The following is a 144179-nucleotide window of genomic DNA, read 5'->3' as shown; positions in this document are numbered from 1 at the left end:
AAGGTCAAATTGTGGTGTATCACCACAATTTGTCTGAGGTATGATGATACGTTAACGTCTTTTACTTCGCAAGAACCACTTTTCCAGGTGTTTCACCTTGGATGGGCGTGGTTTTAGCAGAGCTTTTGTGAGGTTAAGGTTAGGGTTAAGGCTAGGGTGGATAGGCATATAACCACATCCACCTGGGCGAAACACCAAGGAAAGAGGTTCCTCCCTTCCCCTTCATCCACCCCTTGCCTTTGTCTACTCACCCTGGACTGAACGGTCTTCAGCAGCAGGACTGCCTCCTTGTACCTGCTGGCAGCCTCTTCAAATTCACCCTGCTTGACCAGAGCGTTGCCCTGCATGTGCAGTTTGGGCACCTCCTCAAGCTTCTCGTCCTTTTCCATCATCCACGACTCGCGCTTATAGGACATGGGGTCTCCCACCTGAGAGCAACAGGGGTGGTTAATTGGAGCAAGAATGAAAATCCAAAGGAGATCTAAACTCCACTGAAGTAAGGATGGGCCATGGGTCAACAGGTACGAAGGACTTTGTTATTTCACGCACATAAGAAAACAGAACTAGAGAATTAGCGAAAACCTTGCTTAGCTCATTCAACTGATGAATGTGTATGTGCTGCTGTTTGCTGGACCCCCTGGTGGATTACCACCTGCTGTAAATATGCATCAGTTCAGAATTTAAAGTGGGGATTTGGTTGTTGCTTTGTTGTTGTTGTCAGTTGCATTTAGGAAAAGGATTGCCTAGTTTTCCGGTGGGTATTTGGTTGTGCGTGCAGACTTTATGTATAGATTTTTGTGTGTGTGCATCTGTCTCTTTCACTCAGATATGCATTTGCCTCATCAGACCTGATGAGGACCCGCATGGGTTGAAATGTTGTCCTTTGTCCTCAAAGTATTCTCCTAGGACAGTGTGCAGACTTTTCTTCTATTGCATTGTACGCGTTTTTGTCCAGCACCTGTCCAATCGAATATGCTGGATGTGTGTGCTCCACCTTGGACTTTATTTCCATATGTCTCTTTCACTTAGATATTGATTTGCTATTCAGTTGGAGCAAACATAGTGGTTAAAGGTAGGGTATGTGATATTTTTTGGTTTAAACAAAAACACTTTTTTGTTAGGTCAAAGCTCTATTTTCTGATAGCAATCATTGCTAAAGCCCCAGTAGTTCTCAAAGTTTTTTGTGCCAAGGACCCCCAAATTGATATACATTTGGCCACAGACCCCCCCATCTGAAAAGGTTTTGTGCCAGGGACCCTCAGAAGAGACAAAATTGTTCAAAAATCTTCAAAACACTTGTCAAGTGGGTTGCCAATTTCAGCCAATCAGGAGAGAGGAGCCATTTATCAACTTAAAATTTAGAGTTCCAGTTCCAATTTTGTCTGCTCATTTCTTTGTCATCACTTTCACTTCTTGTTTATCCTGTATCCTGTGTGAGTTCTCTCTCCTGATTGGATAAAATTGGTATCCCGACCTGAGAATGCATTTTACGTCGGAAAATTTAAAGAAATGCCACAGAATCCAGGGAAACAAATATGTTCATTGTATGACCTACAGTTCAAGAGTTATAGGCCAAAACGTGAATCTTCCTGTTATAGCGCCACCATGAGGCTGATTTAAAAATGTAGGGTGGCATTTCTTCCTTGGCCTAGTGGGGATGTGCGTACAAAGTTTCGCGGAAATCGGACGCTGCGTTCATGATCTGAGGCATTTTGTACAAAACGGGTGACTCCTGCAAACTTTGGAAGACAATCTTAGCCAATAAGGATGGAATATGAACAATCCGACAAATCTGTCTTGATCACATGACTATAGATATACTGTGTACCGATTTGTGTGATGTCAGGACAAGGAGTAATATAAAAAGAATTGTATTTGCAAAAATCAGCCTCCTGGTGGCGCTATAACAGACCAATGTGAAAGATTTGGGGCAGAGGTTCTGCCTTGACCTGACCTCAGTGCCTTCGGCCTTGCGGATATAAAAATAGCTTGCTTATTGTGTAATTTTTTTTTTTACCAATTACCTGAATGCCCCCGCCCCCCAGTTAGAAATCGCTATAACGATAGAAAGCAATAAATGAAAATGTTTTAACACTTAATTATTATTATTACAAACTAATAAAAGAACCCTTGAAATGAAAAATAACACCCAGATCATTGGCAGAAGGTGGAGGCTCTGCTCTCTCACCTTCATTTAGTAAGCAGCATCTGCTGCCAGCACTTACCTGCACCAATTCCATGATGAAGATGAGCGGCTGGGGAGTTCTCATGATCTCGTCCAGCTCAGGGTAGCCAGTGGAGTGATAGTTGAACATGTTGCCCATGCCACACATGTGCCTCTGGCCCTCTAGGGGGTCCTTCCCTTGGGCAATAAGTCGCATTCCCTTCGACACAATAGGGTACAACCCTGTGTGCTGGAAAACAAAACACAGATGACTCATCTAGGCACTTAAGCAGCTGGTTTGCTGCTGCCAACACTAGACTACACGGTTACTGTGATTTTACTTGCAGATATTATTCATCTTTTTCCAGAAGGACAAATGGCAGCACTTCTTCACAACAACATTATCCCATTTGTGTTTATTAATAGCAGAAGTGTGGAAGGCCACCAGAGGCTGTTTGATATATCGTCGCTGTTGGGTGGAAACCTTGTATGTCCAAAACCGTTTCAGGAAATGGAAAAAAAGAACCTGTGTAGTTATGTGTAGATCCAATGGATCCAGTGTAGTTATTTAGTCACAAGCTCTTGTTAATAATTTCAATTGGTTAAATATTTATAAAACCCACAGACAGACTCAACCACTTTCCCACAAGAACGTTAAAATAGCAGATCTACAAGCTCACAACGTGTAACGATGCAATGCGTTATGAGCTTACAGATCGACTACTTTTTGCTACTTTTGTATGACACAGAAGTATGACGAAGTAGAGCATTGATTTATTTAATCAAATCCGGGAAAGCATCTGTGTCATTTTAGATTTTAGCGTAGGCTATTCAAAAATAGCAGATGTACAAGCTCGCAGCGCGGCACAAATTTAGAAATATCTTGAAAGTGTGAGAACTACTGATTTAGAAGGTATTTGTAGAACCGGCTCCAGGTCTTAACGGGATGAGGGGGGGGGGGGGGGGGGACATTAAAAAGATATGAAGAGCAACCCCCAGCCCACCCAAGCACTCACAGCGATTCATTTAAGGCCCCGAAGAGTGTGAATGACAATAATATCTAAATGTATGTGTGAACTGCAGCTGAACTCACAATGGCTTCACACCAGAATTCAGCTACTTCGCCGACTCTCATGGAGGTGAGCAGGGTCTCCCAAACCTCCATCTTAAACATCTTTCCCATAAAGATCTCAGCCGGCCTCTTGGCCAAACGACTGTCGTCAATTACTGTCCGCTCAAAGTTGTCCAACAGAGTCTGGAAATGGAACGCAATCTTGGATGGAACAGAGGAAGGGGGGAGGAGAGAAAGCAAAGATTAATTAAATGAGGAGAAAACAATCAGTGGTGGAAGAAGTACTACTGAGATATTTTACTTCAATAAAAGTAGAAACTAGAAAATGTGCTCCTCGGAGCACAAGTCTCCGCCAGCAGACTATAGCAATTATATTATCATAGCAATAACTAATGAGATACAGTAGAGTAAAAGATATATACTGTAGTTAAATAAAAAGGTGTATGTTAAAGAAATATTTATTAAAAACAAAATGATTTAAAAATCATATTTTGGGTATTGGGTCGAGTAATAAGTTGTTAGCCCAAGCCTGTGTAGGGAGTTTCCCAAGTTTAATGGCCCGATGACACGTGTGGCACATCCAAGTGTTGTTTTGCTTGATTGCAGTTGGGTTTTTGCCTAGGAGACTTACAATATCTATCGTTCCTGTATAATTTCCAGGTTTAAACTCTGCCACTGATTCTCTGTAGAGCATTCGTTCACAGGAACCACAGACATAATTGGGTCCACTTTCGGACATCTTCTTTAAGAATGCGAGAGCAGCTTCATTAACTTCTAATTCTTGTGATCTGTATCGTTTCTTCTTACTCGTGTTATGTGCTTGTTGATGTTGTCTTTCATTATTTAAATACTCTGACCAGTTCCTTTTTTTCCTTTCGATGTTCTCTTCAGACTCTTCTACTTTTTCTTCCAGAGATTGTAGCAATCTTTGCTGTGTCATATTGTAAGCATTCATGGCTAGTCTTCGTCTTTTGTCATTTAGCGATTTTTTGTCTCTGATTAATTTCATTCTTTCTTTATGATTCTTAGCTCTGTTTAATTGAAGCAATGCTTTGTTTACATTGAAGCAATCTATCATATGGGAGTCGTCATAATTGACTGGTTTGTTCAAATACTTGTCTGTCTTCTTCATCTTCATTGTCTTGAACAGTTTCAGCAGTTGATTGGTGTGTTTGATCAGCTTTGGCCTTCTGCGCCTTTGTTTGACCAATGTTAGGTGTTCTCAGAGGGACACACACACGCACGGACGGGTGATTTGGACTAGAAGATACTGTTCCAATCAAGACTGATTGATCCTGTCTTACCTCGCTTCAAAAACGTAAACGGTTTTTTGAAGTGACACACCTATTTATAGAATTGTATTTCGTCATGCATTCCTCTAGCCAATCAAAGGCATTGGTGTCAACATATTAATACGTATTAAGATTTCGGTCTTGTTGTGGGATCAATTCAACTCTAGTCCTCTTCTGTGTTACTGTTGTAGATGAGTATGCTTTCTTAGCTTTGGCCTTCTGCGCCTTTGCTTGACCAATGTCAGGTGTTCTCAAAGGGACACACACACGCACGGACGGGTGATTTGGACTAGAAGATACTGTTCCAATCAAGACTGATTGATCCTGTCTTACCTCGCTTCAAAAACGTAAACGGCTTTTTGAAGTGACACACCTTTTTATTATAGGATTGTATTTCGTCATGCGTCCCTCTAGCCAATCAGAGACATTGATGTCAACATATTGACACGTATTAAGAGTTCGGCTTTGTTGTGGGATCATTTCAACTCTAGTCCTCTTCTACGTTACAATTGTAGATGAGTATGCTTTCTTAGCTTTGGCCTTCTGCGCCTTTGCTTGACCAATGTTAGGTGTTCTCAGAGGGAAACACACACGCACAGACGGGTGACTTGGACTTACTGAAGGTACTGTTCCAATCAAGTCTGATTGATCCTGTTTTACCTCACTTCAAAAAGTAGGGGCTTTTTGAAGTGACACACCTATTTATAGAATTTTATTTCGTCACGCGTCCCTCTAGCCAATCAGAGGCATTGGTGTCAACAACTTGACACGTGTCATGTGGAGCTTGCCCAATGTTAGCTTGGCTAACAATGTTTGCTCACACAAAGCGAAAACATATTCTCCACCTTCGGCGGAGACAATTACACAGTGTAGCATTACTGCGTTCAAAATTGTACTCAAGCAAAACAAGTATTAGGTTTAAAAAGCACCAAAAGCACTTATTATGCAGAATGGCCCATTTCAGAATAATAAATATGACTTTATTTCATTATATTTATTGATGCAGCCATTAATCACTTGAACCATAGCTATATATTTTGTTCCCTGTGGTCTCCCAGGGGACTATACTTTGTCACCCAAGTTTTTTCCCCCTACATTAAATCTCTTCTAAAATAACGGATCACAATGTGTTGCGGTTCGATGTGTTGTGAGCTTGTAGATCTGCTATCTGCCATTTCTCTACATCTGCCAAATGTTCGCCTATGACAAGCCCAAAGCCTAACATCACACTAGAAAAAAATCGGACTAATGGTATGTGGAACAATGGGCCTAATGACCAACCCCTGTTCATAAGGGTATTTAATGTTGCAACTGGTACAGGCTGGAGGTGCTTATTTTAACTACCCCCTCCCTTCCAATATTGTTATCTGTTATAGCCTATCTGCAAGTAACTTTTATTTATTTATTTTACCTTTAGTTATACAGGTAAGTTACGATGGAGCCCTACCCGTTCAGGGTAGCAGCAATATACTATAATACAATTAACAAAACATTAACATAAAACGGAACATTTAAAATAATGTAAGAGTGCAACAGTAGTACAGGCAGAAATAGCACCAATAGAAGCATACTGTAAGTCCCTCAGGGAAGCTGCACTGTCGGGAGGTATCAAATAAATGTAATGGAGATAAAGTGTATTTGCCCTTAAAATGTATGTGGAATAGAAGAATAGAATAGGCTGCTATGCATCACATGTCTATAATGCATTATAAGCATACTTATAATGCATTATGAGTACTTATACCTGTAATTATACAGTTTTATAAGCAGATTACATTGCCTTTATACTTGACCTTATAAGTCATGATGCTTTAATGTGTCATGGTTATTGTTATAAAGCATTGAGTATTTTTGAGTTCTTATAACTAATTCTAAAGCGATATAAGCAGATTATAATGCATTATTATAGGCATGGGATGCAAGTGTTTCTGAAATGTTAAATACTCAAGTAGTAAGTACTTGAATTGTTGCCTACTGTATAAGCGCAGTAGGCCTACTTGAGGAAATGCAGTTTCTTTATTACCACTGAAAAAATACAGTGGCCCACACATGTATGCATATGGGCCAATGTTTTCAATTAAATTCAGTTATATTCAAAGGAGATTTATTGGCATAAGAAAACAAAGCCTGTTTAGCTACATTGGCAAAGCAAGTGTCAAATAAAAACTATCAAAACTAGAAATGTATGTAGGGTAGGCTATAATTAAGTGGAATAAAGAAATGTCACATTGCAACTTGGAAACACTAGCTTACAAAATCAAACAAATTAGAACTGTATACCTACAGTATATACTCGTGTAGGCAAGGATAAACCCACCCCTTTCTCTTTAGGCAAGCGTATACATACATGATATGACTACACAAATGTATGACTACACAAATGTACGTTTACATGTACATAGAGATTCGTGCTGGCATTGTCGTGGAAAGTATTTGTCAGTGTGTGCAGAATTAGAGCCATATGGCAGGATATAACGAGTACATTTAAACAGGTCACGCACCACCACAGATCAGCACATTAAGAGAAACACACACACTGCCAAATGTTGCAGTTTGGTTGACCAAACTTTCATTGTTTGTAAACAACCGCATATAGAACAAGTTGAGGTCGTCAGTACCATTCCCCCCTCCCATAAATGTAGTTCTCTCATACCTTGGCCCCAGGTGGGAAATGTGGCATTGGCCCTGTGCCTCCAGAAAGAATCTTCTTTTTGACTCCGGGGTAACTGAGGAGATAGGTCTCCTCCATATTTTCCCTCTTCCCTGGCGTCGAGGTAGATGAATTTACCTGGATCCCTTGGGGTTACTCTGTCTGCAGGCTCTGGAAGAGCGCTGCAAGACAATAAGGTGTTTTGGATATTTTGTGGTGTGCCTCTGGTTTACTAATTAACCTAGTGTAGTCCTGGCTGGCTGGCTGGCTGCTCTCTGACAGATGGCAGGATTAGCTAGGGTTTGGAGATGGCCACTTTAATCTGTGGCGCTAATCCCTCGCGCCTCCCTTTTCGGATTGGAAGGCTAATCCCCACAGAAAGGCCGGGATGACCAGTGCGACTGAGGGATACGAGAAAGGCCCAGATCTCTCCAGAACAAGATCCTTCTGGAAGGAACGAGAGTAATCTGTTGGCATGACATCATGACAATATTGTCCTGCTGTGCTGAGGTCCATATGTTAAGTGATTATAATCCTTTATCCTACAGTCAAAATAAACATCAAAATACACTAGAATACAACCATAGGCTGTATAAGGGCTGTAGTGGCGCTACACGTATACACTGTAGGATGCTGTGCCAAAGCACTTACCTTTATTAATGGGAAAGCATCTACCATCCCATTCTCTTGTAGGATGACAATACACCAGTGTGATTGCCCAACCACTTACTGTATTGTACATAGTCAGGGCAGCATCTAAACTCTAAACAAACAATGAGACACAGGGTTCCACACAATTCTAGAATATGCCATGACACACTTCACACTGAAGCTATTCTGGCACGATATGTTGTTTAATTCTGGAGTTATCTATGACTTTAATTCATTTTTCACACAAGGCAAATTAATACAGGGAGGTAGAGCGGTCATATAAGCTCTTGTGACAGGTTGAATCATTTTTTTCTACTAAAGCATGGTAAGCAAAACAAGCACATGAGTAACAGTTTAATCATACAGTAATTGACAGCATAAAACCCATTCTGTCAACTCTCAGCAACAGAAACATTAACAACACAAAGCAGCGTGCTACACGTCTGTGGTGTCAGAAAAACATTAACTAAAAGGAATGACACAGCATCAGAGCATATCAATGGATGGGGACTCCTTCCTCCCCTGTTGAGGTGTTGTCCTTGTGCTGCTTCTCAGGGTGGCCATGACATGTGACTGCCCCCTAGTGGTCACTTCTCAATGAGTGAGTCCAGCTGCTCCTGAAGGGAGGCCAGCTGTTGGGAGAAGAAGATAACAGGTTTGATTCATGCCTGACAGCCCTGGGGTGTAACTGGAGGCTAGTAGTAGTAGTTGTCGTCTTATCTATATCTCTACACACGCACGCACGCGCGCGCACACGCACACACAGTATTTTGCCTTTGTCAATAGAAACAGCAAAACAAGCTGGACTCCTGGCATCCGCTGAGAACTCCAATTTAATCTGGGTCGATTTGAGAAATAAGTCTCATCGAAAACTGCTTAGACAAGGTTAATACCTGGCACTAAGAGAGGACATCACATTCTAACAAGACACAGCCTCACATTTATGCAAAGCACACAGAGCAGAATTCCATTAAAAAAATAAATGAAATAAAAAAGCTCCCTCTACCTGTTCCATCTCTCGCTCCTCCTGTTGTATAATCTCGTTCAATAAAGCCTGGAAGCGATTCTGCAAAACGGGAATCAAGAGAGGTTTGTTCAGGTCAGCATACCGACACTCATTAAACTGAGGTGGATTTAAATGTGTCCGTCCATGTTCCAATCTGCCACCTGACAGAAAGGCCACTTGGAATGCCAGTCAGGGCATGACTGACCTTTTCCCTTGTCTGTGATAATAATGAGTGGAGATAGGGCGGTGACAGCTCTAAATGACAATATCAAAAAAGGCTGCAGTGTCTGCTCATGTTTCACACATTGTAAAATCTCCCCCCAAAGAGTACTTGGCAGAATGATGAATTTTCACAAGGTTTTCTTTTTTCATTTCTTTTTTCATTGCGCAAGGAAAAGCTCACAATGGGGGCTGACAAGTGAAATGTAATAATTATGGCTTAAAAAGAAAAGGGCCTGATTCACTAAGCTAGTTTCCGCCAATATTTTGTACTTATGGGCTTTTACGCAACTTCTGACGTTAGGAGTCTGATTCATCAACCTTTTTTTGTCTGTGAATTTTGACGTTGGTCCGCTCGTTTTCACATTTGCTCCGACGTAGACTTACATGGGACCAAAGCTTGCGTATGTCATTAGAATTCCTCATTCTTCATGCAAAAGTAATTACTATTAGTAAAAATAATAGTGCCAAACCACAAATGAAATATGTATTGTACCCAACATTTGTCAACACATATATTTAAAAAAAAAAGAAAAAATATGTCAAACGATCTATTGCTTGTATGCATATTATAGACATTATGCAAATTCAACCAATTTGTATTTCTTTTCAGTTAATGCATTTAGCGCCGAAAAGTTTCGCTATTGGGCTTTCATGCCAAGTCTTACCATCTGATGAGGAAGGATACAGTAGGCTATGGATGAAATCTAGCTGTGTCCAGAAGAGACCCATTCCCAATTCCGACAGTGATATATTAATCCAAAAGACGTATTTCCCCTCGCAATCAATTAAGCTCTGGTCCATAATAGCAGCGTTCTACTTCCATTATGCCCTGGATTCCAGCATCATCTTTTCACTTCTGTAAAGCTGAGCAATGTTCAGTAGAAAAGGCTTATATAATATCCTTTCCACGTTTATTAGCCTATTATTTGGTGGTGGGGTTACATTTTGTAAACGTTTTATTCTCATTACACATGAGAGCATTACACTCAGCTGATCCATTGTGCAATCGAGGGACGAGATCTATTTTTTACGAGAGACAAAGTTGAACTTCTTCAGCACGGTGAAGTTAGTCGTTGGATATTTCCTGTTGCCTATTATGGTGTGAAATGGGGCGTGGAACAATGCAAATGAACTTGCAAGGGAACACGCTTGTGATTTTACGATCAGCTGGCAGCCGTCCGGATCCATGACATACACCTGTGATCCGCATATTTCAGGGATTTACACACCCTTTCGTCAGTTTTTGCTTAGAGAACTTGCTTTGCTTACACACGTCTTTAGTCATGAGCAGCTTAGTGAATCAGGCCCATTGTCTCCAAAATGCTGGCTTTATACATATTTTGTAAAAAAAAGAAAATATTCAAAAATGACAAAACATGTATGTTGCTATATACTCTACATAGCAACAACAACCCCAAAATTGGTTCACGTCTTGAAAGGTATAGTTACAAATAGGGGTTCCCGCCCTAAATGGGTTAAGTAGGATTTACATGAAGAATGTTTACAGTTCTATTTATCTGAATGTACAGTACTCAATGTTTATTCTGTTTCACCATTGTGTGTGTGTGTGGGGTTCACCTTCAGGGCTTGGTTCTCTACTTTCATGATGAGTTCCTCCTGCTGTTTCTTACGGGCGCGAGTTTCTTGGAGCTTAGCCTTGACGTTGTTCATCTGCACCTGAAAGTCCATCACTGTGGGCCACAGGAGTACAATAGGTTCATATATTACAACTTCCATACACAGTGGCATCAGCCGAGTCTCTGATGCATATTATTCCAAAAGGAGGCATTAAACTCACTATCAACACGTCCAGGGGACACAATATGTTTTACGCCAAAACAAACTAGAGTATCACCGGTAGATTTGTCCCTGCATCTACAAGGACAAGGAGTATGAACTGATTAACAAGTCGTAATTCACTATGCGTGTACACAACCACTAACCTCCACTTCAAAATAATGTCTGTGGATCAGTGCTGCCCCGACATGCTAATGTCTATGTGTGTGTGCGCAGACTGCGCACTGAGAGGTTGAATCGAGTTGATTTATGCCGTCGTACGAGTATAAATTAAGCATAAGAACTGCACTGATTGCAAGGACATAGGACATTGTCATTAAACTGGCTACTTCGCAAAACACCTGTGGTAGCTTGACAATCTGCGCAATCGTGTAGTAAGCAATAAGAACTCAAGAGAAGTGATAGAGAGAGAGTGTGTTCAGACTTATTTTGTTTCACAAAGTAGCAGAAAGAGGTGATGATGTGAGAGGTGGCTTAAATTGAGTACTACTGAGTATTGCTGAGCCACCAGGAAGCTCCATCTCTACTCCAATTTTACAAACTGCCTGTAATGGCAGAAGCAAGCCAATTTAAGGCTGCCTGGGCAATCTGACTGAAGGACAGTGGGAGGAAAGTATATCAGTCTCCTGTGGTGTTCATGGGGGGCTACATCCCCATTCCCCACACAACCACCTGTGGTTACGTCAGCTACAACTCTATTCAAAGTCTATCTAATCTGCAGCATATCTACAAGAACGCGACGTGTTGGGAGCTTGTAGAAGAGCCATTTTCAGCTTAGAGACTTGGTGTAGAGGGAAAAATAGTGCAGACCAAGTACAGAGCCTGACCCCGGTCAACTAAGTATTAGTTTAGATAGTATAGAGGGTTTAAGTGTTTGATATGCAGAGCCAAGCTTGGAGGAGTATATTGATGGAATTACAACTCCTACCAGATGGAACTCATATGGCTTCTGCTTATTAGAGGCTGGCAGGAATGCCAGAAACAGACACACGGTGAGACTCTGGCCCATTAAGAAAGACTCCACTGGGCTGAGCTGAGCTCGGCTACCGTGGAGGATGAAGCCAGGCAGTCGAGCCCGTCTCTCACTGAATGACAGCCCCATGAATGCAGGTGAGGAGACATGGAGCTGTCAAGCTAGGACAGCTGAGAGCCCTGCACAGTCAAAACACCTGACAGTATGGAAAAAGGGGGAGGTGAGTGGAAAAAAAAGAGGATGTGTCTGTGTGTATGCGCTCACACGTGGGTGTGTGTGGGCCATATGAACCCAAGTAAGTCTAAGTGTTTGTGTTAGGATAGCGTGCATCTAGTGGACTTGTGTGTGATGCCTAAACTACACATCCAGTTCTGGCTCAAGTCATTTTCTATCTATGCTTTGAAATGAATCCCAGGAATTGAGGTCATTCTTTGTTAGACTCTCTCTTAGTGTCAGATCTGTAAACTAGTAAATTATTACTCTGTAATGACCACTCTGAAAAAATGACGAGATGTCAAATACAGAGGAGCAGGCCCAAGGATTGAAACCCTGGTTATGGAATACATTTTAGCAGAGCACGGACAGATCCATCTAGATGCATATCCGTATCCTAGATTAGTATTAGAGACGCACAAATGCGTGCGTGTGCACTTGATCCAGTGCTCAAATATCATCTCCCCTCACCTATCTGGTTGTTTCTGTCAGTTTCGTGTTGCGCTGAGTCAGACTCATTCAGCTTCTCCTGCAGCTGTCTGACCAGGTCATCCTCCGTGTCCATGATGTTCAGGTCCTCATCCTCCTGCCGTTCGTCCTCCTCCTCCTCACTGCTGCTGCTGATGTCGTTAAAGATCTCCCTCAGCTCGTCACGTTGGGCTGAAAACGAGACGTCCGGATCCAGGAATGTTACAATTGGGTTGCGACAGAGTGAACTTCAGACACAGTATTTTGGGGGACTTACATCTACGTGAAGAGCGCTCACCTGAGGTCCCGTGGCCCATCTTGTGCCCTGAGGTGCCTGGTGAGGAGTCCAGGTTGGCTAGAGAGCCTTGCTGCTCCACCTCCTTGGACTCATCTTCATTTATTATCTCCCAGCCTGAACACCATAGGGTTAAGGCGTACAAAACCAAGGAAAAGAGCCTGGACCTTACCACTAGTCATAGACTACTAACACTTTTGGAAAATAGTAAAAATAGCTGATCTACAAGCTTAGGGTAGATAAGCCATTTCCGCCGCTCGACACATTGTACGTAGTATATAATAGGTTGATAATAATGGAAGAAGGTGCGCTACCTTTGCTATGACCGACTGATTATGAGCAATTAAATTGTACAGTCCAACACACAGCGAGCAATATCCCCAAATCTTTGCTAAGCATGTACTGTATCATAAGACTTAAAAAGCATTAGACAGAGAGAAATGACATGAGCCTTAAAGGAGACAAAGTCCCCTTCTGGGGCTTTCATCAACATATTTTCTCTGAGATACATTTGCAATATGTGTTTGAAAGCATATTAGACCTGCTGCTGGGTAAGACAGAGTTTAGGGGTGTGTGTGTGTTTGTGTGTGCATAGCTAAAAGGATACGGACATTGACAGCATCAGCGTCTGTGCTCAGCAGTCTCTTCACCTCTTTTTCCACATCAGGAGACTCAATGTACTGTGAGATAGAGAGAAGGGGTTAGATACACTGCTATGAGTATACCACACACACACAAATACACACGCACACATACACTCAAGCATCTGGCTACATGCCAGCAAGCACATTAGCGATTAAAAACAGAGGGGGCCAAATCAATATGGCTTGGCTCTGCACCCTCCAGAAGATTTATTCAAAAGACAAAGTAGAAGCCCGGTGTTCACTCGCTCTCTTTCACTTTGATCATAGCGGTGGCGAAATTGCTTTCTTGCATACCTTTGGGGCAAACTAAGATGGAGAGCCTTTATTTATATGTAAATCTTAGTTTTCACTTTCAACGCAGTTCCTGTTTTTTATTAAATGTAAATGCCGTAGAAAAGAGATGGATGATCAGAGGAGATGCTAAAAGAGATGGATCACAAAGGGGTGAGGAGGGGGGAAATGAAAACGTCAGAACCTTCTTCTTTGCGGTCTTCCGGAATCTTCTCTTGCGCGTGTTCTTCAGGGGGCAAGTGACTGGAGACAAAAGGTAAATAAGTACATAAAATGAGACCACTCAAGTGGATACAGCTCCATCAACTGTAGAGGGCAAGCTAAACTTCATGAATTACTGATGCACAATACCTGATTCAAGTGCCATACTCAGCACATTGCACAAGAGTGTGTGTGTGTGTGTGTGTGTGTCTGTGTCTGTGTCTGTGCGTGTGCGTGTACTTACTGCCGTGATTCCAGACAAACTTCTTGTCCTTGTCTTTGTCCTTCTTTTTGCTCTTGGGGTCTGTGCTTCCAGTAGGCTCCTCTAAAGGTGGGTAAAGGTCTCCATCTAGTGTACACACCAGCATCTAAGCCAAAGATGGTAAACAAGGATTAAAGCAAAAGATAACAAAAAAACATAAGTTTTGATAGGCAAAGCCCCAATGAATCTTCAATTTGTGAAACAGTGTGAAAGGAGCCCCCCATACTAGCACTAGTAGATTGGTTATTTTCCCTGCGCAACACTGGTGCAAAACCAAGTATAAAACATCCTTTAGACTAGAGAAAGCCAAGAGTTAGCCAAGAAAAAGACATGTTAGACTCTATGGCACTGTTCCGGTTCCCAAACAGTGGGTTTTTATGGGTCACAAGTAAATATCCCATCTTTTTTATTTAGCATTTCCTAAAAATGTATGTCATTATTTCAAAAGATTTTTTAAAAATCTTTAAAACAGATCTAAATGTTTCAGAAATTATTCAAAAACAAACAAAATACTAATATAACTATAAAGATAATATCAGGGGGGGGGGAACGTACAAAAGCAGATCTACAAGCTCACAACGCATCACGTGTTGTGAGCTTGTAGATCTTATATTTTCACAATTAAGTAGTATTAATTCATGGTAAGACTGGCTCCCAGGGAGTCAACAAAGTTATCTTTTAGGTCTCAGCTGAAACAGTTTGGGAACCAAAGCTCTGTGGAATTGAAATGACTGAAACCAGTGGTGGGAACTGAGAACCTTAATCCATGTGGTGAAGCACTAGTTAGGACACACCTGATCTAATGTGAATTATTTTGCATGTGATCTGTATGATTAATTTATGCCACCGACCGTTTTCCAAAGCATACATTTATTCTGTACATTTTGGAAATAAATGTCAATTAAATGCTGAGGTGCCCACCGGGCCTATATCCCACGGAAAGTAAAAGATAGGCCAGTTTTTGACACTGAAAGAGTATTATCACTCTGCAGGTTAGATGGTGCATCTGTTCAGAAATAAATTTTATCCAGGATACAGGATACTGTGGCAACACTACCTTTATTTTCCAAAGATTAACCAAAACTGAATCAAACCCATAAAGCAATAATCGCTCTATTCAATTGTAATACGCAACAGGAAATAAAGAGTTCAAATTAAATGATGTAATGGGTTTAGTAATTGTTGACAGTTATAAATGAAAGACCATTCAAGAAGTGCATCAGTGACCTAGCCTGGAATCCAGACTGATTTGCTACATTCATCTTTTGGATTATTTCCACAAAATATCCAAAAGATGGAAGTAGTAAATCAGTCTGGATTCCAGACCTGTCCTGTCCTGTCCTGCAGTTGGGAAAATAGTATGTCGTGACTTGCACCATCGAATAAACTGTCCTATGCACAAATTCCACGAGGTATGATTTTATGGATATTATTATTATTGTTATTACCTGACAAACATCAGCAGTCTTATAAAATGTCTTCTTATCTACTGTTTTCAGTGACTCCAGGATGCAGGGCAGATCTACCAGTTTGCAGGCCAAGGGGACGCGGTCCACTCTCACTATGCCATGACGACCATCCGCTAGATCACACATACAGGGTTATGTTAGACTGGGCAATATGACTAAATCAAATATCACTGCTTTTTTAACCAAATAACACTGCTTTTTTGACCAAATACTGTGACAATTATATCGTATTGTGCTATATATATATATATAAAAATAAAGGTTGTAGATCGGCTATTGTCGCCATTTAAGTACAAAATGGGGCTTAAGTGATTAAAACTTTTAGCAAACCAAACATTTAGTTATGCTATATCATGATATTAAGATATAAGATATCTAGTCTCCCATCATGATATCGATATTTCATTGATATATTGCACAGCCCTAATGTTTTGCAGCAGAGTGACCTAATAAATACAACCCTGATAGTCCCTGGACCCCACTTTGAAAACCAATGTCCTAGAGTTGTTTAAAATTACACACTGGCATCGAATTGGTACTACTCGGTATCGACCGATGCACAAGTTATGTCGGAATGGAAAATATCGGTACATCTCTACCCAGTAATTTAAAAGTTCAGTGTGAGTGTCACACTGATGGGGGCTGGATAGCCGAAACGTTTGTCACCTTGTCAATTTGAGATATAGGGAACAATTGAAAAAATGTGTACTGTATGATTGACTGACTTGATTTATTGCAATCTGAAAGTCTAACAGTGACTGGTAAATTGACTTACGGTGCAACTCAACGGTGAGTCTGTCTTTAATGTTCACACTGCCAGACTGAGCAATCCTTCTTACTGTTGATGCATATTCCTTAAAAAAAAAAAGACAAATGGTATAATTTAAACACCATCAGCGTATCTAATTATTTTTCAAAGTCATTAATATTTTCAGCGTATGTACTTCTCTTACCTGGGGCAGTCGGAGGACAAACTGACTCTCCAGCTCATAGGGAGCATCGTCCTTATTCTTTCCGGCCTTTCCAACTGAAATGAGAACATTTTGAGTAAGGATCACTATGGAATATCTATTTAATGTGGCAGCCTCCAGACACACCATGGAGACGAATGGCACAGATAGGTTCATGTTGTTGTACATGGATTAAAGCAAAAATGTAATCTCACCACTGGAAACGTTTTATAGCCCAAGTCCTAATGTGTGATTTGTGAAACAATGTGAAAGGAGCCCCCCACACAAGTGCCATTTCATGAACAATTAGCACAATATGTAAAATGATGATGTTTTGGTAATAGTGTGCCTGCTGTTATACAGGTGAAGAAATCACAGACCGAGACTTTAACCTTTGCTTTTATGGGAACATTTATGAAATAGCCGAGACCATGCTCCAAGAAGATGGAAGATTTCTAGTTTGACCAAATGCTCTCATCGCAGAGCGAGCGACAAATTGAGAGCTTGTAGATAGCCTATTTTCGGTTGTTGTTTTCTATGGAATCCAAATGACTGAAATCAGTTGTGGCGACTGAGAACTTTAATCCATGTGTTGTAGCCGTCTGGCTGCAACTTGATATATCAGAGGACAATCTCTGCATCAATTCCTACCAATATTCAACATATAGCACACATTCCTATAAAAAAATTGCCTCCCTGACCTGTAAAGTCCTCATTAAACTGCTCATGGAAGAATTATTGGTGGTCATATACTGAACTTTTCAACTCCCTATAGTGTAGTGGAAGCAAAAGTGGCTTGGCACTTATCCAAAGGTTATTCAAAATGTACTTGAGTAAAAGTACAAAAGTATTGGCTTAAAAATGTATTTAAAGTACCAAAGGTGAAAGTACTCATTATGCAGAATGTCCTGGCTATTTAAAGTGTTCAAAATGTATACAAATCTTTTGAAAATAGCAGATATACAAGCTCACAGCGCGTCGTTATAGATCTGCTATTTTCAAATAGCCGAAGTACATCCCGCTTGCCCTGCGGAAGCTGGTGTGCGCCCGAGATACAGACGCCTCAGAACCTTTATAGGTCTATAATCAGGGATCAAATCGACAGGAAGTGATGCCCACCATGCCCTAGGAAACTTGTGGATAGGGATAATGCATGTTTTGTCATATTAATATGTAAGGCAGTAGCCTATTTATGTCAGTAGGTGTCACTGTTGCCAATTTCTTTCACCTGTTTTAAGCAAGCATCACCTTTTTGCCCCTCACTGGACACCGTAGTTAGCTAATTAGGCAGCTAAGGGCTGCCTAGTTGTTTGTTAGTGTTTTCTTTCTATTGTCAAAGGTGAGCAGTGTTTTATGGCTGTCTGATGAATCTTTATGAAACTTACTTTAAAACCGGCCATTGATATAATTTGTTGCCTTGCAGAGTGAGCTAAGATGTTGAACTGTATTTTGGAGAAAACGTTTTTGTAATTAAATACTGGATTTAAAGTGACCAGTTACATGCACATAGAGCACCCAGAGTGGGAATTGTGCAAGGGAAATATTTGTACATGTGTTTCGTTTTGCCAATGTTATGGCATTATTTAGCACTAGGACATGTTTCAATAAATGTTTTTTCTTCCTATTGTGAAAGTGGGATGACCAGAGCCATTGCCAGCAGCAGAGACAACTACTGTGAGCAAAATAAATCAAGTCTCAACCACAATCCAGAACCAGTGTGTCCAGTGTCCCTTCTCTCCGCACAACCCCATCTCCTAAAACACAATGCAGAGTCCAAGGTGTAGAGGCCAGTAACACTGTGGGTTACAAATACAAAGTAACTAGTAACTAAAGTTTTCAAATAATTGTGGTGGAGTAAAAAGTACAATATTTGCCTCTGAGATATGGAGATTGATTGATTGATGTACTTTATTTAGTAAGACATGAGAACAACAGTACGATGGAAGTACAAATTCACAATACAAGGTCTACTAAACTGGAACTCATAAAGCACTGAGCTGGTTTAAAATGAGATCCCCATGCACACAAATCATGATGAAAAGTAGAAGTAAACTTACTGAAAATTGAGTAAAGGTACAAAAGTATTGTCATCAAAATGTATGTATGTACAATGTATACCAACGGTAAAAGTATTCATTGTGCAGAATGTCCTGGCTATTTCGCAAGTGTTCAAGTGTTCAAAAGCTAACATTACTGTTGGTTGCAAGTGCAACGTTAGCTGAATGTGATGAATGCTATTGCTAACAGCAGTCCATAAACAATGGGACTCCCATTATGGGAGTCTTGCTCAAATACAGCCATTACAAAATGACGTCCATAAGTAACATAATGGCAATATACCGTTCAGAAATTAAACTCGTCACATAATATTTTAGCCATCTAGTAGTTTGTTTTCCTCAGTGTATCAGGCTAACAGTTAGCATAGCTAAGGTTAGCTAATGTAAATGAAAGGACAAAAAAACGTTTACCTTTCAACTTGGAAGTAATCTTTGTTTTCTTGCCTTCCATGATGCGACAGCTAACGGTTACACAAATCTGTTTACAAAAGTAGAATATCAGATATATCGGTAACGCGATGAACAGTAGATTCTTCTACTGAATTTCCCTCATTAAAGGTCTATCTGCTGCTGTGTTAGTATTCGTGCTGCGTTCAGGAGTCAGCACCCACCCTCGGAAATTGGACTACTGATTACAAGGTTGACGTCATCGTCGGCTTCATTTGGTTATCACAGAAAGTACAGTTTAATAGAAATACAATGCTAAAAGGATTGCACCCAAGAAATAACTGTCTTGTTTCCATTGGGGTCCTGTGTATTAAATTCATTGAAAATGAAATTGGTGCTTTACCTCACCTAAGAAAAATGCCAAATTCTATATTCACAAACAAAACATTTTAAAAACTTTACCTAACTTCACCCATTTCAATTTGGAATTTAAAATGCTCCTCAGATCTCTAATCCTGGTAAATAACAAACAAAAATCCTCTGAGGATTAGAACAATATAGAGTCTAGTTTATGTTATTGTTATATTGTACTGTTTTGTTTTCTGTTTTGTTTTCTCTTTTTTTTGTACTGAATTTTCCGTATCTTTCATGTCAAGTATGTGCTGGTTGATTACCTGAATTATTTGTACAATAAGATTGTCAATACAAATAAATAAATAAAATAACATAAGAGGATTGTCATGTTAGACATGTTGTAGTGTGCCGTTGAAACTTGTGAAATGTAACCATTCATTGGTGTCCAGTACTTGGGTCATGTAGGTATTGTCTAAATACTGTACCGAAATAATAAATCTATATCAGTACCGAAATCATATGGTGTCCCAAAACCTAGCCCCAGCATTTTTTTTCCGGATTTACCAACTTGTGCATCCAAAACATTGAGGAAGATGCTGGCCTGGCTGTTCTACTGACTTTTCCAGACTTTGTCCGAAACCTCGAACGCCACACCTGTCTCGCGATACTTGAGACGTGTGTGCACAAAGCGTTCTTATATCAAAATAATCTTTGTACATTTCCTATTTAAGAAAGAAAGAATAAATCCCACCAATTAACAAGTTTTCCACCTTTAGATTTTGCCATGAACAATTTGTTTTGCATATTTTTATTGGTGTGAAAGTACCATCGTTTATTAACTATGTCAACATTTATGCAATAATTGTCTCCGCCAGGCCGAAAGGCATGGCGAGAGAGTATGTTTTACCCCCTGTCCGTCCGTACGTACGTCCGTCCGTCCGTCCGTGTGTCCGTCCTGTCCGTCCGTTAGCAGCTAATCTCCGGCACCGTTGGCCCAGTCGCTGCGAAACTGTGCACACCCACTCCCTGGATGCCAATTCAGAACCTCTGCCCCACGTTTTTCACATGGGCCTGTCATAGCGCCACCAGGAGGCCGATTTGTGCAAAACCCATTTTTTCCCATTACTCCTACAGCTTTTAACCAAACGTCATGCAAATCGTTACACAGTATCTCTATAGTCATGTGATCAACCCGGATCTGTCCGATTTCCCATATTCCATCCTCATTGGCTAAGGTTGGCTTCCAAAGTTTGCAGGATTGGTCCGTTTTGAACAAACTGCCTCAAATTGTGAACGCAGCTTGCCATTTCCATAAAATTGCACACGCACATTCCCACTAGGCCGAGGAAGAAATGCCACTTGAACATTTTGAAATCAGCCTCATGGTGGCGCTATAACAGGCCGATTTGCACTTTTAACTATAACTGCACGGATCTGCGTGAAACTTTGCAAGCATTCTCCCTAGAGGTAAAGGAAAATCCTTTGCCATGCATTTTTCACATCTGCCTTTTAGAGCGCCACCAGGAGGCTGACTTTTGGAAAACTATTTTTTTGCTATTACTCCTTCACATTCTGTCCAAAAATCACGCAAATCGGTACACAGTATCTCTATAGTCATGTGATCAAGATGGAAGTGTCCGATATTTCATATTCCATCCTAATTGGCCAACATTGGCTTCCAAAGTTTGCTGGATAGGTCCGTTTGAACAAAATGCCTCAAATCATGAACGCAACATATGATTTCTGTGAAATTTTGCACACACATTCCCACTAGGCCGAGGAAGAAATGCCACCCTTTTCACATTGGCCTGTTATAGCGCCACCAGCAGGTCTGATTTAGCTAAACACATTTTTGGAACAAAATGCCTCAAATCATGAATGCAGTGTCCGATTGCCATGCAAGGCCTAAGAAGAAATGGCACCATTTTCACATTGCCTTATTATAGCGCCACCAGGAGGCCACAATACCCTACCTGACCTGGCGGAGACCTGTGCTCCGAGGAGCACTTTTTCTAGTTATCCATCCTTTTACACATTTTTTTTTATTATTTATTTTTTTATGTCTAAAAGCTGTGGAATTAGTCATGTAAAGCAGTTCGTTCTCAATCGTTTTCATGCCAAGCTTAAAGGAGGAGTTCACCCAAAAAATGACTTATTGTCTCCGCCAGGCCGAAAGGCATGGCGAGAGAGTATGTTTTACCCCCTGTCCGTCCGTTTGTGTGTCCGTGTGTCCGTCCGTCCATCTGTCTGTGAACAGCTAATCTCCGGCACTGTTGGCCCGGTTGCTGCGAAACTGTGCACACCCACTCCCTGGATGCCAATTCAGAACCTCTGCCCCAAATTTTTCACATGGGCCTGTTATAGCGCCACTAGGAGACCGATTTGTGCAAAACCCATTTTTTGATATTACTCCTACAGATTTTATCCAAACATCACACAAATCGGTACACAGTATCTCTATAGTCATGTGATCAACACGGATCTGTCTGATTTTCCACATTCCATCCTGATTGGCTAAGGTTGGCTTCCAAAGTTTGCAGGATTGGTCCATTTTGAACAAAATGCCTCAAATCATGAACGCAGCTTGCGATTTCCGTGAAATTTCACACGCACATTCCCACTAGGCCGAGGAACAAATGCCACTTGAACGTTTTCAAATCAGCCTCATGGTGGCGCTATAAAAGGCCAATTTGCATTTTTAACTGTAACTGCACCGATCTGCGTGAAACTTTGCGAGTGTACTCCCTAGAGGCCAAGGAAAAACATCTGCCCTGCATTTTTCACATTAGCCTTTTATAGCGCCACCAGGAGGCCGACTTATGTCAAACACATATTTTGAGATTAAGCTTTCATATTTCATTTAAATTTCACGCAAATCGGTACACATGATCTCTATAGTCATGTGATCAAGATGGGTCTATTTGATTTTTCATATTACATCCTGATTGGCTAACATTGACACCTAAAGTTTGCAGGAGTGGCCCGTTTTGAACAAAATGCCGCAAATCATGAACGCAGCGTCCGATTGTGGTGGAACTTTGCACGCACATTCGCACTACGTTGAAGAACAAACGCCACCCTTTTCACATTGCCCTATTATAGCGCCACCAGGAGGCCGATTCTTATTTTTTATATTACTCCTACACATTTTGTCCAAACATCATGCAAATCAGTACACATTATCTCTATAGTCAAGTGATCAAGATGGTTCCGTCCGATTTTTTTCATGATTGGCAAATTCTGAACATTGCTAGCCCACAATAACCTACCTGACCTGGCGGAGACCTGTGCTCCGAGGAGCACTTTTTCTAGTTTCCTATCAATTGCACACCCTATGAAGCCCTGAATCCATGGATTCTTTTTTGTTTTTGTCACATTCCTAAGCTAATAATTAGATTCCCATCTCCTAGTCCTACCGGCTAATGTATCCGTTAGGAGACACAAAGTAGATTATTTGTGTCTCCTACCGGATATACACACGGTCATCAAATTATTGTCTTAGGAATGCCACAAAAACAAAAATAAATCCATGAAATCAAGGCTTCATGGGGTGTGTAATTGATAGAAAATAAGTAATTTTTGGGGTGAACTCCTCCTTTAAGGACCCCCAAAGTGCTATGTATTTGGCTGCGGACACCCCATCTGAATTATTTTTTTGCCAGGGTAAAAAAAAATAGCAGATCTACAAGCTCATACCGCGGCATGAATTTGAAGCGCTGTGACTCACATTCAAAAATAGCAGATCTACAAGCCCGTGAGCTTGTAGATCTGCTATTTTTGAATAGCCAAAGTATAAAATATGGTTAAAGTGGTTAAAATTATTGTGACGCTGTATTAACAAATTTAGCTGGGGACCCCCTGGTACCCCCCCAAGGACCCCTGGGGGTCCCCGGACCACACTTTGAGAACCAATGATGTAAAGAAATTATTTCATATACAGTACACATCCATCTCACTTCCGGTTCAACATGATAAGAACTTAACGATAAGAAAACAAGGCTTCACAATAAGAGTCTTTTACAATAACGAGTATCAATAGCTGCTACAATGACATATAATCATCATGTTTATAATTTGCTCATCCAAAATCTCAGCAAAACATCCTGTAGCATTTGGCGGTACAGATTGTCCCACGGAATCACTTTCACCCGGCAAATTTCACAAAAGACTTTTATATCGAAAGGAGAAAAAAGAAAAACATTGAACATCTTCTCGAAAAACGAGTTTCACACAGCGTTGCCATGTCGGCTTATTATAAGCGACTTTGGGCTTATTTTTCTGTTAAGTTGCTTATAAATATTAATAGTTAAGCGGGTTGTGTCTTTTTTTGGGCTTGTTTCTTTAGTGTAGTTGCTTATTTGGGCTTCTTTACTAATGCTGTTTAAACCAGTGGTTCTGAAACATTTGCATGTCAAGGACCCACAAATTCCTATTTATTTATGTCAGGGACCCCCCATACAAGATTTGTGTTGTTAAAATGTTTCAGAAATATTCCACATTATTTTCAAGATTTTGTTTTTTTAATAGCAGATCTACAAGCTCACAACTTGTGCAGAAGGGGAAAATCACCATAAATCACCCTTCAAGGCTCTCTGCCAGAAATATCCGCCCACACACTATTTTCTAGTGTAGCCTAGTTGCTTCTTTTGGGCTTGTTTTCATAGACCACCATGGTTGCTTATTTCTCTCTGAAAATCTGGCAACACTGCGAGTTTCAATCACATCCGGGCCGGGGGAGGATTTATGTGGCTGTCGTCTCTCTCTCTCACTGCTGTGGTAGTTACCTCTCAGCAGCTGATCTTACATAAAAACAAGACACCTCAGTAGACTTTGATCGCATCGACGACAACAACATCCCTACATACATTTTGAAGGCCGAACAAACAAACAAACAAACAAACCAACCATGGGGTTTAAAGTGACTGTGTACGCTGCCAGGAGGGCAACAACAACGACGCTGTGGCTGCAGCTGATGCTGGTGAGCCTGTCCGTGTGCGTGTGTGTTTGCAGTGCATCATCCTCCTCCTCTCTGGAGCAGGACATGAGCGATGCCATGGAGAACATCTCCACCGACAAGAAGGCGGAGGAGAGCCACAGGCAGGACAGCGTGGACCTGCTCATCTTCATCATGCTGCTCACCCTCACCATCCTGACCATTTGGCTGTTCAAGCACCGGCGATTCAGGTTTCTGCACGAAACTGGCCTGGCGATGATTTATGGTGAGATCATCAACCCCCTCCACATGACTTGAGTGTGATCTCATCATCTGTGCAATCGATCAACGATGACTCCCCCCTTTGCAAAACATCGATCGATTGCCTTATGTCGTGGGTCCTCAACAGGGGGTCTGTGACCCCTATAGGGGGTCCTCAGAGTTACTACAGGGGGGCCGCCAAATCTTTGTGTGATGTGATCATCTTTTTACATAAACCCCTTGAACCCTTGCATCTAGCCCCTTTCGGGACCCTGTTTACCTTTTTTGTATTTGGGAAGGCTTCCCAAATATAAAAAAGGTAAACAGGGTTCCGAAAGGGGCTACTTGCATCCCTATTCTGAGGGGAGCATTAGTCGAAAAATAGCCGATCTACAAGCTCATACGCGTTGTGAGCTTGTAGATCTGCTGTTTTCGGCAAAGAGGTTTGGTGTAGAGGGAATAAAGAGCAGACCAAGTACAGAGCCAAAGGTATTGACGCTTTAAGTTGTTAAATGTCTGAAAATATACATTAACATAAATCCAACATACACTGACGATAGTGCTATGAATCTATGAAATCTATACAAAGTTTAATCTGCAACGCAATTTTATAGTGTGTGTGTGTGGGTGTGGGGGGGGGCGGTGGCTGCTTCATCTCTCTCAGCTAAGGGGTCCCTGGCCTGAAAAACGTTGAAGACCCCTGATTTATGTTATACTGGTAGATTTGCCTTAAACTGTGGATATGGATAATTCAACATGGACTGTGTAACAAGGCACCATATGATATGGTGCCTTGTTACAAAGTCCATGTTGAATTAAATGCTATATTGATGAGTGGACCTGTGTAGCCTTTGTGCCTGTCTTCCCCCCCCCCCCCATTTTCGTATCCCCAGTACTAGTAATGTGACTTAAGTTAGATAGCTTGAGCATCAGCCTGTTCAATATACATACTGGCCAGTATATACTGTACATAATATCAACTTAATGTAAGAACCACCTCAGCATTTTGGCTATCGAATATGGTCCCAAGGATGCCATCAAAGCATGTAATATTGATCTTGCAGTCTTTGTAAATTACCTCTGGTAAAGCTTGATTTATACTTAGTTGCACACTGGTGTTGCATGCAGTAAATAGCAGATATAGAAGCTCACAACGCGTCACATTTGTGACGCGTCATGCGCTTGACGATCTGCTATTTACTGAGCGTGACACCGGCGTGCAACTAAGTATAAATCAGGCTTAAGAGAAACATGTGTCGAAAATCACAGCTCTTCTTTCTTCCCCACCACACTTTTCTCTCCGTCCAGGGGTACTAGTTGGTGTTGTCCTGCGCTACGGCATTCATGTTCCACGAGACATCAGCAACGTCACCCTGAGCTGCCCTGTCAACTCTAGCCCTGCCACCCTGCTGGTGAACGTCAGTGGCAAGTTCTATGAATATACCCTGAAAGGAGAGATCAATTCCAATGAGGTGGATGAGGTGCAGGACAACGAGATGCTGCGCAAGGTAGAGACAAAGTATAAAGCCACTTTCTCACATGGAATCCATAACATTGCTGAATAACAATAGCCAGCAAAGACTGTGGATAGTCAGTGACACATTGACACCGCTTTTATTGAGAAGAACAACTGACTCTTATATGGCATCTGCTCTCACATTAGATTAATGTAATGACTACAGTACGGCTACAGTAATGCTCACATAAGAGGTGTCTACAGCACATGAGACTGGGCATTTGGGGTAGATAATAATGTGTATTCGGGGCAAACAGAAATCCTCCCTGGGATGAAGAGAATTTTGAAATTGTATTTTTTTCCACTTTTTTCCATAACTGAGCCAGATGTCATTTTGTCACTGTCAATGACAAAGGTCTGTCTGTGTAAAACTAGGAGATGTCTATTTTGTCTATTTTTGAAATTAATTGCATTGTAGTTGATAGTCTATGCATATAAAAAAAATAGGCTATTTTCCAGTGAATCCCTTGGTGGTTCTTCTTGTGAAGTAGTTTTGTTCTTATTGACGTTTATAAAGATTTCTGTCCATTTAGACTGGACAGAAATCTTTATAAACGTCAATTAATTTGCGTGGAGCATATCAGACAAGTAGGCTTGCCCTTCAATTCATGGAAGAAATAGCTATCTCTCCAAGTAGAGTTGAACACCTGATTGTCCTCAAAAAGCTTTCTTTTCTTGCACAGCATTTTGAATCACAGCAGCAGCAGCGTCTGTCCTTCTCAGTCCTTAGTTTTTAGGTGAATGGTGAAACTTGGGTACCTGAGCCCTGTATTCATGCTGTGAATGACGTAAATGAGGCTACCCTCGTGAAACTAATGCTAATTACGACCAGGGCTGGCTATTGTTCTCTCGCCGCTATGGTGAAACTAAGTACCGGTATGCTAATTCCGAGCGTCAAGGCCATGGCCATGGCCATGACTGGCTATTGTTCTCTCGCCGCCATAGACTTACACAGGTAGGCTACAGTCAGTGGCGGCGTTAGAGGTAGTATAATTATTTTTTCCGGAGAATCATGTTGGGGGCTGCAGTGGACCCCTTTCAGGTCTGCATGATTTAGAGACAAATCCAATACTACTTTACCCTGGTTCAAAGTTGGATGTTTTTTGAATAAGGGCACCCACTCGAGATATTGGTGGATGAACTAGATTAGATTAGACTTTATTGTCCCAGAGGAGATTGTTTTCACAGCCCGTTCAACACAGAAACACGGTAGCATAAAAACACAGCAAGGTAAAGACAATACATAGAATTTCCATAAAAACATCCATACTGCCTAGCACACAACATTGTCAGTGGCAGCCGCACTTTGTTTAATGCTGTAATAGCAGAGTGGACAACACAAAACTCCTGCAAATGCACGTTTTTTCCATTTTTAAAGTCTGAATTATGCTTTGCACCGTAAAATCAAGAGGTGGGGGTAACAGACTGTGCTCTGAGCTTATGGAACAACATGGGAGTCTTTGCTGGGATCATAATGGCTAGAAGTGATGTGTAGATCAAAACTAGACGTCTAAATAGTTACAAGCTGGTTTTACTTTTAATTATAATTAGACCTATTTGATACTGTGGTGGAAATTCAGTACAGCTTCACCCAGCTGATTGCTGCCCAAGTGGTCAGACTTGAGCGCAGTCCCTGAGCAGTTGCTCTGGGACACCTCGACACATTGCCGGGCCGGGAATCGAACCTGGGACCTTTTTGTTTCCCATGCGGCCTGTCTACCCTTTCAGCTATGGCCGCCAAATCTGGGCTGGCCTCAAATATTTGGATGACAGGCTGCTATTGAAATATAATTACAATTTTCAGATGTGTAATTTTAATCTTTGCACAACTATGCAGAGCTGACAAATGGCATCCGCTTTGAATATGATCCTATGGCTGTTTTAGCTGGTGTAGTGTGGAAGTGACTGTCTGGGGTTGTTGTCCCCTTTTGCTAAACGACCTTTATAAGGTCTTTATAAATGTTTCACCTCTGAACAAAACTGCTTCATAAGAACTATGTTGGTGTGACGCTGTATTTAGTCTAAGTAAGTTTCACATGCCTTCCCTTGTAGAGACAGTATTTCAGTGCAGTGTATAGTTTATGAGATAATATATGCACTTTAAAAAAAAAAATCTTCCCGGTGAATAACACACTAACTTTGTTCTTTTGAAGCAGTTTTTGGTGAATTGTTTAGGCAACACAAGCGAGGCCTAGTTTACAGTAACGTAACTTACGTAAGGCTTGTCTCAAAATTAACATAGTGATATTTATAGTCTTCACCAATAAGAACCAGAACCAGAACCAATACAAAACAATACAAAACAACTTCATAAGAACAATGTAGGTGTAACAGCGATTTGCAGACAAATATGTTTTTACAGATTAACAACTACAATGCAACTTTCACCATTGCCATTTCCTTGTTTTACAGAAAAGATGCATACAGCTTTGTGTTTTGTTAATATGAGACACAGCTTACAGTTATTGTCCTTCTGCCGAAATAACAATCTCACTGCAAAGAGCCTTGATTTGATTTATTGGTGAATTAATTTACAACAATTATTTGAATGCTATTATTCGCTTGCAAAATGTGCAGAATATCCAAAGCTTGAAAAAAAGGTATTAATCGGGGCAACCCTAGTTTTAATGTTGATTTTCCACACTGATCATTGGTCTTTTAGTTGACATTGCAAAGCCAGGATGAATGGTGGTGATGTGATTCAAAAGTGGTTGAATGTGATTATTTTTATACCTTTTAAATTTGAATCGGTTGACATCCATTTGCCTGTGCGGTGAAACTGTCCCCATCTTCTGATTTAGTTCTGTCAGAAACTATGTTCCCTTGCGCTTGGTTTATGTGGCAGCTGCCTCATTCTATCCTAGAAGTGCCAGACTTTGATGATGCAAAGATCAAAGCCATGCAAAAAAAAAGGGGAGAAAAAAATCCAAATATTTTGTCTGCTCCAGAATTAGCATTCATTAGCCCCGTGCCAATGTTTTTCCTTCATTTTATTACTTATTCTAATGATTTTGCTCATTAATGTGCTACTGTTTATCTTCTGTTGTTATTGTTGTTTGTATGACTTCAGGTGACCTTTGACCCAGAAGTGTTTTTCAACATCCTCCTACCCCCTATCATCTTTCATGCTGGCTACAGCCTGAAAAGGGTATGGTATATACAGTCACTGTATCTATATATGTAGTACAGTATGTACGACTGGATAATGAATTATCGTTTTCATTTTTTTACTATTCTGTCTTTCAGAGACATTTCTTCAGAAACATGGGTTCCATACTTGCTTATGCCTTTCTGGGGACAGTCATTTCCTGTTTAACCATTGGGTAAGAGCTATATTGTCTTAACATAACATCCACACAAAAACAAGGCTTCAATCCTCGGATTTAGCCCCTATATTCTGTGACCGATATGCAAAATCTAGAATTTAGAGGTTCTGTGCTGAAGTGGAATGTATATATACAGTACATATTTAGTAGTGTGTCAATGCACTTTATTGCCTGACATCAGAGAGGATTGTGTATCTATAGATGATATGCTAATCCTTAAGGTACCCGCTGTTTCTCTATATTTCAGGTTGATGATGTATGGCTGTGTGAGTCTAATGAAGAGGATGGGCCAGCTGGGTGGGGACTTTTTCTTCACGGACTGCCTGTTCTTCGGGGCCATTGTGTCTGCCACAGATCCTGGTGTGTATGCTAGGCCTCAGATGCTTTACCACATTGACCTTGACATCCCTTTAGTCCCCATGTCGTTACAGGCGAAAATTCTCAAAAATAGCCCTAGGCATATTAGGCTTAATTCATACTGGCCGATCAGTTATTTTCGTATGGCTTAAGTGGTTAACTGTACTCAAAGTGGCTTAGTTCAGAGCTACAGGGACACCATGTGTAGGTATATGTGTTGTAGACTCAAAGTACATTCTCTGTGCCCAAAAGGTCTGTTTTTTAATCCGTTTAATGAAGAAAAAAAAGAAATCCTTCTCAGAAACTGAAACTTTAAAAGCCATAGACGGGGAGATGCCTGACAAAAATCAGTGAAAGCAAAAACATGGCCACCTGTCAGCACCACATAACCGACGACGACATGTGTTAGGGGTGATTTATACTTAGTTGCGCGCCACTGTTGTGCACAGAAAAAAAGCGAGATGTCGTGCAACCAAGGATAAATCAGGCATTACAGTTTGGAACCATTCCAATAACGGAGGCGAATGCAGAACTATATCACAAGCGTGTTCCTGTCTGTGTTGCAGTGACGGTCCTGGCCATCTTCAATGAGCTGCACGTGGACGTGGACCTGTACGCCTTGCTATTTGGAGAGAGCGTCCTCAACGACGCCGTGGCCGTAGTGCTGTCCTCGTAAGTCCTTTTGTGCACTGGTTCCCAAACACTGGGTCGGGACCCATTTGTGGGTTGCGGATTTTTTTTCCGGGTCCCTTTATTTCTTGTTTCCTACATTTAGTTTTTTATTATTTCAAAACATTTTCAAAAAACATTCCCAGAAAAGCAAATATTTTCAGGTATTAAAAACAAATTAATAATTTCATGAAGAAATAAAGAAAAATCTAAGAAGTTCCATAAATTAGAAAACAAATGTTTAAGAAGTACTGAAAATAGCCGATCTACAAGCTCACAAGCTTGTAGGTCTGCTATTTTCACTAGTTTGGGTCCCGGGCAAACGTCTAATTTCTCTTTTGGGTCTTGAGCTAAAAAGTTTGGGAACCACTGCTTTAGTTCACATTGTATTACAGCAGTCAGTCTGCTTGTCCCACCTCGACCCCATGTCAGTATTTGGAGTCTTTAATGTCAGCAAACTGCATCTGTTGGTTTAGATAAGGTCATCTGAGCTGCCACCGTACTGGTTTTGTGAGGGAGATGGTGCGAGTGTGTGAGTCATGCATTTTGTATCGATTTGACTGGTGACCTTTTTGGTAACGTGATATCAGCTGCTCATTAACAGTGTGGGACGTGTGTCTGTCTGCCCTCCAGGGCTAACGCTCATCGCTCTGTCTCCCCTTCTGTGTGCAACTCTGCTGTTACTTCCCGCAGAATTGTTATTTATTATGGCAGGCACAGCGGGGCGCGACCCGCCCCCGGAGCGATCAGTCACTGGGGAGAGGGTGCGGAGGAGACTTTGACCACGCCCCGGAACGGCTGTACCAAGTAGAGCATGGCAGTGTGTGTCTCTGCAGTGCCTTCAGATAAAACAGAACAAATCTCTAGTCAAGTAATCCCAAGGAGAGGACATTTTGGAATGCTATATTTCCGCCTCTACTTAACCTGACTGGCTAAAAGAAACATAATTTCAAGAGCACAGACAAAGGGACAGGGCTAAATACTGATTAATGTTTGGCGACAGTCCCCTAAAAACTGCTTGGTGATTTGTTACTGTATGTGTCTGGGGGGACTGAGACTGTAGAATGTTAATAATCCCTGTATAGAAGCCAACCTGATTCAAATAATTTTTGCTTTAGTTGACTTAGGAGCCAGATGGATGGGGTTTGCCAAAATAGTAAAATGACTTGCAGAATCAGAACGTGTTAGTATTTGTAAGTCAATTTGGCACGTATTCACGATGAGCGACAGTTTAGCTAATATTAACCGACTTGTCCTGATGACGAGAACCGCCTCCATCTGGCTTTAAAACGAGGTTAATTGCAAATATTGATTTTCCTGATTACAAGCATGGTGCAGCCCTCTTGCTCAATTCCTACTGCTGCACACCTCTACCTGCTACTCTGTTTACTCCTCTCAGTCCCCAGCCTCCCTGCTCTGAAGCTTGTGCTGAGTTTTCGAGTGACGCCTAAGGTCTCCCTGAGACTCCATTGCAGTCTCAAGAGGCCATAGGTTCTTTTGCTATGTGAATCTCAAGAGAATGTGATGGTTCTACCCCGGGTCATGTGCTCAGGGTGTCCGGGTGGTGCAGGAGACAAGTTCCTGCCCACCACCGTGGAGACTAGGGGTTTGAATCCTCTGCGCCTGCGGTGCATCTGGCTTAGCCAGGCACTCCAATTAACACAATTGCCCGTGTCTGCAGGTGGGAAGGCGATCTCTGTTGCTGTGTAGTAACTCTTACAGGTTGGTCAGAGAGCACCTGTTGGGGAGGGGGAAGTACTAAGGTGGGATAGCGTGTTCCTCTGCATGCGTTATGCCCTCCCACTGAAACTCTTCACTGTTGGGTGAAATGAGGCGACAGGCGACTCCATGTGTATCGGAGGAGACACGTGGTCGTCGTCTACACCCTCCAACATGACCAAATGTGTGTGTGTGTGTGGTTAGAAATTGGGAATTGGCATAACTTCTATATTGGGGGGGTGCCCAGAACTGCTGCATTTTTGTTGTCTGTGAAGGCCCTCTAATTAGGAACAGAGAGACGGTTTTGAAATTCAGATTCATATATGTTCAGCCCTAAAATACTAAGAGGCCGACATTGATGAATTATGCAGTCACATGCAAAGCTGTTTACCTAGTAAGGATGCTGCCGGCACATCATGCAAATACTTTCTACAGTACATGATGCGGTAATTGCAGACCTCATTTATAAGTTTTACATGCTATCACATGTAAAAACACTGTAGGTACCTTTACCCCATTCGTCATGTATTATTTGGTTATGCTTCCAAATACTTTGCATTCGCAGACAGGATTGCTTTTGGTTTAGCTTGTCTGCTGCTAAAATGTTGTTGTGTCCTTCCAGGTCTATAGTGGCATACCAACCAGTGGGGGACAACACTCACACCTTTGAGGTCATGGCTATGCTTAAGTCCTTTGGGGTCTTCCTAGGGGTCTTCAGTGGTTCGTTTGCTCTGGGAGTAGCCACCGGGGTCTCCACAGCACTCATATCCTTTTACCTGCTGTGACATTTTCATTAATAATCATCCACCAGATCATATTTACAATTCATGATGATGATTAAATGTTTCCGACGGCGCATACATTATTCATCTATTCTCTTGCCTTGAAAGTGGTCTACCTGTGTTAACCCATTAAGAGCTGAGGCCGATTCTACAAATCTCTTCTAAATTCTTACAGTTTTCTGAAAAAACGTATGTTTCTATGTCAGTGGTTCTCAAACCTTTTCATGTCAGGGACCCCCAACATTATATATATATATATATATATATATATGGCCGCGGACCCCCATCTCAAAATGTTTTGTTCCAGGGACCCTCAGAAGCAAAGATTTGAGTAAAACATGTTCGCGTTAAAAGTATATCTATATTCAAGGATTTGCAAAAAAAAATCTGAAGTTCATAGTGCGGCACGAAGCTTGTATATCTGTTATTTTTTAATAGCCAAAGTATAAAATAATGGTTAAAGTGGTTAAAATCTAAAATGACACTGATGCTTTCCTGGTTTTAATGGGTTAAATCATGACAGGTGCGGCTTGTTTGTGTACAAGCGTGTATTGTTGAGGTCCTTGACCAGTGTCTTTACGTGACCAAGTTCACCAAACTGAGGGATTTCCCGCTGTTGGAGACGGCTTTGTTTTTCCTCTTGTCCTGGAGCACATTCTTACTGGCTGAGGCCTGCGGCTTCACAGGTAACACATGCACAGACACACATTATGCATGAAAACACATATATGTACAGTATATACACAAACATAAACACCCCCTAAAATGCACATTCAAAACGTACACAACTGCACATGAAAAACAAAACACAGAAAATCCACAGATGCACACGCAAAAACATACGTACAAATGCATGAAGGTTATCTGCAAAGTTAACATCTATTCTGGTGCAGTAAAGAACCATGGGTAGAGAATGACACTAAAACGGCGTAGGTTGAAGGTTCAGATCCCACGCATTTAAAAAATGTATACATTTGTGATTGATTTACTGTGTATCTCTCCTCTCCATGTGCTTTAGGCGTGGTGGCAGTTCTGTTCTGTGGAATCACCCAGGCCCACTACACCTTCAACAACCTGTCGCCAGAGTCCCAGGACAGAACCAAACAGGTCTGATTTGAGCAGCGGCCAAATCACCACTGATACAGGTTTCATTGTGTTGGGGTTGTCGTCAATCAATGTAAATGTAAATGTCTTTTTGTGTGTGTGTGTGTGTTGTGTTGTGTTTTGTTGTGTTGCAGTTGTTTGAGCTCCTGAACTTCTTGGCTGAGAACTTTATTTTCTCCTACATGGGCCTGGCCCTATTCACCTTCCAGAACCATATCTTCAATCCCATGTTCATCGTTGGGGCCTTTGTATCCTTGCATAAAAGACTATTAGGCAGCTTGTGAGTGGTGCACTGGTCTGCAAAAAGTATGGCTTTGTTTAACCGAATGGGTGGTCACTAGTGTACAGATTTTATGATACTGATTTCAAGCTAAAATCCGGGATCCATTGGAGGGCACTAGCCTAGGGTGGCGCAAGGGTAAAGTACTTGTCTATGCAGTCTAGAGTTTTTTCTTTTTTTCATTTCCTAACAAAGTTATTTTGTTTTGGACATAGGTTTCTGCCTGACAGTAACGATATGTCAAAGGCTGTGCTCTGTTTCTGTTTTGTTTTTGAAAGAGTGCTCCTTAACCACACCCCCTCCTCAGCTGGCTGTGTTCCTGGGTAGAGCAGCCAACATCTACCCTCTCTCCTTCCTTCTCAATCTGGGACGACGCAACAAGATCAAATCCAACTTTCAGCACATGATGATGTTTGCTGGTTAGTGAAGATGATTACCAATTGGTAAAAATAAGTCGGGAACAATTAGAAATTTGCTTATAAATTATTTTGTACAAGCTGAGCTTGTAGATCGACTATATTCGGTAAAAGATTTAAAAAAGGAGTGGACCGATTATAGAGCCCTGGGGGACCACCATCAATGGAGTGTGTATAGGGATTAAGTGCTTAAAGGACAAGTCTGGACTAAAATAACATTTGGCCTTTTTTTCCTTATATTGATCCCAAATGACTGGCCATAGGGCCTATTTTGCAGAATTGCCCCTGTTGTCCAGTTTCCCCCAGCAGTCCCCAACAGCCCCCATAGCATAGAGCAGAGACCATAAGCATATCACTACTTATGTTATTTACTATTTGTTGCGGTCAAAGGTGTTTTTTTTTATTAGTTCATTACACAGCCTTGCCTTTAGTTGTCCCACACGAGCCGCCGTAGTCTGCCAAACAGACCAATGTGGGGGGTGAGATCACATCCACTCCATTCCTTGCGAGACTTCGTCATGACGCCGGTCAGAGACTGTGTACAAGATTATACCAGGAAAATGAACTGAAATGAAATTATTTCACACAAAAATTGTGTACTGACTTTCATGTGACTGTCATGCATCATGCATAATGTTCAATATGCATAATGCTCAATAGGCACAATGTTATCTAATGAAAGACAGCAGACACGTATACACAAAAGCACGCTTATTGCATGGCCTGTGTGTCACACAACAACCTCACTATTTTTATCCAGGACTGCGTGGGGCAATGACCTTTGCCCTGTCCATCAGAGACACAGCTACCTACGCCCGTCAGATGATGTTCACCACCACCTTGCTGATAGTTTTCTTCACTGTGTGGGTTTGTGGAGGAGGCACCACCCAGATGCTTTCCTGCCAGCGCATAAGGTATGACATGTCCTTCAGCCGAGGTCAAAGCAAAACACAGGCCAAATTCTGTTACTGACTATTCAGATTGATCCTGGTATTTTGTCAATCACAGGAAAGTTTGCTGCTCAGTACATTTCAATACTTTGCTGTGATTGTCTTAAGTCTAAACCCCACACATCCTGTATTGGACGGACCAATGATTTGCAAATTACCATTTGACCCTAATGTGGTGGAAGCTCAGTTGTCAGCCGTGTGTGATAGAGCTGGGGTTCTCACACTTTTTTATGCCACGACCCTATTTTATGAGGGACTTTTTTTGGCGACCCCACACTTTATTTAAAGAGCAAGTGGAAATAAAGATCTTAAAATAAAATCATACATTGTTGGCCTTTTTATATATGAATATTTATTAGAAAATGTAGTTAAAGCAGTGATTCCTGCTGATGTGTTGGCCTAGCTTAATCTTATCAATGAAATTAATGAATACTATTTTAGCGCCGCCGAAAAAGACTTGGTTGCGACTCACTCTCTGGTCTGGTCTGGAGAACAGGGTTTGATTCTAGCTCCGACGGAACCTCTCCCTCCGCTGTATAGGTCCGAGATGAGGTTCCTCGTTGTTTCCTGCCGTTTGCGGTCGACATTGTCGCACATTTTCCACTTTACATGTTTCTTACCCCTTTCTGCACATCGTATCCAAAAAGTAAAGCATTTGCGCCACTCTCTCAGATGTTTTAAGTTCTAGCGGACTATAAAAGCTATCCAACGAGTTGAAGAAAGTATTTAATTTGCCTCGGTTTTCATCCGGTTCCATAATATTTTGCATTAGAAGATGCAATTCAACATTTGACCAGTAGGGTAATCAGTAATGTTATCTCTACGGGCGCAACTCTTGCGCAATGTCTTAAAAACATGTAACCGGATGAAAACCGAGGCAAATGAAATACTTTCTTCAACTCGTTGGATAGCTTTTATGGTCCGCTAGATCTTAAAACATCTGAGAGAGTGGCGCAAATGCTTTACTTTTTGGATACGAGGTGCAGAAAGGGGTAAGAAACATGTAAAGTGGAAAATGTGTGACAATGTTGACCTCAAACGGCAGGAAACAACGAGGAACCTCATCTCGGAGCTATACAGCGGAGGGAGAGGTTCCGTAGGGGCTAGGTTTGATTCCAGATTGGAGCACCAAAACACTACAATATCAATTAAAGCAACTGAAGTTTTTCTGTACTAGTGTTGATTTTGTCAGCGAATTTTGATTCCGTTTTAGTCATAGTCTTTTGAATTAAATTCCATTTAGTTTTAGTCATATTTTAGTCATCTGAAATGTTTTACTGTTAGTCTAGTTTTAGTTGACTAAATATCATAAGATTATAGCCGACTAAATCTACAGTCGATTTAGTCGACTAAAATGTATTTTGGCGGTGACTTGATGGCGTCGTAATGACTGATTTTACATTTGGTTGCATGCTGAAAATAGCAGATCTACAAGTTGTGAGCTTGTAGATCTGCTATTTTCAGAGTGCAACACCCGAGCGCAACCAAACTACTGGATCTCTTCTCCACTAGTCCCTCACTAACATTTTAGTCTAGTTTTTATTTGTTGACAAAATTGTCAATATATTTAGTCTAGTTTTAGTTATCATAGCTTAGTTTTTGTTTAGTGTTTATTTAGTTTTCGTCAGTGAAAAAAGGTAGTTGACGAAAATTTTTCGTCATAGTTTTAGTCGACGAAATCAACACTGTTCTGTACACGCATAAGAACCACCAGAGTTTTTTAATCCAGCTCTCGAATTCATGTCTGTGACCATTTGGTCCGTATTGAACCGAACCCAGTACCCATAGTTTGAGAACCGCTGTGATAGAGTGATGTGTAAGATGATTTGTTCTACTAGAATATTTGTTCTACTAGAATATGGTTAAAATTATAGAATGGAAAACAAAAGTCCGCCATAATCAACTTTCTAGTATGAAAACGTATTGTCCTGACATTAAATAATATTATCTTTTTTTACAGAGTGGGAGTAGATACAGACCTAGATAACCCTGTGAGTAAAGCACATGTGAAATATTTAGTTTACTCATATATTAACCAGTCAGTACAAAAGACCATTCAAACTACAACTGTGTTTTGTATTTTGTTAAAGGTGAGTATCACTGAGGGTTCAGAGAGACGGAGCACCAAACAGGAGAGTGCTTGGCTGTTCAGGATCTGGTACAACTTTGACCACAAGTATCCTTTGGTGTATACTCTACTACAGGCTGGTTTACTCTACGATGTGTCAACACAGGGTCCTTTTGTTTGAGAGAGATATTAAAAAAGCTTTTTTCACTTTATTATGAGGCTTAGTGTTTTGAGTCTAATATATTTAGCTGTTGTCCCTTTTTAACTGAGTTAATTAGAATTGATAACATTGTGACTGAAGGTAAATACAGGACACTCCGCTGGTGTAGTTCACCATTGCAGACAACAGAGGGCGCACCAACTACAACCCCTAAAATCAACAGCTTGCTTTATGGGCACGGGCAGTGTAGTATTCCATTCAATTGGCTTTTTATGGATTTGATCTGGAAACTCCATAAGCATGACAAGAGATAGGAATATTGATGAGACATTTCTACTACCAGTTTAGTCATTTTTCATGCATGTGTCTGATAACTGTCCAGTCGCTCTTTTCGCTGTAGACATTCCTTGACTCTAGCCCCCTCTCTAGTTACCTGAAGCCCATCCTGACACACAGTGGCCCACCTCTCACAGCCACCCTGCCTGCCTGCTGTGGTCCCTTGGCCCGCTGCCTCACCAGCCCTCAGGCCTACGAGGTTAGACACCGAATCAAACCCGCAGCAGTTAATCAAACTAATATTTTTAATCGATTATAAACCAAAAAAAAATAGATTTTCAAAAATAGCGGATCCACAGTCTCACAACGCGGCATGACGTGTTGCGAGTTTGTAGATCGATGAGTGATGTTTTTGCATCTTAAGTGGTGAATCAAACTATTTTGTTCATTATAAAAAAATCTATTGGCATGTTTCGCGTCGATTCGTTAATTATGTACCTAAGACAAATAGGAAGAATTGTCAAAAAACGCACTTCTTCTTATTCAATTAATCAAAACGTAATCAATAGAATAATGGCTTACGGGTGTGGTCACACCGAACTTTGATTCTGCCTATGTGGCGGATTCAACGGATGCTTTGCCATTCGTGGATTTCCGCAAAAAAACGCTCCGTTCCCATTGAAAAGCATTGGCAGAATCCGCCGCATAGGCAGAATTAAAGTTTGGTGTAGCCGCACCCTAAGAAGATAATCAATAGTTGCAGCCCTAGATCCTGTTTGGCTGAGAGAATGAGTGTATAATAAGGGATCGCTGCAAGATGGTGTCAATCAACAAGACAATAGACAGTAGATAATCCTACTTACTGATTACTGTCACTTGCCGGCTGGGAGGATTTCAACATTTGTTTCTTAGTGCTGAAATGAATGCCCAGTGTTAAGATTGTTAATCCAGCATTTAATCCCTTCTCAGTGTTTACAGTGTTATACGCAGAGATTATTTACACGCACACCCACACCAACACACACACCCACACCAATACCAACACACGCACATTTACAGGCCATACCTGCAGCACAAAAGAACAGCAGAACATACACATAAGACACTCATAGTGTCTCTTTTTCTCTCTCTCTCTACATTTCCAACCCTGCCTCCCCGGCAGAACGAATGTCAGCTGAAAGACGACGATTCGGACCTCATCCTGTCGGACGGCGACATCAACCTGACCTACGGCGACATCACGGTCAGCACAGACGCCACAGGCGCCCACACCACCACCGCCGCCGCTGGCGGCAGGCTAGCGGGCTCCACCACAGCTGAGGACCTGGACCGGGAGCTGACGTACGGCGACAGCGAGCTGGTGATGCGGGGCACGCGCCTGGTGCTGCCCATGGACGACTCTGAGCCGCCCTTCTCAGACCCCCGCTTGCGGAAGTGAGGGAGAATTTAAAGGCACGTCCTTGGCCCAGACCTCCTCCCCCCCAACAGGACCACTGCGCCACTCGCCCAGCCAGCATGCGGAGAAGGAAACTGATCTAAAAGACTAGTCTATGACACTCTTTTCTCTTTCACTTGTTTCGCTCTTCTTTCGTTCTTACCTCGCCTCATCCCTACTTCTGTTTGTTGGTACCCTTGCCTCATCCCTACTTTCGTTCCATTTTTATTTCTGTCTTTCTTTATGACTCATTCACACACTCATCTTCTCAGTTTTCATTCCCTGTAGTGGATAATAATCGTGCTCTCTACCTCATTCGTTTCTACTCACATCTGGCACCACTGTAATGCAGTCTATTGTTGGATTGATTTTATTTTTCATTTGAAATGACTTTTTTTTAATAAGTTTAATGGCTGACAGCGTGGCAATCACTTTAACAGTAGCATTGCATAAAGGTTTAGAAGCATGCATTAGTCTACATAATTGCAGTCCAAGTACCTACTACCAACCACTAGTTAAATTAGTCTGTTTATCACATGAGTACTAATACTTTGATGTGCATGCAAAAGGATACTTCTGTTGTTTTGTATGCGTGGGAGGTCGAGGGGTTTAAGGAATTGGGTCTGACCCTGAATGTGGCTGCCAGCCCTTCTCTTATGTTCGTTAGACAGCGTGACCAGAGTCTCGCTGAGCCGGTGGCTGAGCATAACTGTAAACATTCGGTTACAATCAAGTGCCTGCCGGCTGTAGTTTTAAGCCTGGCAACCCATCCTGGACCAGCTCTGTTGAGCAGAGTGCCGTTCAGAATGGGCCGTCATGCGGTGGTAGATTCTCTCCTCAAACGGACTCCTTCGTCCATACGGTAGCATCCTACTCCTTCAGTATAGGGCGGTGCTGTTCGTCTGTAGATGGCCCGTAACAATGCAACCACACTGATTTAGTGTAACCCCGGCAGTGTGAGCTTTGGATCTCTCCCAATGACCTTTGACTGTGACCTAGAGAGGGAATTTACACCTTATTTTAGAACCTGATGTCTCTCACAGCAGAATGAAGGGCTGTCATTTTGATAAAGAGATCCAGTCTTAGCGATGAATGCTAGTGCCATTTTTGTCCTACATTTGACATTTTGTGAAAGAAAAGAAAATGCAGATAATATAATGACAAGTTTTCTATACTTTTGCAACATTTGTTTTGGTACCATAAGCCCAATCCCCATTTGTCATAGACATTTAGCATTGTGTGTACATTTTGATAGAACAATGTTATAGCACTATATTTGTGAATGTCCAGAGTTGGGATCAGATTTTTCTCATGAATTGATATTTGAAAGTCACATTTTGGATATATGGATTTGATATTGCTGAATACTGTACTTGCAGTAGTACCATGTTTGCACACAGTTTGTTTGTAGGCATGATTTCAAAAAGTTAGAACAATGTCCATCTACGTGTTATTTGATTGATACACATTGTTAGAAAATGTTAAACGGCCAGGAAATTGTTATGTGCACCAGGCAAGCCTGTATTTTAAAGTATTTTTTTTTCTTCTTGGCTACGGTATGAATTTACGTGCAATTTACCTTTTTTAGTGCAAGTACTGCCACAGGTACATAAGCATCTGTGGTTGCCATATTAGCCCTCCATGCACAGCCTAGGCTTGCTTTTGATTCCTACAAGGTTCAGGTGGTCAATAGCTAGACAGTAGGTCAACACAATTTGGTCTAAGAACAGGGTCATAATTTAAGCGTGAGCAAGATCAATTGTGATATCTTATGCTACATTGATGTTACATTTATAGATATAGTAGACTTTATACTCCAATGTACGCCATATTCGACACTCCATGGGCCACTACATGGTGGGCGGGGGCCCAAGGAGAACAGAAGGTTGGGTGTTTCTCCGCCTGCGTAAGGGTGCAGGAGCAAGAGTCAGCTGTTAATGTAGCTTAACAGGAAGCGCTGACAGGACTGTCACCCCGGCAACGCCGTGTTGATGTGGACGGAAGCAGAGAGATTGCCAGTACAACAGCAGAACATCATGATGGTGGGGGTGGAAATGGTGTTGGAATTATAGCGTATGGAGGGAGATAAACAGCTTCCTGGAATGTGGAAAAGGTTGATTTGGGGGCTAAAGGAGGAGAGCATAGAGGAGAAAGAAATTAGAAAATATTGGGGAGGAAGAGATGGTTTAGAATGCTTTTGTGTACGTGGGGTGGTGGAAGGAGGAGTGGAATAGTAAATAGCTTTGCCTTCCACAGTGACATCTTCTGCTGTGCAGGAACTTCTAATCGAGTACTCACTATTTGTCATTGTATTGTTTCTTATGAGGCATGCCTCTTGACATCACATTGTCCAGGAAACTTTTTTTCCCTGACGTTTTATACTTTTTGTTTTTTGCTTTGTTACATTTTATTATGTAGAAAAGGGAACTGATGAAGAAGCATTTGCACTCGTCTTTTGACAATTGTTTGGATTATTGTTATTTTATGTTTGATTGTATCACGATACTTGTCTTATTTAACAGCTGCTTTTGGATTTGCCCTTTGTTTTGGAAGGTGGGAGGGGGGGGATTGTGTGGATTCAGGGGATAGAACGGTGTATTCATCTTCAGCAGAAACAAAATGTTTTAACAGTTGATCAATTGTTCTCTTACTTTATCTGTACACAAGTGTTTCCATTTTGCAATGGAAGTCGGGATAATAGAAAAATCCCCGTCTTATCACTGTCATTCAGGTCATCGCTGTGTATGTTAGCAACAGACTACTTAGAATGCTATTGCCGTGACCTACAGTATACAGAGCATGAACCAGTCTACATTCATCTTCATTGGTCTTGGGGAGAAAAAAAAAAAGAAACCTCAAACCAGAATTGTGTGCCGCTATTCCTTGACTGACACATTAACCAATGTGAACTCTGACAAAGGCCCATATAGGTCTACGTATTTTGCCTGTACTGCTCTGCCAGTATGTGTTCTTTCTCTGTACGTTGAATGGTACCTTGTGACTGGCTTTTGATCATTGGAAATCATGTCTGAATTAGCTGACCAAAGGGGCTTGCTGTGCTCTGTGTTTCCAGACAGTCCACTGTCTTTATACTGCAAATGATGTGTGTCTGCGTTTGTGCACAAATGTGCGAGTGTACGTCTCTGTATGTGTACACATGGGTCTCTGTGCCCATGCTGATGTGTGTGTGTGTGTGTGTGTGTGTTTCAGAGAGGGGAGATGCAGTATTGTCTCTTTATCCCAGTGTTGCAGGTACTGACTGTTTACATCTGTGTAAATATACCCTTACCTGTTCATGTCCGTGCAACAGTCAATAAACGGAAGCCTGTGCTTTTGATTAAAATTCCTTCCTGAAATGCCTTCATTTACCTCTGCAGGCAGTAGACCTGATTGATATACCATTTGAACCTGGAGTAGTGATGATTGAGGTTCATCATCACATCAGATGTGTGTCACATTAGTTGTCGATTACGAATGAATATAAAGATGACTTTCAAATACATCCTGGTGAATGTCCTATTTGATACTCATTTCCCCAAGAAATAAACCCCATCCATCTGGTGCTTCAGAGGTTAAAATGAACCCCTAGTTATTTCCAAATACTACTTGATCCAGGTCTGTTTTTTGTAAGATGTCTGGGTGAATGATGTGAGAAAGTAACTTACTCCTACATAGTTACAATTGCACTAAGTAGCTCCCAGGGGTGTTGCTGAAGAAAAAGCCAGCAGTTTCCCCCTTAAGCACTATATTGTGCATTTCTGATCCATATGAGTCATAGGGCCACTGAAAGTACTGCTAGCCTTGGTTAGTGAGGCAGCAGCATGGTGATTCTTTTAGGCTTAAATGAGACATATTAAAAACATACAGAGGAAGGTTGAAAAATGCTGAAATGGTCCATTAAGTATGCTTTACTGCAGTGGTTCTCAACCTTTTTATACAAAGACCCCACTTTACAGGAAAACAATTTGGGGACCCCAAACTTGATTATAATTATGCCATTATATTCGAGAATATTTTGGGAGCTTGTAGATCGGCTATTTCCAAAACATTTAAGAAACCAAGGTTGAGAACAGCTGCTTTAAGGCATGCTCTATGAACAAAAAACGTATTCATTTAGTTAATTGTTAAAGATTTAAAAAAAAATGTAGCTCACAAAACATTCTAAAAATAAAAATAAAAAACATGTTTCAGGTGGAGGAAGTTCCTAAAGAGAATTATCTGCCCATGTATTTGCCCTGAAAGTCAGATCTGCAATCTTATCTGAATGACTGTTAAAGCAGTTTGTTTAAATTAGTTTTTAAAATGTTATATTTTCACAGGGATTATTTATTAGTGTGTTAGATATACATTTTGGAGTGGATAAATGTTGCCTGTCAGACGGTCAGACAATGCTGCTCCGCAGGTCTAGCATGGAACCAATCTGGGAACCCAAAGCCAAATGAGAATGAAAAACAGCGCAGAGCAGAATCTGTTCTTGAGAGATTAGCATGGAACAAATGGGTGTAGCCAAAGTCAACAACTGCCTCAGACCTGACGTGAGATCTGAGCGGGCCGTAAGCTAAAATCAAAGTCAGGATATGCATGCTTTCTTTATTATATATTTTTATTTATTGATGGAATTCTCCTATGATATTATATTATGTGTACTGTACAGTGTGCAAAAAATTGCTGAGTCATGGTTTGAGCAGGGAGAGACCTTGAACCAGTTCACGAACAACGAACAATGGTTATCTCTATTTGAAATTAGGGAGTATGTCTCCTTTTGCTGAACTAAATGTCTTCTATTTGCAACATTCAGGTATGAGGCCTGCAGTGGTGAGTGGGGGGGGGGGCAGTTTGTGTATGCCATCTGTCTAGAAAGAGTCACAGGGTGAAACCACAACACTGCACTTTTCACCTTCTTCTATGTTCTAGCTGTTCTTTTAAGGCACTTGTTCGTCCGGGGACACCCCAAGGGTCCTTGAGGGGGTTGATTGATGGTTAGGAACCAAATGGACCCGTACCAGGTCTGTAACTCTCAGAGTGTACAAATGGAACCAATGTGTACACACTCGCAGAGTTAAATCAACACAGAGGATTTTACAGTATAGATTGGGGTCCCAGAGATAGAAATGGGGATCCGTGGCCTACTGTACCTCAAACTGGGGGGTCCTGGGAATGAAAAAGGGTTAAGAATGACTGTTTTAAACTAACAGTACATACCTCCTTGCCCCCCTTCAAGAGCACTTGCCACCCACAGGGCTCAGGTCTAGCCCGCTGGTTGGAGGGGGCATGATGTTTCGTTACACCTCCATTACCCGGAAACCACGGTTGGGGAAAGTAAGAACAATGTGTCCGTACTCCGTGCGTAAACTCTGAGAGCGTACAAATGTTATAATGCTCATTTTAGTTTTACCTTAGCGGTAATCCTCAGAATGTAAATGACAATTTTTTTGGGCGGTGAAGTTTCGGCCAATGAGAAAAAGAAGGTGGGGGGTTTCCATTTGTACATCTTATTAGAGTTAAACTAACCCTGAGTTCGTTTTTAGAGTGTGTGTGTTGTGAGCTTGTAGGTCAACTTTTTTCCACAATGTGGTTTGGCGTAGAGGGAAAACGGAGCCAAACCAAGTACAGAGCCAAAGGTCAGGTTTACTAAAGTAATGGCGATTTAAGTAGTTAAATGTCTGAAATAAACACAAACATGAATTTACACAACACTGATGATAGTGCTGTCAAATTAAGTCTATGAAGCCATCTATGAAATCTATGAAAAAGTTTAATCTGCAACAGGGGGGGTGGGGTCCCTGCTTCATCTCTCTCTCAGCAAAGGGGTCCTTGGCCTGAAAAACGTTGAAGACCCCTGAACGAGGGGCCTGCTTGAGTCTTAATGTGTCCCTGTGGCAAAGTTCATCAGTACAGATCAGTTTTTGAAGGGCATGAGGCCAAACGCGGCCCACGGTGGCGATATGGCCTTGATGGTGAAATTCCTGTGCCAGCCCTGCCCGGCAAAAGGCTACAGTACATGCTTGCAAGGTGTAGGAGACGACGTTCACCCTCTCACATGCTCTCACACTCTCACCACACCTCCCATTCCTCACTCTTATAAAATCTCAGAACTTGCGGAAATCCTGCAGTATCTGGCCTTAACGTTTTAATCAGAGGAAAGAACCTTACACATTGAAGATTCCAAGCCAGGTAAGAGTATTTTGAAGTGGTCATTTGTGTGCTATAACATCTTGAAAATGCAATCTGTTACATTTGCAATGAACCTGTGTTGTTGGGTTATGTGTGTTTCTCTGCTACAATGCTGCAGTCAAACTAAACACTTTATTTTTTATACTTTTACATTTTCAACAGGTTAGTGTCTGATGTGCAGGATGCAGCCCATGGTTGTTTCAGCTGTTCTCTTCATGGCGTTCATACCAACTGTTGATCCTAACTACAGGACAGGTAAACTGTCTCTCATGTCCTCATATGAACATCTGTTTGTTTATTCAGTGACCATAAGACTTAGCCTGGTAAACACCCCCTCCCTCCGGAAATCTCATGCATTGCATTGCATTTGGTTTCAGGAAGGAGGGTCTGGGATTGCTCACAGAGTAAAGCTGCCCGAACCGCTGCGCATACGAACCAATCAGCGGCTGCTAGGGGCGGGATCATCCAATCACCTGCCTAGTATCTTGAAAAAATGAAACTCCGTCTGTCATCGATTCTGCGCCCGAAGTCTCAGATGCAAGTACGCTGTGAAACAAAATGTGTGTCGCAAGCTTCTTCCATTTGACGGAGTGAGGTTACATAAGACTTGCATCAAACTTTAAATGCTGGCATAGTTCATATTAGACAACCTTACTTTTCTCTAATATTTTTCATGATACCACATATCTGTTCAGTACAGAGTTCTGAACAGTACAGTTTCTGAACAGCATGACTACCTTACTGTACAAAGAATACAGCATATATGTGAAAAGAAATATTGCATTTGGTGAACAACAGCTTATACATGGTGTCTTGTGTTATTGGCTGGCCAACAGCTCCACCCTGTGGGCAAGTCACGCTATCTAAACATATGGAGACACCACACTGTCTGTTGTGTTGCTGTGTGATGCAGTAGCCTATTTTAATAAATACAGTAATTACACATTTCGGTCAAATGTAGTCAAGTGCCATCATTATAATAATAATAATTATTATTATTATCATTATTATATTACTAATTTATTTTCCAAATATATCTTGTATATTTTTGGGAATGAAGATGGCTCCATATACATTAAACATTACACATTACACATTACTACTACATTACACATGTACATCACACATCCTAGATCGTATCAAGGTGACCGTCTTCCGAGACCCTGGCTTCACTGAACCTATTGACCTATTACTGCCGGTCCCATGTGGCTCTGCCATGTACGTCCAACTCGAATTGAATGCAGAGGAAGTGATTCCAGCTGGGTACGTGCTCATGCTGATCGACTGCTGGGGAGCTCGCCCCAACAACCCCACGGACGCACTTGTCTACTACATTCGAGACAAGTAGGTCTATGTCTGCAGAGCAGATGGCTTGTGTTGTGTGTGTCCAGTGACAGTCTGTCCACAATAATTGAAAGAGATGATTGCTTTAGCAGTGCTGGACAGTAAACTAAGTACATTTGAATATACCAAAACGCTCGCCCCAAAACACAATCACCGCTGGGGGCGAGCGGTCCGCGGAAAAAAATGGGTGCGAGCGTGTTTTGGGGCGAGCGTTCCGGTTACCCATTTTAGTTTAGTAAAATATCTCCACTTTTCCACGAGCTTGAGCTTCACACGGACAACTAAACATTCTCTCCGGGCGTGGGGCCCGGAATGAGTGCAGGACTGAACATATCAAGACTTCCTTTGGGAAGCACAAATGTATGGGCTGCACAATTGGCAGGTGGTGTGATTAATTACCCCACACCAATTGCAACGCACCTGTCAATTGTGTGCCCTATACATATGTGCTTCCCAAACATATATGTTCCCAAAGGAAGGTTTCATGTTCAGTCCAGCAGTCTTTTCAGGTCTGGCCCCGTCGCTGACAGAGAATGTGTGGAGCCTGCGATTTCATTGACCGAAATCATTTTGTCTCAGAGACAGCGGTCAATGAAATCGCAGGAAAAAAAGGTCAATTTGACCGAAAGTATGTCTGTGTGGTAGGTGGACTTTATGCCATCACACAGTGTTAAATAAGAGTGAAAGACTGAAGGATGAAATAGTGAGGTTGGGCCTTCTTTTCTCCAGGTGTCCTGCCATCTCTGAGGTGACAGTGCTGGAGAACGGCTCTTCCCGCCGAGCTCGTTTCTCTGTCCAGTGTAGAGCAGACCTGTACCCGGCAGACATGCCAGTAGCTTCTCAGGTCTTCCATATCGACCTGTGTGACCCGACAGCCTCCATCTGTTCTCCTGTAAGTTACACACACTGGCAACACAGTGAAGTACTGTGAATACAGATGTTTTGAAGCTCTGTAGTGATTCCTGTTCTCCTGTGTGCTTACGCCATCCACAGGTTTGCCCACAGCAGAGAGATGGCTTCTGTGAGTACTGTATCTATTTTAACAATGTGAAATACAAGGATTTTAAATTCTGACATCTGAGACACGACGTTAGAGTGAACTAAAAGGTGTTTTCTCTCTTTGCGTTGGGTTTTCAGGGGTCAAAAAAGAGCTGTAGAGGGGCTACACTCCTGCCTCCTACGTGATGAAGTCACCACTACCCAGACGGCCCCACATGGAGGAGAAGAAGACTTTGTAGTGTTTCAGCTGTGTAAATGTCATTACAGACAATCTCCGCTTGTCTCATATTGTCTCCTCCTCTCCCCCCTACCCTCCTCTCCTCTAATCTCCTCTCCTACCCTCTCCTCCCGTCCCCTCTCCTCCCCTCCTCTCCTCTCCTCTCCTCCCCCCAAACAATCTCCTCTCCTCTCCTCTCCTCCCCTCTCCTCCCCTCAAACACTCTCCTCTCCTCCCCCCAAACACTCTCCTCTCCTCTCCTCTCCTCTCCTCTCCTCTCCTCAAACAATCTCATCTCCTCTCCTCTCCTCTCCTCTCCTCTCCTCTCCCCAAACAATCTCCTCTCCTCTCCTCTCCTCTCCTCTCCTCTCCTCTCCCCAAACAATCTCCTCCTCTCCTCTCCTCTCCTCTCCTCTCCTCTCCTCTCCTCTCCTCTCCTCTCCTCTCCTCTCCTCTCCCCAAACAATCTCCTCTCCTCCTCTCCCCAAACAATCTCCTCTCCTCTCCTCTCCTCTCCTCTCCTCTCCTCTCCTCTCCTCTAACAATTGTAACAGGGAAAGTAATTATCTTTCTCTCCTTTTCACTGTGACTGCGTTAATTCACAACACATTCAATGGCATTCTTACACTGTTATGTGGACATAACACTTCCTGTACACGAGTTAAATATTAAATCTTTGGCTCTGCTCTCCTGAATGTTTGTGGAGATGACTGATTTATCCTGTGAAGTCAAGTGCAGTCACCTTTATTTGCATGTATTAAAAACAACAGAAGTTGACCCAAAGCGCTTTCCATTCAAAATAACATCATAGGTGAAAGCAATACAATAATCTAAACACAAACATTAATTTCATTCAGTGGTCAAAACAGACAATGAGTTAGTTGCCCTCAGACTGAGCTAAGAGAAATAGAGAAGAGGTGAGTTTTTAGGTTGGATTTAAACATTTCAATGGTGGGACTGGACTTTAATGTGTGATGGGAGATTGTTCCAGAGTCTGGGTTGCAACAACAGAAAAGGCCCTAAAGGTCACCTGTAGTTTTTTATTAATAGGAAAGTAGGCTGACAGGAAATGCTATGGCTGTCTCTTTAGTCACATTGGTTCTCAAACATCTTCATGACAAGGACCCCCAAAATGATATGTATATGGCCGTGGACACCCATGTCAAAAGATGTAGTGCCAGGACCCCCCATAAGAAAGATTTATATTTATAACTTGGAGGGAAAAAAAGAGTGTTCCAAATTTGGCAAGATATTGAGTACATCTTGATACATTGTCAGAACATGGACTTGAACTTGCAACCTCCCGTAACATAGACAGGCATCATTATTCAGTGAACCACTGAGCTTTTGTTTAATGCTTATGAAAAACCCTCACTTTGAATCAATTTCACTGTATACCATTTGTATATTGTTCCTTACACCAGTAGGGATACTATAATACTAGTCCTGTGTAGTGGAAGAAAGCTGGCATAAAAAATTTATACGTATTGGCCCCAGACCTCCATCTGAAAAGATTGTGCTGGGGTGGCCATAATAAGGATTTGTTTAAAATGTCAAGATTCTTCAAAATGTTGAACTGGTACTTGAACCCAGGACCTTTTGGACATGCAGAAAGAGTATTTTCACAATGAGCTATTGTGGTGACTACTAAAACAGCCAAATAGAATAGATTCATCACAAAAAAGACAGAGGATTTTTTCCATAAACATTGAAACATCTAAGCTAAACTAAATCATTTTAACTGCATATTTTGATGTGTATTTTGTTGCAGTAATTAAGGAAGTGAAGGGACAGTGGGAGTTACCGTGGTTCTTCTTTAATCTGAAGTATGTTTTAAACACCACTTAAAAGCACTAAAGAAACATGTGGAAATGTGTGGAGGTGCCATAGGCAAGCGAGTTCTGGCGTGGACACCTAGGCGACCTTCACAAGGCCAAAGCAGGTTCAAGTCTCGCCTAGGCACTGAAGCACATACTCATCGATGTACTCTGTTACCCCTGGTGTACGGGGATGCAGTACAGTGGGGCTGGGGAGCGGTTTAGCTCCCCGGTGTTTCCACACAGTAAAACTAGGTGGTTATGGCAAAATAAATCACACCTATCTGAACTTTTATGTAACCAAGGTAACAATGACAATTAGGTGAGGTCACTTCTGAACTGCACTCCTCCCACCTCACTGTTTGATGTCTGTGCTGCTGCCCTGTCTGCTGACAGCTGTGCTTTTCTATAACTAAGCTTGTTTATTCACATTGTGATTTATTGTGTGGGCCGGGGGGGAACAGTTTAGGTGACGGACCATTCATTCACATACAATTTACATACAGCATCTGAAGCTACTGAAAGGATCAAGGGAGGACCATGCTAACGAAATTTAGCGCGTTAGCATCGTCTATTTAAATAAGGGTTTAAAGGCTCTTTGAGGCAGTTTATAACATGGTAAAGCAAACGATTTAAAGCTCAAATAACCTGGTGAGTTTTTTTGATCGACCTGGGATTTTATAATTGTGTACTGGGCTGTCTGTAACCTGCAGCTTGGGCTTAAAGCTAACAACAGTCCATGTTAGACAAATGTAATGATTCATAAACATACTCACTGATCACTTTCATACTCCTTAGAATGTTTAGTTTAGTTTAAGGGTCTGATTTGTTGAAAATAGCTGATCAACAAGCTATTTTCAAATAGCTGATGTATAGGGTTTATAGTGGCTATAGCTTTGATTGATTGATGTACTTTATTTAGTAAGACATGAGAACATCAGTACATGGAAGTACAAATTCACAATACAAGGTCTACTAAACTGGGAGACTCATTAAGCACTGAGCTTGTTTAAGATGAGATCCCCATGCACACAAATCATGATGACATATAAGAGACAGACAGATATACACACTACTATACAGAATGTCATACAATCAGCTTACAGGTTACTGGTATAAATGTTGATGATGCAATATAAAAAATGTATATTGTGTGATTACAGGTCAATCACTAAACACCGACGGAGAGCTGTGTTGGTTATAGGTTATTCATATATTTTCATACATTTTCATGCAAGTATGGACATATGGTGTCAACATGGCAAAAAAGCACTGGTAGTCGGTACACCTGGTTTCTGCTGGGAACAGGGTTCGATTCCCTGCAGCACTGTGCTTACTGTTTCACATTTGTCCAGTTGTGTATGTTTACATAAAATGTTAGCACTCAATTAATTGATTCATAATACCTGAATGCACTTTTTATGCAAAGCTGTTCATGTGAAAGATGGTTGCATACTGAGCAACACAGAATATTCACCACATGCTGACTGCATGTTTTAATTTCATTGTGGTTCAAGGAAGGATAGGATGTTGCTGTGCATTTGATCACTTGGATCTGGGTGTGCATGCTTTCTTTATTATATATTTTTATTTATTGATGGAATAATAACCTCCTATCCGTGGCAGCAGACCAAAATGATGTAGATTTATAAAATACCTTTGAATTAGATAGGGTGTACATTGCACTGTAAGTCCCACAGAAAGTAATGCTCACTCATGCACTTTGATGTCATTATTGAATGCACGTCGTACTGGCTTGAAACCTCAAAATGTATTCTTTATTTATCATGTACATTTTCACACACACATTACATAATTCATTCATTTAGACCTGTTTGTGTTTGCTATTAGCCTACATTACAGCCTATAATATGTGTGCAGTGTGCGACTTCACTGCCGTAGTCGGGTCCTGAACCTGTGACCTTCTGCTCACAAGACAGTCACTCTACCCATTCACCTATGGCTGTCTCTTAGATCACAGTGGTTCTAAAACATTTTCATGTGAAGGACCCCCAAAAGTGATATGTTTGGCCGCGGACCCCCATATGAAAAGATGTAGTGCCAGACAGATTTATTTATTTTTATTTAAGATTTATATTTAAAACTTTTTAGAAAAATTGTCAAGGAACCTTCTTTTTTGTTGTTAATCAAAGCAGAATCAAGACTGTAAGAAGACTGTAGTGCAGAGAGGCAACAAATAGCTCAACCTGTTAGGATGCTGTCTACATGAACCAAAGGCCGCGGGTTCAAAACCCACTCTACTCTTTAACCTGGGTCTTTCCTTTGCAGGCTGACTTCCAGGAGAACAAGTCAAACGCAGCACGGAAAGTAGTGTCAAGTGCGCTGGACCAGTGGCGCAGCGGACTATTCCGCCGGATACCTTGCCGGTGGTTGCTCCACCGCTCGGTTCAAATCCCGTGTCGGGTCCTGAAAAATAACCCATCGATGCGTAAGCAGTGGGGGCGAGGGGGGCTGTGTCCTCCTCGTTGTTTCCAGATAATAAAGTGGTGGGCTTATAGCGAAAAAATACACAGCAAGCTGAAATATTATAGTAGGATTAGAGAGAGGAAGGGGTGGGGTTAAATAAAGGAAGGTGCGGGGTTAGGGCGAGGAAGGGGTGGGGCTAGAGAGAGGAACAAATTATAATAGATGATATAACAACTATTATAACAGATGCTATTCATTACTATATCATATATAATATAGTACTGACATGACACAATATATCTAGTACTATACTATAGTGTTATGTCATGTAGTTATCTATATATATTATGACATAATATAGATGACATCTATTATGTCATGTAGTTATCTAGTAATAATAGATATCATCTATTATAATAGATGCTTCTCTCTCACCCTACCCAACCCCTTCCTTTATCCCCACCCCTTCCTCTCTATAACCCTGCCACTTCCTTTATTTAACCTCGCCCCTTCCTCTCTCTAGCCCCGCCACTTCCTTTATTTAACCCCACCCCTTCCTCTCTCTAATCCTACTATAATATTTCAGCTTGCTGTGTATTCTTTCGCTATAACCCCACCACTTTATTATCTGGAAACAACGAGGAAGACACGGTCCCCCTCGCCCCCACTGCTTACGCATCGATGGGTTATTTTTCAGGACCCGACACGGGATTTGAACCGAGCGTTGGAGCAACCACCGGCAAGGTATCCTGCGGAATAGTCCGCTGCGCCACTGGTCCAGCACACTTGAGACAGCTTTCTGTGCTGCTTTTAACTTGTTCTCCTGGAAGTCAGCCCGCAAAGGAAAGACTCAGGTTAAAGAGTAGAGTGGGGTTTGAACCCACATCCGCCGGTTCATGTAGACAATGACTTAACAGGCTGAGCTATTTTCTGCCTCTCTCCACTATAGTCTTCTTGCAGTCTTCATTCTGCTTTGATTAACAACAAAAAAGAAGGTTCCTTGACAATTTTTCTAAAAAGTTTTAATTATAAATCTTATATAAATCTGTCTACATCTTTTCATATGGGGGTCCGCAGGGAACATTGGACTGTAAGAAGGGAAAAGGAGAGACATTTTGAGAAAAGGGAAGGGAATGGATGCAATTCTAACTCAGCTTCATGTAAAATCCTGCTGCAAGCAATTATGTATCCGAATATTTTCAAAAAGCACTGAAATGTTAAAACGAGCGTTTCTAAGAAGGGGGAGTATGGATCCCAAATATGTGACACAGATGAGTTTGATTGCTTGCATGCAATAGCTACTTCTGTTGATGCACATTTCTCATCATTTCATTTTTCAGTTTGCAAAAAGCTCAACTTTGCTTGACTCCCTATGTATCTCTCAAGCACACTGCACACATAATATAGGCTGTAGGCTAATAGCAAACACAAATAGGTGTGAAATAATTGTACATGATAAATAAAAACGAAATAATGTTCCTACATTTCGAGGTTTCAAGCCAGGATGACATGCATTCAATAATGACATCAAAGTGCATGAGTGAGCATTACTTTCTGTGGGACTTACAGTGCAATGTACACAATGAAAACCCTATCTAATTCAAGGTATGAAATTAAAACATGCAGTCAGCATGTGGTGAATATTCTGTGTTTCTCAGTATGCAACCATCTTTCACAAGAACAGCTTTGCATAAAAAGTGCATTCAGGTATTATGAATCAATGAATTGAGTGCTAACATTTTATGTAAACATACACAACAGGACAAAGGTGAAACAGTAAGCACAGCGCTGCAGGGAATCGAACCCTGTTCCCAGCAGAAACCAGGTGTACCGACTACCAGTGCTTTTACCATACTTCCATGAAAATGTATGAAAAGATATGAATAACCTATAACCAACACAGCTCTCCGTCGGTGTTTAGTGATTGACCTGTAATCACACAATATACAATTTTTATATTGCATCAACATCAGCTATAGCCACTATAAACCCTATACATCAGCTATTTGAAAATAGCTGATCTTCAAGCTTGTTGATCAGCTATTTTCAACAAATCAGACCCTTAAACTAAGCTAAACATTCTAATGAGTATGACAGTGATCAGTGGGTATATTTATGAATCATTACATTTGTCTAACATGGACTGTTGTTAGCTTTAAGCCCAAGCTGCAGGTTACAGACAGCCCAGTACACAATTATAAAATCCCAGGTCGATCAAAAAAACAAATCCACTGTATTCACCAACTCACCAGGTTATTTGAGCATTAAATCGTTTGCTTTAACATGTTATAAACTGCCTCACAGAGCCTTTAAACCCTTATTTAAAGGTAGGGTAGTGATTTTCTTTGGTTAAAATAAGTGTTAAATAGCTCTATATTCTGATAGTACTCATTGCTATTCACCTGTTTCCTAGGCTGTGTTTTCCACTTCCTGTCGATTTCATTGGATATCATTGGTCATCTGACCAGTTTCATTGGATTTCATTGGATCAAATCGACAGGAAGTGGAAAACACACAGCCTAGGAAACAGGTGAATATAGTGTTTGTTCAGTAAAAGGAGTCTCCTTGTCTCTCCAGCTCTTTATAAAACAGAAAATGCATTTTCGTTTCATTTCCAATTTTATCCAAACAGGATTGAGAACTCAATCAGGATATAGATTAAACAAGTGAAATTGGAAGTGATGACACTAAGAAATGAGCAGGCAAAATTGGAACTGGAACACTATAAAAATGAAGCTTAAAAATGGGTACTTTCTCCTGATTGGCTGAGATTTTGACACCTACCGGAAAATGTATTTTCTGTTTATTAAAGAGCTGGAGAGACGGGGAGACTCCTGTTACTGAACAAACACTCTATAGCAATGATTACTATCAGAATATAGTGCTTTAACCTTTTAACAAAATACTTTTTGTTTTAACCAAAAAATATCACTTACCCTACCTTTAAATTGACGATGCTAACGTGCTAAATGTCGTTATCATGGTCCTCCCTTGATCCTTTTCAGAGCTGTGTTCCGTGCACGGATGAATGGTCTGTCACCTAAACTGGACTGGCTGCATTCCAATATTTAACAGTGGGTAGCAATATTCAATAAATCACAATGTGAATAAACAAGCTTAGTTATAGAAAAGCACAGCTGTCAGCAGACAGGGCAGCAGCACAGACATCAAACAGTGAGGTGGGAGGAGACAGTGCAGTCCTGAAGGAAGTGACCTCACCTAATTGTCATTGTTACCTTGGTTACATAAAAGTTCAGATAGGTGTGATTTCTTTTGCCATAACCACCTAGTTTTACTGTGTGGAAACACCGGGGAGCTAAACCGCTCCCCGGCCCCACTGTACTGCATCCCCGTACACCAGGGGTAACAGAGTACATCGATGAGTATGTGCTTCAGTGCCTAGGCGAGACTTGAACCTGCTTTGGCCTTGTTTACAAGGTCGCCTAGGTGTCCACGCCAGAACTCGCTTGCCTATGGCACCTCCGCACATTTCCACATGTTTCTTTAGTGCTTTTAAGTGTGGTGTTTAAAACATGCTTCAGATTAAAGAAGAACCACTGTAACTCCCACTGTCCCTTCACTTCCTTAATTACTGCAACAAAATACACATCAAAATATGCAGTTAAAATTATTTAGTTTAGCTTAGATGTTTCAATGTTTATGGAAAAAAAGTCTTTTTTTGTGATGAATCTATTCTATTTGGCTGTTCTAGCAGTCACCACAATAGCTCACTGTGAAAATACTCTTTCTGCATGCCCAAAAGGTCCTGAGTTCAAGTCCCACAAATACCAGTTCAACATTTTGAAGAATCTTGACGTTTTCAACAAATCCTTATTATGGCCACCCCAGCACAATCTTTTCAGATGGAGGTCTGCGGCCATTACTTATAAAATTTTGATGCCAGCTTTCTTCCACTACACAGGACTAGTATTATAGTATCCCTACTGGTGTAAGGAACAATATACAAATAGTATACAGTGAAATTGATTCAAAGTAAGGGTTTTTCATAAGCATCAAACAAAAGCTCTGTGGCTCACTGAGTAACGGCGCCTGGCCGCCTGCCTATGTTATGGGAGGTTGCAAGTTCAAGTCCATGTTCTGACAATGTATCAAGATGTTCCCAACATCTTGCCAAATTTGTAACAGCTTTCTTGACCTCCGGGTCATCTGATGGAAGTTGATGAGCATCGTCAGGATTGGCGGGCCACTCACTCTCAGGTTGCAAAAGAAAGTGAGGTCCTGACAGCCATGTTGTATACTTAAGGAATGCCTCCACTTTCGCACCCCTGGAGGCAATATCAGCTGGGTTGCTTGCAGTCTCCACATACCTTGCTATGCTGTACAGTTTTCCATCGGGAAGCCGGTGTTTGTTGATCTAAACAGGTACTAGCTTCCCTGATTGGCCAACCCAACACACTCAGGGATTGGCCAGGATTCGTGTGATGTTTGTGCTGTTGGATATCTAAGTGGTACTGTGCATTGATACTTAATTCTCTTACGGGGCAGGGCTGGACCGATCCATTTTAAGCTATGGAGTCGCTGGTGTATAGAATGTTACTTTAATCTCAAATGTACAGAGTTGCTGGTGTATAGAATGTTACTTTAATCTACTTGAATCTACAGAGTTGCTGGTGTACAGAATGTTCCACTGGGCGGTCCACATGTGTCCTACTGGAGAACCAGCGCGAGAGAGTGAGCCTCGTTGTGACCCACGACCTCTTGTGTTGGTGGGAAACAGCGTTTACACCTTTGAAGATGTCAAGCAAAGTGATGATATTGCTGTGCACATCTTCAACACAGTGTCTTTACGTTGGACAACGTTGCCCCCAGTGAGAAATGGGAGAGAAGAATGTCCCTTTGAAGTTAACCCCATTCGCGATGGCCACACAGCTGTGCTGATAGAAGATACTGTCTACTTCTGGGGAGGCGATCCTTTCTCCAATGTACTCTATGCATTTGATGTGGACACCCACACATGGTTCAAGGCCAAGCATTCTGGGACTGTTCAAGAAGGGAGGATGATGCACTCAGCCTGTGTCTTGGAGAAGGTCATGTATATCTGTGGAGGATACGACGCTGTTCTTTCTTCTGACCTTGTGCTCATTAATGACATGTGCAAGTTGGACACCACCACAATGGTCTCGTCTTTAATTAACACCAGAGGCACTCCACCATATATTAAACATGATCACTCTGCCACCACCATCGGGACAAAGATGTTTGTATTTGAGGGCCAGATACACTGGAGTGAAAACAACATTTGAGTGTTCGACACAGAGACCAACTGCTGGCTGAGAATGTCTTCTGCAAAACCTTTTCCTAAATTAATGTGTCATTCAGCCTTTGCCTACAATGGAGAGCTGTACATATTTTGTTGCAGAAGAGAGAAAGAGCCCTACATTGTTCCGTACTTCAATGGAGAGCCGCACAGATTTCCTGCTGATCCGATCATCAATGATCTGTGGAAATTCAATCCAGAGACCATCTCCTGGAAGAAGGTTGAGCCCAAGGGGGAAGGCCCGGGTCCAGGGTTTCATCAGATGTGCTGTTGTGTGGTGGTAGATCGTATCATCCTCTTTGAAGGACATGTAGAAGAGTCCGTAATCGCTGATGACCTGTACATCTTAGACTTTAATCCTAGTCTCAAGACGTTATGTAAACTAGCAGTTATTCAGTACGGTCTGGAGCAGTCAGGACTCACTCACGACGTCAGATGGGAACTGGCAACCATGATAAACAAACGGTGAGCCCATGAAAAACAGAACAAAACAAGACTCAGATAAAGGTGTGAATGCTGAATTGGAGGAGTTGGTGCTACGTCCTCCCAGTGGGGGCTCCTCACTGGCAGGTGAGCCAGTAGGTTACAGCAGAGCGTCCTCCCAGTGGGGGCTCCTCACTGGCAGGTGAGCCAGTAGGTTACAGCAGAGCGTCCTCCCAGTGGGGGCTCCTCACTGGGAGGTGAGCCAGTAGGTTACAGCAGTGCGTCCTCCCAGTGGGGGCTCCTCACTGGGAGGTGAGCCAGTAGGTTACAGCATTAGGGGCGACACAGAAATGTGTGGAGAGGGTTAATCAATTGGCAGAATGACTACTTTGGGGAGGAAAAAGGGAAACATACATACATACAACATATTGGCTACCCTGAATTGTAATTTAAGTATAAGCATAGCGCCATTTTTTGAGCAGTGTAGCCGCTCCTATAAGTGGGTTTGGGACCGTCGTGAAAATGTGTCTTTCGCTGTACTGTGATTGGCTGACTCTATTCACACCCTTTGCTCAGTACTGTGATTGGCTAGCGAGACGCATGATGAAATTAATAACCTATAAATAGCACCACGCACTTCAAAAAAAATACTTTTTTTTTAAGTGAGCTTCCATCACTGTGATGACCACTGTTGTTGCTAAATAACACCGCTCACTTCACACTGGGTGTGATTTTTGAGATATGTGAGGTTTGGACATCGACAACGATTGCACCCCCCCAACCCTGCGCTGTGATTGGCCACCAGTGTACCCCCCTAACCCTGCACCGTGATTGGCCAATCACAGTCTATTCAGGACTGTGATTGGCTAGTGAAACATGACACATGTGCATAGCCCTATAAATAGGACTATGCCCTATAAATAGGACTATGCACTTAAAAACACATTTATGGGTTTTTTTTAGTTAGGGGTGTACAATGGTTGGTCCACAATATTACTTTTCTTTAAGTGAACTTCCATCACTGTGATGACCACTGTGACCACACCGCCCACTTCACACTGGGTGTGATTTTTTAACTGTGAATGGAGTTTGTAGGTGAAAGTGTTTTTTTGAGGTCCCAAAATCTTCCATCGGCCTCCAATATAAATCTCTGAACTTTTAAAGGAGTACAATTCAGAAAAAGCTGTCTCAATAGCTTTTCTAATTGACATTGTTACTGTGGTTGTATAAAAGGTCAGGTAGTGGTGTAAAGTAAACTAAGTACATTTACTCAAGTTCTGTACTTAAGTAAAATGTTGAGGTCTTTTTTACTTTACTGGAGTATTTCCAATTTCCAATACTTTTACTTCTACTCCACTGCATCTCAGAGGCAAATATTATACTTTTACCCCACTACAATTATTTGAAAACTTTAGTTACTAGTTACTTTGCAGATTCTCTTCAGCCCTATTTTATACATACTGTAGGCCATATGACATGATAAATTGTCACACATCTCTCCAGGGAATGGAAATGGAGGCAGCTCTCTCCACAGTGTGTTTTTCTATTAGATATCAGGTAACATTATTCCTAATATGGGCACAACTCTCTCCACTCTGCTCGACAACGCCTGTTTGCTGGAGTTACAGTCCAGGAAGGAAATATTAGCTTTGGGGCACGTACAGTAACTTGGCACTGTTCTGTTCTCTCTTTCTTTCTCTCCGATTCTGTCCATCTGGTTGTTTTCTCATTCTCTCCTTTTCTCTCACTCTCTCTTCGTCATCCTCCCTTCTCTCTGATTTTGCTGAGGTCCTCATCCATTCAGAATGTAACCCCGTATTTTTCCAAAATTCCAGGTACTCCCTGGCACACAATATTTTCAAATGGGGGTCAGCGTGCGGCCAATTACATATCAATTTGGGGGTTCTTGTCTTTAAAATGTTTGACAACCACTGCTGTATATGGTGGTGTATGTTTTGTGTTGTCAGAGAGAGGGCGTACCTGTGTTGTGAATACGCTTTTTGTTTTCTTCTATATATCTTCTGATACCTGTGATTTTTAAACATACAAACATACGGCAATAAACTACCTTGAATTAGGGGCATGAGCAACCTCCAACCACAGAGTTGTATAGTAAACTAACTGTTATTGTTTCAAGTGTGTACCATGTTACAACATCTCCAGGCCATAGTGCAGTATAAAGGCCCTGACCAGAAGCTAAACACGTCTCATCAATATCTTTTTATGTAATGCAAGGTTCCTTGCTGTTTGTAAACGATACTAATAGAGTGGTATGTGTTTACATTCATGTAATGGGTTACTAAGTACTTGTTTATAAGAAGTGATGTTTATTGCTGTGTCATATAGTAGATGACCGGGGCATTCCCATTGGGATATACAACACGTTTTTGTTCCCCACTCTGTTTCTCTCTTTCTGTATTTGTGTGTGACAGTAGGCCTATGTGTCTCCATTGCTTTGTCATTCTGTGCATTACAGTGTATCAGTATGTTTGTAAGTAATACGCATCAGGAGATCGGTCACGCTCATCTGCAGTAAAACAAAATGTATTGAGCTACTGTTCAGCTTGAGCACATTATGTTGGCCTGATGTTTGGGTAACCCAGACACTCAAATAACTCCTTAGTGCCATGACCTAAAGCCCCCACACCCTCTGAGTGGTGTGTGTGTGTGTGTGTGTGTGTGTGTGTGTGTGTGTGTGTGTGTGTGTGTGTGTGTGTGTGTGTGTGTGTGTGTGGGAGAGGACTACATGCTTTATGCGTGTAAAGTCTGTCTTCTGACATCGTTCCTTAACTGATTCCTGTAGTTTAATGGGATGGAACCTCTTACCCTAAATGAAAGTGTAAAAAGCCCCATAGAAATCAATCAAACTAGGGACATTTACAGTGGTGGAAGAAGTACTCCAGTTTAGTAATTTATCAATACCACAGTGTAGAAATACACTAATACAAGTAAAAGTCCTTCATTCAAAATGTTACTTAATGTATGTTTTATAGATTAATTAAGTAGCAAAATACCTACTAACATAAGCTGTCAAATAATTGCAGTGGAGTAGAAAGTACAATATTTGCCTCTGAGATGTAGTGGAGTAGAAGTATAGCCTAAAGCAGTGGTTCTCAAACTTTTTCGTGCCAAGGACCCCCAAATTGATATATATTTGGCCGCGGACCTCCATCTGAAAATGTTTTGTGCCAGTGACCCCCAAGAGAAGATTTGTGTTTAAAAAAAAAATGTATTCTTAAAAAAATAAAATCGGCTATTTTGAAATAGCGGACCCCACTTTGAGAACCACTCGCCTAAAGTATCAAGAAATTGGAATAGCCTACTCAAGTAAAGTCAAAATAGTGAGTGCATGGGATTGTGATGGAGGGCAGAGCCTCTGATCAACCCCCTGAGGCTTACCTATAGACCATATTCACACGGCGGCCATATTGGAATTTAACATTGAAAGTGCCGCCACCCGGGGTGGCTACTTTCATTGACTTCATAGAAACATGGCCGCCGTGTGAATATGGTCTATTGAGACAGGCATCCCACTTCTGTCTGGGCCTTTCTACCTCCAGGTAGCCTAATTACACAATATAGCCATGTTTAGCCGTATAAAAACAAATAATTCCATAATTAAACTTGTATTTATTTATATATTATAAATAAATATATATTATTGTTGTTGTACTATTGCTTACTTGTTTTATTATGTTGCAATAATAACAATTGAATCAACATGGATGATGATTGTGTATTTTGAACTGCACTGTGAGTGGTTAAAATGATAGGTGAGTTTGTATTTAGAGTGAGTCATCTTGATGTAATTTCTCTATGTTGACTTCATTCATTACCAAAGAAGGAGGCAAGTGAGTGCAAATATGGAACACTTGGATGAGATAGGTGTTTAAGTACGTTAGGTCCATCTTTTGTGAACAGCATGATGTTGAAACTGTGCCAGCATAATTAATTGATAGGTTATCTTACGTGGTGGTGAGTGGCACATCGGGCTAAAAATCATATAAACTGTATAGGCTGATTTACCTTTATGCCTCTCAGAGGATATCAGGCTGCTCATTTTATGTTTAAAAGTTGTAGGCTACATTACAATATTTACTTAGTCTAAAAGGCGAATGAGAGCGCTTTGTATAAGAGCTTGTAAATTCCTGGCTGAGGTCATTGTTTAGGCGAGCGCACAGAGGTTTGGATCATATCCTGCATGAGTTTTTCTCCCTCCCCTCTCTCTGTCTTTTAAGGGACGTCAACGACACAGCTAGAGGAGCAGAGTAGGTACCACCTCCAAGACTAATCCATCTGAGGCGCAGCTGGTGTTGAGAGAAAGGCGCACATCTTTACGCATAGAGGTGAGTCCAAAACAAAGACACAATAAGGGTCTTTCTTGTGCTACTATTTCGGGTTATTTGACTTCTAATTAGAATCACGCTAAATTATTGACGTTGTTTATTATTAAGTGCGCGCACGTGTGTTTTTAATAACTTATTATCAGAGTAGCTAATCAGTGTTAATTGGTGTGAAAGGGTGCCTCTAAGGCACTGGTTCCCAAACACTGGTTCGGGACCCATTTGTGGGTCGCGTACACATTTTAAGGGGTAAATAAATATCTATGAAAATATGTTTCCTACATTTTCTTTTGGAACATATTTGTTTTTAAGCAAAAAAAAATATATAATTTCAAAATAATGTAATAAATACATTTTTTTTTAAATCTAAGAAATTCCATAAATGTTTAAGAAGTAGTGAAAATAACCATCTAGCTTGTAGATCTGCTATTTTCACTTGTTTGGGTACTGGGCAAACGTCTCATTTCTCTTTTGGGTCTTTAGCTAAAAAGTTACTGTGAGTGAACCACTGCTTTAAGGTCTCCAATGTGCACAGTGTCAGACTGCACAGTGTTGCACACGCAAGATGCGGATGAGAGACAGGTTTGAGTGACGCAGCTTTGTATCGCAGTTTAACTTAATCTGTGGCTACTTTAATAGGCCTATTGATTTCATATTTCTTTCTTGACTGTGACAAGTGGTTGATTTTCACCTTGTAGCCTGTGCATTTACTGCATTATGTAGGCTACTTATTGCAAATTGAGCTTAATGGATGCATGGAGACTTGTTGGAGTAATGTCTGTTCTGTCTATCTGCCATGCACTCTTCCTCCCCCCAATGAAAATATTGAATGCTATCTACAACTGGGACAATGTTTCTCTACCAGTGCCATCAATAGTGCCTGTGCCTGATATCCAGCACTTGAAACTATTAAAACAAACCATACTGTAGCTTACCCTGTCCTCTCTAATGATTTTCTCTGGTTAAAGGGGTAATAAAAACTATCTTGGGCAGCTGGCAAGCCAAATGCATGATGTCATTATAGAGACCTGGGATGAAGTCCTTATTCTGTGGTTCCAGTGTGACATCACTTCTGGGCTGAAAAAAAAAAGCCATTAAAAACTCTGTACTTAACTGTAAAGTTTGAGAACACACTCCCTCCTCCCATAGAAGCTTAAATGATGTCATGTTTGTTTCTTTATTGCTGCTTCTATTTATATATTTTTATGGCACTACTTAAGATAATCTGTTCCATGTGAAATATCTTTATATGACAATATATTACCCAAGTCATTATGTAAAACGAACAGTAGCCTATTAGTCTGGGCCCTGTGTACAAAACCTATAACAGTGGCTCCATACATGATGCACACATTTGACATCACTGTGGTGTATTATTCCTAACTCCAAATAAATATGAGAAAATTTGACAGTTCTCATCAAGGAAGCTGCTAAACCACATGGCCTGTGAGGTGTACTCTCACAGGCCATGTGTAAGTCCTGAGATAGCAGAATGTCCATGAAGGAACCTTTTGTCCCAGCTGTTTATTCTACTGCAGTAAAGTGTGCAGTAAAGATTGAGAGAGAGAGAGTGTTCAGTAAAGATTGAGAGAAAGAGAGAGAGACAGAGAGAGAGTTAGAGAGTCTGCAGTAAAGATTGAGAGGGAGAGAGAGAGAGAGAGAGAGAGAGAGAGAGAGAGAGAGGGACGATGGAGCAGATGGATAGAAAGAAGGGTGTTTGTGTTTGAGTGTAGATGAGTGAAATGCATGAAAACAGCAAGCTCAATGGCCTCTTGCGATTCCTAATTTGGCAATGCTGGCTGGCTGGCTGGCTGAAGCAGCATTCTCTCCCATGTGGAGGGAGAACTTTACGTCCTCAGCTCCGACCTCTTTATCCGGAGAAATTGGAACATAAGCACTTGATATGAATGAGAGTCTGAGACGGCAAGAGGAAAAGAAACGTAGAAAGAAACAGAATGCAAGGGTGAGAGAAAGAGGAGAGGAGAGAACTGTTTGAGAGTGCCCAGATGTATTTTCAGAGATGTGCTTTCAAATACACGCTTGGCCAACTTTTGAACATGTATGCTCTTCTGAGAACAATAAAATTACAGTAGGTCTACTGGTTTCGTCTCATTGTGGAAGGGTGGTGTTGGTGGTAAACAAACACCTAGTAGACAATTATGTGTTTCAGTTGTTCTGACATTCTGCTAGATCTGTGTGACACTGGCAATAACTAAGTACTGTAACATGCCTCCACATACACGGAAGTAAGTATGTGATTTATACACAGTGACCACTGACCAGTGCCAATCAAACATATCTTGTCCTGAGTATAATATTCTTTTCAGGAGGTGTAGTTCCAGACTACTGTATGTAGCATTCAGAGATTGTGGTTGTGGAATAGTTGTCTGGCTATGCGAGACTATGAGTATAATGGTTTTACGGTTCATTATGGTTAATGGACAATTTTAATGCAGATGAGCCTTTTTCTGTGTAGTAATAGAACAAGCCTTTTATCATCAGGAGGGGTCTGACCATCACTGTGCTCAGAGAACCATGAGTCATGGTTCCGAGTAGACCAACGAGAATAAAAGTGTTCGCTGGCCCACTGTAACATTTGTATCTGTGTGTGTGTGTGTGTGTGTGTGTGTGTGTGTGTGTGTGTGTGTGTGTGTGTATGCGCGTGCGTGCATGTCAGTGTCTTATCTAAGCCGTGTCCCTTGGTTAGTGTCAGTGCACTGACAGATATGTGGCCTTTCGACCAGCCAGAAGTCACACGACTTTGACCTCTGTCTGTGTCCAGTGACCGCAGCCTGACTTCTAGCTTGCTGCTTAGAAACATGCTGTTATAGTGTCGTACATCAGCTGTGTGATGGTGAGTGTTGGTGTGCCTGTGTGCAGGGTTTGTTTCTGTTTGTATGCCTTTGTGAGTCACCGCCACTTTCCATTCCCCTGACAGAGATTAGGTTGTTCTATTTATCACCACTCTGTCAGTCGGTCTGCTAACCAGGAATGGAGGATGACTGAGTCAGATTGCTGCTCTGGGCGAGAGGCCATGTAGAGAAATGGGGCCACGCATACATAAACTGGTCTTTTGTGTCGTGTCTGCAACCTTTCCAACCTTAACAGTAGAAAGACAGAGACTCAGATAGAGAAAGAGAGATAGAGAGAAGGGAGTGGGGATTACGTACTTGTTCCAGGGATGCTCAGGAGACCTCTCGCTAGTTCCTGCTAACTTCAAGTCCAGACTTCCTGTGAGCCTGGTTCCCAACCTGCTACTTTAGAGGTGAACATTCAACAGGAAATACCTCACAAAAGGTCCATGTTCCAGACCTGATGATATCTTTGAATGGTCTCATGGGAACATGAACACACGTTTGATCATTAGCTAAAACCGCCAACATGAAGACCTTTATGTCTAAGCAAATAAACCCCCCCCCCAAAAAAAAAACACATTGTATGTCATCCTTGCTCCACTAGATCAGTGGTTCTCAAAGTGGGGTACAGTCAGGGACCATCAGGGGTCGTTGAGGGGGTTCCAATTCCAAATGGACTCTTGTGGGCCTGTAACTCTGAGAGCGTACAAATGGAACCAAATGGACGGGTTCCATTTGTACACTCTCAGAGTTATGCGGGGTCCTTGAATAATAAAGTTAGATCCCTTCTACCTATCAGCTCCTCTGAACGTTCAGTATTTATAGCTTCTTCTTTGTTATGTTCATGGTAATGTGAGCTATTTGTGCACTCCTCAAGGCTCTGCCTGGGACAGGGCCGCTGTTGAGATGTGTTCTGCACTTCAACCTCATTGTTTATTGTCTATCGCAGGGGGTTCCAACTGGTGGTCCGTGAAGGTATTGCCTATCCCTGACCATGTTTATTTTTGAGAAACAGTACACTAAATGACCTGGTGACCTATGATGACTGGGAAATAGGAGGTCAAGAAATTAGTTAGTCAAGAAGGGGAAGTGCCTGGTTGAGGCCTGCAGGACCACCTGTATGCTTAATTATGCCATGGACCACTAGTAGTCCATGGACCGTTGGTTGAGAAACAGTGGGATGCATTGACATGGAATGCATGAGTGTTTCCAAAAAAGTTATCTTAGCCCCTATCCCCACCTAAGACAACAGTGGTCCCCGGCCCAGGTTGATTCTTAGTCAGGGTGGTGGTCTCTGCTTCACAATCAGTTGAAAATCGGGACAGCTCTGGTCATCAGGCTCAATGGAACCCTCCCAGAGGATTTGCTATATTTAGGACTTGCTATATAGGATTTGCTATATTTAGGAGTTGCTATATTTATGTGGACATTGCTATATTTATGTGGACATGTAGTCAATTTCCATTGACTACATTTATAGTCTTCAAAAAGAAAAATATAGTCTGCACACCGGATCAGGCTCCACAAGTGATTCATTGAAATACCACCAATTACTACCGTCTTGGTGGTAGTGCAATAATTCACTTGTGGGAGCTTGATCCAGTGTGCAGACTTTTCGTATGATGAAGAGCGTGCTCATGTCCAGCATCTGGCATTTTATTGCTTGTGTGTGTTTTGTTTACTTTTTTGCTTTACATTTATAGTACCCTAAGCATAAAACAGGCTCTTGTGAGGTCCAGCACATGGACCTCATCTATCTATCCTAGTGAGGATTTGGCAGAAAGTAGTACACACACACACACACACACACACACACACACACACACACACACACACACACACACACACACACACACACACACACACACACACACACACACACACACACACACACACACACACACACACACACACACACACACACACACACACACACACACAGAGAGAGAGAGACATCATCATTCACATAATAATTCTTTCAGGCAACCACTTCTTCTCAATTTTCCCCTCAATGTGAAGCCAGACAGGCCCCGGTCCATGTAGGATGAACAACAGAAAGGGAGGACTGATGAGGGATAGAAACCACAGACACATTTACTTGACACAACAACTGTTGGGACGAGGGATACATGCTGAAAGCATGGAGAGAGGACAGCAGAGGAGTTAAATGGAGGGAGAAAGGAGTTAAAGAAAGAAACCTTGTACGTCCAAAACAAACACTTTTCAGGAAATGGAAACAAAATGTAGTTATTATTTTGTCTCAAGCATTAATATTTACATTAAGCATAAATACATCAATACTTAATATGTATATATTTTTAAACAGACAGATTTAACCACTTTCAACCTTCAAAATGTTTAAAAAATAGAGATTTTTTTTTCTTTGAATGAATGAAAATAGCAGATCTATTAGCTCACCATGTGTCACATTGTGGCTCGCGAGCTTGTAGACTAGAGCGACAAGTATCAAATATGGAATGAATTCATGAAAACGTAAAAATGTGTAATATGGAGATACAAGTTTTCTGGCCAACAGCGACGATGAGGTATGAGGGGGGAACAGATGTAGACTGAGGCAAACAAATTCTTCAAATGAGTGAAGGAAACATCGTGGGAAGAATGTTCTCGGGTCAGGCCCTCCCCTCTTCCACCATGGCGCCGTGCTGCTCGTTAATTAGCCTTTGTGGGTTTAGTTTAATTGGGTGAGAGATTATAAATGTGGACAGTTATTGAAAGACAAATAATGTTCCTACCGTAATGGACCAAATCAAATCTGCAATTATGTCCAGATGCACTTAAGGAATCACCCCCCGCCCCCCCACACACACACACACGCTTTTGTGTTTGCTCAGGTTTATAGCCTAGTGATCCCCTCTGCTTGCTTGCTCTCAATATGATCGTATATTAACATTTGTTTATGACTTTGCCTGAGTTTAAAGGCCAATTTTGTTTTGTTGTACTGGATTGCAAATAACAGGTTGAAAGTTAGCAGTGTGACAGATACAATAGATAGATAGATAATAGATGGATGGATGGATGGACGGACGCCTTGGACGGGTGTAGAAAATGCTTTTTACAGTGAGATATTGAGGTTTCCTTTTTTTGCGTATGAAATCCATGTTTTCTTGTGCGTCTGCCGTCTGAATGAGGAATGTATGGACGTGATCCAATCTTCTTAAAGGAAATATTCTCCCTTGGAATCCAAACTGCTAACGTCAAAGAGAGAAATATTCATTGCTGGAAATAACATCTGAAACTACATTTCTTTCCCCCACTGCCGCATTTTCAATGTTGCCATTTCATGTGCGGGGTTGAAAGAAAACTTAGCTTCATCACCTTATGTAAAGGCTGACATTCACACACACGCCACGCACGCACACGCACACATACACTGGAAGTACAAACTCAACTCACTCAATGAACGTCAAATGACAGTGAGTCATCCATATGATTTGACTTATGATGTTAAGTGATCCAACATCTCAACAGCATTTGGTGATGGGGGCAGTGGGAGTATCTATTATCCCTGGCGGTTCTCATTCAAATCCTTTGGCCCATTCTTTTTTACCTTCTGATGTTACAGCAGTGGAATCCACTGATGCATTCCCTAAAAAGGAGTGGAGGACTGAAGGTTGGATTTGGTTTTGGGCCTGGGGGTGTGCGTTGGTGTTGGGGTGTGGGTCAGAGTCTGGAGTATATACAGCCCCATACTGTGCCTTAATGAGGTGCAGGGCACTACACATTTGACCCTGTGCGGATGCTACTCTATCCTCCTCTATTGCTGCTTTTATTTTCCCAACTTTTCTCTGTTCCCTCGCTGCTTACAGGAAGTAAACATGACGTTCAGGCACTCAGGTAAAGAGACAAAAATGCTGATGTCAGTGGTGATTCAGAGATGCTCATAAAATGTTTAAATGTGTTATGACCCAGTGCCAAAGCAGAGATCTATGTGCTGCTGGCCAAGGTACTTTTTTCTCCTTTTAGAGGATTTCCTTTTTGAAACTGCTTTGATTTTATGACATAACTCTGTAGCTCTCTATAGTTTCTGACTCCTGATTATTGAATCTGTGGCTGGGTGTAAATTAACACAATGCAGGTGCATCCTTCCTGACAAAGTCAATGGTTCAAAGACTAGATGGGTGGATGGGTGGAAAGTAGTGTAACATTTCCCCTATGATATGGTATTTGGGACCCTATATTGATATGTACAGTATTATATTCTGGCGGTATTAATGAAAAACTGCACAATAATATTGTTTTGTGTTTTGGATGGTTGTCCTTCACTTGATATTTGAAAACTTGAAGAAGGTTAATACTTATAAAACATCAGCAGAGTACCTTGAGCTCCACGTTCCTTGGTTTTCTTTGGATTTAGGAAAGACTTTTGAATGCATTTGAATGTAGTGCATCGGGTTCCTGGATTGAGCTTAGAGTACCTTGGACACTACCTTTCTCACTTACAACAAAACTAGTTTTTTTTTACCACTTGAACACCAGCATCCCTATTCTGAGCATTTCATAATAGGTGAACATTCAGCGAAAATAGCAGCTTTACAAAATCACAACACATTGCATTGGAACGGGTTGTGAGCTTGTAGATCAGCTATGCTTGTAGATCGGCTATCGTCACCTGAGGTGGCAAAGGATAGACCGCTTGGGTGACCACCACTTAGGGTTTAAGTGGTTTTAATTGGAGTTGTATCGTCTGATTTCCTCCTTAGTTTTGTAAATCTGCGCTGTTTCAAACGAGTGTTTTCATTGTGCTGAAAAAATGTTCAATGAAGGAAAAACTAATTTAAAGAAAGGCACCTAGAGAGAGCACTTTGTAAGATTCTGCAGCAACGTTGAATTTCATGTTTTAATCCTATCCTATTTTTTTTTAACATATTGCTTTCAGGGATTTATCGTTTATAACGTTTATACGTTTTCGTTGCATCAAAGCATTAATTGTCATTGCTGAAACAAAACACATGCTCTCTTGAGATTCTCAACAGGACAGCAAGTTCTAATGTTTATATTATACATGGTGCTGGATTGCAGTGATTTGACTGGTGGTGGTGGAATACATTTCTTAAAGGAGGAGTTCACCCAAAAAATTACTTATTTTCTATCAATTGCACACCCTGTGAAGCCTTGAATCCATGGATTATTTTTTGTTTTTGTCGCATTCCTAAGCTAATAATTTGATTCCCGTCTCCTACCGGCTAATGTATCCGGTCGGTAGGAGACACAAAGTAGATTATTTGTGTCTCCTACCGGAAATACACACGGTCATCAAATTATTGTCTTAGGAATGCCACAAAAACAAAAATAAATCTATGAAATCAAGGCTTCATGGGGTGTGTAATTGATAGAAAATAAGTAATTTTTTGGGTGAACTCCTCCTTTAAGTAAAAGACCTATTGTACGTTCTAACGAAGACAGCTGGTTACTGCTTTATCATTCACCTATGAGATTACATTTAATAGACATAGCTGTATACTGTAGCTGCTGTTTAGGGTGATACAGTATGTTGGCTGGGTCATGCTCGTCTTTGATCTACTCCATGTCATGTCCATCGCATCGCCACTCTGACTCACCGCTCAAAGTGGTCCCATACTGACCTTTTGATGCCAACGTTCTCCCCTCCCCACAGGGACTACAGCGGTCCACTGAGTGGACGGCGGTGCATACCATGGCTGTTTCTGAGGTGGCAGCTGTCAGACTGTTTGTAGAAAGGATTAGAGCTAAAGTACTGGGCAATCATATATGGCACACTTCAACCGAAGTCACAATGGATGCATGGGCTCCGTAGTCATGACAAAGGTCTTTATGTCTTCTCTGGAAGGTCAATGCACTTAAAATAAGCAATCCACATTTAGAATTGATCTTCGCTCTGGCTAACTGCACTAATGTTCCATCACTGTCGTGTGTGATTGGATAAGATTGACTGTGTTGGACTGTTTGAACCCATGAAAAGGGGGGGGGGTGTTCATCAGGGCTCAATGCCCGGCCCAATCTTTATCCTTATGGAACAGCTGCAGACAGGCCTCGCCGGTCATCCTTCCACGGATCCTGGGCCCAGAGGCAGGGGCCACATGCCTCAGCCCTGCAGACTCATCTCCCGCAAATGGCTGTTTACTCCATCCCACTCAAATAGCTTCGAACCTAGCAAAGACATATTTTGCTGTGTTCCTATGGCAACCAGAGCAAAATGGTATTTCAGTGTTTCCTCCATTGTAATGAACTGGATTAAGACACTATAAGACCTGATAATGATGTCACCAACGTTCGTCGTTCGGTAAGTGGTTCTCAAACATTTTCGTGTCAACCCCCAAATCAATATTTATTGGCCACGGACCCTCACCTGACAATATTTTGTGCCAGGGACCTCCAAACAAAATTTGTGCTGTTAAAGTGTTTCAAATATTGTATATTCCTATTATATACATCCTATGTATTTCTATTTGAAATAGCAGATCTACAGATGTGACGCGTTGTGAGCTTGTAGATTGGCTATTTTCAAATAGCCAATTTATATTATCCCTGGTTAAAGTGGTTAAACTGATATTGATGGTATACTTTTGCTGGGGACCCCTGGAAAACTTCGACAAACACTGCTGTAAGGGACTCACTGTCTGACATGCTGTAAGACGGTCTATAAGCTTTGGTATTGAGAACATTGTTGTTGTTGCTTAATCCCATGAACCCTAGCTTTCTATTCTGGGCATATCATACTGTCATAGGCGAACATTCTGCAAAAATATCCAATCTAACAAGCGGACAACCATTTGCTACAGTATGCGACACGACACATTGTGAGCTTGTAGATCGCCTACTTTCGGCAAAGCGATTTGGTGTTGAGGGTAAAAAGGAGGGGACCACGTTCAGGACCCCAGTCAACGAAGTATAAAGTGGTTAAGCTGTGTAGGACACATAACCCCACACCACACAATCTGTCCAGGAAGATGGCTTTTCCCTGTGGACCAGCTGTCCCAGCTGCTGGTGGCAATGCAGGAATGTTGATGTGTGTACATAGGACCACAAGTTTTTCAGGATTTAGGAGATTTCAGGAGTTTTTTTAGGATTTAGAGCAGTGGTTCTCAAAAATAGCAGATATACAAGCTCACAGTGCGTCACTTCGTGCCGTGCTGCGAGCTTGTACATCTGCAATTTTTGAACATTTTTCAAGTGTTTGAAAAGTTTTGAATAATTTCTTTTTTGTTTTTTTTACACAATTCTTCTCTTCTGGGGGTCCCTGGCACAAAACATTTTCAGATGGGTGGGTCCGCGGCCAAATACATATCATTTTGGTGGTCCTTGGCACAAAAACGTTTGAGAACCATTGAATTAGAAGGCATTTGTAGAATCGGCCTCAGGTCTTAATGGGTTAATGTCATACTGTACCACATGCTGTTTACATTTCTGACTAAAAAAGCAACTAGCAGTACTTGACGCTGTTTAGTCTGTTGGCCTATAAAACTCACTGACCAAAGCACAGACAAGCAAGACAAAAACAAAACATGACAGAGAGAGAGAGAGAGAGAAGGTTATGTAGGGGGTGAGCCAGTACTTCTAATTATATAACATCAACTTTCCAGTCAGACCCTGATAAACCAGCCAACCCCACGCCCCTCTGGAGCCCAGTCCAACACACTGTCTGTGACCATAGGCCAAAACAACCAGACAGACAGACAGACATCCCAACACATTCCACACACTTCGCTCGCTCAGTTGTTTGGTATGCTGCTGGTCGGAGCCTGACAGCCTGTGTCTTGCTGTGTCTGATTACATGGAAAACATTGGGCAGCATGCGCTGTAAACTACACTTTCTGGCTGGCATAAACGCTTAGTGTTGGTGTGTTTAGCGTTTTTTATGTTGTAAGGAACACAATTCAGATTATGCAGTAAGTGTGAGACTTGGGGCATTGTTCTGTCAAATGGTAGCTCACCCTGTAGAGCACATAGCCTACCCAATATGGCTAAGCAGTCCTTGCCGCAGCCCAGGGTTTGAATCTGACCGAGGCCCTTTGCTACATGTCAAATCCTCTTTACTGTCACTATCAGCAAATGCAGAAAATAATTATAAAAAAAATGTGTCAAGAATTAGTGTCACTTAAAAAGTCATCCCTGGGGGTATGGTGCAGTAGTCAGTGATATTACAAGGCAACACTGCCCCCATGTGGCATCTAATATGCAACATCCAACTCAACTACAGTAAAAGAAAAAACTATAAATAAAAATGATTGGGTTTCCTGATCTCAGGGTCAACACAAAATTTGAGCTGTGGTGCGAGAGCTAGTTGAAATGCCACTGGGAAAGAAACTGCAGAGAAATCTTGTGTCCTGTGCCTCTGTCATTGAAATAAGTTCTCCTGTGTTTACAGGTCCCAAGAGTTATCTCACCTCCACCATGACCGAGCGCTTCGACTGCTACTATTGCCGTGACAACCTGCACGGGAAGAAGTACGTCCATAAGGATGACAAGCATGTGTGCACCAAATGCTTTGATAAGCTCTGCGCCAACACCTGCGCTGACTGCCGCCGCCCCATCGGCGCTGATGCCAAGGTGAACACATGGCATGTTTGAATATGTCAGGGAGTGGGTGAGTAAGGGAAGGGAAGAGCGAGTGAGTGAGTAATGAAACCAGAGTAGAGATACTCTGATTGATACCTAGATACCTTTTGATACCTTTTGTAAAAGAGTGATAGTATGAGTTAGTTTTTACAACTCTTCTTATATATTCAAATGAATTCAGCTGAAGCCAGGCGGCTGTTATTCTCCGACAAAGGCCTCTGCCACATAGCAGCTCTTCTTCCATTTGGGGCCTCCGTCTCCAAAATGGAAACTCATCACCACTCAGTCACACATAGTTACATGTGAGAGAATGGTGGACAGTTAAAGCTTAAATTACACTTAAACACTTTATATGTAATTTATCCTGTCCAGCTCCGTATATTGTTCCACACTGAGTGGCTCACATCCCAAATCACTTTGCTACCTACCAGATGTTCAGTGGCCACAGGCCTCAGTCCAGATGATGAGTAAACAACCTCCATTTGAACGGGGCATATACTGTATGACGACTTTGAGGCATCAGGTCTCCTCACCCTTTGCCACATCTCTGTGTCCAGGAATTGCATCATAAGAACCGCTACTGGCACGAGGACTGTTTCAAGTGTGCCAAGTGCTACGCGCCGCTGGCCAATGAGCCATTCAGCGCCCGGGATGATGGCAAGATCATGTGTGGAAAGTGTGGCTCCCGCGAGGACGGGAACAGGTGCCAGGGCTGCTACAAGGTGGTGATGCCAGGTGGGTTTGCTTTTTCGCTGCAATAAATTATGTAGTCATCTTCTCAGTTTATTTGGTATTTGTCCAATACCCCCATTTATTCTCAGCCTAGCTATAGCAGTTCGAGTGCACTTGATCCAGTACGCAGCTGTGCATTGCAGACAGTTTTTATTTGTATTTGTCTTTCAGGATCCCAGAATGTAGAGTACAAGAACAAGATCTGGCACGAGGAGTGCTTCACCTGCTTTGAATGCAAGGAGCCCATCCGTACACAGAGCTTCCTCACCAAGGGTGATGACATATACTGTGCCCCGTGCCATGACAAGAAGTTTTCTAAGAAATGCTTCCACTGCAAGCAGGTAGAAACAATGATAATGACCATGCCCACTTAAACCCTACAGTATATACTTAACCGAGTGCCCCAAGGGCCTATTCTTGACCCACTCCTTTTTTCTCTCTACACTAAATATCTTCACTGAAAACAGCAGATCGACAAGCTCACAACACGTCGCAGTACCCGAGAAAAGGGACACTAGGGTTCATATGCTTAGGTGTATTTTTTTGTTAATTGACAGTGAAATTTGAATGATCTGTTGAACATGCACAATTCTGTCCCCTCCATATTGATAATTTCATGCTTAAAGGAGGAGTTCACCCAAAAAATGACTTATTTTCTATCAATTGCATACCCTATGAAGCCTTGAATCCATGGATTATTTTTTGTTTTTGTGGCATTCCTAAGCTAATAATTTGATTCCCGTCTCCTACCGGCTAATGTATCCGGTAGGAGACACAAAGTAGATTATTTGTGTCTCCTACCGGAAATACACACTGTCATCAAATTATTGTCTTAGGAATGCCACAAAAACAAAAATAAATCCATGAAATCAAGGCTTCATGGGGTGTGTAATTGATAGAAAATAAGTCCTTTTTTGGGTGAACTCCTCCTTTAAACCAACTTCGACCTAGGAGAGAAAATATGTTCTGATTCATAGTTCAACAAGTGCATATGCTTCAGATTGAGCTGAATGTGTTCCTCTGGCCTTCCTAAGCCCATCACCTCTGGAGGGATCAGCTACCAGGACCAGCCCTGGCATTCAGACTGCTTCGTCTGCCGTACCTGCAAGAAATCCCTGGCCGGAGCGCGCTTCACCTCCCATGAGGACAGCGTGTACTGTGTGGACTGCTACAAGACTGACGTGGCCAAGAAGTGCCACGGCTGCAAGAACCCTATCACAGGTACTACTATTTGGCATTTTCATAGCATGAGGGCACTGTAGACTAGTTAATAATAGTGTATTGTGATTTTTATGTGTGTAATAATTGGGATTTCATTGAGGACAAAAGTGGTATGACTTATTTCTGACTATGGCATATTTTCTGCCAGCATAGTTATGAATTAATCTCTGACGATAGTATGTGGTATTTTTGATAAGCAGAGTATGTGCTATTTTCAAAACCAATTTCTATTATTATTATTTTATATATATTTTTTCAAATTGAATTGCATTTATGTATTTATTCTCCTAATTCAAAACAGTTCAGGACTGTTACATTAAAACAATTATGGCTATAAGGTTTTCAAATAGATTCTCAAACAGTACTGTATTTTGATCACAGCTCCTCTTTGATTAGCTGAATTAAGTTTGAGAAAAAAAAACACTTTACACTCATGGCATGCAGCATATCAATCAAATCAATGGTCAATTATAGGCGGAGCCTCATACTTGTGAACTGCATTCTGTTTTGAGCTATTCTAGTGATGTGACAGGGCCTGACATCATCATGTTAGTATCATGGTCAGTATAATGTCAGTATCATGGTCGGACTCAGTATCGTGTCGTTATCATGTTAGGGCCTGACATCGGTGACAGGGCCTGACATCATGTCAGTATCATGGTGAGTATCATATGTTACTGACATACAATATCTCAGTATCATGTTTAGACCGAAACCAAAATCCAAATTTTAGAAGTGGGGGAGCACTGCTGCCCTGCACTCTCCCCTTCACTACACCCCTGGACACTGTTGTACGACAAAATAACTCTATTTGCATATCTTTTTTTGTCGATTTGTATTAAAAAAAAACACGCTTCTCGATTATTCAATTAATCGAAAAAAGTAAAGGTGTATGGGGCAAAGCCTTACTCCTGAATGACAGATGTTCCCTCCTGCGTGTGGTGATGCAGGGTTTGGCCATGGTACCAATGTGGTCAACTACGAGGGCTACGCCTGGCATGAATACTGCTTCAACTGCAAGAAGTGCAGCCTCTCCCTGGCCAACAAGCGGTTTACCATCAACGGAGAACATATCTACTGCCCCGACTGTGCCAAGAAGGTGTGAGGATAACCATTTAAGCGTTAACAGTCAAAGCAATTACAATTTGGGAATTTCTTTGGACAGTGCCTGCTTTTGAAAAATAAAAAAATCCCCTTAACCCTTATTTGGGGGTTTAATTGTAGTTACTTAGTGTAAACTGAAATTATGCTTTCAACAAAGTATGTACTAAGCTCAACAAGTAATTAACATGTACCAATAGGACACTGCAGTCTGTTTCAGTGTCAATACTAATGTACCAATGGGTTCTTTTGTGGATTTGTGATATGTAATATTAATCAATTCTAATTCAGAATTTTGTGCTGCCTTTTAAGGCAAAGCCCTTTTCAGTGCCTTACTGGAATTGTTCCAAGGAAAATACTGTGCTTTTTACATGCTTACTGTCACTCATGCATCATTTTTTTGTGTGAATCTTCTCTGTAAAATATGTTAGGCCTATCTCTGAATAGATTATTGGAAAATACTTGGTGTGAGCAATTAACACAAAAGAAACATCTTCATCGCTTAACATTGTTCCTGCAATATAAACTAATATTACTCAAGGCTTTACAAATTTTACACAATGCTTTTTGGAGTGAACCGAGAGTATGGAACTTGAACATAAAATAAATGAAAGGAAATCATGATCAGAGTTGTCCGTTGTCCTTTTAAATGCTCATATCAAAAATGGCGAAAGAGTAGTAATCACTAATAGTAATAATTCAACGCTACAATTTGGGACATTATATTAAAATTGGGATGTGGGATGTCACACAAAATGATTCTCAAAATGTAACGTAATGTTTGGCCAAGCTTCGCAAAGACTTAGTGCTGATTGGCGCAATTAGATTTTATAGATTTGAAGGCTACGTAGATGGGAATGCCACGTAGCGGCCTGAACTTGGTTATTTTGCAAAATAGTATCAGACTTATATCAAACAAAAACAGATGACAAAACAAGCTTTTTGCAAAACTTTATTATTTGTTTAACAGTTCAACATCTTGGTACACTTTAGATATATTTACAAATATAATTTGTGGACAGGTCTTAGTTATGTTTCAAAAGCCTCCAGAGAGAAGTTAATATTTCACACGGTCGCCCTGGTCGGGTAGACTGATTGTCATGGCCGAGGTAAGGACGTGACACATTAGTTATCTTTTTAATAGTTATGACCAAAAAAGAAAAAAGAAAAAACTAAAATCTCAATCTAAGGCACCATTCTATTCTACCTTGATGACCGTCTTGAGGATTAAGAACGCTTGGCTCGCTACTCAAGACCTCCATGTTGCAGAAATGTATAAGGAATTAACAAGAGTAGGTCCTGGAGTATATATATATGTATGTGTTCAAGCAGCAACTGGAATGGTCCCCTAATAGGTCTTATTTATGACAGGATGTACCCCAAATGTAGCGAAAGCCTCAACTAAGTGACAACCCTTGGTTTCACTGCAAGGGGTTATGGAGTGGATAAGAGTTTTGGGGAGTTTGGGGTGTTAAGCATGCTTTTGGGTTATGAATCAAAAACACAAAGTCTGGATAAGCAAGGTAGACAAACAACTTCCATTTCCTTCAAGAGCAGCGCTGCACATCAACTCTGAGGAGTTGGTGCAGTAAAGCTACCCCTCAGTAACCTTCATAATTTCCCAAAGCCCTTTATCCAACACAGGTGAGTCAGTGCAAAGCATTGTGTGTGTGTGTGTGTGTGTGTGTGTTAAGATTAATAAATGAAAACTGAATGTGGGCTGCTGTGGAAGACATATTAAAAAGATTCAGGGGGGGGTTTCATTGAATGTTACATTCGTTATGCTGATTAATCAAAACTGAGCTCTACACAGCCTGTGGCGTAGACAGAAGCTGGGGGTACAAAGCTGTTTTACTCAATGAGACAATCTGAAAGTCAGAGGAATAGGAAAAACAACAAGGTCCGCAAACCACTAGTTTGGACTATTCAAGCATAGGGAAATTCAAGCTTTCAAATGTTAGTTTTTTTTTTGTATACACACCAGAAGACAGAAAACAATGATCATGCAGGACAAGACTGGCCAAATATCACGTTGTTCCTATCTAAATGTTATGGGTGGATTCACACTCCCACACGCAATGTCATGCAAGCTACAAGCTGTCACAAAACACGTTGCAAAACATGACCGACATTTTGTAGAAATTCAAAGCACTGAAAACAGCTCTGCTCTCTCCCCACTTCTCCACTTACAAAGGAATCAAGGCAATATTCAAGGCTCAGGGGTTTTAAAACATACACACAAATATACATACAGCACACACACACACACACACAAATCCTTGGACGATAAGTGGATCCACTCTCCCTGCCCCGGTTTTGCAGAGTTCTAAAGAGGGATTTCTGTAAAGCTTGGGTTTTGAGGCTGCCCCGGCTGGGCCCGACTATGGTAACAGCACTGACTGCCCTGCAGGGGGCAGGAGTCCAACACAACTCTATTAGTACAGTAACAGACACCAAACACCCTGACAACACCGCTCCACCGTAAACACGGCTTCACGGGCCTAATACTGATTATATACACAATGCAATAACATTTAAATATGTAGAAATATATTTTCATATATATATACTGTATATAAACAGACAGCCAAATTATATATTATAAAAAATACGTTGAAATGATTTAGCCATGGGAAGTACAAAAGCAGCAGCTAGTGTGTTTCTCTAAAGAATCTTAGGCCTTAGTAGGAAAGCACTGGAACTGTTTAAAGGGAGAAGAAATAAAGCCACGCAGATGGAAGGGTGAAAGAAAGTGACCATAAAGAGTAACGCTTAATTTATACACCAACGTACGATGTTGTATAAATCAGGTTTGACGCAGAAAAACCTGAATGAACATTTTTAGCCGCAGCCCTGAGGAACTTTAGGCATTGTGACAGAGAACCCCAGACCTTTCAAATTCAGTTCATGGACTAGTAATGTACATATTCATATGTGCACACATACAACTCTTTAGTGCCCATGAATAATAGTCATGGACCTCGTTTGTACAGAAATAACTGGCATTACAAGTTATGGTCCATCATGTAGGCTAGTTGAGTGGAACAGATACATAGAGTCATAGAACTACAGGCGCCATAAACTTTCATCGGGTGCAATTAAATTATATTCTGACGCATGTAGCCAACATGGGAGTCTATATACACACATGTAAAACCTTAAGTGTCAACACCTCAGACAGTGACAACCCCCAAAACAAAAACAAAAACAACACACGAATGCAAACTTAACAGCCAACAGGTGAAACTTCACTGAACACATGTATTAGCACATGTATTAATTACAGCGTTCTCTTGAATACCCACATCCGTTAGTTCCAAAGATAAAGCAAGAGGTCCCAAGGCTCATTTATACTTCACAGAATGAAAGAAACATATTTTCAACTGCATTTCGGTTGATGACAAAGTATAAATTTGACTTTTTACAGTTGGGAGTTGTGCTCCTTAAGCCCTCTACTGGTCAAGAAAGGAAAGACGGGGAAAGGAAGTGGGGAGTCTGGAGGGCTTTGGGAAGAGCATGTGTGGCATGCATGGCAAGAGAGGGCACCATGTGATGCTGCACTTAGGCCCACATATAGAACCCGGCAGCACCAAACAGCACGCAGACAAACAAAGATCAACATCACCACAAGCAGCTTGGGCGTTGGGGGACAAAACAGTAAGGCCATGTTGTCAGATGCTGCAAAAAACAGCCACTGGATCAAATCCAAGACTCGGTTAAATCTTAAATCACATTCCCAGTTGGAGTCGTAATTAAATCCTGAACCTGGGACAGTGCAAAACGCTCCACATACCTCAGCAGCCTCCCCACCACAGAATGTCTTAATGATCCTTCCATTTCCTCACGATACCTTACACTATTCACGAAGCCATGAGTGTGCATGCATTCTGGAATATTCTTAAAGACAAAAAAAAAAAAGTACTACACATATGGGAACAGAATTTACAGTAACACATAAGCCAAAATTAATAAATTACAACAATGCACCATTACAAACAAAAAATAAAAAAACAAAGTATGAACAAAACAAATTATAAAAGAACTGAGAGTCAGAGTAACTAAGTAGAGGAGAGAGAGAGGAGAAATGGAAGCAAGGACATTAAGGAATATTCTGAGATTTCCCTGAAGCATACTTTTTTTTTCATGTTTTCTTCTTTTTTTTAATCCTCATCACACTGGGTGCAAACTTAGCACTGGGTGGGTGGACTCTCCTCTCCATCTGGTGTTCCTCATCTGGGCAGGGGAGGAGCTGAGTGGAGCGGGTGGAGGAGTCTTTTGAGGAGCTCGGCCGGACAGAAATTCTGGGAGTGCAACAGGAAGGCGCTCCCCACAGTAGGGGCAGCAGCATCACATTTCTAACACAGAGAGAGAGAGAGAAACAGCCAGTAGGTCTTGGGTTGGTGTGGGCAACGTGTCAGAAAATGCGGTTCAGTAGTAGCTTCACTCCGGAAAGGCGTGCAACGCTCTGCAATAAACCCAAATGAAAATTCAATCCACTGGAAGATCAGTCACACAGGAATGCGGCCCCTCCTTACCGGATAGGGCTTCGATGGGTTGACTGGAGGAGTGGAGGTTGCCGACGGCGGACCCCTTGTCCTCAAAGGCTACCCTGGGCCCATCGGGACCCTTGTCACAGTCGATCAAGCCTTGGTTGCCGTCGCCGGCCTCGATCAGGGGTCGACCCTTGCCATGGACGTTGAGGTCGATGAGCTCTTCAAAGCTCCAGGGGCCGGGTTTACCGTTTAGACCTGGGACCAGCGCCACCTTGTTGGAGTCGACCTCATTAAGGAACTCCGAGCCTTCCACCAGGCGACTCTTAGGCACTGGACTGGAGAGAGAGGACATATCGTTGCTGTAGGGCAGAAACCTATTATCTTGATATTTTTTACTTTTTGTGTTTTTTTATAAATGAATGCCCTACTTGATCATATTACAGCTATGTGACGCATTGTGTGCATGTAGATCAGCAAAGAGATTTGGTGTATAGGGATAAAAGGAGGGGGCTAGAGATTAAGGCATTGAGTACACACACTGTCGAAGTGATCATCAAGAATGAATCTGACCATCTATTTGATGTGGAAATCTAAAATTATGCAGCAGATGCTTGGCGAGTGAGTATATGTAATGTTTATTTGCGCTCGTTTAATGCAAATTCATGATAAATGGCGTGTCTAAGCATAGGGCAGCACGGATGATGTGTCTGTCCTTTTTAATGCGCCAGCTGGCCAGATATCTTTTACACAGAAATTGGTAACTTAGCGAATTCTATGCCTTTTTGGCAAATTTGTACTAATGGAAAATAACGTATTATACTAATTTCTGACAAGACCACACGTAATGTTTTAGTGACCTGAACCACCCGACCTGAAGGCCAACCCAGTGAACCCACGCATCACTAATAAGGATTGAGAGATGGAGGTAGTGAGTGTGCAAGGTAAAGACTGAAGGATACAAGTGTTTAGAAGTGAATGTTTTTTTAGCAGAAATGAAAGTCAACAGATCAACTTCGTTGTTATAATAATTACAATTAATTATTCAATAATTATTATGTTTGCAATGCGATCTCTGGACACATCCAGTAACACTGGATACAAGCACATTATCAAGATCTCATTTCACATTTCCTTCATTGTGAAAGTCAGGGGTAACAGGGAAAACCAGACCATAGGGCAAGTGTTTAATGCACAAAATGCCCTGATCAGGGACATACCCCCCCCCCAAAAAAAAAAAAGAAATAATAAAGAAATAATCGAACAATGATGTTTTTGTCCCAGGTCAGCTGCTGTACAGTGCTGCAAGGGCGCATGTGCTGCAGCTTCAGTCATACCTCACTGCCTGAGTTTCATCCGCACTCATGCCGTTATTATTCTCCTGGTCATCAGTCTCTGGCGTTCCATTCACACTGCCCACGGGCTCCTCTCGCTCTCCCATTGGCTCGCCGGACGACAGGCCGTGCTCATCTCTGTCGGCTACGTCCGTGTCCATGGCGACGTCCCCCATCTGCTCCGCGTCGTCGTTCTCTGAAAAGACAAAAGAGGGGAAGATGAGTCACGACTCGAGTCACGCAGAGATTTCTGCCGATGCAAACAGACGAGCCATTCATACAAAGTATATGCAAATACACGCACACACACACACACACTTATGCCTTAATTCAAACATGGCTAAAATAGCTGATCAACAAGCTCACAACGTGTCACAACATGACGCTATTTTAGGATTTTTTGGGGGCTGAACTTTACACCTATAATGACATGCCCAAAATAGGGACATCAGGTTGAAAGTGGTTTAGCAAGCAACTAGGGTTTGCATTGCAACCATGCACCAGTGGGCTGAAGCACAGACACATACCCCTGTCTTCATAGTTCATCTGGTCCTCTCCGTCCTCGTCAATGTCGTCTTGAGCATCCTCGTCAAGGTCCTCTTCAGCATCCTTATCGTCGTCTCTCTGCAAGGGGAGACAGACGATGCATCAAACAAAACGCACTCTGCCGACGGGCTCTTCATACAAAAGATAACTCGGCTGCTATAGCGACCTCACCTTCAAGTCGTTTTGGTCCCCTCTTCTTGTTCTCTTCATTATTTCATCTATTCTCTGAAAACGGAAAAGGGCGTGATTGGAATATAAATGATTCACTTCACTTTTTTTCCCCTTCTTGGTGCAACACAACGCTATAATGATGATGAAAACATTTAACTGTTGATGTGAGACTTGGGTCTGCCTTTCTGTGATTTAATGTTTCCACCATCGAGTGGGTAAAACCAAATGACATTCACCATTTCCTATTTGAATCAGTCCTCACTGTCATACAGGAACACAGCCATGTGCTTTTTGTTAGGGATGCACCGGTATGGAAATTCTTGGCCGATACTGATGTTTAAAATAACAATTTAGCCAATTGCAGATACTTATTTATTATTTGTTTATTTAGTTTTTGGTGTTATTATTTCCCCCCTTTGTGCCAGGGAAACAAATACATCTTCATTATAAGAAATAACTGTTCAGAATCTGCAGAAACACAACATAATTGCCTCCCAACTCCTGTAATTTTAACAAACAAATGTTCCCCCCCCACCTATTCTGGGGGGAACATTTGCCAAAAATAGTGGATCTACAAGCACATAGTGAAAAAAAAAGAGAGTGCACCAAGTACAGTTGCATGTATTAGTTTAGGTGGTTAAAGGAGATTCTCTCCATCCATCCAGTCCACACCTTTTTCCTCTCCATGCGTTCATGCTGGTTCTGCTGCATGACGCGGTCTCTCTCCAGGCGGACCTTCTCCGCCTCCTCCAGGGCCTTAGCCTCGGCCTCCTCAAGCTCCTTCTGGAGCTCCACCTGTCTCTCGGCCTCCTCCACGGCCAGCCTGGCCCTCTCCTCCTCTGCCAGCACGGCTTCTTCCTCCTCTCTCTTCTTCCTCTCTTCTGCCAGCCTCGCCTCCTCCTCCAGGCGCTTAAGGCGAGCCTCCTCTGCCAGGCGTTTCTCCTCCTCCTGTCTCAGCCTGCGGATGGTGTGAAGAAGAGCTTGAGGTAGGACCGGGCACTTAACCCAACATATATCAAAACCGATATTTAGAACCAATAACAGACTTAATCTTGCTCATGTAGGTTAATTGAAGAAATGAGTAACAGGTTTTTTTCTTCTTCTTCTCTCTATTATTATTATTATTATTATATAGACCTCCGCATGCTCTAGTTTGAGTGCATGCGGAGGATTACTTTTCCAACAACATCAGTGAAATTGCATCTCCCACCTCTCCTCCTCCTCCCTCTGTATTCTGAGTTGCTCATCTCTCTGCTTCTGCTCTCGAACGAGTCGGCGGTTCTCTGCCAGGATCTTGGCAGCCTCAGCGGCTGAGTTGGTTCCCATCGTGGCCTTGGAGTCTGAAAACACAGAGAGATAAAGATTAGTTCAAGCAAAAGCCCTCTGTACCAATTTCTACTTTGAGTTAATATTTCATTTATTTTGGAAATGGTTAAAACAAACTTCTAAAGTTAATATGAGCATCAAGACAATATTTTAAATAAGTTTTGATTAGCACATGCATTCCATAGGGCTGGACCACACAAGGGAAAATGACATCCTCATCTTGTGATGGTCGTTGTCCCGCTTGAGTAAAAAATGAACCATTTCTAAAACAAAGAAAATATTTAAGTGTTTTTCATTAAAAATAATATATATATAAAGGGGAATTATAATGTATTAAGGCATATAAGGCTTATTAGCCAGGGAACATTAAGAGTTTTAAGCCTGGAATCAAGCCAACCAACCTGGTGAATCATGACCAAAAAACATTTGATTCTGTTCATAACAATAATTGGAAAACACATAAAGAATGAAGGGACTACTTCTCCCATGAGCCATTGCGCATACCTTTCCCATGATTCCAATCAAAACGTTTGTATAGCTTGCTTCTTTTTAACTATAATCATTGTCTTTATTATAGTTTTTATATTGTTAATAGTGTTGTAAAATACTGTAGTTGACTGTTAGTGATTTGTGTTTCCGGGCTATGGGATCAAGGAAGTACAAACGCACATGAGATTCGCAGGGGAGAGCGGAAACATTTCCAAAGTAATGTAAGCTCCACCAATCAAAGATGTCGACGTCACGTCAGGTGTTAAACTCACCGGATGTTACAGCATTGTGTGTAGTGCAGTACTTCTCCATGACATTGCAAATTAAATTCTGGTTCTTTAAACTAGATTGATTACATACAGACAGACGTGTGGCTTCTAGCATCGTTTTACAACCAGGAGCCTAGTGATAAGTAATTAAGTCTACATTGGATTGTTACGACAAAGCTGATGATGAAATCCTCTATGGCGGAAAGGGATGGAATTTATACTTCCGGAAACTCGCTGTGAAGGTCTATATAGTGTTCAACAACTAGCGTATATCATGCCAATAATAATAAGTAATACTGTGTGCAGAGCATGCTTCTGTCCAGGAGGTGGCAGTGGCTATAGCTGCATTTGTCATTCCTGTGACAGGATGTGTCTCCAGCTGGGAGTTAATGGCTCCCCTGCTCCTCTGAGACTTTACTGCTAACTGACCTGCTGCCACGTCAGTCTCAAACACAAATCAACCACTTCACAACAAACACGAGAACACCAACACATGACTGAAAGGACCTGGACATCAAAATAGATGAGGCTCCTGAGGATACTGCAGTGCTTGCAGCCATGCAAAACTGACCTATTCCTTATTGCAGCCCAGAACTGTCGCATTGGCAAGCTCACACACACCTTTCTGTCAACATGCATAAGCGCAAACATCCTGGTCAGCGGCATAATAATCCCTCGTGACAGACATGCAAACCTATATGTCAGCAGACCATGCATTGGGCCTGGCTCAATGAGCCCCAATTACAATGGAAGGAAGTCGATATGAACAAAAGAAGCTGACGGAAGCCACGGACTTGAGACAAATTATCGTTAACCACAAAATGTTGCCTACGTGTCTTGTCTTCCGTCATTGTTGATATTGGCAACACATTATGGTAGTATGATGAGAGATGCTATGTTTGTACTGAGGAAACGGGTGGTATTAACCACCCAACATATTTTGTTGCATGACAAATAGTGAAAATAGCCGATCTACACGCTCACAACGTGTCGCATTGTGACCCGTTGTGAGCTTGTATTTCCCCCCTTTTCCCCCTCCCCTTTTTAAATGTGTTCTTGTTAAATGTTTTGGCTATATTAACATGCCCAAAATAGGGACGCCAGGTTGAAAGTGATTAAACCACAACCCTGTCTTTCCTCACCGTCTTTGTCTTTGGTCTTGCTGCCAGTGGCCGAGGGGGAGGGAGAGGGAGAGGGACTGGGGGTGTTTTCAGCAGACTGAGGGGCCACAGCCTGGACAGGGCACAGGTCCTTGGGCTTGGAGTCCCTTTTGCGCAGGGTGGGGGGTCCTGTAGGGGTCAGAGATGGTTTCTGGATGGGTGGAGGTTTAGCTGACGATGCGGGCTGCGGGGATGGCGGGCGCTGTTTCCCCCCGGGTGAATTGGGGCGAGTGCGGGGACTATGCCTGTGGGAGGTAAAAGGAGATTTACATGTTATGTTCATCAGGATGGTTACAATGGTACGCAGTCACACAACTCAACAAATCCTCCAGGCTGTGCACGACAAGGAGGGTTTGGGGGGTGTCTTACTTGGCTGCTGCTGGGGAGGGCGTCCTCTTCGGGCTGGGGTTGGGGGCCGGCGAGGGCGAACGGTTGCGTCCCAGGGCATTGGAGGGGGAGGCCGGACGCTTGGCCACAGGCGATGTAAACCGTTTGTCCTTCTGTAGTTCCACAAGGAGAGGGGGAGGAGGAAGAGCAGAGGAGTCAGAATTCATAATACTTTCACTTTGAGTCTTAGCGGCTTCAGTCTTAATGCGTTGAGAACTCACATGGCTAATCCCCCAAATACCTCCAGGGATTAGAGCATGTCAACAGGCAGTTTCATAAACAAACATTTATAAGTTATGTAACTAAATTGTTAGCGACGTCGGAGAGGGATCAAGTCTTCACACGGCCATAATCACAGGTACCGCCACTGCTCACTCACTGCAGTGAGATCTCCACATACAGATCAGAAGTGGAAAATGTATGATCATAATATCAATATCATAAGTGAAGAGCAGTAGTATGGTTAAAATCCTTGAGGAGAGGCGAGCAGGGGAGAGATCACGTCCTCGCTCGTGACAAGGAGGCAACTGTATGGAACTTCTAGAATGCCAACGTGGAAAAGTGACCGTATCATTTGATTCACGAGACCCGGTGACTCAGTCTGTTCTGTTCTTCCCTGGCCTCTCTGCAGCAGTGCGGATCTCTGAGGGTTTCAAATAACCCTGCTGAGGCGTGGTGGACATTAGGTGGCCATGTTGTCAGGCTTCTAATTCATCCATTTTTAATGCTCATGTGCCAAGCACTCAGCCGGGGCACGGCAAGGTCACCCACAGACACAGAGAGACACATGTATAGTATTGTATGCACCTACTACAGTATAACCCTCCAGAAGATATGTGCAATACACACACTGGATATGTGTTTAGGTAACATTTAGGCGTGTTGCATTCAGAAGAATATTCTATTTAGATTTGTATTAACACGAGAATAATGTCATCCATTATAGCGTGCTAACTTTCCAGGAATATAAAGCCTGCAGTTTCTATTAGCTTAGATTCCCCATTGATGACATCACTGGAAGGTGGGTTTCTGAACTGTCCAAACAAGCCCTCTCGAGACACAGACCAAGTAGACAGAAATGGTACCATATTATAATGAGCATTAGTGATGAGCAATTATGTTATGTTGAAAATGGGTGAAGTCGTCCTTTAACACAATGGAGGGATATGGGGAACAGTTTAAATAGTGACCATTCCTGGATTTTTGGGACAGTTTCAGGAAACGTTCCTATCCATCCATCCATCCATCCATGCTCAAAGTGGCCGAAGCTTGCCCCTGGGATGATGGCGTATTGTACAACGATTGCGGTGGGAAAGCACTGAAGAGTCAACACACAAAAGGCTGCTCCAATGACATGTCCGAATATTTACTACTGTGAGACAGTTGAGGAGAGATATCCACAACTATTCATAAAAGACAGTATAGGTGTTGTCACCAAAAGATGCACACGGCGTCGTGTCATCAGTGGGCCGTACCTAGGGGGGGCGGAGTCGGCTCGGGGGGAAACACAGATTTCCCCCAGCTGGTATAGACCGAGGGATGTGGGGTTTTCAAACTCATTATGCTGTAAATGTATACCAATTTAAAAAGCAGGCGTCATGGCTTGCCAGATCACAGGCACAGAACCTTGTTGCCACTCGACAAGGAACGTTACATGAGCAAATTAAACAAGAGTCCGACTGGAATGTTGTCCTGACTGGACAGAGGATCCAACACAACACAATGGCCCGAGGTTATTTGATTTAATCGCCTGGTAAGAGACACTATTACATTTTCTATAGATATGATCAATTAAACTTTTCATAATATCAAAAAGCAAAAGCCATTCATTCATCAATGATGTTTATAGAGCACGTTTTAGTGAATTCCAAGTACAGGAGACATCGATGCCATTACAGTTTGGAAACGCAGTTCAACATGCAGAGATTTACACACAAGCCAAACCCTAGACTATCCTCGTTTAAAAACCGACAGAAACACAATTGTAAATCTGGCAATGAACACGGAGCTAAAGCAGTGTGTAAATCCTGCATGATATTAAATGGCGCACTTCGCCAAATGATAATGGCGTCGGTACGTGCCGTTCACTGAACAGTCTCTAAACTGTACTTCAAATTCACTATAAACATTATTGATGACTTAATGGCTGTTGGGTTTTGATATTATGGTAAGTTTAATTGATCATATCTTGTAATAGTGTCTCTACAAGGCGATTAAACACTGTGCATGTGTAAAAATGTTTTGTAACACGGAGGGAGACGGGAGGTAACCAGAAGATTTGCCCCAAAACACGCTCGCCCCCATTTTTTTCACCGACCAGCGGTTCTTGTATTCTTGTATTTGTTTTACAGTGGATAAGGTTTGAAATAAGTTCAGGGTTAGGCATAGTTTTACTGAGGTTCAGTTTAGGAATAAGGTTATGTTTTGGCACCGTTTTACTGAGGTTACGTTTAGGAATACCAGGTGAATCCCGACGGGTTTGCCCCGGGGCGACTGTGTTTTGGGGCGAGTGTTTTGGTATTCAAACGGAGATGGAAAGAGGGAAACAGATCTCCGATCTCAGTGGTGCTTGTGCTGAAACTTGACTGATGCAATAAGATATAAGGATAATCTGATAAACCACATGAACCCCACCCAGCTTACGTATTCTGGGGGGAACATAAACCAAACATTGCCAATCTAGCTCACAGTTACAACGCGTCGCGTTCCGACGCGCTGTGAGCTCATAGATTGGCAATGTTTGGTCTTTTTAGTCACATATATCTTAATAATAAGTCAACTTTTCCGAGGGTGAGTGGACGATTGTGTTCCAGCTGTCCTTCTGATGGATTTTTCTTGTCTGTCAATGTTTCTATCGTCCATAAAATAGCTCTGAAAGTGATCCAAACGATCGTGTATGATGTAACTCTATGAGGCAGATCGTTCTGTTTTCGGCCCCAAGCTAAAATCGAATGGGGCGTTACTGGGCGTTCCCGGCTATCTCCGTGTGTATCTATAGACACTTAAGTGCATGTAATCCCATGATGGTTGATTACAGGCTTTTCAGGTGAAGAGCTCACATTCTCATCAGACAAATTGGTTGTGTGTCAAATCAGGGACGTGCTGGCCACTGGGAAATTTGGGACAATTCCAGAACGGCCGCGCCATTCCAGGCCGCCAAGACAGGCCGGTGGGCCACCCAAAAATAAATAAATAAAAAATGTTTAGCAGTGGCTAAAAAGTTGACCTGGACCTCATTCTCCTATCTTTTGACCAAATTCTAATCAAATGTTGGAGTTTAGACTGCCAATGACTGAAAAGCCTTGCACCTAAAAGTTTAAACTAATATAATACAGCGTCGTCTTGAAATCACAGACATGTATAATTGCCAAATGAGCATGCCAGATTAGCAAATTACGTGTTTTGAGTGATTTGAAGAGGACAATGACAGTCCTAGTTAGTTAAACCCATTTAGACCGGGGAACCCCTATACGTAACTATACCGGGAACCCCTTTTGGGGTTGTTGTTGCTATGTACAGTATATAGCAACATACATTTGTGTACATCTTGAATAAATATTTGAAGTTATTCAGAAAACTTCAGATCTCAGGTCTAAATGGGTTAAACACAGTGTGTATGTCGTTGAGACTGAGTCACTCTCTCTCTCTCTGTATCATGGGGACTTTCACACGCAGGTCTCGTTCCTGGGGCCCGAGGCCGAGTCTACAAATGCCTTATAAAATCAGTAGTTCTCACACTTTCAAGATTTTTCGAAAATGTTCAAAAAAAGCAGATGTACAAGCTCGCAGCACGGTCAAAGTGACGCGCTGCGAGCTGGTATATCGGCTATCTTTGAATAGCCAACGCAAAAATCTAAATTACACAGATGCTTTCCTGGTTTTAATGGACACACACACACACACACACACACCTTTCAGATATAGCAGTGTAAATCTTATCCTAATTTTGGAAACGATAATGGTTCACAAAACTCTTGTCACGGAATGGCGGGAACTCGTTTGGCTTCAGAACAGTTGAGGAAAAGCTAATTGGGTCCCTATTGAAGCTACTCCTGAATTAGAATTAGGCAATGGGCAGCTGGCTAAAGCTCGCTAAACAGTACATGGTATATGGTTTGGAGATAAATTACACTGGCTTCAGTGGGTTACTGCACCCAGTACAAAGCACTGGTGTTGGCCACCAAGGCAGTCAAACACATGGTACCCCAAACCTTCAAGACATGACCCAACGCTCATCAGCTAACACAGGAATGCTGTTCGAGCCTTCCCTACAACACCCTGGACAACGCTCCACGCGTCCTAGACTTTTCTCCCTTCTGGATTTCAAACTGTAGAATAAACTCCCCACTGCAGTCAGAACGGCAGACGCACTTCCAATGTTCTGCCGTAAGACTCATTCTTCAGACTCCACCTCACCCCCTAGCACTAATCTTTCCTTATATCCCTTAAGTTCTTGCCACCTTCCTTCAATAGATGCTAGTTTACTATGCAGATATGTCTTGGTCACTTTTTTTCCCTTGAACACAAAAGTTAAGAATGTTATATAGATAGCATGTTCTTTTGAGAGATGCTAGGTTCATTGTACACCTGGTGGTATTCTAGTTTATTTGAGGCACTACATTTTTCACAATGCACTCTACTTATATGACTATTTACCTTGTTGACTAGAGTTCATGCTTAGTCTGCTTTTCCGATCTCGCACGTCACTCTGGACAAGAACGTCTGCTAAATGCCTAAAATGTTATTTCAATTGTAGCCATTTCACTGGCAACTGGGATATTTGTAATGAAGAGAATAGGTATCGCATCATTAATTTATTTTGTTTACAGTCAACAGGGCATCGGCAATGTGTAAGCAGCTAAGTGAAGTCTAGGCGACTCAGGACACACCCTCACCCATCAGATGTGCCCCAACATCTACAGAGCCAAATCACTTTAAAGGACTGTTTAGCACATTCATTTCCTCAACAAAAAAAAAGTATACTTGGAAAATGGTCAGCAGTAATGTGACTCCAAATCACTTGGCCAAACATGCAATACCTTCTGTTCCTGTGGGAGTCAGAAGTTGAGACAGAGAACAAACCCACAGCCACAAGGCATTAACACAAGGCCCGAGGGTCAGGGTGTGGTTTTACTTTGCATGGCCTGACCTGTTCCTACAGCAGCCACCCTATTGTGGATCCCATTGTCTCTGGTTGGGACAATGTGGCCCTTCATGGCACACAGGGGAACAGTTAGGCAGAAAGAGCCAGGCACCATGTGCCTACTGACTGAGAAAATCCCCACAAGACCCAGCTAGGCCTGATCACAATTATTTGAGCTAACTTTCGATTCATCTGTATAAAAGCAGCTGGATGAAATCAACAGTACAGTCATAATGTCATTTTATTTTCCATCATTATGAACATGTTGCTGTTCACGCTCTTTAACCACTTCAAACCTGAAATCACTATTTGGGGCATTTAGGCATAAATACTTGCTAAAATAGCCGATCTACAAGCTCAAAATGTGTCGTGTCGCAATGCGTTGTGACCTTGTCAAGTGTACAATTATTATGGACTGTTTTGGCCATAGTGGATTATTTATTTTGATTAATAGTACCAGACTACCCGGTCATCGTCAGTCATTTCTTTGTAGATTATTTAATTTAGTTATTTGTCATATCCACCCTGTGCAATGTTTCTTTACAAAGAATAATGGTAATTGTACACAGACTGCATTTATATAGAGCCTTTGTAGTCTTTCTGACCCTTCAAAGCGCTTTACAATGTACTTCACATTCACCCATTCACGCACACATTCACAGTACACACACACACACACACAATGGAGGAAACCACGCAAGGCACCAACTCGCTCATGGGGAGCAGTTAGGGGTCAGGTGTCTTGCTCAAGGACACTTCAACATGCGGGCCGGAGGAGCCAGGGGATCGAACCTGGAACCTTTGGATTCCAAGACAAATGCTCTACCTCCTGAGCCACTGCTGCACAAAAAGGCAAATAATTTTCAATTATGTTCCAATGTTCAATGCGATGCCAAAAACACAATTAAATCATTAATCGCCCAGGAAGACTAGCGACCACTTTGTGGAAGCTAATGGGGATCCCAATAAAGAATCGCAATTATTTGTTTGAAAATTAATCATAAACTAAAGTGTCATGATCATGACAGCCCTACCACCACACATCTCCAGGCACCAGCCAATACATCACAGACTAATGAATATACTTTGGTAGGATAAATGCAACCTGTATTTTGGATAATTAATAGATATGTAGAGTGAATTACCCTACGTAGGTATATATGAGACATACCATGCAAAACCACATAAACACACTTAATGTAAGGTGGTAGTAGCAGTAGCACTGTGGAATTACATCGTGACTGTACATGAGCAAATTCAAATCGACATTATGACCTCGGTGAAAGTGCAGCAGAAAAACTGGTTTTCCCTATGACTACCATCTGACGGGGCTGTTTTGACAGGCAAATGTACCAGGACATTTGCATATAAATCTGGCATTGGTTCACTTTCCTTAAGCATGATGATCCTTAAGCATTTGGATGTCCATCCAAATAGTAAAGGGATACATTTGGTTATCATTGATTTAAACACGTGTTTCTTTTCATCTTTGTCCTTTGTCCTCCCAGAGGACTTCTGGAAAAGTTCTAAGACTACATTTCAGTAAGCTAAAATGTGGCATGTGTCATTAGTTCAAAATTGGTACAAACTCTCAAGGGGTCAAATCCAAGCACCTTTCAGTCACTATCAAGGGGAACTGAGAATTGACAAATACTTTTCAGCAACTCTCAGGCCTTATTCAAATAATTCTAAACATTTCTGTTGAATTTAGCTGGTGATAAGAGGAATAAACACAACAGTTTGAACATCACACTGATTTACAGCACTGGCTTATTATATCATCTCTCATTTTAACTAAACTGTATTACAACTGGTCTGTCATTTTTCTTTAACTAGGGACCTCAATAAAACCGTCAGTTGGACCATTAAAAACGTGTGATTCTCTCTTATTAAAAAACTAAAACTGCACATGGAATCTGATACCACCTTAAACGACAATGGGTCTCATTCACTAATATTCAGCTGGTCGTATATTTCGTGTATAACCTGGTCGTAAATTTTGTGTATATTGCATAAGCCAATTCGGACGTGAGATTCATGAAAGGGAGTGCAGATTTGTGTGGATCACAGGTGTATCTCATTTTTGTTTGTACTGTAAGTCACAAGTGCGCTCCCGTGGAGATCATTTGCATTGTTCCACGCCCCATTTAAGACCATAAAAGGCAACCGGAAACATCCAACGTCAGACAAAAAACTTCATCACTCGTCAAAATGAACTGATCTGCAAGCTTACGTGTCTCGACGCACGGCCTTGACAATTTGTAGATCAGTATTTTTGCAAGCGACTTGAAGCGAGTCCCTCATGCGATGGAGCCGCTGAACGTTATTAATGTAATAGCCTACTCACATGTGTAATGAGAATAAAAAGTTTTGAAAGTTTAACCTCAAGACCAAAGGCTAATAAAACTTTTAAAAAATGATATTATATAAGCCCTTTCTAATGAACAATTGCCCGCTCACCTTTGCCGAGGTAAAAAGATGACGCTGGAATCCGCCAATATCCGATAATCTTTTATCGGAGCTTTATTGATTACTGAGGGGAATCTGTCCTTTGGATGAACATATCCCCACTGTCCTAAATCGGAGTAATGGACACAACTAGATTTCATCCATACTGTATCCTCATCACATGGTAAGACTAGGTTCATGTGATGTGGTCAATATTGTAAATTAATAGCGTGACATTGGAATTGGCATGAAAGTCCAATATGCGAAACTGTAGCCACACTTGCAGAAACGGCAAACACGCTGAACCTAATAATTAAAAAATACATTTTATTTTTTATTTTATACAGTATGTGATGACAAATGTTGGGCACATAAATATTTTTATTGGCACTATTGTAATTGATTTTGCATGAAGAATAAGGCATTCTAATGACGTATACGCAAGCTTTGGTCCCTTAGAAGTCTGCTACCGAGCAGACGTGAGTTTGAGTGTACGTCCGTCAAAATCCACGGACAAAATAAAATTGATGAATCAAGACTCAACATGGGAAGTTGCGGATATGCGCATGCCATACGTACAAATTATGTGCGGACCCGAGCTTAGTGAATGAGGGCCATTACTTTTCCTCTGGGACAAGCTCATAGCTACAGTAAGCCTACATCCATAGCAGACTTATGTTGACTGTGCCAAAGGTTTTAGCCCGTTTTAGATCCCTATAACAGTTTAACAAATCAACTAGTTTCTAATGATCAACTGACATTTAACACCCGTAACTATTAAATATAAGATACAGAACTAAAAAGAGGTTTATGGGGACAGGCCAGAACTACTACAGAACTAGAAAGGGGCACTCCGTGGAGCGCATATCTCTGCCAGGAGCAAAACAATCAACGTGATTTCAAACACATCAACTATGCACAAATGATTAGTTATTAATCAGACAGCCTCCATCTGATAGGACTTTTCGGGGCACTCTTCCAACCTTTACAGTACTAATCACAGGAAGTATTTCAAAAACACTACAAATTTGACCTTCAAAGCATAAAATTTAAAACAAGTCTGCAAAATAATAACAGGCAGTCTTCCAACCTTTACAGTACTGTATATAATGAAACAAAGCATTTCCAAAACACAAATTTTACCTACAAAGCATAAAATTAGAATAATAACAGCATCGCACGCGGACGGTATGAGTGAATCAGCACCCGGTGGTCTTTATACCGCCATCAGCGATCTAACCGCCCTGGCCTCTTTGCACAAAGCGACTTGTGTAGTGGACAATGAGCCGCGGCTATTCAGACACTGAATGAACATTGTGCTGCCGTGCTGTGGTGGTGCATTGAGGTGCTGGTGGTCTTACCATTGAGGGGTCCAGGGCTCCGTCGGCAGAGGCGGACGTGGTCATGCCACTCTTCTGCCGGTCGATGCTGCGGCTACGCAGTGGTCCACGTGGCAGGTGCAGCGGGCTGGCGGTGGCTGAGCGAGGACACACGTGACACTCTGGTCAAGGACACAAGTCATCGCAGGGGCCAGGGGGAGCACAACCAACGGGAGTGGGGGAAGCAGCCAGATTGGGTCGGCGAAGCGGCAAGAAAGGCAGGGCAGAACGGAAGAATGGAGAGAGAGAGAGAGAGAGCAAGAGGAGAAAGAGAAAATGGCAGACAGAAAGACAATGGTAGAAAAGAGAGCAAGAGGATGGATGTTTTCGTAAGGGAATAAGAGCACAAAAAAAACAAAGCTACATGTTAGGTATGACTCTTACAGCAGCACACTGCTTGGTTTGTGAAGCTTATGGGTTGGGGCTGCAGGGATGAGAATAGATGTTTTCATATACAAAATAAGAATAGCCTGACAACTCTATGACCAAAGCCTCTGGACACAACGCTTAACATTCATCAACACAGATAACCAACAGACAACACTGGGCACGTACCACCACCATAGCAATAGGACACACACACACACACAAAAGACCCACCAACGACCCACCAAGCCTCAGCGGGACACAAACATGTTGCGCGCGCACACACACACACACACACACACGCGCATGCATAGATAAAACACCACAATATCCACAATATCCAAAACACAACGGTTCCACTAGCAACACTGAAAGCATGCTGAATGTTGTTGATACAGTTAGTTTTTGCTGTATTTTATGGTGATAATGTGCAAAAACCAAGGCCATCTCTTTAGAGCTGCAAATAAGACATCTGATATGGTTCTGGGATATGACTAATCCTATCGTTGCAAGGCAATGCTCTAGTAAGAAAAGAGAATTCCAAAAGCAAAACATGTGGGGAGATGGAAAACCCTATTATAAGTAAGGACGACAGTCTTGGCTAACCAATTTCCAGCGGCTAACGTAATGCTACTAACCTATAATGCGAACAACCGTTCATGCAAAATGAATGAAAACCAGAACTTCCTTGGAGGGAAGTCTGTAGTTAGCTAGTTGAGGAAGCACTGTTTGTCCAACAGTTTTGCTGTGTCAGATTGGGGGATTAGCAATGATAATCCTAAAGCCCAGAGATTTCTCCCTACAAGAGCCACATCACAAAATGTGGCCCGTAGTCCTGACCGTATACTGAGCAGCAATGAGGGCTGTGAAACACCCTACCACTGTTTCTCCTAATGCAGATGTGTCATGTTTCTACTGGGCTATATTTAGTGGCCAATCTATTGTGCCTAATGGGCTTATAATGGCTGGTCAATAAAAACTGCAGCTCTAAAAATCAACTGAGAACATCTCAACAGTTTCCATGAGAATGGATTGTTGTTTTCTTTATGGTTCCACCAGGCCATTGTGAATGTGAATCGAGCTATACACTCAAAAAACAAGACTGACCACCTTGGGTCATCGGATGTGAATGCAGGCCTATCAGTGTTTGCTTAACAGCAGCAGCTGTCCACATACTACAGATCATTTCCACCCCAGCATTAGGCAGGAAAGAAACGGCACACTTCAGCACAAACTGAGGCATGTATGCTAGCCGAGGGAGATACGAAAACGAGCATAAACGGCTTCAGAGCATATCAAACTATGCAAGTGCTGACCCAAAACCCTAGTTTGGGGATGGGTATGTCCTGTGTTTAGATTAGCACAAGTCCCAGTCAGGTTTGATATTCTCCATCTGTGGTAGTTCCTGAAGGACTGGCTCCCTGGTCTTGTTCCCACAATGCGTGTAACAAACACAACGCTCTGGCTGTCACATGACTGAGGTAACAGGTAAGCAGCTTACAGCAAATCTCAGTGTGGACACTGAGGCTACGCCAACATACTTCTACCAGTCAAGTCCCTCTCTGCCCAGCATAATAGTCTCAGACCGGAAGTGCATGTGAGCTCAACCTGACAGTGTGTGTGTGTGTGTGTGTGTGTGTGTGTGTGTGTGTGTGTGTGTGTGTGTGTGTGAGAGCGAGAGAGTGTGAGAGTGTACGATATGCCTTTGTGTGTGCGTGTCAATATTTACAGCAAGTGACTTTGCTAACTTGCTCACGTGAATGTGTTTAAATACGGAATACTTAGCATTCAAAACATCAGCAGCCTACGCAAGCAGCTTTCAATCACTGCAACTACAATACTACAACCACCGGTCGTACATTTCAACCACCACCAAAAGTGTCGACATTGAGGCCACAGTTAGCTTCACAGTGATTGGAGCAAAAGGCAGCTGCAGTGAGTGAGGGTCTGCGGTGGGAATTGAATGGGTGGGGGGGGGACGGGACGGTTGAGCTAGTGACTAGTGAGAGTCGATACTGACAGCTTGGCAGACTTGTCTTTCTAGCGATGGAATGAGGTTGGGTGGGGCGGGGTGCTCTGTCCTCTCTGAGGGGGTGGAGGGGGTCTCCTCTGTGGAGGTTACCTGGCTCGGCTCCTTCCGCTGACAGGGCGGCGGCGCTCTTGCTCCTAGCTAGTGAGGCCTGGGTGGGGGTGAGCAGGCGACTAATGACCCCTCCGTCCACGATGCCGGCCAGCGGCCTGCGAGCTACACGACGAAGAAACCACCCCACAGAAGAAAATAAAAAAAGTCCAAGAAGAAAGAGGAGGCAAGAGATGCGGGGAGATGGGGGGAAAATAACACAAAGAAGGGAGTTTGGGGGGAGTGAGTGGAGTGTGAAAGGTTCACCATGTGATTTAAACCAGCAGGAGAATCAACATAAAAGAACCAGAGGTTGCATCTGAATAGTCTCACATGGGTTCCTTCCTTTTCAATGTTTGCCCACATCTTTTCACATGTCATTATCACCCAAGGAAACGGATGAGAATAGGAAACTCGGCAAGGAAAGGAAGGCATGGAAGAATATTGAGACCCAGACCAAAAGACTGATTGTCCAGTAACTGAGGAGTGATCAAAGTGGAGAGAAAATGGGGTGAAATCGGTGGTTCCTTGATGCAGAAGGGGGAGGTGCGTGCTGACGGGCTAAAACGAACGAACCATTAGTGAGCTCCAAAGACAGGAGAAGAATGCTATGGAGCAGATGAGGAAAGAAACATAGCAAGGACTTCAAATTAAAATAGGCAAGTGTTCATGACCTGAGCAAGTGCTTTTAGCTTCCACTGGGAAAATCCTGAAATGTTATAGACTGTAGACAGTATAGTATAAGCCAGTGTAAACTGGATGCATTTGACACCAGCAGAAACAAAAGAGCACTTGCTTTCATGAGATGGAAGAAATAACCCCCCCCTTTGGATCCAGTTTTTGACTGTGCCCCCTCTCCCTTATAAAGTTGAAAACAAAAACAGAGGGGAAAATAAATTTAAAAAAACAGCAAAAAAAAGAAAGAAAAGAAAGTGTTATTGGGCTTATGTCGCTATAAGGCTCCCTCTCCTCTTGGGGCCCTGACAGAGAGGACTTCTGTTGCAGACAGATTTGTTTATTAGCTGTTAGCTTGAGAACTAGCCTGTGGTGCAGCACAAAGCACTGCTTTGGGCCCAGCCTTTGAGAACCAGGCTCATTAGTTGAAGCTAAAGTCATAGCTGTGATGAGAACGGTGAGTAAGAGATTGGGGCTTTCTAGTGTCAAGAAAGGATCATCGGAGGCAAACTTCTAGCTCTGTTTCAGAGGTGAAGACAGTTTCCTTGCATGGTTACATAGCGATCCTAAACATAACAGGACTACTTACAAAATACCAAATGTTAGGCACAGGACAGGAACAATGTTACCACACATCATGTGCACATACAGGATTGACTTGACTATTGACCATAGTCACACGGCGGCTATTTTGCTCTTACGGCACACCCGAGGGGTGGTGTGATGCAAGGGCAAAATGGTCACCATGTGAATATGATCAATGGGACAAACAAAAGCACTGGTTAATAGCATTAACAGTTTCAGCAGCATGGCACTGACAAACGCCGTGCTGGGGCACGAGACCAGCGACTCGCATCCAGCTCTACCGTCATCTGGCAGGGAGGAAACAACAAACACATTGTGAACAAATAAACAAAACATTGTGTTAGTGCGGGTGAACTGCACACAAAGGACCCAATTCTGGAGTGAGGCTTGGACGACCAACTAACTATTACGAGGTTAGAACGGCGTAGATGCAAGTGAAAAAACAAAAACACTTAACACAATTCTGGATTAAATCTGGCAGAAAAAGACCAAAGGAGAAGTTGAGCCACGCAAGGAATTAGTACAGCATTCCTGATTCTGCACAGACAGGAAGGAAACATTTGAAAAAGCTTAGGAGCTGGTTAGAAGAGGCGGTTTGGAGGCCAGTGATCAACAGATCTATGCACATGTAAAGAGAGAAAGAGAAAGATGCAAGTAGTGTTGGCCTGTTTGGACCGTTAAACCCAGTAGCACCGAAGGCCCTCAGCCGCACCGAAACACGAGAAAGATCCTGCAACCGCTTAATACAAGCACATTAAACAGAGCACATTCTGAATGTAGGGCAAGTGAGCGGATCTCATCAGACGAGATGCATGCTTGTTATTTACAAAGAGAGACCCGAGCGAGGCAGACAGGGAGCGCATTGAGCAAATACAATTATCCTGGACGGTTCATGCTAGCCACCTGGATCATCCGTCGTCCCCTTATCAGGTTTGCCGGGGGTCTGCGGCCTGCCCCCACCTACTCGTGTGAGGGAGGAGCTTCTCTTCTTCAGGGAGGGGCCTATGGACAGGAAAGTTGGGTTATAGCCAGTCGGGTACAGCGAGAGAACTGCACAGCCTCTCATGAGTACCCTTACAAACCTTGTGTATTTCATTTGGCTTCATTTCATTAAGTTACCAATCAATAGGCTGTGGCTAAGAGCAGCTCATGTCCAACTAGAAATAGATTGTGCCTAAATGTGTATGCTGGAGTCATGCAGATCCTCCCGATTACCAATTTGCAGCTGGATCAAAGCATCTACCACATCAATCTTTCTGTATCTTTGTCACAGCTGTCACTAAAGCTAGTTTAAACCACAGTTATTCTTAACGGGATGTTCCGTTTTTTGTATTTGATATTGCACATCCAAAGGTTCTGGTCAAATGGTTGCAACCGAATGGGGTGGTGGAGGGTACATGATGGTACAAGTCATATACCAACTTCTTTTTTCAGTGGGCATTGCTAGTGCTGTCACCATTATGACATTTTACTTGACGATTAATTGACGCTCAAACGATTTGTGTCGTTCGGTTGAACATTGGAACATTATGAATAAAAAATACATTTGTTTGGCTTTTAAGCTTCGTAAACAAAAGGTGTACAGGGCAGATATGACAAATAACGTACATAATTTAATAACATTATACTTTATATGAATAGTGGAAATAGCCGATCTACCAGCTCAAAACGTGCCACGATAAGCTTGTAGATTGGCTATTTCCACTATTTTTTTAAATGTTGGAAAATATGTAAAAATGTTTCAACATGGAAACAATAGGACGATTATGCAAAAAGATATTGCAATTATCTCAAATAATTGCGATTAGGCAATTATGTAATAATTGTGAGAGGCCAGGTCAAGGCATTGCGTATACTCAGCCTGCACAGCCTGCGTACATGTTTTAAAAATACATATTGATTCTTAACATTTGAAACTGTTTCATTAGGATGATATAAACACAGGGCCTTTAGGTTCTGTTTGTCATTTTAATCTCCATTTGGATGTTTCTTGGCTGGTGACTGATTTTTTTCAGTCAAGACATAGGCTATATCAGGCATACCTATATCAGGCATACCTGTAGTCTTTTATTCAAAATCTAAACATTTTATGCCCTCAAGTGTTGTGTTTTTCCCCCATGGTTTTGAATATTGACATTTTGTTGTCACATGAGAATAAATGCAAATGTGAATATAGTATATGTCAATAAAGTAATGATGTTTACGTGAGCAGTGGTTGAACTCTCACTGCTTGGTTCGTCATTAGCTGCGATGGCAAGTGCAAGTGACCATTGCAAACATTACTGGCTCATACAGTACTTAAGTTTTTTTTTTTTTGTAAACTATAACTTTAAGTCGGGCCTGCCAATATAATGTTTGGCAGCATTCAGAGTACATGTCACTGTTTCTGATAATGTCTTAGCACAGTGTGCTGCTTCATTACAGCATGGGGTCACCTTCAACTTTTGGGGCAAAATTAGAGTACGGTATACACACTTCTCCAAACACAGACAGACACTAAATAGGGACTACTGTTATTGAGAAATGTCGCCTGGAAGCTTGTTAGCATTTAGTAGCAATCATGCTAATGCAAACAAATGGGTACAGCTAGCCACAGTAGCCAGTAGTATCTAACAAAAAACAGACACTCGCTAGCTGACTAAATTTTTTTTTAAAAGCTCCCACTGGACATTTCTCAGTAACCATATTTTGGAGAAAAATCTAATATTTGACCAGAATCTTGGGATGTGCAATATCAAACCTCCAAAAACCAACCAACATACCAACCAAACGAACTACCCCGTTAAAGTTTACTGGCTCTCTGGCATGCGCTCTTCCCTGCTGAACACCACTGAGGTTACAGATATCCATGTACAGATATCTCTGTGTAATGAGAATATAGAGTGGGTTTTCTGCACCTGTCTGTTCCACCTTTTTGCCGTCCTCCTTATTGGGCTGAGAGCCATCTTTGTTGCTAGACAACCGGTTACAAGACGCACTCCTCCTCTTAATACCTGAGAGATGACGATGAGATGACGCATTGAAGTGACATGGTCTTGTTTTTTCTTAGAACTCAATGACACAGACCTGACGCTTTTACTGATGCAGTCACACACAGGCATGCACACGCACACACAAAATCAGAAAAGGGACCATGATCTAAATATATTGTTATCACAATCCCTCACCCCCACCCAGTGTGTGAATCTGTTTTCAGAACCCTGCAAGAGGAATGGAAGGAGGCAATGGAATATTATACACAGACAGGTTGAGATGTAGGGAGAAAAACTGCATTATCAGAGAAGAACCAGCGCTGGCCGACCTCTAGGACTTCAGTGAGGAAAAGGAAGCTGTGGAGAGTCGCGTTTCTGATTTATTGCTACTGCTACAGAAAAGGAAAAAAAACATGAACACTGCTTGTTCTTGTGAATCAAATCGGACACGACTAGACTGAAAAAGAATTAACATAAATGTTTTTTTTTTAAGATCAGTGCTGCACAGGTTTTGGTAAGTGTGTTTGTGTATGTGTGTGCGCACGTGTGCACGTGCAGTGGATGCAGAGGAATCAGGAGGAGATCATGCTGATTAATCATTGGCTGGGAGGACAGGAGTTTTACCGGTATGGGGGGGGGCTAAGAAGCTGGGCTTGTTCCAGGTGGTTAACCACTGGGCTGGTGCACCAGATCTCAACACAAAACCCAATCATGGATGCTTCTTACCTGATATCAGGCAAGACAAATAATGGCATCACATAAGGTGCCCGTAGAGCTGGGTGATAAATCAAGCTATCCACTACGACAGACACTATATATCTGAACAAGTGATGTGGAAAAAGGCAATCTGCAGATTATTGGAAACATTATTTTAAATTGTGTTAGCAATGTACAGTGAAACAATGAAACTAATTCAACAAACTCTCCAGCTCTACTGCTACCCTTTAGTCACAAGACTGATTCCAGAATATCAAAAACCACTGAGATATATTGTTGAACTGCACTACAGCGAAAACTGGACACTGTGTAATACAAATATCGATGCTTGGCCTGTAAACATTGTGCTAGTGCTTTCGGGTGACATCAGCCAGCTCTAGGGGTGCCTTCACTGCGGCGTAGAGCACAGTCTGGAAGAAACGCGGTCAGTGGGTTAGGAGGAGACGGTACGGAGGACGGATGAGATGGAGGGAGGGAGGGAGGAGGAGACTTACTTTTGTCGGGAGATTTGAGGAGAGCTGCGGAGGACGAGGAAAGGCGCTTGTTGATGCCAGTCTCAGCCAGCTGCTTCAGGTTCATGGTAGATGTGGAGCGTTTGTCCACTGGGGAGGGAGGGGAGAGGAGGAGGAGGAGAGACAGACAGGGGAAAGGAGGGGTTTACAAGGGAGCTTGGCCCAATGGGGGAAGGTAGTTAGTGGGGCAGAGGGTGGGAGGGATTTTTTTCACAAGGTCCTAACACCCTCCACAGTAGAATCCTCAGTATTAGATTTAACTGAGAGTGTAAACATTGTTACACTCCACGACAAAAGTGTCAAATTCATTTTGGGTCACATGCCTGATTGGGCAAAATTCTACTTCATGCGGGCCATACCAATTGTGCACACGCACGCTGCATACGTCCTTTTTTAAACTTCCCTCGTGCCACAGTCTCTGCTATAACTCACAATAATTCACTTGACAAATTTTGATTCTTATGAAAATTGTCAAGCAAGCATTACATTTAGGATCAATATCAACTTAAGGACACAAGAAAGTTGTGATGAGAAAATAAAATACGATGCTATTAGCATGTTTTGGTGTTCCACCCTTCCCAATAATAAAGCATTTTAAATCAAACATTTGCTGACACAAATGTAGAACTAAGGAACCAATATTCTAAATGTAGGCTACACAATCGCACCAAATCTTTTGAGCCTGAGATCAGCTGTCATACAGATACATGGGCTAATAAATGGTCATGAATAATTTTCTTCCATCCATCTCTCTTCTAGCGTATATCCAGAGTCGGGTCGTGGAGCTAACAATTACAGCAGAGAATCCCAGACTTCACTTTCCCGGGCCACATTAGCTACTTCTAACTGGGAGATCCAAGGCCAGTGTGGAGATATAATCCCCCCATCTGGTCCTTTGTCTTCTCCAGGGACATGCCCAGGAGGTATGATATTCTTCTCGCGGGGCGGATTGGACACCTTTGTGGGACGCATTTGGCCCATGGGCCACCAGTTTAGCTCCCATGCTCTAAGAGTTACATTACCACTGAGGATTCTATTGTGTATTGGTGAACAAGTTAACAGAAAAGCTAGCTAAAACAATGTAGCATGATGCACATGATGGTACACAAAACGGCTAGATGTGACCGGCTTGAGATCAACCCGATACTCTGCGACATCCATATTCAAAACCAGTACATCCAGGTGCCAAACCAAAGCCATTCCAGTGCCGTAGGCAGGCACACACAGAGGTTAGTAAGGACAGCTGGAAAATCCTGTACAATACTCAACTGAAACATTCCTTCCATTCCACAGATTAAACCCCCCCCTCCCCACAAGCACAGAGCCTTGACAACAAAAATTAGCACCACGTGAGACAAGGCAGTTCTGTGACACACTAGTTATCCTCAGCTGTATGGAGTGCATTTCCGTGACCCGGCACCCGTCACCTGGAAGTGCTCGAAAATTAGTGAGAGAGAAACCTGGGAGCCTAATGCCCCAAAACAGACAGAGAAAATGCAGGCATCAGACTTAACCACCTTCAACCTGGCATCCCTATTTTGGGCATGTCATTACAGGCGAAACCTTTTTTTTTTTCGTATGGTGATTTATAAAATAGGGCTTAAGTGGTTAAGCGTGCTTGTTAGCATGGTAACTGCCGGTTAGAATGCAAGCGAGCATCCGTGTAAGACAGCGCTGTGCCGCTACATGCTGCGTTGTGCTCCAAACCTGGAAGGTTAATTATCAACAACCACAACCTTGCTCTTTCCTTGGGGGCTTTTCTGGCGAAGCAGGGGAGATTACTATAGCTACTGTTGATGAGGCGTCAGAGTCTCCTGTAGGGGGGGGAGGAAAAAGAGCTCTCAGGTGACGAGCAGTAGAGCACAACAAAGAGATCAGTGCAGGCCATAACCTGTCCATCGTTGGGTTTCGTCTGGTCAACACTTCCAGGGTCGCCTGTCGCAGGGCAAACCAATTTAAAAACAGTGGTGAATTTGAAAACAACAAGCTATTAAAAGCACTGCCCAAAGTACAACCACAGTTTTCTTTTCACTATAAAACTTGTACAATATACTGTAAGACCAGTGGACACCCTTTCTAATTAGTGTTTCTAATTAACGACCTTTGTTCAAGTGAATAGAAATCTTAATGGTACAGTTACAATGACATTCTGGGCAATTGTGTGCTTCCAAGTTTGCAGAAAGGCCGTTTCCCGTTTCATAACACCAAACCCCTCTTACCCCCCCATACAGATCAGTTTTCTGAGATGAGTGAGTGAGGAAGCACTTGACTGCCCTGCACAGAGTTCTGACCTAAACCCTATCAAACACCTTTGGAATGAATTGGCACGTCAAATGCGAGCCAGGCCTAATCGCCCAACGTCACTGTCTGACCTCACTTATGCTCTTGTGGCTGAATGGAAGCAAATCACGTGCATTGATGACACTTCATGTTGTACGAATCACTGGAACAAAGGGCAATAATTAGAAAACGAATTAAAAAGGGTGTCAAATGACTTTTGGTCATATAGTGAACATCCCTAAAATGCGGATTATGAGAGGTTTGTTAAATGGCTGTGGGTCAGTACATTTTATTGGCAGTTTCTTACAGATCTGGGAGGTTTATGGCTCTCCGTTCAAAGCACTGCAACGTCCCGAGTAGTTGTGCTATAACTGGGAAGGAATGAGACGCTCCTTTACCTGTTCGTCCATCTGAGTCCGCGGACAGTCCTCCCCAGGACCACCGCTTCTGTCTCTGCTCCACCCGCTGGCTGCGCTCCAACGTGCGGCGCATCACTGCCTCATAGTGCTCCTGCAGCACAGCACAGCACAGCACAGAGAGAGAGAGAGAGAGAGAAACGCAAGTCATCCTATGCAAGTTGTTTAGCAAACTGCAAACCTGTCTGAACTAAATGGAACAAAACGCAACTGAAATCCATGAATGTGAATCACAATCACTGACAATCATGTGACTTTCCTATATATTAACCACATTAACCCTGGCATCCCTATTTTAGGCTATTCATTATAGGCAACATTTTGCACATTTCCCAACTAAAAATACAAGTTTTCAAAAATTGTAAAATTTTAAATGGCGAAACTAGCCGATCTAAAAGTTCACCCCGCATCATGATGCGATGCGTCGTGAGCTTGTACATCGTCTAATTTTCTTGCCCAACACAGTCGTATGACAAAGTATAAAATAGAGCTTAAAGGACAACTTCACCGTTTTTCAACCCATCTTCATATAATTGGTCATCACTAATGCTCATTATAAAATGGCACCATTTTTTCCCTACTCGTTCTGTGTCTCATAGGACGGCTGTGGACACTTCAGAAACCCGCCTACTAGTGACATCATCATTAGGCAGGTTTTTTTCCAAACAAGATTTCAACTTTTTTATTTACGGGAGAACAATAGCTTTCATTATAGCACTTTATAACTTTTAAGCCAGCAGTTTCTATTAGCTTGCATTTCCCATTGATGATGTCACTGGTAGGTGGTTTCTGAATTGTCCACAGCCCTCCTCTGAGACACAGAGTGAATAGACAAAAATTGTACCATATTATAATGAGCACTAGTGAGGACCAATTATTTGAATAAAACAGGACCTCAAGAGCAGTGGTTCCCAAACTGTTTAGTTTGAGACCCAAAAAAGAAATTTGATGTGTCCATGTGATCTAAGCTAGTGAAAACAGCTGATCTACACATCGCACACAACGCATCGTGACGTGTTGTGAGCTTTCACTACTTCTTAACACATTCACTGCCATTGACAGAGATCTCCGTCATTTAAAAAATCTCCTGGTTCACACAGAACCAGGAGATCCAAAGATGTACTGCTCCATTCACTTCCTGGTTAAAGTATTTCGGAAATATCTCGGCTCCTGTGTTTTACTAGGTATTTTTGGCGAAACATGCTATTTTCAACTGGGTACAAAAAGCGAACGGGAGGTCGTGATGCATTTTTTTTTCTTTCACAGAAGCACAGTGAAACCCTTCAGGGGATCGATCATACTGGAGATAAATATTCTGTGGTTCTTGAAAGATTAGTCAGAACGCTTAAAAATGATGGTAGAAGCTACAGCCGGTTTTAGAAAACCCCTGGCAGTGAATGTGCTAAACGTTTTCTTATTTATGTATTTTGTTGTCATTTTAAATTTATGAAATCATTTTGAAAAATGTTTGAATTTGTTTTTAATTCAATATTTGTTTAAATGTTTTTAATTCAAGAATTTTTTTTAAATGTCTTAGTATTTTTAGAAAATCTTTTGAAATAATCATAATTAAAAACAAAATGTAGGGAACCAAAAATAAAGGGGTATTTACTCACAACCCATAAAAATGTATCCGTGACCCACAAATGGACCCCGACCCATTGTTTGGGAAACAGTGCTTTAGAGCCCAGCCCAGACTAGGCTAGGCCAGGCCAGGCCACTTGTAGCTTGGCCTTGTGGCTCCTTGTGTGCCAGACGTACCTTCTCCTCTTCCTGTTTCAGTTTCCTCTTCTCCTCCACGGCAGAACGTCTCTGCTCCTCCTTCTTGCGCTGCTCCTCCACCTTCCGCTGTCGCTCCTCCATCTGTCGCTCTACTAGCAGCTTGGCCTTGCGCTCCCGTTCCAGGATCTGAGACTCTCGCAATGCTGACCGCGCGCATGTGCACACATGGTCACATTGTGTGTGTACGAACACAAAGAAAAACAGACCACAGGGACACTTATTAGACACATATTGTACTGTATTGTCTTGTGCAGCTAACTCACAGGCAGTGGTGGAAAAAGTACTCAATGTAGAAGTACTCTGTTACAAGTAAAAGTCCGGAATTCAAAATTGACTTGAGTAAAAGTACAAAAGAATTGGTATCAAAATGTACTTAAAGTACCAAAAGTAAAAGCACTTTTTTTGGGGGAAAATAACAGGCCGTTTATTTTTTCAAATAGCCTTGGTATAAAATAGGGCTAAAGTGGTTAGTGTATGTTTTATAATGTAATAATCTATATCTGCAAAGTAACTAGTAGCTTAAGTTTTCAAATGATTGTAGCGGAGTAAAAGTACAATATTTGCCTCTGAGATGTAGTGGAGTAAAAGTATTGAAAATTAGAAATACTCCAGTAAAGTAAAAAATACCTCAACATTTTACTTATGTACTTAGTTACTTTACACCACTGCTCACAAGACCTCATTGCCTAATTAAAACCAAAGAGCCCCAAGCATTGGTCCTCAAGCTATATCACTGCTTTACGGCAAACTGCATTCTCAGTAATTGCGCTATAATTGATGGGATGAGTCTCTGGGAGAAAAGGACTCATAAAAACCCACTCTTGGCTCAAAACAAAAGGGGGCCTTTAATGGGGGCATTTCCCTGAGGATGTTAGCTTAAACGAGGAAGATTAGAAGCCACATCATCGTTGTTTCCTTAGATGTGTTCATTTTATTTTCACTGGGAAGTGAGAGGAAGAATAGAGCCACTTATATAACACTAAATCGGCAAGTCATTCTTGTCTGTAGTACCTTCAGTACATGTTTAGTATTCTGGCATACCCCTTATGAACCTTTAAAGGAATACTTCACCCCACAAATGCACGTGTTTTAGAAGTACTGAACGTATACAACTGGATACACACACTTGCCCAGGCGCACTCCACGTTCGTATGCGAGACGGTTTTGGAAGTAATGAGCAAACAATTGTTTTGGGGTTATTGTTAAATTTTCTCCGTTTTTAGATTCTTCATTCACCATGTGAGAACATTTTAAATTCTCCATGAATTAAAATGTTCCCATTTTTGACAGGACATGTGGCTGTAGGTTCCTTATTCAGTGCGAGTGTGGTCAAGAGTTTTTTAAAAGACATTATTCTCTCACCTTGATGTTTGTCTGCCTCCTCCCGTCTTTCCTTCGCCACTCGGAGACGGTCGTCTATCCTAAGTGCGGCACCGTCGATGACTGCAAACGCACGCACACACACACACACAATCAAGACACCCACATTTACACTGACTGCCGTTGTCATAATCCGCACACCAAAGGACTCATGGATTGCGTGGATTACAATAGTGTGCCGTGTCATGCAGACCTGCAGAAGACATCTGATGGGCAGATGTGTGCATGTGACAAAGACATTAATGGGATTTGCGGCGCCGTTACAGTAATGAGAGGATGAGCGAGTGTAGAGTACAGTGAGTACACTACACGGTGTACAGTGAGCCACGCCGACAAGGTGCGACCGATCCACAAAGCGTTATGTAAAGGGTACAAATATGCCAGACTGTGGAGAGCAATTACAGACACCATCATCGTGAGAACGTGGTGGAAATGGATTGGGACACATCAGGCGGAGAAAACGGACGGGCGGACATCACAAGAACTGCTCTTCACTGGACACTGGAAGGGAAACTTAAGTGAGGAAGACCCAATGAAACCTGGCCATTGAAATGATTGCATGCTTGCATAAAACAGAGAGAGATCCTTTGTTGCTGACATACATACATAATAGGCATAACGGGCAGTAAGCAAGTTAAGTAAGTGGAGGACATGGGACAATAACAGTGGTGGAGGTGGGGGCCTGTGGGATGTGACTGGGAATGTGTTGTGCCTAGGTGTGGTCTATGTTACCTGGCCGCGGCCCTTGAGGTTTAGCGGTTGTGTTTGCTGCTGCTGTAGGTCCTGGACTGTTCCCCAAAAGGCTGCGACGCTCCTCTGCTTGCGCCTGCGCAGCTGCAGCTGTAGAGAGAGTGTGCACACACACACATACACGCTTAGTCCCAGTGCGCCATTGCATCGTGCCTAACAATGTCAACAATGTGAATGTCAGTCATCAATGACGGAGAGATGCTTTTGGAAACGAGAGGCTCAATTCAGTTTGCAAACTGATTTGTTTTGTCCAACATAGGAATGAGAGTTTTGGAAAGATCCAGCGGATTTGAGGCTACAGAACAATCTAGCTATTCAGCCAGCCAACCGGCATTACCCCCCCCCCCCCCCCTCTTCCACCCAGGCCTGGCCCTGTCTGTGGCTAGCCATGTACTGCTCTACTGTGTGACATGCTGGGGGAGATGTGTGTCCGAAACCACCGCACAACGAAGAGGGAGAGGAGCGGCGAGACAGCCTTGGCATCAAACACTTGTTGTTAGTTAGCTTCCTCGTATCCAACTGGCATGCACAAGGCACTGTGGCACAACGCAGGCTATGCGCGTGCACAGTCACACACACTGCTTTCCCAGTAGATTTCAGCACTGCCCATCAACATATAAACCATGTTGTAGCTGGAACTGAAAGTGATTGCACACCGCCTATGAACATTAAAGCTTTAAGAATCAGAGAAACTGCTATTTTCCTTACTGTGAAACAGATAAAATACTGTACACATACACAAGCCTGTTTCTTTCTGCTTTGGAGAGAGCGGCAGCACTGTAAACTGTGTAAAATGTGAAAGTTAAGGTTTGAATTAAAAATCTGTAATAATATAATAATATGCCTACCTAACAAGTTCTCGCTTTGGCCCTGGGCCCCTGTAACCTTGCTTGCATAGCAGCTGGCCTCGTGACATCACATAACCGTCTGTCTGACTAGTGACTACACTTCAAGTTATGCCCCATCTCTTGCAGTCTGCACTCCGCAGACAACCCTGCACCGAAGGCAGTCACTGCACACAACACGGGAGTCACACGACAACGTCACTTTAATGTACTCAAAAGGATAGTTAATAACAGACAGATAGATAACAAAAGATGTAGTGTACGTGATGGCAAACAGTTCACAAAAATATGACTCGACCAAAGAAAGAATGATTTGTCCATTTTTTTAATTGCATGCCTTAGTTTTACTTGAAAATAAAGTGGGCTATTACTGAGATCTGTTTCATGTCAAGGAATAGATTGATCCATGTTTATCAGAGCATGTCGCTTATGTCTGTCTATATTAATTAATCATATAATAATGAGGCTAGGCTATAGAACAAGATCTAAAGTAGGAATCATTCACTTGATCTCGCAAGAGAGCGCATTTCTCAGCACCATCCATGACACAGAGAGAGAGAGAGAGGGAGGGAGGGGGGGGGTCTGCGGTCTTTAAGTGAAGTTTTATAGCTTACACATTTTTATATTAAAAATAGATTAGGACTCGATGTGATTGGCCAGTCGTGGCTTTGACTGGCAGTTCTTCTGCCTTGGGTGTCTTCTTGCCTTTTGGTAGGAAGGGGCAGTCCCCTTCCTGAATTCAGCCAATCGCAAGCAGGTAGGGGCAGTGCTAGAATTATTAGCAGATCTACAAGCTCACAACGCATCACAGTGCAACGCGTTGTGAGCTTGTAGGTCTACTATATTTGTTCAAGTTTCTCTTTTTTTTGGCCTTGTTCAAGTTACAGGTACGTGAGTGTGTAGTAATCCTTAATCATATTCCATCATATTCAAGGGCTTTTGGAGAGAAATGAGACAGACTCCATAGGGCACTGCAGAGGGGAGGTGTGTGTCTGTGACCAGCTAATGCTCGTTAATGTTATATACATCAAGGCGATTATGTTTCTGCACTCATTTTCGGTTTCGGACAAGAATTTTCCTTTTAGTCCTAAAAAACGCTGCTTATCAATTAACCGTTTAATCAATCGATAAGGTTATCAACTATCAATTAATGAATTCCTCGATAATTTGCATCCCTAGTCCCTCATACCAGCGGAGTACCACAGCACACAACAGTGTGTGACTGACGCAGTATGTAAGGGGCGGGTGGTCCCCAGGTGAAACAATCAATAAATAGCGACACTAGAGCTCGAATGTTCGGATGAAACTCATCGTCTCCCCTATACATAGTAATACAGTACAGTCCCTAGCAGGGACCCCCCTTGTATACATTTATGGAAGGATGTGTGTTATATTGCTTAAAATGTTTACTTTATAATTTTGTGGGACATAATATGCAATACAGTTTTTAAAATGTTACATAGTGGGGCTTGAATTAACCGGTAAGGACTAATGGTAACCGGTTGACAATTTTCCAAATGGCCATTCCCCCCCAAAGCCCAAGTGGGATTGTGCAGATGGTTTGAAAAGGGGGTAGGAAGGAAGTAAGGACGCAAAGAGCGAATTGGAGAGGACGTGATCAGGATCTGCTTACAGCCTTATTACTTCTCTTTGCACTGAAAAGTGTGTGCATTTGCCCTTGAGACAGTGCTGACAGAGGCATCATTGGTCATGTGATATGTGCCCGCTATTGGTGACACTTGATCCGCGGGTCAGTGGTCTAAGGTCCTCTATAATCAGAGCGTTTCCTAACTGTAGGAAACAAACTAGAACCTCTTCAGCCAGAAGAATTACCCAATGGCCAAATACTGCAGGTTCGCACTGAAGACGCACTGTCACACAGTAATAGATCCATCCCATTTTGACAGTCTGTAAAGAGAATGTCACAATGCCACCTCTTCCTTCCTCATTGCAGACAGGGCTATGTCAAGAAGGAAGGGGCATGTTCTATGCCATGGCATGCGCAACTGACGCACTCGGGAGGCAAACTGGAGCCGTTAGTTTGATGGAATGCATTGAAGTGAATGAAAGCCGGGTGGACGATCGTATGAACAAAGACCAACCTTTGTCAGATAATCGGCTCAGGAAAATAAAAGAAGAAATCATGTTTTTCGATGTGCACACTCAATTTCATGCACTCAATTTTATTGAGGTATCTAAAAAGCACAGAGTACGTTTCTGACGGGGCAGTATGGAACGTCATCACGAGAATTGGTTGACAGGCTGTCAATAATTGACAGTCTCGCGATGACAGTCCCGAACCAATTATTTTACAATTATCCATACACTTGTCCGTCAATGCATTCCATTGAACGTTCGGCTCTAGTTTGCCTCCCAGTGCGACAAATACGCCAGCTGGAATTGCCGGACCAAGAAAGCGATGCACATGTCCTTTCCTTCTTTACAAAGCCTTGATTGCAGACGGGGAGACGGCATAATAATAATAAGATGTGACCTACACACTACTCCACTATCATCTGGGGAACAGTGGCGACAATGAGCTCTCGATTACATGAGGTGACCCTGACTTTGTTCAGGATGTCAAACTACACTTTGCTCTGAGACTCTGCAGTGCAAGTGGAGGACAACGCTGTGTAGAGAGGGAGCACAAGAGAGGATATGCTCAGTGTTAAGAACCACCACGCTGGCTCCTCAAATCTAAGAAACGAGAACTGGTGTGGGTCCTGCACACCGTTGCTTATAGCTCTTAACAAGTACAAGTAATAATTGTATTTACACACATGCACACACACAAACAAACAAACAAACAGCATTGAGCTAGTCATCATGAGGTGATCAAAGGTCCATGGTTCAATGTGTTATTATTATTTATCAGAGGGACTCAAAACAGGACAGTAAAATGAGGATAGAGCTGAGCTGACAAGCCCCCCACCCCACCCCAAAACAACAAAACAAAAACAAAAGACTATTATCTGTGTATTCTGCAGAGAGTGCTCATGGGTCAAAGAGGATTACAGTGGGTCAAAATCTGTAGCTAATCCCCCAGAGGAAGTGTAGTAGTAGGTCACTTTACTTTTGCTCTCACGCTCCACTCAGTTGAATCCAACCCCACTGGTAGGAGGAGCAATTCTGGGTCAACTGGCGGTTTGATAACGCAATAGAGGATGACCTTTTGTTTTGGGTGATGTGGCCCCCAATTGCCCTCTTAACAACTCACTACTAGTCGTCACTGATAAAAACAGTGCTTTGGACAGAGCAATGCGCTGATGATTGCTCCTTGGTATCATTAGATTAGATTAGTGGGGATTATGAAAAAAAAATTTAAATCCATGCTCCTCTCAAGGGAAAAGAGAAAATATAGGGCGACTTATCTGTACACCGTTTTGTAGGGAGAACAGTGTTTTATTGGCGTCAGAATTTATATGGATCATTAACATGTTTAAACAAACCCATATCTTTATAGAAAATAAAGAGACACCAAGCTCTCTGTTACATCGCAACAGTTACTAAGCAACACAAAGAGTAGCTGATGATAAGTGTTTCTCAACCAAGAGCAACTCAGCAGCGTGCATGCAGGGCGAGGGAGGTGGATTTGTAAGCGAGTAACAGGAATGAATTATGCATCTTTGCATTTTAACTCGCAACATAGTAAGTTTAATACTATCAGCCAATATATTCTCTTGGTAGTGGGTTCCCATGGCCAGATTTTGATCTGCAAGTATTTTGATTTGATTCTAAAATGAGGTCTGTGGAAAGGTAATGGCTTTGCCAATGCAAATGCAAGAATTGCAAACAATTAATTAAATACTAAACTAATGAACTGGAGTCTTAACTTGAACCAAGTGAATAATTTCGGGGACAAAAAGGGTGAAAAAAACTAAAATGTGTCGTGAGTACACAGGAAAGCAAAGGGCTGAGTAGGCAAAGGTAGTACACTGCCAAAAAAAAGACAAAATTGCACTCCATCTCTCCTGCATTCACAACACCTGATTTATACTTAGATTAGTGCGCCGGTGTCTTGCACCAAAAACTAGCTTTATGAGCCGCCTGCATGAATGACAGGCGAGTGTGACTTAAAACACAGTCATCATCTCCAGTAATTACAAAGGCCAGCATAACAAGCCATAGCAGGCCCTGTCGCTAAAGACAAAAGGTGAATATAATGAGTGCACTCTCCACTGACACATAAAAAGACGATTCATGTGTTTATTTTGTCCATTTACAAGCACAGGGAGCGATTTGTTTTCCTATCAGATCTCTTGAGGGCCAGGTGTCCTCCTGGATGCTGTGTAAGACACCAATCAGGGGGCTGCGCACCCAGCTCTAACATCTCCCATCGCTATGGAGACATTCATTGATAGTTAATAAACACAGATTTTCAATACTGGCCAAAGCAACAGACTGGAAGGTTAAAAGTTGTGTGATTCTAGACCAATGTTGGAAATGAGGATCAAAACAACCTGTCCATTGATCATCAGCCTGGTCATTCACACAATCAAGCTTTCTTAACTTAGTATATTAAATGGCATCAGATGGGAGAAAAGCTTAGAAACACACGCCTGCCTTTTTTCATTGATTTACATTGATTTATAAACTGGGCTCCATCCTCTAGGCTGTTACGTTACTATGGGGACAGTCGCATGAGGGGGTGGGGGTCCTGATGACCCCACTTTAGAGGCTGTACTGGGAGGCCATAAACAGGAAACAGGCCAGTCTGTATTAGCTCACAGCATGTCTACAAAAAAGAAAACTAACATGACCATTTGTTAATGTTCAGAGAGCAACAGCAGCAGTCAACATTGATGTGCAATAGGCAAATATGCTTGTTAGGCTTTAGCAATTGAAAACAAAGTCACACACAAACCGCCTCATATACACAACTGTCATGCATCTCTGAGACAAGACGGGCATGAAGCTAGCTTGTTTTCAATATTGAGTCTACATTCAGTCATCGTTCCCTACTCAGTCATATTTGGCCACTTGGTCAGGTACCCTACCCCACCTTAGCGAGAGTCTGTAGGCATGGACACGCAGTGTGGAGAATAGATATGGTAGACGGGTCAGTTTGGTTTGTCAGTGGTAGACTGTTGCCCCCTCCTCCTGTCTGGGACACCAGCTGCAGCAATCTGTGCCTGGAAGCATGGCAAAGGCCTCAAGTAGAAAGGGTCTACACACACACTGCTGAAGAATACAAGCCTTCACACAGAACATTGCACTGATACATGCGCACACAGCAAATCTTCCATGGGATTACTTCGGACAGGTTCATGCAAAGGTAAGCCTGGGCTATTTCCGGAACTAGCAGATAATGACACGTCCCCATCCCTAAAGTTATTCCCTCAGGAGCTGTCTGAGTGGGACTCAGCACGGTCCTTCCTGGTGGGAAGTGGATCACATATCAGAAGGACATGGTAGTATTATATAAATACAAAATAGGAACGATGCACTACATTACATTGCTTCTGGGGTGAACTGACTAGTGATGCAGTCCACACAAAAACCAAATAGCTTTAGTATTCAAATCATCATTGTTTGCATGAATGCACACGTGACGTGCTTGTGTGTTTTTTTTAAGCAAGGTTAAGTTTGGGGTTAAATGAAAGCAGGGGTGGGGCATTTCAGTCCTGCACGAGTGGAGACTATACCAAGAAATCGAGGCTGGTCCGTTTCCTCCTTTGGTTAACTCCAACCAGCTCAGAAATATTTGTCATGCTTTTGATTCTGCAGCAGTGGAGGCTGAGCCAGGATGGGGGCTAGCCTTGCAGTTGTGTCTTCCTTCATAATAACAGGGTACATTTCCTCCTCGCTCACATTTTTGTGGAGATGACCATGCATAGGAACTGTTTAAGGTTGGACTAGGTTAGATTCCAGGCATTATTCTATTATTCCAATCTTTCATTCTGGCTGCAGGCTGAGAGATTGAGTGGTTTGGAGTTGGACTGTTCAAAACTGCCAATATCACCCTCTCCTCGAGTAACTACACAGAAAGACAGGATCACAACCATTCACATTGCTTTGCTTCTTCTAAACTGGCTGGATATTTTCACAAAGCCACGAATAGTGGGTGGAATGCTGTTTCCAGAGTCAAATAGTGAATGGGAAAGTAGTAGGGGGAAACAGGATGAAGAACAGGCCTACTTTATGGCCCAGTTTTAACCAAGAACAAAAAACAATTAGTCCTACACCCAGAACGGGTATGCAAGAAACCTCCCTTGCAAACGAAAACATTGAAAAATATTCACCCTAACTGCAGCTTGAGTCAAAACAAACTGGGCATTCAGACATTCTGATGCAGAGACACAGTAAACATCTGTGCCTTTGGCTTCCACTCAGGAAGAGGCCATGGTGAGGAATAGATGAGAAGCTTTCAAAGAAATTCTGCTGAGGCAATAATGCCACTTACAAAAACACACAACAAAAAGCTTTATTTTTTGATATCATTGTGAAATGTAGGTGCTAGTCTCCGACCAAGGGGCAAACAACTCTTATCTCTGCATCCGAGACAAGTCATATGGCCTTATCCTTAAATCATGTCTTTCACTGTCTGAACCAGCAGCTTTATCTAAAATTCAGGTCAGACATTGTTATATAGCTATAGCTGCCCTGTCTAGATGGGACTCACTGGGCTGTGCCATATGTCAACAAATATGTTTCAATGTGGGCTAATGACTATGGTAATAGCAAGAAGAAATGTCTAAAGTTAGAAGAGAGTAGAATACTATGACATTACTCCTGATAGTTAGAAGAGAGTAGAATACTATGACATTACTCCTGATAATCAGTAGAAGTTCTTTAACTGACTATCTGCTATTCTAGTCTGTACACTGATGATGACTGTAACACACGTTCCATATACCCTATAAACTATTTGTGAAGAAGAAGAGGGCAGTTTAATTTCGATCAGATTATCAGAGATACTTTGACGTGCATACTAGCCAATACTTAATCTAGCTTCTCTGGTTCCTATCATAAAAAGAACCAACTTGCATTGTTTTTAAATTAACGTTAGTATCTTAAAATGTTGCATATAATAACTAGCTTAATCATGGTATGTCAACCGATTGTCTTGGGACACCACGAATCGTTGACTGACTTGTGTAGTTAGGCAGGCTACCGTTTCTTAACCAGACAAAAATGAATGGTTTATAGTTTTTTTGGCTGAATATTTGGCAGTTTTTTGGTTGTGTCTACTTATAAAAGGCAGCAGGGTCAGATGACTGTGTGTGTACTAAGGTTAACGTGGTCTAGATGACTTTTCACTAACGTTAATGTTACCTAGAGAAGAATAGATTACTGTTAAGATGACTGTTCACTAACGTTTATGTTAGCATAAAGACTGTTACGTTCACGTTACTAACTAGATGAGGACTTCCACCCTGTCCATTGTCAGCAGATAACCAGTGTTGCCATGTTTTGTGAGAGAAATAAGCAACCAGGTCTAGGAAAACAAGCCCAAAAGAAGCAACTTGGGCCACATGAGCACTTTAAACCTAAATGCATCAGCTATTTGATAATAGGCGTTACAAGCTCACAACGCGTCGCGTGCGAAGCTAGTCGAGCTGCTATTTTCAAAAACTCTTGCAATAAAATGTGGAATATTTGGAATATGTTTTTGAAACATACTAACAGCACAAATGCTCCCTGTGGCACAAAACATTTATGAAAATATTTGAGAACCACTGGTTTACATTAATTTTTTTTAATTGTATGCAAGCCTACTTGTTTCACTTTTTTTAAAGTGCACTTTAGAAGAAACAAGCCCAAAAAACCGCAACCCACCAATATTTACAAGCAATTTTACAGAAAAACAACACGCCCAAAGTAGCTTATAACAAGCGGACATGGCAACACTGCAGATAACCGGCCGGAACAGTGAACACCGGCCAGCTACAGCTAGCCACAGAAGCTAACCCGTTCAAACTCCTTCAAATAAAGCGGTACCGGCTGCACACATCTCAAAGTAGTTTAGACTCCGTTGCTGGGTGGTGACGGTTGCAGAAATAATTAAATTTTCTTACCCATTTGGGCTCGTAAGCCTTTGAGAGACGATGAACTCTCCGCCATTTCTATGAAGTTTGCCTTCTCTATTTTTTTCTTCTATTTTTTTTCCTCTAAAGCAGAGGCGCGCAACACTTGGCAACCCGGGTAGGACGACAGTGCAGGCTACATCCCATAGCCTGGATGGGTGGATGCACTGTGATTGGCTGCTTGGTTGTCATGACAACCTCGATTGATTGATTGATTGAATACTTTATTAACAGTTTGCAATTTGTACAGAGGTAACGGTTTACAATGATTGTTAAAAGGATAACACAGTTTTTTGGTCCTGTTTATTCAATTCATGAAGGATGCTGACAGTCGATAGCATTGGAAAATAGAATAATACATTACTCTGTGATACCGTTTTCCACATTTGTAATCATGGACAGCATTATACCCGTTTATGTTGAAGATCTTTTGATTTGATTTGATTTGATTTACTTTATTTTGAACTTACAGGTAAAATAAAACAAGAACCAATAACAAAGACATCATGTAAAAATAAAAAATAAAAGTGAAGTAAACAAAAACATTTAAAATGCGATCATTGATCATCCCCAACATGTTCAAAAACAGTAGGAAGAAGCAAAACTTATTTACTCCTATACCCCAGTCTTATTTAACATTCATAATCCATACAAACAATTACAAATGTAACTTTATATCATATAAATCCTATGATATCTGTATACCTATACTCCCATACCCATACTCTATCTATATACATCTTATCTCTATATAATATATATAAGATGTATATAGATAGAGTATAGGAGTATAGGTTTACAGATATCTTTCAAGGGGAAGACATTCACTTTATAGTTATCAGGGCAAGAATTCCGTTTGGCCCATTTTGTGAAATAAACAAACATCTCCATTCATTCATTCATTCACCATGCTATGTATTTAAAATAAAATCATCAATTCATTATTTTGTTTCCCAAATCATTGCTTTTTTTATTGGATGGCCCTGCTGATTCCCTATGTACCATTTGGCCTCTCATATGCCCTCAAATAATTTAAATACCAAAAGGCCAAATAGCCTTGGCTTGCCCCTCGAAACTGATGAAGTTCCAGGCGTGGTTGTTTAGCACTGCACACGTTTAATTCAACTATAATTATATACGAATACATGTCTTTATCAGTTTAAAGTCAGATATATAATTTATTATATATAGCTACATGTATTTTTTTGTGTCAACTCTAGACTAGCCAATGACAGCACATCCGTCCGCCCGGGCCATGGGAAGTAAATCAAACCTCCCGGACACCCGACACCCGACACACGGGAACGTGGACAGCGAAAATTGCTACGGTGGTCAATAGCGACACCTAGCGTTCATATAGGCTTCGTACAATTGCACCCTCCCTTACCCAATAGTCATAAATAAATAATACGGTATATTCATTTCATATAACTGTGCAAAGAATAGTAAAACACACCAAGAACACATGATCTTTTCAGTTAAGTTAAATGACGCAAACTGCATATCTGAGCAGAAACCCACATCAAAGTAATTTCCCATTCCATAAAACATTGTAATTTTAGAATTCAGAAAAGGTCCACAGAAAGGTGCAGAATAACATACTGTAGTAGGGTAACTGCAACCTTCTTGGAAACATTCAGTGATATGAACAGTATTTGTAGGCCTAAGGGATATGTTTCCTCTACCTCCCTGTTGGTGTAATCTATCCTAATGCAGTGTGGACTGTGGAGGAAGACTCAAAGAAAAGAATTAGAGAGCTCACCTTATTGCAGTTGCTGAAGTGTCTGAGAGGAACTGGATAGAAAAACCGAATTAGTCGGTGAACACCTCCCAATAAGGAAACAACATACTTTCCCAGGGCTCTGTCTGTGTTCTCGTTCTTTCCGCGAACACTGTATCCTCTGTGCGAGCCTATCTCACATGCCTTAGCCAGAGGGACTCTCATCTATTTTACATGGTAAACAGGAAGAAACACCACACGTAGGGTACAGTTGCACTGCCCTGAATAATACAGAGCAGTATGTTATTTAACACTCACATTACACACAATGGCAGGCTTGGAGAGGAAAATGTATGTTATATACTAAGATATACTGTATATCTTACAGTATATCAATAACTATTGGGTATAACAATAACACCCAATAGTATACCGGTCAATGTTTCATTATCTGACATTTCCATTATTCTAAAAAAAATTATTCTTTTAACAATTTTGCAGTTGAAAAAAAATGGGTAGACAAATGCTTTATTCAGATCACCAAGGAAAACAGACTATTTTACAAGTACACATTAACAAACTATAGCCTAGAGACACGATCAAGTGTCATAGGTTGAAGTTAAAGATATTGTGTTCATTTGCACACGGAACTCTTCCAACCTGTTAATTCAGTTCATTTCTGTGGCGTTATCTTCTGTATAAAAATAAGTACAACTATTAGATGAAGTGGGCAATCCGGCTACCCATAATGTACAGTTGTCCAAAAGCCGATCACAGAGGTGATCTATGGTTCAAGTCATGGCAACACATCCCAGTGGCGTTCAACATCACTTGTTAACCACAGCTCGATGTATCCTCGCAACAACTTCAGGGCTGGGCAACAGTGCAGCAGCTTGGGCCAGTTGGGGCAGAAGAATATAAGTGGAGGTCCGCAGATACTGGAAGAGGTCCTGGAAACCGTGGAGATGAACGATGACCTGGGGGGGGACGCCCAAGGAACGTCCCAGTCTCCTCAGCGTGCCGCCCTGACTGGTGGAGCCAAGCAGTAGAGACAGATCCTGGACGGTGTCATAGTCCAGCATATCGATTCCCTGACCTGGGTCCACACAACAGATGGATAAATTATCACTTGTGTACTTACCAAGACAGTATAATATACAGTACGTTGTGTATATACTGCATACATGTGTCAAGAACCTATTTTGGGTATGTCATTATACTGTAGGCGAAATTATGATAAACATTCTTTATAAGATCTACAAGCTCACAACCGTCACAATATGAAGCGTTGTGAGCTTGTAGATTGGCTATTTTTGCGCGACACCGTCGTACGACATAGGGCTTAAGTGGTTAAGGAACTTTCACTATGGCTTGAAAGAAAAACATACCTTGAGCCACCTCCCATATTTGGTGTAGTTTCTGTTCCATCTGATGTTGACATTGGAAAGAAAACCAGTTAGGAAGGAAAAGCAAGTTATTCTACTTGCATACTGTACCTTGATAGAATATGGTACAATATTATACAACCTGTACAATAAACATGTTAACTGTGCCTTTGGTTTCCAACATTAAATGCTTTGCTACATCTATTCTTATGATGAATATGACTAAAATAAGTACCTCCCCCATAGAGTAGGGGCCTCCTTCTCGTCCTTCCCTGAGGTTGTCCTCTGCATTCTGACCGGAGGGCTTGATGTTGGTGGTGACGTTAATGACGATAGAGGCAGGTTGAACCTCATTCTCGTGGCTCATTGAGCTAGGGCCTCTGTGTAGAGAGGTATAGCATTAAATTGTCATGTGTTGTATGGGGAAAATATGCAAGTGAAACAAACGGTCATTATGTTGAGCTGTTTCATAATGCACTTCTTTTCAAGGCACCTGAGGGGATCTTCAGCTGGAGTGAACATCAGTGAAGGGGCCTCCGGGCATTTCACTGCTGTCTCGGAGTGACTTGGGTGGGTTGAGTGCAGCAGACAGTCTGGCTCTGCCCTGGAGAACAGCCCTTCAGGTTCAGGCCAGTACTCAGGCACCTGTTCTGAACGCACAGTTAAAACCACTTAAACCCTATGGTTGACCAAAGTCCCCTCCTTTTTTCCCTCTTGACCAAATGTCTTTGCCGAAAAACGCATTGCGTTGCGATGCGTTGTGAGCTTGTAGATCTGCTATTTCTGCAAAATGTTCACCAAATGTTTGCCCCCAGAATAGGGATTCTAGGGTTCAAGTGGTTAAAGTTAGACCACATTGGAAACAAAGCCTTTGGTCATCCATTTCACATGTTTTTAACCCGTTGTACTGCCTGTAGTGTACTCTAAAAAAATAAAGCATTCAACAAATCTATCAAACACATTTAATTAAGAAAACTTGAGAGACACAAACAACTTTAGGAAGTGAGAAGAGTTCAAAGTTGAACTTACTGAATCTCTCAAAGGCGAGTAGGAAGGCCCAGAGCAACAGAATTAGCAGGAAGGTGGAGCATGCTGTGGCAGATCCAACGAGAACCATTGAAACAGAAATGGTCTTTGTCCCTTGATCAAACACAAACAAATAGAAAATTGAATACCACTGTGCACAAAAGGTACACAGGGTACCATCATGTTGACTTTGAAAATCTTTGTGATTACTCACTCTCCTCTGTAAGGTCTTTCATATCTCTCCTGGACATGGTTACCGCAATCCCTGGGAGAGAACACACATAATACATTTCAAATTATTGGACACATTCTCAATCAATAAAAACCCTTACAGAGTATATAACATCGTAGTTCTGCAGGCGTTGGTTTGATCTTGGGATTATTACCTGTTTTAGAAGCTTGAAGTTTGAATGACAAGCACTCTTTTCGAACTGTGGCCCTGCTGTGCCTGTAACAAGGCACGCATGCTAGCTCTACCTCTCCTGTCATGCTCCTGAGCTCATAATACCTGCACAGGAAAAAAGAGACATATGAGTTCACCCATGTATGCATATGCTTGCATGTTAACACAGCAAGGTGAGTGTACACTGATCAATGACTGGCACTGTGTGTGGCCCACACTGGCCCCTGCTGCTCACCCTGGGCGGCAGTGTCCACACAGGGCATTGCTAACAGGTGAGCATGCTGCTCTCTGCTGGCGGTTCAGTAGACTACACTGGGTACAGCGCCAGCAAGGATCCAAACCAGTCTCCGGGCTGAACTGTCCCTCAGGACATGCTATGCACAGCCCCTCTCCACCATCCCCGAAACCACAGTCCTAGGACAGGGTGAATAATGGACAGCCATGGCCATGGAGACGCACAGATTGATGGACAGAAAAAGAAGGAGATAAATACACAAAACAAAAAACAACAACAACAACAATGAAGCAAATACTGCACTGATGACAATTGCTGTGTGTCATGTCTTACCTGAGACAGCTGTTCTCCTGGCCCGCATACAGGACACTCCACACAGGTGCCATTGGTGTGTAAGAACTCTGTTTGATCACAGCCGGGCTCAGACACTGCCAGCGCACACCAAGCCTGCAGACATACACACATGAACACTGTGTGTAGGTAGGTAGGTAGGTAGGTAGGTAGGTAGGTAGGTAGGTAGGTATAGTAGGTAGGTAGGTAGGTAGGTAGTTTCCGAGGGGAAATTAAGGTGTTACAGCAGCTCTCATAGAGACATCAATAAAAACACATTTAAATAGGCATCTAAGCATAGTCAACTTACAATATAAAAAAAAAAGACCAAACACTATGTAAGCACTGATGCACATGGCACATGACAAACAGGCGTTATGTGAGGTAAAGACATCTCAAACCCAGGGTGATAATGGACACCTACCATGAGGAGAACAATGTGGAGACAAATCTCCATTGAAAAACTGTCCATGGTCCTGCATTATGGGAAAGCAAAATATGTTTGACAGATGATAAGCTACACTTGAATAAATGTACAAAAGTGATAACTATTCCTTATTGGCGACATCTATATTTAAAGTTGAGTGCAATAAAAACAAAATCCAGTTTAGTCAGGCAGTAAGTGTGTTCTTACCTTACCTGCTGAGTTTCATGGTATCCATACAATTAATTGAGCAGTAAGCCTGCTGTATATCTTACACAGAATGTGGACTATAGCTATTGACTTGCAGCTACCCTGTGGCAAAATGGTTTGCCTCCCAACACAGGCTCCTCCCATCCAGTGGGGCTTAAGGGGTGGGAAACATCCACGGGAAACCCCCTTGTCCTTCACCGGCTGACGTTCCTCCCCTGTGACGCAGGAGAGGTTCCCCGCCAACACCATCCGCCAACACAGGGCCCACACTTGCTCTCAACCAGGACACCCCCGCCCGCGTCACACCCGGCCTTCTCACGTTCCATCCCTGGGGAACCCTCCTGCGTTGGCTCTACCTTTTTTTTCATGGTTGGGGGGAGGGGGGGAGGTTGTAACAGGTAAGTTATTAAAATGTATGAATGAACCCCTTGTGAAACCCTTTTCACAAAGAGACTTGTGTTTGTCAGTTTGAGGTGTGTGTGTGTGTGTGTGTGTGTGTGTGTGTGTGTGTGTGTGTGTGTGTGTGTGTGTGTGTGTGTGTGTGTGTGTGTGTGTGTGTGTGTGTGTGTGTGTGTGCAACCGTGCATGTGTACCTTTACCAAAATAACTCTCCAGTCAGTTGCTGGCAAGAAACATCATACAGAGGCTCGAATTGAGACGTGTTATAAGGGGGTTAACTGTCCAGCTGAACTAGTAAAGGCCTGGAGTCAAGACAGCACTGTGGCACTGTACTGTGTGACCACAGAGTGGTAGTAGAGAGCCACAAATGTCAATGTCCCTCCTCAAGTCAAAAAAACGTTTACTAATAGAACATACTGGGTCCTCAAAAATATAAAAATATAAAATATATAGAAATAACAATAATATTATTTTATGTAGGAAACGAAAAAAGGGTGATATTTTACTCCATAAAAATGTGCCCGCGACCCAAACATGGGCCCGACCCACTTTTTGGGAAAGTGATCTAAAGGTAGACTTAGTAGGAAATGTAGTGTACACTCAGTAATGAAAGTGCCTGGTATTTATAGGGAAATATGAATGGCATTATTTCAAAGTCCTAATAGTTGTTTAGCATACAGAATACAGAAAGTCAGAAGTATCAGGAATCAATCAATCGGGTACTTATCATATCCAAGGTACTGTGTAGACTATGTATAATCTGTAAGAAAGTTCTTTCCTGCTACTTATTTCTTATTCTCAAGTATGTTCCCATATTACTTACTCGAAAATTGTGTAATAATTACTATACATTTATTTGGTCACTGTCCTTTAGTGGCCTAATAGGATCCATTAATTAGTTTCGACCAACTGTTTTACGATTGTACCCCCCTACACACACAGTTGAAAGGTAAAAATCTATAATGTTAATAATAATAATAATGAAAATAAATACATATGTATTGACAAACAATTGACTCTCATTTTTAGATTTGTACTTATAATAGTACTACTCACACTATCCATGTATTTAGATAGTTTCTAATAACTAGGCTATAGGCCTATTTTATTTGTTTCCGGGTAGGTGTAGTTTCCATTAGGTTTCCATGTACTTACTAGGAATGATGTTGTATTTACTATCAATTTCTTGGGTACTTTCCTAGTAATCTCTACACAGACATACGATGGGTTCTGAGATTGCTTTCCAAGTAATTATATTTGACTACTATCTACTTTCCTCATAAATATCTGGTAATTAGTGGACTGTCAAATAAAACATTACCGGATTAACACATAATTAATCCGGTAATAATCATCAAGTATTCAAATACTTAATGAATTGAAGAAAATAGGGAGCTAGGATTAACAACAGCAAAACTATACAAAATCAGTTTATAAACTCCAACACGGCTCTCAGAGTATAATCCAAGTGTCTTGTATCCAGTCCACATTCTTCTTACCTCCAAAACACCACATATTCACAAAAACCTTAGTATTTTTAACACTTCTGGCAGTAAACAATCTCATGCACTAATGACACACATGCCTGGCAAGCCTGTCTGTGCATTGAACTCACCTTGAACTCACCTGTTGAAGTCCACAGGCACGCCCAGGCATGTGCCTCATTAGTGCCTACAGCTCTGTATATGTCTATGATTAGTGCATGAGATGGTTTATCCCAAAAGTGTTTATCCCAAAAGGACATGGACTGGACACAAGAAACTTGGACTGTACTCTGAGAGCTGTATTGGAGTTTATAAATGGATTTGTTTAATATATTTGCTGTTGTTAATCCTGGACCCCTAGTAGACCTAGAGTAGGAAAAAAAGTCATTTTAGGGTGGAGTAACTGCAAAACAACAACAAAAAACAAAACATAATGTGTGACAGACTGACAGACATACATTGACCAACCATGGACTTCCATTACAGCCCTGCCAATCAGAGGCATACCTGACTTAGCTGGCAAAAGCCATCCATGTTTACTTGTGATTCAGACCGTCTGTCACTGGAACTGATGACATAAGACCATGTGAGACTAGAGTTCATCTGGAGATTGAACGTGCTCAGCAAGTGTCATGGCAAAGTTGAATCCACCCATTCTATTTTGACAGTAAGTAGGTAAATGGGTTGGAGGGGCTTATTGTCGGTATATCAGCAGAGAACGTGGGAGTCAGATTGCTGAGGTGGAGCGCCCATAGGGAGCGCCACACCTGGCTACTATCAGCTGCCAGTACTAATGTAATCGTGTCATGTGACAATAAAGTTATAAATACATCAAATTCTGATGAAGGTGCACAGCAAATTTCATGACAATCCAACCAGTGGTTTTCAAGACATGTTGTATAGGACCAAACTAAGTGCTGGATGGCCCAACTAATCGAGCAACCAAGCAATGCAGGCCCAGCAGACGGGCTTCACACTGGAAAGCTAATTACATGTGTTTTGAGTCAGTGAAGCCTCATTCTGATTCATCAAAGAAACAGCTGTTTACGGTACATTTATCTCTGCAGCCTGACATATGGAACACACACACGCACGCAAGCACGCACGGATACACGCACACACACGCACTGTACACACTGTAAACACTAGATTCTGTTGTCTCTGGCTAAGCAGTAATTATGTCTAACTCAAATGATAAGGCTTGTGTTTGCTAATCTTCCAGTTATGTTCTGTACATAAGCAGCATCATAGCCCTTGTCATCTTATCTTCTTGCTTTGAAACCGCATCAGAATTATGTCTGCCATCAGAAGCATTCACCATTCAGGAAATGCAAATGAAAAGAGGAAGAAAATATCTCATATTATTGTGATTTGTAGACAAAAGACTGCATTTGTGTCGCACCTGTGTGCTGTGCAAATATGAATATCGTTTCTCTATATCCCGTTAATTACTTAGCAATTACTGACAAATTGCAAAAATGTTTTTTCTACAAGTTCACAAGCTTGTAAATCTGCTTGTAAATCTCTTTTTTTGTTTTTACATTTGACAAAATGTTTGACATTTGAATTGTATTTTTTTGTGAAAATGTGTTCACCTATAATGACATGCCCAAGTCAGGACATAGAACTATACTGGCATCCTCAGACTAGACACTAAAGTCAGGTCAAATAGCCTATATCTCAGTGAATGGGCTCCAACAACACGGTCACTTGTTAAATTTTCACCTGCCAGTGAAGAATCTAATTACTCAAGTAATGGATTGAGCGTCATGGGTCCTATGTTAGTTATGTTTATTGCCAGTGATTAATGAGTAACTCAGGTTACAAAATAGACAGGGCGGGGAGGTCTGCTTATAGAGCAGTAGACCCATGGCGCACTCCGCATCGCAGGGGTTGCTGTTGGAATACTTTATTTCTCACATAACAACTTAACCTACAGATCGATTGGGTCAGGGGAGGGGCGTGACACTGGTAAGTCATACCTTTAGTCCACAGAAAATGAGAAAGTCATTTTAAATGGTTTACTTGTGTATATAAAATGAAACATAGTTCCTTATTCCTTCCAATGTTCCTCTTTATTAATCTACCATTGACAGTTCTCCTTTTTTATCTGTTAGAGCTGGCATGGCATCAGTCAGCAACCCCTTTGCTATGTTCATCTGCCTGTATATACAGCTCTCTCTGTGTATCCTGGGCACAGGTATAGGTATCAGACCATTTTTTTAATTACACATTGTTTGATATTGTATTCTTGATTTTAGATGTTATATTTATTTGTACTAAATGATTAAATATTAGTGTATACAATATACGTTTACTTAATATGTAATAATGTTGACCAACAATAGAAAAAGAAAATGCGTTTGTGGCAATCTTAATGTGATAGTCTCACTAATTACTACAGTAATGTACATGGTAATCTCATGTTATTTCCAGCACATTCACAATTCGATGTAGGCCTACATCGTTTGTCTTCACTCTGTGCTGTTTTCAGCCCTCTCTGCCAGGCCCAGTCTGTGGGGTAAGAAAGTTGTGTTCAGCGGTCGGCCATGTGTGTGGCGTTTGGACCCACAGGTTGCAGTGCCTGCACTGGAGGAACTGACGGTCTGTGTGCTCTTACGTCGCAATATTGGTACAGAATGGACTGGTTTTGTTTACAAAGGTCCAGGGGCAAGTCACATTGAGCTTGGACTGCGTGGCAAAGGTGAATACATAGTGGCATGGCTATTCGGGGAAGATTGGCACTTGAAACTGGAACTGCAGCTGTATGTCTGGCATACTGTCTGTCTTACGTGGTCCGGCCACAGACGGCGGCTCCAGCTATACGTCAATGGAACCGGTTACACAGATGAGTCTTTGAATGCCACGTCCCCCCTGTGGCTGGCCCAAAACGGCACCCTCACTTTGGGGATGTCTCACAACATGGAGAGTGGGGAGCTGAAACCAGAGAATGGAGCAAGCCTCGTCGGGGAGATCGGCCTGTTCAGGATGTGGGCCAGGGAGTGGAGCGCTGAGGAACTTAACAGGCAGAGTTGTGCAGATGGAGACGTGGTGAGCTGGGACTACCAACACTGGGACCACAGCTGCTCTCCTCAACCTGACAACACGCTCCGCTGTGGTGAATGACTACACTTTCTGCCTTGTTTCATTATGCTACTCTTTTAGTCTTCATTGTTATTCTATTGTGTCGCTCCAATCTTGAGCTGTGATTTATTATAGTCTGTACTAAGCTGTACATTGAATTACCCGTAAACCTAATTTATAGGCTAATTCATCATAGGACTGTGTCATTCGCAGAAAACAAGTGAAATCATAATGCACATTGTGTTTTACAGTTGAAAATCAGTTGGGTGGCTGGTGAATCATCCAGTTAGTGCCCAGACCACTCCTTGTGACCGTGAGAACTTGGGTTGGAATTCAACCCCTGTCTTCTCTCACATGACTCTCCTCTATCTCTGCCCTTGGTTTCCTGTCTCCCTACACTGACCTTTCTGAAATAAAGCATAAAAATGCCAAAAAGAAAACTTAGAAAAGGAAATCAGTTATTTTCGATGAGCAACAGGGTCATCCGACGAAATTAGGCTTTAACATTTACAGGGAAATAACCTACCGCATAGTTGGAACAGTGGCCCTGAGGAGCCCAGCAGGCTGTTCAGTAACCATAGCATGGGAACATTGCCTCAGATCATAAATCCAGCAGGAACTGAACCATGTCCCTGTCAGAACAAACCAATTTATCTAACTACTTCCCTAGGGGAATATTGCACATTATGCCTCCAGCCCATTACATTCAATTTGCTGAATCTGAATTATTTTTCGCATAATTTTTTCAGCATGGCCGTTCTACAAGATAAGAATGCGGGTGTCCATTGCACATCATCATCCCAAGCCTGTGACTGTGCCCATTAAATCTCTGGAGAGAATCATCAGAACCTGGGTACGGAGAGTACAATGACCAGTTAAATGTGTCATTGTGTTAATAACATTCAGCTGTGACTGATATTCAAAACAAGGCATTGCAGAGATATATTCAAATTAGTTGCATATTTTCTTTCTTCCATCAGCTCAAGAGCATTTTCTCTCTGAACATTTCGATGCATGACGTTTTTGTGTCATCAGAAAGGTAACAGAACATTATTCATGACGTCTTTGTGTCATCAGAAAGGTAACAGAACATTATTCATCTTGGAACTCTGGGTTGGCTTCTTAAAAAATATTTGAAAATGCTGCTTCAGTGACTGTTTTGTTTGAGTGTGTGTGTGTGTGTGTGTGTGTGTGTGTGTGTGTGTGTGTGTGTGTGTGTGTGTGTGTGTGTGTGTGTGTGTGTGTGTGTGTGTGTGTGTGTGTGTGTGTGTGTGTTTATTTGCTTTACCTTTCACATATTATGCAAAAGCACCTACATGTTCAGACATTCGCATCACTGTCAGCAGATAGTTTGCCCAGACACTGGAGTGTCCGTTGAGTACATTTGAATTATTTGCTGTGCTGTGTTTGGCCATATCTATAAGGTTTACTGTGATGAGCACAATGAGGAAAGATGTCCCCGTTGTTAATCTCTGTTATCTGTGTTGTCTTACAGCCAGACCTGCTGGGAGGGTAATAATACCCTCGTAATGCAAGCTCAGGTACATCAATATTAAGAGACAGCTTGATTTTCCACAGGTAGACGCAGCAATATCCTATTTTAAAAATATATAAAAATATAAACATCAGCAGTACTTTTAGTGGCTGCTATGTTTTAGAAGACAACGATATGGTAGCCACTAATAGAACAAGAGAGGAGTTCTTGTTTTAGATAAAGGACATTACATGATTTCCAGGTCAGATGCAATGGTTGCTGTGAATGGCTTTGGATTAAAAACATACATAAACACAAGCATAAGGAAAAGCATACAACTATGAAAAAGGTATGACCATATATATTGTTTGTTTCAGGGATCAAGAGCATTACGGAACTCCACCTTTAAACTCTGGTAAGATTAATTCAAGCAGTATTGTTCTTCACACAGCTGAGCTACATGCAAAATAATCATTCAGGAATAGATCATTTATTTGACTTGGTGCTCTTGATGGCTGCTGCTCAAAGCCATCCCTGTGGACAATATGTATATTACTGTGGTATGCATACACAGACCAGCTTTGACTGAGATCAATCTCCTGGTTTTCTGTGGTATGTGACTGTCCATAGTTTTAGCAGTGAGGTCTATGTTAGTGTGAATCCAGAGACTTTCGTTGAAGAGGTTCAGGCTTACATCGCCGAGCAACTGAGTCCTGCCTTCTCCTACGAATCGTACACCCTCGAGGCAGACCCTCAAAGCCTCAGCATACAGCCCGTTGGTGAGTATAGAGTTTACGCGCGCGCGCACACACACACACACACACACACACACACACACACACACACACACACACACACACACACACACACACACACACACACACACACACACACACACACACACACACACACACACACACACACACACACACACACACACACACACACACACACCTTATGCAGTATGTACACGTACAGTAACAGCTGGTATATATGATTACTGGAAACAACAGGAACACATTCGCATTGCGAGTAGATTGACTTGATTGATTTGCATTTTTTGATTGAAAATAAATTGACACATTTGGAAACATTTGGAAAATTTGCCCAAAGTAGGGATGCCAGAGTTAATGTGGATTAGATTTTTTTTTTTTTTTTTTACATTGTTCAACCGTGATATTATCAAACACAATTAATTCAGTCTGACCAGAAGCAAGCAGGAATAAAACATATTCCCTCCGGCACTAAAAATGAATGACCAGAGGGTATCAAAGGCAGAGGCATGGATCCTCTACATTTCCCCCAACAAATCGATCTCTGCATACATGACCAAACATACATACATTATAGCAAAAATGCAGAATTTCCCTGCTTTGATTTCAGATGTCAGAGGTTTCAGAGGTCTTAATGAGTTCAGAGTCAACCCAGATTTTCAGTCGCCAACTTAACAGTGTTTGGGGCTGACATTTGTGTCCTTTTCAGAGTCCCTTCCAGCTGTGACAAATCCACCACCCACTGCCAGCACAGGCAGCGATGTATCAGGTTAGCAAATTAAAAGAAAATCTATTTGTGATTGTGACTATACCATTGCATTACCACCATAATAGACAATCAAAACATTAACCAAAGGATTAAAACAAAAATAGTGCTGTTCGGCGCTTCTAGTATTAATCTATGAAATTCATCCTGCAGAAATAGTTACGACCCATGGCTTGCCATCTTGTCCCACTCACAGTTCAACGACGAAAGATCCTCTAGATGACGATATTACTTCTGGTAACTAATGTGTGATTTATTAGCAGTGATACTTTATTATGAGATTGTTTGACTGAGTTCCTTTTGGAACCTTGTCGTCAGTAAACTACTGCATACGTCATACAGCCTTGCCCTGAATTATATGTACTCTAGCATCCCTATTCTGGCAGCGAACATTAGATGAGAATAGTAGCTGTGCAAGCTCACAAAACGGCGCATTGCAACGTGTTGTGGGCTTGTAGATCAGAGATTTTTGGATCAAGATATTTAGAGTAAAACGGGGGGAGCCCAGGGGGTTTCCGGTGGACTAAATATAGGGTTTAAGCGGTTATTCCGGAAATTATGTTTTTCTCCTTCCCTGTGCAGTCAAACAGGATAAGTACTTCAGGGTGAATGGGACCTTGAGAATGACTGGTACTCCCCAAAAACCCAAGGATATCATTAGAAAATGGGTGAGAGGTTGACACATTTGCACTGACTTACTTAAAAAGTCATTCATTCACTGCTAAATGTTTATGCTGTGTTATCATTTGGGCAATAGCTGGATGAAAAACTGGAGCAGAATAAAACCATGGCTGTACTGAATCTGAAGATAATACCGGTCTCTAGCAGGTGGGTTCTCATAACATTCATTCATTGTCATACAGCATCATGTGTGTATTTGACATTACATTACATTACATTACAGTCATTTAGCAGACGCTTTTATCCAAAGCGACTTACCATAAGTGCATTCAACATAGGTAGGGAACGAAACTACTAATCACCAGAAGTCTTAAGTGCATTTCCTGCCAAAACAAGCAAAAACAAGCAACCAAGCAACCAAGACCATATTCCATATTCAGACAATGGCCATTTTGTTCTTACGTCATACTCGGAGAGTGGGAAGTATGAGGTATGAGCAAAATGGCCTCTGTGTACTGTAAATATGGTCACTTATTACCATTTGAAAGCTCTGTGTACTCATGCATTGATCTGTGATTTAATGGACAGGCACATGGAGCAGAATAATGAAGTGATGGTGAGTGTGGGCTTTGCTTTAACCTGGACACAGTTTCTGTCAATAAAAGTGAATTGTTTTATGGCGCAATTTTACAAGGCAGTAAGTAAACAGCATTAATTGTGGCAATAAGGATGTACGCTTCTGCAGAAAATGTTACATGACCTACAACTATTATTAATACAAATTTTACAGTATATTTAGAGTGACATTTCTGTGGGTCTCCTCTCTTTTAGAGCCGTGTCCGACAAAGGTAACTATGGGTAACATCAGATTTTGCTGAAGGTTGTGTGTGGCATCATGCTAAGAATAACAATGTATAAGTTAGATGCAATGACTCTGCCTCAAGTCTGTTATTAACCATTAACCCAGTATTTCACCAACAGATATAAATGCATTTTCCATGTTCAAGCCTACAACGCACCAGATATTGAAGAAACTGAAGACCTCATTCATGATGCATTGGCCTCAACGTATGAAATTAATGACATTGATTTAATTGCAACAACGATGACCATCAAGCACATTGGTAAGATGAGCCTTTTCAGATTAAAGACAGAAAGACTATGCTTGCTTTTGGTCCCTGAAACACACTTCAGGCCCATCAAGCATTGTGTGAATTTCTTTTATTCTTTTGTAGTGCCCGACAACTGTTCAGAAGACCTCAGAGAGTCTTTCTATGGAACCTTCGAATGGCCTGAATCGTTTCCTCAGGAGACGCAGAGGATGGGGTGCATACGTCCCGAATCAGAGAAAGCCTACAGGCTATGGTGAGATACAATAATACCTTCATCTTACCAAGGTTTTGAAAAAAGACCACAGGGGGAATCATCTACTCTGGTCGCCATGCAGCATTCTGCAGCTTGTTGGTCCATGCTAAACATTTCCAATGTTTTAGTGACTTGAAAACACTGAGATGTTACTTGTAAGACAACCCATTACACACAAATGTGCCGTTCTTTTTCTCAGATATTATGTACTGGAACTAGGCCTGTCGCTAAGGAGGAGTCAAGGAGACCTGGGATTTTGTTTTGCGTATCATAAGTAACCTGCTCAAATCTTGCTTGCTGAAATCACCTGTTTCCATAGAAATTGTTCATCTAGATATGAGAAATCCCTCAATTACGGTAATGTAATACAAAAGCTTCATCCCTGCATGCCTAACACTGATGGATCACTGCCAGTCAACACCTCGACAAAAAAATAATTAAGTGAATTATTATAGTAATGAAGGGGATCCAAGTATCCTTATATCATGTCTGACAAGTTGTATATTAATATTGCTCAGAGTGCCAATGTCTGGGTGATAACAATAATACATTTTATGATGGTGCAGTGAAACATAGCGCTGACATTTATTAAGACTCCAATACAATCACTGATTGTAAATGTTGGTAAGATGAGGTTCTTGTTCACCCTCTAACTGGAGATAGAAATGGATAGAAATGACCTTGCTCGGCAAAGACTGAAATATAATTGTAGAATGATAGAGATTAAATTATCTGTGCTCTTTCCACTCTTTGATGTATGAGACTGATCCAATTTGACAGATGGATTGCGTTTAGACTTGATTGGTTTAAACTTGTGACAACTTTATTGTCACAAGTTTACACGTAAAGAAGTTGGTGAGGGAGAGTATAGGGAGAAAAAACAAACAAATATTAAATAAGCATTGAGGTTAAAAAAGGTTGTCCAGGACAAAAGTTGATATGAATCATATTAGATAGCATGCTTTCTCATCCTCTGCTCCTGTTCTACTCATTCCTTCTTCCCTATGACTCTTCTCTTCAGTAAGCTGGACATAGACACTGACACAACCAGCTGGGCTGAGCCTGACATGAGAGCATGCAAGCCAATCTACACCATCTCAGACCTGAATAATATTAATGTCACTGTTGGTAAGGAGCTATCTTGATAACCATGGAACATTGACCACTTAAGTCCTATTCAAAGAAATTCCAAAAATAGCCAATCAACAAGCTCACAACCCATTGCATCGCAACATGTTATGAGCTTGTAGATCGGTTATTTTTTTGCAATTTATTTATTTGTGAGCACATTTTCACACCGTTTTGGAAATCTTTTAAAAATAAATGGAAAACTTTGAAAGTGGATAAAACAAAGTACTGCAAAAAAGGTAATAAAGATGGAGGAAGCTCGATTTTCAATAACATTATTGTCTCTTCCAGATAATGTGGACGAAGTTGTGGACATGATTCATGACCTTGTAAATGAAGAGATTGACAGCACTGGGGTAGGCGAGGGGGATCTATCTGCCTCCCAGCTGAAGACGGTCTTGGGGTTGTTGGCTCAAGTGCTGGCTGTTGGCTCCGTCACGTCTACCCTCGGCACAGACATAGTCCATATCGTTGGAGACATCCTGGCTTCTAAGACTGACGTTGCTACAGTTACCAACAAGTGAGGGCAGAGGGTTCAATTCATGCGCTTGATTTAAATTATTTTTTGTGTTGTCATTTTACTCATTTTTATGGGTCACGACTCACAAGTAAATATATATTTTTTTGGTTTCCTTTCTATTATTATCATTTCAAAAATGTTTTCCCTCCAAAAAACTAAAATGTTCACAAATATATATATACTATTTTCACTAGTTTGGGTCCCGGGGTCCCTCTTTTGGGTCTTGAGAAAAAAGGTCTGAGATCCACTGCTCTATACGTCGTATGCATCAGTGTTTAATTTCTTGTCGTGCTCTTGTTTGTTTGTTGTTTGTGTGTTTGTTTGTTTGTTGCTTGTTACAAAAAGTATCCTGAATCTCACGGAAAAATTGGGCGACACGATGAATTTCCCTGAGGAGTCAGCCAACGTGACCGTTCCCCTGCTAGCAATGTCCATGCTCAATGTGAATCCAGACAAGTTCAGGGGACTCACTTTCGGTGTCACCTCTGTTTCACCTGACCCTGAGGTGAGAGGCCGAGAACATTCTGATATGCTTACATGATACTGATATGCTCTGTTTGTGTAAACAATTGCTTGGTTGACTGAACTGGATTTTCATTCTCGGGGGGGGGGGGGGGGGAATCACAATGTGGCATTGTCATTTTCTTATGTTTCCCTCCTCCCCGGCAGATTTTTGTCAACCATAGCTTTCTGAGCCAACCGTTCCCTGACACAGTAACAACCATCTCCCTGCCACCTGTGCTCCAAGACTTCCTCCAGCCTGGAGTTGGAAACAGAGCACGTGTACAGTTCCAGTTCTACGGGAGACAGAATCTCTTTAATGTGCGTGTTCTGCTCTCCTCTTCTGTTCTTTAGAATAGATTACTATTAATGACAAGCTCCTGGAGCCAGCACTCGGCGAGTACTGGAGTCCATACTGGTTTCTAAAGTGTGAAGTGCATATATAATCAATTCAGTTTATTTCGTTATTAGTGCAACATACCAAGTCATACGCTATTATCGCAATTAGGTTTACCCAAAATGGGGTCAGTAAAGCTTCATTGCTATGGTCATTGCACAGCAAAATCCTACATTAATCGTGAATGTTAATTTATTTCTAAGACCCTTTTACAGCTGCATTTTCTTCATGCTTTTCAATCGGCCAAACATATTTTTGTTTGTGTCATGAGTACGTCCACACAGAACCCAAATATAAGCAGCGGTAAAGCAACATACTTTTTTATGTTTTTATTTGGAAAAATATTTTTCTGAACTTCCAAATTGCACGAATGAGGGATCAGCTATATGAATAGTTTTTATGCAAAATGTTTGCCGGCAAGTATTTCACATTTTCGCATCATTTATTTGTCATGCCCCAGGGTTTGTATAGGCCTTTAGAGTCAAATTAACATTTAGGATTTTAATGGGTGCCTTACTATTTCAATTACTATTTACAGCACTGCTACAACTGGCTTCTCACCTCTTTTAACAGGACCCAGAGATAAGTAAGACACCTGAGAACAACTGGACATTGAATTCCTGCATAGTATCTGCTAGCATCAACAACAGCCATGTCACCAATCTCAAGGGGCAACATGTGGTGGTGACATTCAGCCATCGACATCCCGCTCAGGTGAAACACCAGAGCGGCGCTGTATTGTAGCATCAGACAGAGCAATGTTTTTGCACAATTTAATACCACTAACTGTCCTGTTTCCCTCACAGGAAGACCAGAAGGTGCTGTGTGTGTTCTGGGACTTTCAAAAACACGGTTAGTTCCACGCGGTTTCATACCACGCATATACAACATATGTTTTGCATGATTACATGAGGGATTTAGATGAAATTAAAGTTCTATAGATGTTCTCGCTTTGGTTCATGGTACAGTGAGATGTGCACAAACATAGCAGCAATGGAATTCATCAATTGTGCATGTTTGTATTTCTGTGAGTCTCCCTATGTGTGTGTGTGTGTGTGTGTGTGTGTGTGTGTGTGTGTGTGTGTGTGTGTGTGTGTGTGTGTGTGTGTGTGTGTGTGTGTGTGTGTGTGTGTGTGTGTGTGTGTGTGTGTGTGTGTGTGTGTGTGTGTGTGCGCGTGCGTGTGTGTGTGTGTGTGTGTCAGGTAGCCAGGGCGGCTGGAACAGCCGTGGCTGTAGCATCAACTACACCTCTGCTTATCAGACCAGCTGTCACTGTAATCACCTTACACACTTCGGTGTGCTTCTGGTGAGTCATTACTTTGCCTCATTCACACAGCACACACACTGCTGATTTAATAACATCCAAGTGACAACCGGTCAAATCCGGACCACTCTTGTATACTGTATGCTGTCAGTCAACAGATCATTATGATGTTTGACTACTTGATCGTAACATTTCTGTGAATGTCACAACGCACTTTGAACTGTGTCGTGTTGCAGGATGTATCCGGAGACCCACTCAGTGACAAGGATGAGCAGATCCTGACAGTGATCTCCTATCTGGGCTGTGGTATATCTTCCATCTTCCTGGGAATCACCCTGCTCACGTACATGGCCTTTGAGTAAGTCAAGTCGACCAACAAAAGCGAAGACATACAGTATGACACAATAGCCGACTACGTATTTTCGAAGCCTCAAATTAATCAATTTTCTTAGTCCGTCTGTCTCTACTCTGTCTTTCTTTGTGATACTCAACGGAAATAATCCTATATTTTGCAAATAACCACCTGCCATTTCAACCTCGTACCCCTATTTTGGGGATGTCATATAATAGGGAACATTTTTCAAAGACTTTCTAAAAATACAAGCTCATAATGCACCGTGTATGCTTGTAGATCTGCAATTTCCATGTTCGTACAACAAACTATAAAAAAGGGCATAAGTAGTTAGAAAACAAATATATGGGCCTAACTCTCTGTTTTCTGTATGGCTCTCACCTCATTGTAGGAAGCTGCGTCGGGACTATCCCTCCAAGATCCTCATCAACCTATCCACTGCCCTCCTGGGTTTGAATATGGTCTTCCTTCTAGACTCCTGGCTTGCGTCCTTCCCCAGCTACGGCCTGTGCATTGTCACCGCTGCCGCACTCCACTACTTCCTACTGGCGTCCTTCACCTGGATGGGCGTGGAGGCCGTCCACATGTACTTCGCCCTCGTCAAAGTCTTCAATGTCTACGTGCCATTCTACATGCACAAGTTCTGTGCCCTGGGATGGGGTACGGTACAGCTAAGTCAGGGTGGTTTGAATCAGCTGAATTTGTGGTTGGCGTTCTTTTTTTAATTGGAGCAATCGTGACCAAAATCACCATGATTTTTCGGAACAGAACAAACAAGACAAAAATAAAATAGTCACACAGTAGCTGTGCATAACAGATGAGCCTAAGGCTCCAGTTATAAAGAGTGACCAACATTGCGGGAAACCACCAAAACCATATCTACAATCAATAACAGCAGGAGCAGTGGAACATGGGGGGAAAGAGGGGAGTGTAGGCCTTCTGTCTCTTTTGGGGGGAGGGGGGTTGCCTTTCAGAGTAGACCTGGGTTAAAACCCTTTCAAATAACTGTATGATCAGAGTCATTACAGTGCCACAGGCTCCACCATTAAATTCCACTTAAGAGCATCAGTTTTAAGCTCACTTGACACACTCATTCTCCTCCGCATCTGCATTCGGGGACATCCACAATAGTTCTACTGCCTTGGCCATTAAATAGGGAGAGAGATCAAGCCCAGCACCAATAGGAGACTGCATGGAGTCGTTAGTTCATATCCTGCACCTGCTCACTATTACTCAATTGGGAGTGGCTAATGCTGTGCTGCTCTTCTCACTATACCTCCATATTTACTCACTGCAACTCAAACAAAATCTGGTATATACACAAAATCTATTATATAACAAAAGAGTAAACACAAGACCAGCTATAATGCAAATAAATTAGCCGTCTGTCAACGTGACAAAAATACAAATACAGAAAGAATACACAAAATACAGTAGGTAGAATACAAATGGACACGCACGCACGCACGCACGCACGCACGCACGCACGCACACACACACACACCTCCCCTTCTACCTCGGCCCAACTAGACTACAACTAAAATGACTGCATATAAGCTGTGGTGAATATTAGCAGACAAGTGTTAAATCGGGCAACGCCTGAAGCTCTGTGAAATAAAAGGTTGCCATTTATGAAAGAACTTCTAAGTGGATGATCGCAATGTAGGCTACTGTATATTTGACTTTCTCAAGTTTTATTAAAAAAACATGGTTTCCATAAGGCTTTCAATTGAGAAATTAAGTGAATCCAGCTAAATGAGTGAAACTGTGTGTCTTCACAGGTCTTCCGCTGGTCATCGTCATACTGGTGTTAATCATAGATAAAGATGTCTATGGTCCAACTCTGTCACAGGACTCTGTCAAAGCGCTTGAAAGGCTTCAAAGCTCTGAACAATTGTAAGTATACTGTAGCTGGCCTGTAGTCAAGACCTACATTCAGTTCTGAATTAAGACTAAGACCAGAGCACGTTGGATCTTTTTCATGACTTAAACATAATTATTATATGATTGTGCCACAATGGCACTAATTTGGATGATTAGAGTAATACACTGGATTAAGAAATGGACCAGCTGTATATGCTGCTGTTGTATTTCAAGCTATTGATCAAACAAGCAAATACGTTAATGCAGAAGAGTAGTCCTGCCTGTAGCCCAGAAGCCTATCTGCAGTGGCCAGGGGGAATTGACTATATTCACACAGCGAACCAATAGCTGACAACCTTTCTCTAAACTCCTGTGACAGTTTTATTGATTCAGTGATGAATCCCTTGCTCTCCTATCCCTCCAGCTGCTGGCTCCAGAATGACGACGCGTACTTCTACGTCACGGTGGTGGCGTATGTTCTGCTCATCCTGCTGTGTAACATCACTGTGTTCGTCGTGGTCCTGGTTCAGATCAGAAAGATGAAAACCAACAATCCAGCAGGAAAAAGCCGTGGCTTCCTCCACGACCTGAGATCGGTGTCCAGTCTCACTGTCCTCCTGGGGCTAACCTGGTCCATTGCCTTTTTAGCACAGGGACCGGCCAAGGTCAGGGTGACACTACTCTACATGTTTGCCATCCTCAACAGCCTGCAGGGTAAAGAGCATGGGAAGAGTCTTACAATATCCTACTCAAATATGATTGATTGATTGATTGATTGATTGATTGATTGAATACTTTATTAACAGTTTGCAAAAAAAGTACAGAAAGTACAGTTCTGTACAAGGTCTGCTAATGATTAAAACCCAAGAAAGCACTATATGGCTTGTTTCCATTGGGGTCCATGTGTATTCAATTCATCGAAATATTTAATGACAGACAAATATCTATATATACAATTGAGAAAAGTCAGCACTTCCTGTCCCCCACTGAAGCCACCCCTCTCTATATATACAAACCCCCCCTGGACAGGAAGTGAGGTCAGACAACACACTCCATATTTGGGCATAGCTCCATTGCGAACATCTCCTATTATGGCTTTATATATTGTAGAGACTAACAAACACAAAGCACCGCGCAGCGGATAGGGGGGAGGGGCGCGCAGCGCCCCGACCCTCTAGTACAATACAATGCAAAAACATCATACAAACGAGTAGTAATAGATAGGCTTGGACTTTTCACAGAGGCCAGTTCCGAATTGCATCCACCTGTAAGTGGTTTTGAAGGAGAGTAAGGATTTACACTTTTTTATGACTGTTGGTAGCGCATTCCACATTTTGGTGGCATAGCAGTAGAACAAATTTAGCCCCTTGTTTGAGCCAAATCTGGGTTGAACGTGATTTGTAAAATACTCTCATTTGTCTCATTTTCAGGACAAATTTTCCGCTAGTAGTTAATTAGTACAAAACAACCCCCAAACTCATTATCTTTGTATGAATCAAGCTACACCACAGTAATACCTTAGTCGGCTTAGTGTTATATTCTTTGTATGTTAACAGCATATTGAGAACATACGTTGCTGCAATTAATATACTGCATAGTATGTATTGAGAAGTGAGATATATGAGATATATTTTGGTTTGCTTCATGGTGAATATTGAAGTCTAGTATGCTTATGCCTGTGCATTTCAGGTTTCTTTATTTTTGTGTTCCACTGTCTGATGAAAGAGAACGTGCGGAAACAATGGAGAATCCACCTGTGCTGCGGCCAGTTCAGACTAACTGACTACTCAGGTACCTACTGTGCAGAATAATCACTGCAGTCTGTCTGGAGCAGTATAGGACACCCCGCAATAATCCTGACCTGTATTGAAAAGAACTGCTGTAATGACATGCAGATTGTTCAAGGTTATTCTTAGCCGTGACATCTAGGAAAGGAATGTGACCTTTCAAATGGACTGATTATGCAGGCACATGGTCTACTACAGTAACTCTCCTGAGAGGAATGAATCCCAGTTTGAGTTCTTATTCAATTGTAATTAAAATAACCCGAGGCCACAATCACTGATAGTATTTCCAAGGTGAATGACAAGTTTGATCATTGCCTTTTGTCCCCTGTGTGTGTATTCAGGCTGGAGCCAGTCTTTGACTCAGGGAGGCCGATCCAAACAGAACCAACTGGTCCATTCCAGCAACTCCTCCACCAGGAAGATCTCCAACTTGTCCACCGATTCGGCACCAGGCCACTGCCAGAATAATTAAACCTGGATTCTACCTGGACTGGGTTCAATGATAACACACAATTGCACCCCTCCAAGCTCCCCTTGTTAACTTCCCTAGTATCTCAAGCATGAAAACAAGAAGGTAGAAAACAGAACATAGTGCTGCTGATGTGGTTGTAATGAATAGTTAGAAAGTTGAATTGAGTTTCTACTGGCTGACATATACATACTATTAGTGTCTATGGAGATTTGGTTTATAGTGTCACAGCCTTACTGTTCTTTGAATTGGTACAAAATGTAGGAATGTTCAAAATTACGTGTTTTGCGAGTAATTGCCAATACATGTCTTAAATGCATACCAATTTTCATCTCAATTGCAGTTATGGTGCAGGACTCAGAGATATAGCTGAACATTTGAAAGTGAAAAGACAGCGCCACCATCTGGCTGCCTAAGGTTTTCCCCAGTCTGAGTTTGCACATACAGTACACAGTATGCATTCCTGAAGGTTTC

At 42.0% G+C, this 144179-nt stretch overlaps 6 protein-coding genes across 11 annotated transcripts in view; 2 read left to right on the top strand and 4 right to left on the bottom strand.

Moving 5' to 3' along the window:
- The window catches only part of LOC308075657 (uncharacterized protein), a 14693-nt gene extending 6658 nt beyond the window's left edge, over positions 1-8035 (bottom strand). The window contains exons 1-4 of the mRNA XM_080415605.1: positions 7182-8035; positions 3258-3437; positions 2226-2414; positions 252-428 (exon numbers count right to left, since the gene is read on the bottom strand). Of these exons, the coding sequence (XP_080271731.1) occupies positions 252-428; positions 2226-2414; positions 3258-3437; positions 7182-7277 (642 nt within the window). The 5' untranslated portion in view covers positions 7278-8035. The remainder of the gene's footprint in view (positions 1-251; positions 429-2225; positions 2415-3257; positions 3438-7181) is intronic.
- A 134-nt stretch (positions 8036-8169) lies between these two features.
- On the bottom strand, positions 8170-19258 carry taf7 (TAF7 RNA polymerase II, TATA box binding protein (TBP)-associated factor). The gene is made up of 12 exons (XM_080415252.1): positions 19089-19258; positions 16624-16697; positions 16446-16524; positions 15650-15783; positions 14184-14307; positions 13923-13981; positions 13411-13483; positions 12807-12920; positions 12512-12700; positions 10636-10748; positions 8836-8895; positions 8170-8461 (listed from the first exon to the last, which is right to left on the bottom strand). The coding sequence occupies exons 1-12, from the start codon at positions 19126-19128 to the stop codon at positions 8417-8419; spliced, it is 1104 nt and encodes a 367-aa protein (XP_080271378.1). The 5' UTR covers positions 19129-19258; the 3' UTR covers positions 8170-8416.
- A 4900-nt stretch (positions 19259-24158) lies between these two features.
- Positions 24159-40066, top strand: slc9a6a (solute carrier family 9 member A6a). Its single transcript, XM_080416314.1, has 16 exons — positions 24159-24637; positions 25921-26120; positions 29199-29276; positions 29375-29451; positions 29702-29814; positions 30378-30483; positions 32822-32963; positions 33562-33667; positions 34000-34088; positions 34220-34333; positions 34673-34784; positions 35542-35695; positions 37692-37722; positions 37822-37907; positions 38389-38494; positions 39398-40066. Exons 1-16 carry the CDS (start codon positions 24325-24327, stop codon positions 39671-39673), a joined length of 2103 nt encoding a protein of 700 aa, XP_080272440.1. The 5' UTR covers positions 24159-24324; the 3' UTR covers positions 39674-40066.
- Positions 40067-62582: 22516 nt separating this feature from the next.
- fhl1a (four and a half LIM domains 1a) lies at positions 62583-77781 on the top strand. 2 transcript variants are annotated; one of them, XM_080416531.1, is made up of 6 exons: positions 62583-62695; positions 73913-74094; positions 74661-74838; positions 75007-75176; positions 75870-76056; positions 77007-77781. In XM_080416531.1, exons 2-6 carry the CDS (start codon positions 73939-73941, stop codon positions 77159-77161), a joined length of 846 nt encoding a protein of 281 aa, XP_080272657.1. In that variant the 5' UTR covers positions 62583-62695; positions 73913-73938; the 3' UTR covers positions 77162-77781. The 2 variants fall into 2 exon arrangements, with proteins under 2 accessions (XP_080272657.1, XP_080272656.1); XM_080416530.1 differs by lacking the exon at positions 62583-62695 and adding an exon at positions 69244-69402.
- A 314-nt stretch (positions 77782-78095) lies between these two features.
- Positions 78096-119844, bottom strand: map7d3 (MAP7 domain containing 3). Of its 5 annotated transcripts, none has more exons than XM_080416987.1 (20): positions 119717-119844; positions 110836-110943; positions 110086-110166; positions 108703-108866; positions 106924-107035; positions 105982-106059; positions 104228-104335; positions 102942-103037; positions 100948-101046; positions 98788-98910; positions 96282-96421; positions 87312-87442; positions 86925-87187; positions 84909-85038; positions 84371-84656; positions 83699-83752; positions 83509-83605; positions 82985-83177; positions 81693-81985; positions 78096-81512 (listed from the first exon to the last, which is right to left on the bottom strand). In XM_080416987.1, the coding sequence occupies exons 1-20, from the start codon at positions 119760-119762 to the stop codon at positions 81505-81507; spliced, it is 2610 nt and encodes an 869-aa protein (XP_080273113.1). In that variant the 5' UTR covers positions 119763-119844; the 3' UTR covers positions 78096-81504. The 5 variants fall into 5 exon arrangements, with proteins under 5 accessions (XP_080273113.1, XP_080273114.1, XP_080273116.1 ...); XM_080416988.1 differs by having other exon boundaries at positions 96282-96397; XM_080416990.1 differs by lacking the exon at positions 98788-98910.
- A 2144-nt stretch (positions 119845-121988) lies between these two features.
- Positions 121989-125535, bottom strand: LOC308076148 (tumor necrosis factor receptor superfamily member EDAR-like). Its single transcript, XM_080416271.1, has 11 exons — positions 125464-125535; positions 125249-125300; positions 124828-124941; positions 124495-124673; positions 124243-124364; positions 124071-124121; positions 123860-123970; positions 123324-123480; positions 123066-123210; positions 122834-122873; positions 121989-122541 (listed from the first exon to the last, which is right to left on the bottom strand). Exons 1-11 carry the CDS (start codon positions 125484-125486, stop codon positions 122273-122275), a joined length of 1263 nt encoding a protein of 420 aa, XP_080272397.1. The 5' UTR covers positions 125487-125535; the 3' UTR covers positions 121989-122272.
- Positions 125536-144179: the final 18644 nt, after the last annotated feature.

This window comes from Gymnoscopelus braueri, assembly GCF_963280865.1.
Source record: "Gymnoscopelus braueri genome assembly, chromosome: 20".
Classification (NCBI taxonomy): domain Eukaryota; kingdom Metazoa; phylum Chordata; class Actinopteri; order Myctophiformes; family Myctophidae; genus Gymnoscopelus; species Gymnoscopelus braueri.
Note: the sequence above shows the minus strand (reverse complement) of the source record. Positions and strands in the feature narration are given on the sequence as shown.

What these genes read in the sequence shown, in the direction of transcription:
- taf7 (XM_080415252.1), bottom strand. Translation starts at nt 19,128, where the DNA reads ATGGAAGGCAAGAAAACAAAGATTACTTCCAAGTTGAAAG. An exon ending in GATTACTTCCAAGTTGAAAG is followed by an intron (nt 16,698 to 19,088) that starts GTAAACGTTTTT and finishes TTCTCATTTCAG; the next exon opens with TTGGAAAGGCCGGAAAGAAT. An exon ending in ACTCACCGTTGAGTTGCACC is followed by an intron (nt 15,784 to 16,445) that starts GTAAGTCAATTT and finishes TGTGTGATCTAG; the next exon opens with CGGATGGTCGTCATGGCATA.
- slc9a6a (XM_080416314.1), top strand. Translation starts at nt 24,325, where the DNA reads ATGGGGTTTAAAGTGACTGTGTACGCTGCCAGGAGGGCAACAACAACG. An exon ending in CTGGCTACAGCCTGAAAAGG is followed by an intron (nt 29,277 to 29,374) that starts GTATGGTATATA and finishes TCTGTCTTTCAG; the next exon opens with AGACATTTCTTCAGAAACAT. An exon ending in TGTTCATCGTTGGGGCCTTT is followed by an intron (nt 34,334 to 34,672) that starts GTATCCTTGCAT and finishes CCCCCTCCTCAG; the next exon opens with CTGGCTGTGTTCCTGGGTAG.
- fhl1a (XM_080416530.1), top strand. An exon ending in CTACAAGGTGGTGATGCCAG is followed by an intron (nt 74,839 to 75,006) that starts GTGGGTTTGCTT and finishes TTTGTCTTTCAG; the next exon opens with GATCCCAGAATGTAGAGTAC. An exon ending in CTGCAAGAACCCTATCACAG is followed by an intron (nt 76,057 to 77,006) that starts GTACTACTATTT and finishes GTGGTGATGCAG; the next exon opens with GGTTTGGCCATGGTACCAAT.
- map7d3 (XM_080416987.1), bottom strand. Translation starts at nt 119,762, where the DNA reads ATGGCGGAGAGTTCATCGTCTCTCAAAGGCTTACGAGCCCAAATGG. An exon ending in AGCGGAAGGAGCCGAGCCAG is followed by an intron (nt 96,422 to 98,787) that starts GTAACCTCCACA and finishes GTCCTTGACCAG; the next exon opens with AGTGTCACGTGTGTCCTCGC. An exon ending in GATGAACTATGAAGACAGGG is followed by an intron (nt 83,178 to 83,508) that starts GTATGTGTCTGT and finishes TTGTCTTTTCAG; the next exon opens with AGAACGACGACGCGGAGCAG.
- LOC308076148 (XM_080416271.1), bottom strand. Translation starts at nt 125,486, where the DNA reads ATGGATACCATGAAACTCAGCAG. An exon ending in TCCACATTGTTCTCCTCATG is followed by an intron (nt 124,942 to 125,248) that starts GTAGGTGTCCAT and finishes GTATGTCTGCAG; the next exon opens with GCTTGGTGTGCGCTGGCAGT. An exon ending in AATATGGGAGGTGGCTCAAG is followed by an intron (nt 122,542 to 122,833) that starts GTATGTTTTTCT and finishes GTGTGGACCCAG; the next exon opens with GTCAGGGAATCGATATGCTG.